At 48.2% G+C, this 144,179-nt stretch overlaps 1 protein-coding gene across 1 annotated transcript; it reads left to right on the forward strand.

The window, feature by feature from the left end:
* Positions 1 to 34,802: 34,802 nt before the first annotated feature.
* Positions 34,803 to 99,090, forward strand: LOC132388570 (uncharacterized). The gene is made up of 12 exons (XM_059960946.1): positions 34,803 to 34,825; positions 35,819 to 35,951; positions 36,042 to 36,281; positions 62,669 to 62,813; positions 64,459 to 64,601; positions 66,193 to 66,262; positions 91,384 to 91,500; positions 92,634 to 93,005; positions 93,572 to 93,714; positions 94,675 to 94,736; positions 95,161 to 95,213; positions 99,044 to 99,090. Exons 1-12 carry the CDS (start codon positions 34,803 to 34,805, stop codon positions 99,088 to 99,090), a joined length of 1,548 nt encoding a protein of 515 aa, XP_059816929.1.
* The last annotated feature ends 45,089 nt before the right edge of the window (positions 99,091 to 144,179 follow it).

The raw sequence follows: 144,179 nt of genomic DNA on the forward strand, positions 1-144,179 counted from the left end.
CTTCGGGTCTCTGTGATGGGGCGGTGTGGAGTGAGCTTCACTCTCTGTCTGACGCAGGGAGTGAGTCATGGGACGAGGTGAAGGGAGATTCACACTGTGTCAGACCCCGGGAGTGTGTAATGGGACGGTGTGGAATGAGATTCACGCTGTGTCTGACCCCAGGAGAGTGTGATGAGACGGTGTGGAGGGGGACTCACTTTGTGTCTGACCCCGGGAGTTTGTGATGGGACAGTGTGGAAGGAGATTTACTCTGTATCTGACCACAGGTGTGTACGATAGGACGGCGTGGAAGGAGATTCACTCTGTGTCTTACCACCGGACTGTATGATGGGAGTGTATGGAGGGAGATTCACTATGTGGTAGAACCGGGATTGTGTAATGGGACGGTGTGGAATGAGATTCACGCTGTGTCTGACCCCAGGAGAGTGTGATGGGATGGTGTTGAGGGAGATTCTGTCTGTGTCTGAAAACGGGAGTGTGCGATGTGTCTGTGTTGAAGGAGATTTACTCTGTATCTGACCACAGGTGTGTACGATAGGACGGTGTGGAAGGAGACTCACTCTGTGTCTTACCACGGGACTGTATGATGGGAGGGTATGGGGGGATAATCACTATTTTGTCTGACCCCGGGAGAGTGTGATGGTACAGTGTGGAGGGAGCTTCCTTCTGTGACTGACCCCGGTAGGGAGTAATGGAACGGTTTCCAGGGAGATTCACTCAGTGTCTGACCCCGGGAGTGTGTGATGGGACGGTGCATGGATATTCAGTCTGCGCTGACACCGGGAATGTGTGATGGGCCGTTGCGGAGGGAGATTCACTCAGTGTCTAACCCCGCGATTCTGTGATGGGGCGTTCACTCTCTGTCTGACCCAGGGCGCGTGTCATGGGAAGGCGTGGAGGGAGATTCACACTGTGTCTGACCCCGGGACGGTGTGATGCGACGGTGTGGATGGTGAATCACTCTGTGTCTAACCCCGGGAATGTGTGATGGGACGGTGTGGAAGGAGATTCATTCTGTGCCTGATACCGTGAGTTTGAGATGGGGCAGTGTGGAAGCAACCTATCTCTGTGTCTGACCTCGGGAGTGTGTAATGGGACGGTGTGGAATGAGATTCACGCTGTGTCTGACCCCAGGAGAGTGTGATGGGACGGTGTTGAGGGAGCTTCCCTCTGTGACTGACCCCGGTAGGGAGTAATGGAACGGTTTCCAGGGAGATTCACTCTGTGTCTGACCCCGGGAGTGTGTGATGGGACGGTGTGCATGTATATTCAGTCTGCGCTGACACCGGGAATGTGTGATGGGCCGTTGCGGAGGGAGATTCACTTAGTGTCTAACCCCGGGAATTTGCGATGGGACGGTGTGGAAGGAGTTTCACTCTGTGACTGACCCCGGGATTCTGTGATGGGGCGTTGTGGAGTGAGCTTCACTCTCTGTCTGACCCAGGGAGTGTGTGATGGGACGGCGTGGAGGGAGATTCACTCTGTGTCTGACCCCGGGACGGTGTGATGCGACGGTGTGGATGGTGAATCACTCTGTGTCTAACCCCGGGAATGTGTGATGGGACGGTGTGGAAGGAGATTCATTCTGTGTCTAACCCCGTGAGTGTGAGATGGGACAGTCTGGAAGCAACCTACCTCTGTGTCTGACCACGGGAGTGTTAGACTGGACAGTGAGTAGCGAGATTCTCTCTGTGTCTGACCCCGGGAGTGTGTGATGGGACGGTTTCTAGGGAGATTCACACTGTGTCTGACCGCGGGAGGGTTTAATGGGACGGTTTTGGACTGAGATTCACTCTGTGTCTGACGCAGGGAGTGAGTCATGGGACGGCGTGGAGATAGATTCACTCTGTGTCTTACCACGGGACTGTATGATGGGAGTGTATGGAGGGAGATTCACTATGTGGTAAAACCGGGATTGTGTGATAGGACGGTGTGGAGAGAAATTCACTTTGTGTCTGAACCCGGTAGTGTGTGATGGGACGGTGAAGAAGGCCATTCACTCTGTGTCTGACCACTCTCCAGGGGTCAGATACAGTGGAATCTCCTTCCATACCGTCCCAACACAGCACCCTCCAAATGTTCGTGTTATTTTTGTTGACATCCACCGGATGTCGACCTCTCAGTTCTCAGCTTCTCTGCGTGTATGCGAGGACAGGCAAGTCGTGTGGTTTCACTCCACTTCCTCCCTGTGACTGAAAACTCAACACCCCTGCACAGCCCTCTCTCTACTCCCCCTCCCTCTTCTGTTCTACTTCTGGTCTCACACAAATGTTTTATCTCCCAGACACTGTTGGAGACTACAGGAACGCTGAAGTGCTGCTGATTGGTTAGAGGGAAGAGAGGGAGTGAACAGGTAGATTTGCTCTGTTTCTGAACCTGTTACTGTGTTTCGGACTGTGAGGCGGCAGATTCACTCTGTGTCTGACCACGGGAATGCGTGATCGGAAAATGCGTGGGAGCTTCTCTCTGCTTCCGACCCTGTCGAGTGAGTGATGGGACGGTATGCAGGGAGCGTCAAACTGTGTCTGACCCCTGGAGTGTGTTGGGACGGTATGTAGGGAGCGTCAAACTGTGTCTGACCCCTGGAGTGTGATGGGACGGTATGCAGGGAGCGTCAAACTATGTCTGACCCCTGGAGTGAGTTTGGACGGTATGTAGGGAGCGTCAAACTATGTCTGACCCCTGGAGTGTGTTGGGACGGTATGTAGGGAGCGTCAAACTGTGTCTGACCCCTGGAGTGCGATGGGACGGTATGTAGGGAGCGTCAAACTGTGTCTGACCCCTGGAGAGTGATGGGGGAGATTCACTTAAGATTGACCTGAGGAGTGTTTGGTCGGGCCTTGCCTATGCTCTCTCTCTCTCTCTCTCTCTCTCACTCACACACACACACACACACACACACACACACACAGACACACACACACACACACACACACACACACACACACACACACACACACACACACGCACACACACACACACACGCACACACACACTCCAGCACAACGCATTCCTCACCACTACCCCCTTAGCTACTATCCCGCCCACCACAATTTCCAAAGCCCCCAATTTCCTGTCACCTCCCCCCTTCCCCACTGTGGAGGATGTAACTTATACACGCATTTCCCGGGAACGTTGCAAACAGTCCGGTCACATTTCAGTCCGATGAATGTTCACTGTGAGTGGGAAGAGTGAATATGGGGTACAGTGGGTGGGGAGGCAAAAAACAGAAGGCTTAGTGAGGTGGGCAGTGAGATTGAAAGGCAGAGGAGAGAGAAGGTGTGGAGGAAAAGGGAGAGAGCTGGAGAGAGAAGCGAGATTGATGCCGGTTAGAATTAGAGAGAAATAGGGAGATAGTGAGGGGAGATGAGTGACGCAGAGAGAGATAAACTGATAGACAGAAGGTGATGGGGTTTTTTGAGAGAGCTACTGAAACCCGTCTGTCGGGCTGTCGTTACTGCTATATTTTGTTGGATTATTTTTTGCTGTCTGTATGAGGGCCAAGTCAGTGTGGCCGCACGCTCTCAACACATCACTGAAATGCTGACAACCCCCAACTTATGTTCCACTGGGTGAAGAGAGTCAAACCTCAAACACTGCGCAGTGTGTGATGGTTTCCTGTAACTTTGAATATCTAAATGACAGATTTCTTTGATAAGTACTACACTGTCTAAAAATGGCAATCTATTGTTTGTCGTCTTCTCGGAGGGAGGGGGCTCGCTTACTTCGGTGGGTGTATCGGGTTGTCCCGATGCCGCGGCTTCCAGAGCCCAGAGGGTCTAAAGCCCCGGCGATAAGCAGAGCAATGGGAGCGCTGACACTCAAACCAGGAATCAACTGGAGGTTGGGGTGTGGGTGGGGTATTCTGTGCAAATCTCTCTGACAATAAAGGCTTCTGAATGAGTGACAATATATCCGTCCGTCTTTCCCTCCCTGTTCACTCATCATCCCTCATACATTCCCCTCTTCCATTCCTTTCTCAATGTCTTCTCTTGCTATGTCCTTCCAACTTCCATATTCCATCACCTCAATCGTCATTTCCCTGCATCTCTCCTCCCTCTCTCTAGCGTTTCTCTACTCCCTTCGCCCCTCTCTGTCCGTTTCTCTCTCTCTCTCTCTTTCTCCTGCTTTCTCCCATTCGCTCGTACTCTGTTTAGTCATTCTCTTCCCTAATTTCTCTACAGGAATACGCCCTCTATAATTCGACCCCTCGCTCTCCCCATTTCCCACCATTCTGAACACAGTATACCTCATCTCTCTTTCCGCCATGCCCTGTCCTTCCCCTCAATCTCACCTCCCTCTGTTTCCCCCCACTCTCACTACACTTCCTCCAGCCACTCTCATCGGTCCAGAACAACCAAAGTCACGCACTCAATCTCCCTTTACTCCAGCGCTACCTCCCCCTTCTCTCGGCTCCTCTATTTTTCAGCTGCTCATCTGGTGTTTGTTTGTCTCGCAGAGCTCAGAGACGCAGAGGATCCTCGACAGGATGGACGACAGCGAGATTTACGTGAATGTGCATTTCCTAAAACCGGATTCAACGTCTCCATCAAGAAGTGAGTGGGGCAGAGACGAAGGGAGGGAGCTTCATTCTCTTCCAAAACCCGGGAGTGTGTGATGGGAAGGTGTGGAGGGAGCGTCTGTCTGCGTCTGACCCCGGGAGTGGGTGATGGGACGGTGTAGAGGGAGATTCGCTATGTGTCTGACCGTGGGAGTGTATGATGGGACGGTCAGGAGGGAGATTCACTCTGTGTCTGACCCCGGGAGTGTGAGATGGGACGATGTGGAGGGAGCTTTAACTCGGGGAATGAACCCGGAATTCTGAGATGGGACGGTGTGAAGGGAGATTCACTCTGTATCTGACCCCGGGAGTGTGAGATGGGACAATGTGGAGGGAGATTTACTCTGCGTCTGACCCCGTGAGGTGCGATGGGACGGGGTGGAGGAAGGTTCACTCTGTGTCTGACAACAGAATGTGTGATGGGACGATGTGGAGGGAGCTTTAACTCGGGGAATGAACCCGGATTTCTGAGATGGGACGGTGTGAAGGGAGATTCACTCTGTATCTGACCCCGGGAGTGTGAGATGGGACAATGTGGAGGGAGATTTACTCTGCGTCTGACCCCGTGAGGTGCGATGGGACGGGGTGGAGGAAGGTTCACTCTGTGTCTGTTCCCGCAATTGTGTGATGGGATGGTGTTGTGGGAGGTTCACAGCGTGTCTAACGACGGCAGTGTGCGATGGGAAGGTGTGGAGGGAGATTGACTCTGTATCTGACCCCGGGAGTGTGTGATGGGAAGGTGTGGAGGGAGATTGACTCTATATCTGACCCCGGGAGTGGGTGATTGGACGGTGTGCAGGGAGATTCACTCTGTGTCTGACCCCGGTAGTGTGTGCTGGGACGTTGTTGAGGGAGATTCACTCTATTTCTGACCCCGGGAGTGTGAGATGGGGAGGTGTGAAGGGAGATTCAGTCTGTGTCTGAACCAGAGAGTTTGTGACTGGACGGTGTGGAGGGATTTTCACTCTGTGTCTGACCCCAACGGGAGTGTATGGTGGGAAGGCCTGGCGGGGGATTGACATTGTATCTGACACCGGGAGTGTGTAATTCGACTGTGTGGATGGAGATTCACTCTGTGTCTGACCCCTGGAGAGAGTAATGGGACGGTGTGGAGGGAGATTCACTCTGTGTCTGAATCTGGGAATGTGCGATGGGACGGTGTGGAGGGAGATTCACTCTGTGTCTGGCCCCGGTAGTGTGTGATAGGTTGGTGTGGAGGGAGATTCACTCTGTGTCTGACCTTGGGAATGTGTGATGGGTCGGTGTGGAGGGAGCTTCTCTCTGTGTCTGACCCCGGGAGTGCGTGCTAGTCCGGTGTAGAGGGAGATTCACTCTGGTTCTAAATCCCCGGTGATGAGCAGAGATGTGGTAGGGTCCGACAATCAAACGTTGAACCAGCCACGGGTAGTGGGTGTGTGTCGAGGGGATAAAATTCACCCGGTCAACAGTGGCTCTGCATGAGTGACAAAGATCCCTCCTTTTAATTCTTCTTCACTCATCTCAAACCTCTCCAATTCCCTTCTCCCACTCCTTTATCACTCTCCTCTCTTTCTATCCACTGAATCGTTCCTCTCCTGCATCCTTCCTCCACTCTGTAACATTCTCTCTCCTCCCTCACTTACTCTTCTCACACTCCATGTCCCTTTCTCTCTCTTTTCCCCCGTCGCCTCTCCCACTGCTTTCTCCCTCTCACCCTTGAATTCTCTGGATATATTCGCCGCAGCTTCAGCCTCTCTATATCAATTCTCACGAACATCTGACATTCCCCCTTTTTATCTCCGCTCCTCTCCCTCTGCTCACTGTCACCCAGTTCACCCTCTCTGACTTCGCCCATACTCCCCCATTCTCCACTCCTCCTCTTTCTCCACACTTTCAGAACTCCTCCTCCCTCCATTCTCACCTTTCGAGAACACGCAATCTCATACTCTCAAACTGCCTCCTGCCCGGCACCTCCCACCCCCCCCCGCTCTTGGCCTCTCCCTTTATCTGCACTTCATCTGGTGTTTGTTGGTGCCGGTCAAACTCCCCTGTAAACAAGGGCTTCATTTGTCAACGGTTTCTTACCCTTTCTGTGCTCAGAGACCCAGAGAATCCTCGACAGAATGTACGACAGCTAAACTCAAATAAATGTGCAGTTCACAAAAACCGACTCTAAGATTCCTTACCGATGTGGGGATGTGGGGGGGGGGCAAGAAAGTGATGTGGATGGTACTACTTTCTGTCTGACCCCGTGAACACTGTTGAACACTGTATGGTCTAAACATCGCAATCTGTTTCTCCCGACTTCCTCTGGTGTAAATTTAGTGTAGATCTGACAGAGAGAGTGAGTGACAGAGAGAGAGAGAGAGAGAGAGAGAGAGAGAGAGAGAGAGTGAGAGAGAGAGAGAGAGAGAGAGAGAGAGAGAGAGAGAGAGAGAGAGAGACAGAGAGAGAGAGAGAGAGAGAGACAGAGAGAGAGAGAGAGAGAGAGAGAGAGAGAGAGAGAGAGAGAGGGGACAGAGAGAGAGACTGTGAGGAGATGTTCATTTCACTCGGAGGGAGGGGTCGACAGAGAGAAAGAGGGAGCGAGAGAGGCAGAGAGAGAGAGAGAGGGAGAAAGTCTGAGAGAGAGAAGGAGAGGGAGAGAGAGACTTAGTTGTTCGTTTCACTCGGAGTGAGGGAGAGAGAGAGATGGAGAGAGAGACAGTGAGGAGAGGTTCACATCACTCAGAGGGAGGTGGAGACTGAGAGAGAGAGAGAAGGAGAGAGAGAGATTGTGAGAAGTTGTTCATTTCACTCGGAGGGGAGACAGAGCGAGAGAGAGGGACCGAGAGAGAGACAGAGAGAGTGAGAGAAATGTGGAGAGAGAGACTGAGAGAGGGAGGGAGAGAGAGACTGTGAGTTGTTTATTTCACTCGGAGAGAGAGAGAGAGGGAGAGAGAGAGAGAGAGAGAGAGAGAGAGAGAGACGGTCTGAGACTGTGCGTTGTTCATTTCACTCGGAGGGAGCGAGAGAGAGACTGTGAGGAGTTGTTCATTTCACTCGGAGGGATGGGGAGAGAAAGAGACTGTGAGGAGTTGTTCATTTCACTCGGAGGGAGCGAGAGAGATAGAGAGAGAGTGAGAGAGAAAAAGAGAGACTGTGAGCAGATGTTCATATCACTCGGAGGGAGGGGGAGACGGAGAGAGAGAGAGAGAAAGAGAGAGCGGCATATAGAGAGAGAGACTGAGGAGAGGATCATTTCACTCGGAGGGAGGGGGAGACAGAGAGAGAGAAATAGACTGAGACGGTCTGAGACTGTGCGTTGTTCATTTCACTTGGAGGGAGAGGAAGACAGAAGGAGAGAGAGAGAGACAAAGACAGTGGGGGAATAAGTGACAGAGTTGTTCATTTCACGGAGGGAGAGGGAGACAGAGAGAAAAAGAGTCTGTGAGGAGTTGCTCATTTCACTCGGAGGCAGCGAGTGAGATAGAGAGAGAGTGAGAGAGAGAAAGAGAGACGGTGAGGTGTTGTTCATTTCTCTTTGAGGGAGGGGGAGACAGAGAGAGGGAGCGAGAGAGAGACAGTGAGAGAGAGAGAGGGAGAGAGACAGAGAGAGAAGGAGAGGGAGAGAGAAACTGAGAGTTGTTCATTTCACTCGGAGAGAGGGAGAGAGTGAGATGGAGAGAGAGAGACAGTGAAGAGATGTTCATATCACTCAGAGTGAGGGGGAGACTGAGAGTGAGAGAGAGAGAGAGAGAGAGAGAGAGAGAGAGAGAGAGAGAGAGAGAGAGAGAGAGAGAGAGAGAGAGAAGGAGAGAGAGAGATTGCGAGAAGTTGTTCATTTCACTCGGAGTGAGGGAGAGAGAGCGAGAGAGAGGGACCGAGAGAGATACAGAGAGAGAGAGAGAGAGAAATGGGGAGAGAGAGACTGAGAGTTGTTCATTTCACCCGGAGAGAGGGAGAGAGTGAGATGGAGAGAGAGAGACAGTGAAGAGATGTTCATATCACTCAGAGTGAGGGGGGGACTGAGAGAGAGAGAGATACAGAGAGAGAGGTAGGGAGAGAGAGACTGAGAGTTGTTCATTTCAGTCGGAGGGAAAGAGAGAGAGTGCGAGAGAGTGAGAGACTGTGAGCAGTTGTTCATTTCACTAGGAGGGAGAGGAAGACAGAGAGAATCACAGAGACTGAGCGAGAGAGAGTTTCTGTGAGGATCTGTTCATTTCACTCGGAAAGTGAGAGAGAGAGAGACAGACAGAGAGAGAGTTTCTGTGAGGATCTGTTCATTTCACTCGGAAAGTGAGAGAGAGAGAGAGACAGACAGAGAGAGAGAGAGAGAGAGAGAGAGAGAGAGATAGGGAGGGAGAGAGATACTGAGAGTTGTTCATTTCACTCGGAGGGAGAGCGAGAGAGAGAGTCTGTGAGGAACTGTTCATTTCAGTCGGAGGGATAGGAAGACAGAGGGAGGAGAGAGTGAGAGAGAGAGAGAGACTGTGAGTTGTTCATTTCACTTGGTGAGGGAGGGCGAGACAGAGAGAGAGCGAGGGAGAGAGAGTGTGAGGAGTTGTCGCTTTCACTCTGAGGGAGCGGAGAGAGAGAGTGAGGGAGAGAGAGACTGAGATTTGTTCATTTCACTCGGAGGGAGGGAGAGATAGAGAGATAGACATTTAAGGAGTTCATTTCACTCGGAGGGAAAGAGAGAGAGCGAAGAGAGAGAGAAAAGGAGAGAGAGAGTGAGTGAGAAAGAGGGGGAGAGAGAGAGGGAGAGAGAGAGAGAGACAGTGCGGTGTTGTTGATTTCACTCTGAGGCATGGGGAGAGAGAGGGAGAGACTGTGAGGAGTTGTTCATTTCAGTCGGAGGGAGAGGAAGACGGAGCGGGAGAGAGAGAGAGAGACAGAGAGAGAGGGAGGGAGAAATAGACTGAGAGTTGTTCATTTCAGTCGTAAGGAAAGAGAGAGAGAGCGCGAGAGAGAGTCTGTGAAGATCTGTTCATTTCACTCGAAGTGGGGAGAAAGAGAGATTGAAGGAGAGACTGTGAGGAGCTGTTCCATTTCACTCGGAGGGTGGAGCTCGCTCGTTTTGTGGGTGTTGGTGGTTTGTCCCCGGGGCCGTGGTTTCCCTCGCACAGAGGGTCTGAATCCCCGGCGATGAGCAGAGAAGTGGGAGGGTCCGACAATCAAACGTTGAACCAGGCTCGGGTAGTGAGTGTGAGTCGAGTGGATAAAATTCATCCTGTCAACAGAGGCTCTGCATGAGTGACACCTATCCTTCCTTTGAATTCTTCTTCACTAATCTCATCCCTCTCTAATCCTCTTTTTCCACTCTTTTCTCCCTCTCTTCTCCCACTCTTTTCTCCCTCTCTTCTCTTTCCATCCCCTCCATCGTCCCTCCCGAGCATTCCTCCTCCCCGCTTTAACACTCTCTGTCCTCCCTCACTTACTCTCCCCACTCCATGTCCCTTTCTCTCCCCCTCTCTTTCTTTCCCCCGTCACCACGCACTCTGCTTTTTCCCTCTCACCCATAAATTCACTGCAAATATTCCCAGCCGCTTCCCGCTCTCTATACCCATTTTTTCCAATATCTGACACTGCCCCTTATTATCTCCGCTCCTCCGTCCCTGCCCACCGTCACCCAGTTCTCCCTCTCTGACTTCCCCCATGCTCCCTCATTCTCCACTTCTCCGCTTTCTTCACACTCTCATAACTCCTGCTCCCTCCAATCTCACCTCTCGAGAACACGCACTCTCACACCCTCAATCTGCCTCCTGCCCGACACCTCCTCCAATGCTCTCGGCCTCTCCCTTTATTTATCAACACTTCATCAGGTGCATGTTGATGCCGGTCAAACTCTTCTGTAAACACGGGCTTACTTTGTCAACGGTTGCTTCCCCTTTCTGAGCTCAGTGACGCAGAGACTCCTCGGCAGAATGGACGACAGTCAGACTTACATGAATGTGAAGTTCACAAAAACGGACTCAGAAACTCCTTCCCGAGGAAAGGCGGGGCAGAAATACGTTGCGAGGGAGATTCAATTTTTGCTTGACCACGGGGTGTGTGTAATGGGACGGTGTGAATGGAGATTCACTCTGTATCTGACCTCAGCAATGTGTATTGGGACGATCTGGAGGGAGATTCACTCTATGTCAGACACGGAGAGTGTTCCATGGGACGGTGTGGATGGAGGGAGATTCACTGTGTCTGACCCTGGGACTGTGTGATGGGACGGTGTGGAGGGAGATTCATTCTAGGTCAGACCCCGAGAGTATGACTTGAGACGGTGTGGTTGGAGATTCACACTGTGTCTGACCCCGGAAGTGTGTGAATGGACGGTGTGGAGTGAGATTCACCCTGTGTCTGACGCTGGGAGTGTGTGATGGGAAGGAGTGGAGGGAGATTCATTCCGTGCCTGAACACGGTAGTGTGTGATGGGAATGTGTAGAGGGAGCTTCACTCTATATCTGACCCAGGGAGTGTGTCATGGGACGATGTGGAGGGAGTCTCACACTGTGTCTGACCACGGGAGTGTGTGATGGGACGGTGTGGAGGGAGATTCACTGTGACTGACCCTGGGAGTGTCTGATAGGAAGCTGTGGAGTCAGATTCACCCTGTGTCTGACCCCGGTAGAGTGCGATGGGACGGTATGAATGGAGATTCACTTTGTTTCTTACCCCAGGAATGTGTACTGGGACCATGTGGAGGGAGTTTCACATTGTGTCAGACCCCGAGAGTGTGTGATGGGACAGTGCAGAGGGAGCTTCACCCTGTGTCAGACCACGGGAGTGTGTGATGGGACGGTGTGGAGGGAGATTAACTCATTTTCTGACCCCGGGAGTGTGTGATGGGACAGTGAGGATGGAGAGTCGCCCTGTGTCTGACCACGGGAGTGTACGATGAGACGGTGTGGACACTCTGTCTCTGACCCCGGGAGTGTGTGATGAGTCGGTGTAGAGGGAGATTCACTCCTTGTCTGACTCTGAGAGTGTGTGATGGGACGGTGTAGAGGGAGCTTCACTCTGTGTCTGACCCCGGGAGTTTGTGATGGGACGGTACGGAGGGAGATTCACTGTGTCTGACCCTGGGAGTGCGTGATGGGACGATTTGGGTGAGAGTCGCCCTGTGTCTGATCACGGGAGTGTGTTATGGGACGGTGTGGAGGGAGATTCGCTTTGTGTCTGACCACGGGAGTGTATGATGAGACGGTGCGGAGGGAGATTCACTCTGTGTCTGACCCCGGGAGTGTGTGACGGGACGGTGCGGAGGGAGATTCACTCTGTGTCTGACCCCGGGAGTGTGTGATGGGACGGTGCGGAGGGAGATTCACTCTGTGTCTGACCCCGGGAGTGTGTGATGGGACGGTGCGGAGGGAGATTCACTCTGTGTCTGAACCCGGGTGTGTGGGATGGGGCGATGCGCTGGGCGCGGCACTCTGTTACTGACCCCGGGCGTGTGTCCCTCAAACTGACCCTCAATCTTCTGTCCCCAGATGAACCTGATGTATCGTACGCTGAACTGAAATTCAAGACCCCCTCGGCGCCCTGGGTCCGGACAGATCGAGGTCAGTTTCATCTTTGTTGTTTTTTGACACTCTTTAGGTGATCGAGATCTCAGGGCAAACGTCCAGTTTACTCTAATGATTCCCTGTTTGAGAATAACACGGAGGGAACGCGTGAGAGATGCGAAGAGGGGGGAACTCTCTTTGATGGTGGGTGCTGAGTGTTGCGCCCTGGGAGGGGCGTATTAGATGTAGCGCCGTCGGATGGAGTGTGGTGGGAGTGCTGTGGGCAGATGGCATGAGTTGAGGAAGGGCCGATAAGGAGCGAGCTCTGTCTCGCGTGGGTGATGGAAATGAGTTAGTGTCGCACCGTTGTGGTGAGGAGGGAGCACAGTGGGAGAGACGGTGAGGAGGGAGTGCGGTATAAAGCATTCACCCTTCTCTCCCTTTGCTAACCCCTCTGTATTTTCCCTTTCCCCTCCTGTCTTCCTCCCCTGTTTCTTTTTCACTCTTTTTCCCCTGCTGTCTCCCACTGTCCCATTCTCTTCGCTCTCTCTCATTGCCCCCGTCTCTCCTCTATCACAGTCACTCTCTCTACCACTCTCGGTCTTCCCCTCGCACTCTTTCGCTCTATCTCTGCTCACTCTTATAACCCCTTCAGCTCTGCCCGGTCTTCCCACCTCTCTCTGTCTCTGATTCCCGCTCATCTCCCCTCACAGCTTCCCCTCCTCTCTATCCACCCCGCTCTCCCGTCCCGACAATGGGCCATCCACGCTCGTTCCCCTCTCGTCTCCCTTCTCATTCCGCTCCATTCATCTCTCACACCTCTCACTCCGCTCTCCCGCTCCACCCCCTTTCTCGCACTCTCTCCCCTTTCTCTCCCTGTTCTTTCTGTCGCATTTTCCTGCCCAATGCCCGCATCGCGTTCACCCAACTTTGTCGGTCGTTATCGCCTTCTCTCTGTCTCCACTTCTCTGTCTTTTCTCCACCACCCTCACTCTCTCTCGCTTGCTGTCTCACCCCTTTTCTCCTACTCTCTTATGCCCCTCTTTTTCTTCCCTCATCCCTCGCTCTTCTCTCTCTCCCCGACTCCCTCACCCAATCTTTACCGCTCTCACCCTTTTTCTTAACCGTTCTCTCTCTCCCTCTCTCTTCCAGACCGTGTGACCTCCATTTACTCAGAGCTGAAATTTCGGAAAGAGGAAACCCGCATCGATGAGGACGAAGATCCTCCCATTTCCTCGGGACCCGGCGGACTGCCACCCACTGCACAAACAGGTCAGAGTTCACAGTGATGACGTCTGTCTGCAGGGTCAAATGTTATAGTGGAAAGAGTCCTTGTTTCTAATGAATCTGTCTCCTGCACCTGGACCATATCCCTCCAGACCCGTCATTCCTTTTACCCGTCCATGTTTTTCTTAAATATTAAATGTGACCGGCATTCACCACTTCATCTGGCAGCTCATTGCACACTCCCATCGCTCTCTGTGTGAAGAGGCCCCGCCGCATGTTCCTTTACACTTTTCCACCTTCACCCTTAACCCAGGTCCTCTGCTTTTTTTCTCCCCTAGCCACAGTGGAAAAAGCCTGCTTGCATTTACGTTCTGTGTACCCATCATAATATAATAAGACCATACGACAAAGGAGCAGAAGAGAGCTAGTCTGCCCATCGAGTCTGCTCCGCCATTTTATCATGAGCTGATCTATTCTCCCATTTGTTCCCACTCCCCAGCCTTCTCAGCATAACCTTTGATGCTCTGGCTACTCAGATACCTATCAATCTCTGCCTTAAATACACCCCATGACCTGAACTCCACTGCCGCTCTCCGGCAAAAAAAAAAATCTTCACATCTCTGTTCTGCATGGGCGCCCTTCAATCCGTAAGTCATGTCCTCTCGTACTAGACTCCCCCACCACGGGAAACAACTTTGTCACATCCACTCTGTCCATGTCTTTCAACATTCGAAATGTTTCTGTGAGGATCCCCACATTATTCTAAACTCCAAGGTGTACAGTGCAAGAGCGGTAAAACGTTCCTCAAAAGTTAACCATCTCATTCCCGGATTCATTCCTGTGAATCTTCTCTGAACCCTCTCCAACGTCAGCACAGCACTTCTTAAATAAGGAGACCAAAACTGCACACAGTATTCCAAGTGAGGTCTTACCAGTGCCTTATAGAGCCTCAACAACACATCCCTCCTCCTAGAACTGAATTACTCCAGAAATAAATTCCAACATTGCATTCGCCTTCTTTACCACAGACTCAACCTGGAGGTTAACCTTAAGGTTATCCTGCAGGAGGACTCCCAAGTCCCATTGCATCTCACAACTTTGAATTATCTCACCATTTAAATAATAGTCTCCCCTTTTATTTCATCAATTACAGTACATGCATTTACACTTCCAAACATTGTATTTAATTTGCCTCTTCTTTGCCCATCCCCCAATCTATCCAAGTCTCTCTGCAGACTCTCTGTTTCCTCAGGACTACCGGCACCCCGCCTATCTTTGTATCATCAGAAATCATAGCCACAAAGCCATCTATTCCATAATCCAAATCGTTTACATAGAGCGTAAATAGAAGCGGCCCCAACACGGACCCTATGGGACACCACAGGTAACCGGCAGCCAAACAGAATGGGATCCCTATATACCCACTCTCTGGTTCCTGCCGAACAGCCAACGATCTATCCAAGTAGATATAACTCCATCAAATCTGCCCTCATTATTCTACGCTCCAATGCCTTATACAACATCAACATAACAGTCCAACTCTTGTACTCAATACTTTGATTTATTTAGAGTGCCAAACGCACTCGTTCCTACCCTATCTACCTGGGACGCTACTTTTAGGGGATTATTGTATCTGTATTCCCAGATCCCTCTCTTCTACTGCACTCCGCAGTGCCTTATCATTTACCTTGTATGAACTACCTTGGTTTGTCCATCCAAAGTGCAATCCCTCACACTTGTCTGCATTAAACTCCATCTGCCATTTTCAACCTATTTTTCCATCTTGTCCAATTCCCTCTGCAACTTTGAAAATCTTCCTCACTGTTCACTACATGTCCAAACTTTGTACCATCAGCAAGTTTGCTGATCTAATTTACCACATTATCATCCAGATCATTGATATAGAAGACAAGTAACAATGGATCAATTTTATATCTTACTATCCTTTTGCTTTTAGCATACCTGTAGAAACTCTTATGATTATTCTTCACCTCGACTGTCAAAGCAACCTTATATCTTCTTTTAGCCCTCAAGATTTCTTTCTTAAGCATTTTCTTGCACTTCTTATACTCCTCATGAATCTCATTTGCACCTTGTTGCCTATATCAGTCATACATCTTTCTCTTCTTCTTTATCAGAATACCAATGACCCTCGTGAACCACGGTTCCGTATTCTTATTCATTTTGCCTTTAACCCTGGCAGGAACATATAAACTCTGCACTCTCAAAAGTTCTCCTTTGACGGCCTCCCACTTACCCTTCCAATCCTTGCCAGAGGACAAACTGTCCCAGTCTATGCTTTATAGATCCTTTCTCATTTCTTCAAATTTGGCCTTTTTCCAGTTTAGAACTTCAACCCGAGGACCAGATCTATCTTTATCCATGATCAAGTTAAAACTAACGGCGGTATGATCACTGTCCCTAGGTGGTTCCCCTCACAGACTTCCGTCGCCTGTCCTGACTCGTTTCCTAATAGGAGTTCTAAAATTCCATCCTTTCTTGTTGTTACCTCTACATATTGATATAGAAAACGTTGCTGAAGACATTATACAAACACTAAACCATCTGGACCTTTAACAGTATGGGATCCCCAATCAATATGTGGAAAATGAAGATACCCTACTATCACAACTTTATGTTTCCTACAGTTGTCTGCTTTCTCTCTGCAGATTTGATACCCCAATTCTCACAGACTATTGTGTGGTTTATAATAAAACCCCATTAAAGTGGTCATCATGTCTTTCCTGTTTCTCAGCTCCACCCATATGGCCTCATGAAGCCAAGCCCTCTAAGCTGTCCTAATTGAGCACTGTTGTAACATTTTCCCTGACTGGCAATGTCACCACCCCCACCCCCACCCTTCATCCCTCTGCCTCAATCACGTCTGAAACATCGGAACCCTGGAACATTGCGCTGCCGTCCTGCCCCTCCTGTAGCCAAGTTTCACGAATGGCTATGATGTGATAATTCCACGTGTCAATCCACGCCCTCAGCTTGTCTGCATTCCGGACAATACTCCTCGCATTGAAATAGACACACCTCCGAAGATTGTAACACCCACACACAACACTTCTATTTCTGACTTTGCAAGAACTTTTAACACAAATTATTTCCACCCCCGCTCCATGATCTGCTCTGGCCCTCCAGTTCCCACCCCCTGCAAATCTAGTTTAAACCCTCCCCATTCATCGCTCGTGGTTTTATACGTCTCTGTGAGGTCACCACTAAGCTCCAAGAATTAAAATCCCAACCTGTCCGACTTCTCTGCACAATTCAGTCCCTCGAGACTAGATAGCATCCTCGTTCTCCTCCTTCGCTCTCTTCCTCTTTCACAATACTCACCCCACACTCTCTGCCCCTCCCCTACACCCTTACCCTCCTCCTCCACCAATCTCCTCCTCTACTCGGTTCCCGACTCTCCCCAACGACTCTCTTAAAAACAAAAACGTTTCCTGTCTTTGCCATTCGAACTCCCCATCTTCTCTCTCTTCCTCCTCCGCCCCACGCTCCTCCCCTATTATTTCCCCGCCTTTTCTCCTTCCCCCTCTCGTCCCTGTATACTTCCTTTCTTATTAACACCCCCTTCCTCCCTCAGCTCTCTCTCCTCCTCGTCATCCACTCTCACCTCAATCCTGTGCCCTCTGGCTCCCGGCACCCCTGAGAAGTGTAACATCTGAGACCTTGTTAAAGTCTAGGTAGATTACGTCTACTTCCCGTGCTTGATTAGTCCTCCCAGATCAAAGTAGCCCGACAGCTCTCCCTTGGTCTCACGCCATCCAGTATCTCTCTCTCTCCTCCATCTTACACCCTCCCTACTTCCCCACTCCCTCCCTCTCTCATCAGTCAATTCTTTCTCCGTCTCCCTCCCTTCCTCTGTTCCATCTCCCAGAGTGATCTGCCATATGGGATCTTGTGACTGGACTTGTTAAAGTCAGTGTACATTTTATCTGGCAATCAGGACAAGCGGGTCATCCGCAATCAAATCGATCAGTCTAATCGCCCTCGGCCTCACCCCATTATGCAGAGCAGCCCGACAAATGACTTATTGAAATCCCTATACATCATGACAACTGCACTGTCTCATCAGTCGTCTTGGTGCCTCTCTCCAAAGACAGAAAACTGACATGTTCCCTCCGTGGACACTTGTCTACACTTCCTGTTGCATCGGTGCAGCAGCCAGATTAATCATAGACCCCCACCCATCCCGGACTCCCTCCCATTGGGGTGGGGGTGTGGTGGGGTTGAGATATCAGATTATCGAAAGGCCCCCTGGAACAATCAGATGGACTCCTGATCTCACGATCGACCTCGTCGTCGCCCCTCGCACCTTATCGTCTGCCTGCACTGCCCTCTCTCTGTAACTGTGACGCTTTACTCTGCATTCTGTGATTGTTTTACGCTGCTCTACAATTATGAAAGGATTTGTATCTCTGGATGTAACTGGGACCTCGCCTGTCCGTGATGTATAAAAATGATCTGGATTAAATTGTAGAGGGCTGCTTTAGACACATAGAAACATGGAAAACATATAGCTCAATACAGGCCGTTCGACCCACAGAGCTGTGCCGAACATGGCCCCACCTAAGATTTTACCCATATCCTCTGTTCTTCTCAGGTGGATGTCGCTATCCGGGAGTCCTATAAAGAACGTATCATTTCCGCCTTCACCACCGCCGCCGGTAACCCATTCTACGCACTCACCAGTCCCTGTGCAACAAATTTACCCCTGATATCACCTCTACAGCTACTTCCAAGCACCGTCAAACGTGTGTCATCTTGTGGCAAGCATTTCAGCCCTGATACGACTCATCCTCCGTCGCTCCAAAGAGAAAACGCCGAGTTCACTCAACCTGTTCTCATAAGGCATGCTCCCCAATCCAGGAAACATCCTAGAAAATCTCATTTGTATCCATTTTCCTGCCTCCAAATCCTTCCTTTAGTGAGTCAACCAGAACTGAGCACTGTACTCCATCCGGGGTCTGAACAATGTCCTAGATAACTGCAGCATTACCTCGTAGCTCCAAAATTCAATTCCACGATTGATGAAGGACAATTTACAGTATTTCTTTTTTTACCCACCGAGTCAACCTACGTAGCAGCTTTGAGTGTCCTATAGACTCAGACCCGAAGATCCCTCTGATCCTCCGCACTGCCAAGAGTTTTATCATTAATACTATATTGTGCCATCATATTTGACCCACCAAAATGAACCACCCCTCACGCTTAGCTGTGTGTAACTCCATCGGATACTTCTCAGACCAGTTTTGCATCCTATCAATGTCCCGCCGTAACATCTGAGAACCCTCCACACTGCCCACAACACCTCCAACCATAGTGTCACCAGCAAAATTATTAGCCCATCCCTCCACTTCCTCATCCAGGTTATTTATAAAAATCACAAAGGGTAGGTGGCCCAGAGCAGATCTCTGAGGCACACCCCTAGTCACAGGTGTCCATGCAGAATATGACCCTTCCACAAGCATAATTTCCCGTTTGTGGGCAAGCTAGTTATTGATCCACAAAACAATATCCCCTTGGATCCCATGACTTCTTACTTTCTCAATAAGCCTTGCTTGGGGTATCATATCAAACACTCTGCTAAAATTCATATTCACTACATCTCCGGCTCTACCTTCATCAATGTGCTTAGTCACGTCCTCAAAAAATTTATCAGACTCGGGAGGCGCGACCTGCCTTTGGCAAAGCCATGATAGCTATTCCTAGTCATATTAAACCTCTTAAAATGTACATAAATCCTGCCTGTCAGGATCTTCTCCATCAACTAAGCAACCACTGAAGTAAGACTCACTGGCCTATAATTTCATGGGCTATCCCTCCTCCATTTCTTGAATATGGGAACAACATTCGCGACCCTCCAACACTCCGGAAACCCTCCCGTTCTCGTTGATAATGTAACGGTCTTTGCCAGAGGCTCAGCAATCTCCTACCTCGCTTACCACAGTAGACTGGGGTACATCCCATCCGGTCCCGGTGACTTGTTTAACTTGATGCTTTCCAAAAAAATCCGTCACATCCTCCTTCTTAATTTCTACATTCTTAAGCTTTTTAATCCACTGCAAGTCATCCCTTCAATATCCAAGATCATTTATCGTAGTGAAAACAGAAGCAAATATTCACTCAGATACTCCGCTATTTCCTTCGGTTCCATACACACATTTCCATCGTCACACTTGATTTGACCTATTTTCTCACGTATCATCCTCTTGCTCTCAATATTATTATAGAATGTCTTGGGGTTTTCATTAATTCTTCCCGCCAAGACATTCTCATGGCTCCCTCTGGCGCTCCTACTCTCTTTCATAAGCTCCTTCCTGATCGCCATAAAATCTTCTCGATTCATATCACTACCTTGTCTTTGAAACTCGTACGGTCTTCTTTTCATCTGATGTGATATACAACATCCTTTGTACACCACGGTTCCTGTACCCCACCATCCTTTCCATGTCTCAATGAAACGTACCTACTCAGACACCCCACAAGTACCCCCTGAAATTTGCCACATTTCTTCCGTACGTTTCCCTGCGAACATTCAAACTTCAATTCAAACTTCCAACTTCGTGCCTGATGGTCGCATAGTTCTCTTTAATCCAATTAAACGTTCCCTATTGTGTCAATAATCCTTCCGGAACACACCTAACAAACTCCAGCCCATCTAAACACCCTCTCTCTAGGAAGATGCCAATCAATAGTTGGGAATTTAAAAACTCCCACCTAAGCAATCCGATTGTTGTTACTCCATTCCAGAATCTGTCTCCCTCTCTGATCCTCGATATCCCTGTTACTATTGGATGGTCCATACAAAATGCCGATTAATTGACCACATCCTATTCCTAAAGTACAAGCGCGGAGACTTCGCAGTCAACTCCTCCATGGCGTCCTCCTTTTCCGCAGCGGTGACAATATCCCTGATCAACAGTGCCATGCCCCCACCATTTTTTTCCTTCCTCCCTATCTTTTCTGAAACATCTTAACCCGGCACTAGAAGTTGCCATTCCTGAACTGGAGCCATCTAAGCTTCTGTAATGGACACAACATCATTGCTCCAAGTGCTGATCCACGCTCTCAGCTCATCCGCTCTTCGAATTAAAATAGACTCATCTCAAACATTGGATTGAGCGCGTCCCTTCTCTTCCACTTGACTATACTCCCTCTCGCACTGTCTCCAAGCTTTCTCTATTTGTGATGCAACCACCAGTCTGAGCGCGTCCCTTCTCTACCACCTGACTATACTCTCTTTCGCATTATCTACAAACTTACTCTATTTGTGAACCCACCATCGGTCGGAGCGCGTCGCTTCTCTATCAGCTGCCTATCTTTCCTTTCACCATAGTCTCCAAACTTTCTCTATTTGTGAACCCACCATCGGTCTGAGCGTGTCCCATCTCTATCACCTGTCTATACTCCCTCTGGCACTGTCTCCAAGCTTTCTCTATTTGTGAGCCAAACTCCCTTTCCTCTGTCATTTCAGTTCGGTTCCGAACCCCTAGCAATTCCAGGTTAAACTCTCCCCAGTAGCCTTTGCAAACGTCCCCGCCAGGATATTAGTCCCCTTCGGATTCAGGTGCAAATCCTTCCTCTTTATCGAGGTCACCCTGGCCCCAAATGAGCTCCAAATGATACAGAAATCTGAATCCCTGACCACCACTCCAATTCCTGAGTCACGCATTTAGCTTCCACCTCATTCTGTTCCTATTCTCACTGTCACGTGGCTCAGGCAGGAACTCCGCGATTACTACCTTTGATGTTCTGCTTCTTAACCTTTTTTCCTAACTCCTGGAATCTGGGAGGCAAACTACAATCCGCGTTTCTATCTGCGTCCACGGAATCTATCTGAACCCCCAACTACAGAGTCCCCTATCGCTGCTGCATTACTCTTCCTTTCCCTACACATCCGAGCCACAGGACCGGACTCTGTTACAGAGGCGCGACCACTGTTGCTTCCTCCAGCATGTCCTCTCGTGCCAACCATTTCAGTCCCGGGAAAAAGCCTATGACCATCCACACGATCAATGCCTCTCATCATCTTGCACACCTGTATGAAAACACCTCTCACCCATCGTCGCTCCAAGAAGAAAAGGCTGAGTTCACTCAACCTGTTCTCATAAGGCATGCTCATCAATCGAGTAAAAAAAATCTTGTCAATCTTCTCTGCACCTTTCTATGGATCCCACGTCTTTCCTATAGTGATGCGACCGGATCTTAACACTGTACTCCAAGTAGGGTCTAACCAGGGTCATATAGAGCTGCAGCTTTGATCTCGGAGCCCGAGATCCCGCTGATTGTCAAGACTTTTATCATTAATGCTATTTTCTGCCATCCGATTTGACCTATCAAAATTAACCACTTCACACTTAACTGGGTTGAACTCCATCTGCCACCTCTCAGCCCAGTTTGGAATCCTATCATTGTCCCGCTGTAACCTCTGACAGCCCTCCAACTATCCACAACACCCCTAAACATTGTGTCGTCAGCAGACTTACTAACCCATCTCTCCACATCTTCATTCAGTTCATTTATAATAGTCACGAAGAATAAGGGTCCCAGAACAGATCCCTGAGGCACTCCACTGGTCACTGACTTCCATGCAGTATATGACCCGTCTACAATCACACTTTGCCTTCTGTGGGCGAGCCAGTTCTGGATGCACAAGACAATATCCCCTTGGATGCCATTCCTCCTTACTTTCTCAGTAAACCTTGCATGAGGTACTACATAAAATGAAACCCATATACACTAGATCAGCTGGCCTTCCTTCATCAATGAGTTTAGACACATCCCCAGAAAATTTCAATCAGTCTCGTAAGTCACGATCAGCCTTTTACAAAGCCATGCTGACTATTCCTAATTATATCAGTCCTCTCCAAATCTTGACTATCCGGATCTTCTCCATCAACTTACCAACCACTGACGTAAGACCCATTGCTCTATAATTTCCTGGGCTATCTCTTCTCCCTTCCTTGAATAAAGGAACGACTTCCGCAAACCCCCAATCCTCCGGAATCTCTCCCGTCCCCATTGATGATGCAAAGATCATTACCAGAGCCTCAGCAATCTCTTCCCTCGCCTCCCACAGTAGCCTGGGGTATATTTCGTCCGGTACCGGCGACTTATCAAACTCGATGCTTTCCAAAAGCTCCATTACATCCTCTTTCTTAATATCACGTGCTCAGATTTTTCAGTCTGCTGCAAGTCATCACAACAGGCACTATGATAATGATGTAAAGTATTCATTAAATAGCTCCTGTGGTCTTAATTATGTATTTATTATCATCTTATGTTCGTCTGGTCTCTCCACAGCTGCGCAAGAACGGGAGTCGAAAGAGAAGATCGGAAATAGACACTACTGTATCATTTGCCTACTCTGTCTAGTTATGTCCGCCCTCATCGTGACAGTGGCCGGTCTCTCGATCTATGGTGAGTGGAACGGTCTCCGAGTGGAGTCAGACCGTAAATAAAGAGAGTGGAATATACTGAGATTATAAAATGAAACAAACACTGACCCCACTTACTGTTACACCGATGGAAGAAGGTAGCATACATGACGTTTAGGAAGCAAGGATCAGATGTGTGTATTGAGGGACATAGGGTATCAAGAAAAAGAGATTAATAAGGGGCTTTGGACAGAAAGAAGGGAACAAGAGAAGGTCTTGGAGTGTGGGGTAGAGGAAAACCCCAAGATTTTTAGAAGTACATTGAACCATTACCCAGGCAGTATCACCCCTGAACATAATACAGATGCACCACTCACTGAGGCAATTACCCACACCTCACCCTGACACAGGCAAACCCCTTAACCGATACCGACACCTAAGTTCACAAAGACACCGACATAGTACTCTCAATGTATTCTCCATAGTACCGTCGCACGGCTCAGCGTGACCCTCTAATACCCACCGTGGCCAGGACATGTCTCTCACCGTGACACAGACATACCCCGCTCTGCGAGACCAGCACACCCCACACCACGACACAGATATTCCGACAACCGGGACACCACCAACTCCCTCGCTCGACATTTCCCACGCCTTGCAATTGGCACAACACTCTCCGGGGCACAGAAACACCTATCACAGTGACACCGAAACGTCCATCACAGCAACCGGACATGTCCCGCACGATACTGACGCAGACCCCCATGGTAATAATTAAAAAAAACATTCACCGGGACATTGATATATCCCTCAGCGTGAAACAGACACGCCACTCAATATGGCGTCGTTGCTTCTCACTGTGGCACCAGAACATCCTACACTGTGACAGCCTTCACCGTCAGACTGACACAACACACACTGTGACCCGTTCGGTAGCGTGACGCTGACTCACGTGTCACTGTAGACGCTAAACATCCTTCATCACCTCTCTCAGTATCACAGATGCGTCAGTCTAAGGTCACCTCCGACCGAAACTACCAGCTCTTTTGGGAAGAGTATCTCGAGATGAACAGGACCCAGCGCCAATGTCGACTACAAGTCCTTGAGTTAAACTCAACCACTAAATCCAAAATATCGGAGAATTCCCACCTGGATCTCTGCCGGAGAACCTCTCTCAAGAATCTCTCTGCGCTCAACTCTAATCTGTCCGATCTTATACGAATGAACAGCGATCTCTGTCATCAGTTCACTGAGATGGAAACGAAGTACAGATCTGTTAACGAAACCAAGGCTCAAATCTGTGAATTGTTGACCAGCAGAAGAGGTGAGACATCATCCCCCTCTTTCACCCGCTCCTCACCACAGGGCAGGCATGGAGAGAGGAAACGTCACTCTGTGCTTGACATCGGGAGTGTGTGAGCAAATGGTATGGAGGGTGATTCACTCTGTGTTTGACCCGGTGATAGCGTGATGGGAATGCGTGGAGGAAGTTTCCCTCTGTCTCTGACTCCGGGATTGTGTGATGGGACGGTGCCGAGGGATTTTCATTCAATGTGGCACCGAACTGTGTGATTGGATGTTGTGGAGGGAGTCTGACCCCGTGAGTGTGCTATCGGAGGTGGTGGGCGGCACATCGGTTTTTGTGTGAACACAGTGGGGTGTGACGCTGTGACTCGTCAGGAAATGTGTGATGGGATGTAAGGATGAAGACTCACACTGCGTTGGACTCGGGAGTGTGTGATGGGACCGGGTGGAGGGGGCTTCCCTCTGTGTCTGACACTTCACTCTGTGGTGTCTTGAGAAACTGGAAACTGGAGAGGGAGAATTATTCTCCCTCTGTTATTTGTCGTGTGTTCTGAGGGGGTTTCGTTCTGTGTCTGACCGCTGGAGTGTGTGATAGGTCAGTGGAGAGAGAGAGAGAGAGAGAGAGAGAGAGAGAGAGAGAGAGAGAGAGAGAGAGAGAGAGAGAGAGAGATATTCACACTGTGTCTGACCAAGGCTACGTGTGATTTGATTTTATTAACTTTTGTTCTCTGACACAGGTAGAGTGTTGGGGGGGGGGCGGTGTGGTGGGAGCTTCTTTCTGTATCTGACCCCGGGACTGTTCGATGGGACAGTGCCCAGAGAGGTCACCCCATTTCTGCCCACTGAAGTCGGTTGTGGCGCGGTGAATAGAGAGTTTGACTCTGAATCCGGGAGTGTGTGACGGAACGGTGCAGCGGGTGTTTCACTCTGTGTCTGAATCCTGGAGTGCGTGATGGGATCGTGGAGAGAGAGAGGGCTAATGCCTGTGTCTGATGGGAAGGTGTGGAGCGAGCATCAGTCTGTCTCTGATTCCGTGAGTGTATCAGGGGCGTCGGGTCGAGGAAAATTTAGTCTGTGCCTTACTGGAGAGTCTGTGATGGATGACGTGGAGGGAACTTCACTCTGTGCCTGTTCCTGTGAATCTGTGACGGGACGTTGTGGAGGAAACCTCATTCTGTGTCTCTCCCCGGGCGTGGGCGATGAGTATGAGATTCACAGTTGTCCCTGATGACTTCACTGGCAAAAGGTGCATCCAGCTGCAGCTCCTAACAAAATGAGTTGGGGAACCGAAGCGGGAGCTGGATGAACTCTGGATCTTTCAGGAGGCAGAGGTAGAAATGGGGAAGAGTTACAGGGAGACAGTCAACCCTAAGGGTGAGGAGACATGTAGTTGGGTGATTGTTAGGAGAGGGAAGGGGAATAGACAGAAAGATCAGAACACCCCTGTGGCCGTTCCCATCAACAATAACTACACCGTTTTGGATACTGTTGGTGGGGACGACCTACCAGGGACAAGTTACAGTGGTCCGAGACTGGACTCTCAGCTCAGCAGGGAATGAGGGAAAAGAGGCTAAACTAGTGATAGGGGATTCGATAGGCTGTGGGCCAGAAAAGAGGTTCTGTGAGAGAGATCGAGAATCCCGGATGGTCTGTTGCTTCCCTGATGCCAGGATCCGCGATATCTCGGATCGAGTTCTCAGTATTCTCAAGAGGGAGAGTGAGCAGGCAGATGTCGGTCCATACAGGGACCAATGACGAGGATAGGAAGAAGGTGGAGGTCCTGCTAAGAGAGATTTGGGAGTTAGGTGCAAAATTACGGACAGGACCTCCAGGGTTACAAACTCAGGATTGCTATCAGGGCCACGTGCTGGTGAGGCCAGAAATAGGAAGATAATGCAGCTAAGTACGTGGCTACAGGAGGGAGGGCTGCATGTTTCTGGACAATTGTGCCTTGATCCAGGAAACGAGGCACCTGTTGCTACGGGACGGGTTGTACCTGAACTGGAGGGGGACTCATATCCTTGCGGGAAGGATTGCTAGTACTGCTCCGGGAAGTTTAAACTGGATTTGCAGGGGGAGCGGAAACAGAGTGTTAGAGCAGATGATGAGGTGGAGGAGGATAAAGGATGAAGGATGAAGAGGATAGAGGATGAAGTTCTCATGCCAGAACTTCAGGTATAGTGGATGGAGTAAAGACAGATCGAACATATAAAGAGGCTTTGAGGAAAGAGAAGCAGAATAAAGTGTGTAAAGATAGTAAGGTAGAAGGGCGTATACATCAGTGCAAGAAGCATCAGGAGGAAAGGTGATGAAATGAGAGGCTGGATACATGCATGGAATTATGATAAAGTGGTCATTACAGAGAGTTGGCCGGTACCAGGGCAAGAATGGATTCTCAATATTCCTGGATTTCATTGCTTTTAAACGGATAGCGAGTGGGGAGTGGAGAGCAAAGGAGGGGTGGAATTATTGCTACGGGTAATATTACAGCTATAGAAATGGTTGGTTATGTAGTACGATCCTATTTTGAGTCAGTATGGATGGAAGTCAGGAACAGGAAGGGAACAGTTACTCTTTTGGGTGTATACTATAGACTCACTGGGAGCAGCAGAGATACGAGGAGCAGATTGGGAGGCAGATTTTGAAAAAGGTGCAAAAATGACAGGGTTGTTATTATTGGTGACATCCCTAATATTTATTAGTTCCAATGGTTTAGATGAGGCAGAGTTTGTTAAGTGTGTCCAGGACGGATTCCTGTCACAATATGTTGAAAGGCCGATTATGGGGAATGCCATACTGGATCGAGTATTAGGTAATGAACCGGGTGAGGTCACAGATCTGTCAGTGTGTAAGCATCTGGGGGATAGTGCCCATCGCTCCCTGGCATTTAAAATTGTCATGGGAAATGATAGAATCAGAGAGGACGGGAAAATCTTTAATTGGGGAATGGCAAATTATGGGACTATAAACCTAAAACATGCGGGTGTGAATTGGGATGATGTGTTTGCAGGGAAATGTACTATGGACATGTGGTCGATGTTTGGGGATCTCTTGCAGGATGTTAGGGACAAATTTGTCCGGGTGAGCAAGATAAAAAATGGTAGGGAGAATGAATCATGGGTGACAAGTGAGTTGGAAAATCTATTCAGGTGGAAATAGGCAGCATACATGAGGTTTGGGAATCAAGGATCAGACGATGCTATGGAGGAATATAGGGTAGCATGAAAGGAGATTAAGAAGAGGCTGAGAACAACAAGGGCGCATGAGAAGGCTTTGCCTTGCAGCGTAAAGGAAAACAACAAGGAATTCTTCAATTATGTGAAGAACAAAAGGATGACAGGAGGGAAGGTAGGACCGATTGGAGTTAAAGGTGGGAAGATGTGACTGGAGGCGGTGTAAGTGAGCGAAGTCCTTAATAAATACCTCTCTTCGGTATTCATCACTGAGAGGGAACTTGATGACGTCGAGGACAGTAGGAGTGATGCTGATGTTTGGAGCATGTTGGTATTAAGGGAGAGGAGACGTTGGGCTTGTTAAAATACATTAGTACGGATAACTCCCCGAGACTGACGGAATATTCCCCAGTCTTTCCACGAGGCGAGGGTAGAGATTGCTGAGCCTCAGTCTAGGATCTTTATGTCCTCGTTGTCCACGGGAATGGTACCGGTGGATTGAAGGGAGGCGAATGTTGTCCTCTTGTTCAAAAAAAAAGTCGTACGGGTAATGCGGGGGATTATAGACCAGTCAGCCTTTCGTCTGTGATGGGAAAGCTGTTGGAAAATATTCAGATAGGATCTCTGGGCATTTAGTGTATCATGGTCTGATCAGGAACAGTCGACAGGGCTTTGTGAAAGACAGATCGTGTCTAACAAGCCTGTTCTTTGAGGAGGTGACCAGGTATACTGATGAGATTAGTGCAGTGGAAGTAATCTAGGTGGATTTTAGTAAGATATTTCTTATGGTTCCACACGGTAGGTTTATTCGGAAAGTCAGAGGCCATGGTTCCAGTGACGTTTGGCCAGGTGGATTCAGAATTGGCTGACATGCAGAATGCAGATAGCCGTGGTGGAGGGAGGACGTTCCGACTGGAGGGATCCTGTTTTTCATGATTTTTATTAACGACCTAGTTGTGGGAATAGAGTGATAGGTTAGCAAATTTGCAGACGACACAAAGGTTGATGGTGTTGTGGATAGTGTAGAGTATTGTTAAAGATAGCAGATAGGCATTGATAGGATGCAGGAGTGGGCTGAGAAGTGGTAGATGGAATTCAACATACAAATCGCTGAAAGTTGCCTCACAGGTAGATAGGATAGTTAAGAAAGCCTGTGAAGTGTTAACTTTCATAAGTTGAAGGACAGAGTTTAAGAGTCGAGAGGTAATGATGCAGCTCTATAAAACTCTGGTTAGGCCACACGTGGAGTATTGTGTCCATTTCTGGTCGCCTCACTATAGGAAGGATGTGGAAGCATTGCAAAGGGTACAGAGGAGAATTACCAGGATGCTGCCTGTTTTAGAGATTATGGATTATCATCAGAAATTAAGGGGGCTAGGGCTTTACTCTTTGGAGAGAAAGAGGATGAGAGGAAACATAATAGATGTATGCAAGATATTCAGAGGAACAGACCGAGAGGACAGCCAGCGCCTCTTCCCCTGGGCACCACTGCTCAATACAACAGGACATGGCTTTAAGATAAGGGGAGGGAAGTTCAAGGTGGATATGTGAGGAAGGTTGGTTTCTCAGAGAGTGGTTGGTGCGTGGAGTACTCTGCCTGTGTCTGTCGTGCAGGCAGATATATAACTTTGTTTTAATTGATTTATATGCATTTCTACAATTCGTACAGCAAAAGACCAACAAAAATAAAAATTAATAGAGCGGAAGATAAACAGACAATAACAAAATTCAAAACAATGATGAAAAAGCACCCAAAATACAATCATGTAAATTTATGATGTGCTCACCCTTCCCGAAAGCAAAAAATATCTCCAGACCAACCATTGCCAGATGCACAAAATATTAATAGGAGCTTTGAATCCCCCAAGCTGTAAATGAAAATAAAAAGAAAAAAAATATAATTACTACTACCAAATAAAGAAAAAAAAACTGGAAGTCAGGGATTGAAAAAATAGACTTAATCTAAATAGGAATTATGAAAATATTCCCGAAAACCTCCCCAAACCTTTTGAAAATTTATGTCCAAATTGAGGAGTAGATACTGAATTTTTTCAAGGTCTAAACAGGACATTGTATCATTAAGCCATTGAGCACGGGTGGGAGGGGCAACATCTCTCTACCTAACAGGAATTAAGCGTCTAGCGAAAAGAGAAGCAAAAGATAATGTTCGACGTTTAGTTGGAGTCAAATGTATATCTGCCTCACCCAAGGTACCAAAAAGAGTAAACAGAGGATTAGGTTCTTAGCGGCAATTAAGAATATGGGATAAAGTTAAGAAAACTTTTTTCGAAAAATTCTCTAAACTGGGACAGGCCCAGTACATATGGATAAGAGAAGCCTCACCTCCTTTACACATCATAAACAGGACCAGTGTTAGTGTAAAATCGGCACAATTTAGATTTGGACATGTGAGCCCTATGTAGAATTTTAAACTGTATTTGACAGCGGCGAGCACCAAGAGAGATTGAAATAACTGACGAGAATTGAGTCCAAGACCACATCAGATAAAAAAAAAAAAATCATTTAAATCATGCTCCCGATCTATTCTAATTTTATCAAAGGGGACACATCGTAGGGTCACTAATTTATCACGAATAAAAGGTATTAAACCATTACCCAATGGATTAATAGCAAGTGACAGGCCCACAACGTTTTTTCGCAGGCATCGCAGGAAGATTGGATAATAAAGGATTAATGAAATGTCCGATATGAATGTATCTAACGAAGTGGGCATTAGGTAGACTGAACTTTGCAGAAAGTTGTTGAAAAGTTTCCAAATGATTATCTATAAAAAGGTCTTCAAAATGTCTCATGCCAATTCTATACAAATCATGAAATGTTAAATCTTACATAGAAGGAAAGAAAAAAATGATTATGCAAGATAGGACTAGAAAGGGAGGAAGCATGAAGACTATTAAATTTTCTAAACTAGGCCTATATTCTCAGAGTATGTCTAATAAGAGGATTAACAATTAGTCTAGGCAAACAACTAGAGAGTGCAGATCCAAGAAGTCCAGAAATAGAGTGAGTATAGCTCAGTGGAGTTCAAATCCATTGCCACACAGTTAGGACAATCAGACTGGCTATGAATAAAGGACCAGAAAGTAAGACAATAGTATAAGTTGTTGCAGGAATGCTGAAAGGGTTGGACAGAGTTGATGTGGAAAGGCTGTTTCCCTTGGTGCTTGAGGCAAAGAGAAGAGGCCACCGTCTTAGAAATAGAGTGTACCCATTTAAAACACAGTTGAGGAGAATTTCTTTTCGCCAGAGTGTCATGGATTTGTGTAATTCGTTGCCACATACAGCTGTGGATGCCCAATCACTTAAGGTGTTTAAGGAGGAGATTGATATGTATCCAATTAGTCCTATCAAGCTATATGGGGAAAAAGCCTGAAAATTTAACTAGACGGGAGAACGGTTTAGCTCATGGTGGAGTGGCAGAGCGGACCCAATGGGCCGAATGGCCTATTTATTCTCCTTTGTCCTGTGACCATGTGATTCCATTATCTAAATTATTGCTATACAGCATAAACAGAAACGGTGACAACACCGACTCCTGCGGAACACCACCAGTCACTGGCAGGCAACCAGAAAAGGTTCCTGTTATTCCCACTCACACCCCTCAACGTGACACCGACATACCGCTCACTGTGGCACCAACACACGATTCACCGTGAGGCCGACACTCCCTTGACTATCTCTCTCAGCGTTACAGATCCGTCAGTGTCTGATCGCCTCCAATCAAAAGTACCAGAGTATTTTGGAAAAATATCAGGATATGGACAGGACCCAGCATCAACGTCAACTGCAACTCCACGAGCTGAACTCAACCCTTAAAACCAGGACATTCGCGATTCCCGACTGGATCCAAGGACCTGTCTCAAGAATGTTTCAGCCCTCAACTACAACGTCTCCATCCTCATAAGCAAACTGTTTGTCGTCGAAAGCAAGCTCTCCATCCTTGAAAACAAATTGCTGGTCCTGGAAAACATCCTCTCCGTCCTGAGCTCTGATCACTCTGATCAGCATCAAACGCAAAATGATCTCCGACGCAAATTAAATGACCTCGAAATGAAGTGCAAAAATCTCAGCCAAACCAAGACTGAAATCTGACAACTGCTGAGCAGTTTCGCCGCACCTAATCAGTGGCAGAGAGGGAGGCTGTAGTCTCTGGCTGCTCGCGGGAATGTGCGCTGAGACGTGCGGCGAGACCGACACCTAGTGTCTGAACGCTGAAGTGCGTCAAGGAACCTACTGTCTGAACCCGGGATGCGTTATTACTGCGCCACATGGGGAGCTTCACTCTGCGTTCACAGTACGAGCGAATAAGCTGTAATCCCCAAAATGAGTGATGTAACAATGTAAAGGGAGCTTCGCGCTGTGTCTGACCCCGAGACTGTGTGATGGGACGGTGTGGAGGGAGATTCACTCTGTGTCTGAACCCGGGTGTGTGTGATGGGAAGGTGTGGAGGGAGGTTCACGCTGTGTCTGACCCGGTGAGTGTGTGATGTGACGGTGCGGAAGTAGTTTCACTCTGTTTCTGACCCCGGGAGTGTTTCATGCAACGCTGTGGAGGCAGCTTCACTCTGTGTCTGACCCCGGGCGTGTGTGATGGGACTGTGTGGAGGGAGATTCACTCTGTGTCTGAACCCGGGTGTGTGTGATGGGAAGGTGTGGAGGGAGGTTCACGCTGTGTCTGACCCGGTGAGTGTGTGATGTGACGGTGCGGAAGTAGTTTCACTCTGTTTCTGACCCCGGGAGTGTTTCATGCAACGCTGTGGAGGCAGCTTCACTCTGTGTCTGACCCCGGGCGTGTGTGATGGGACTGTGTGGAGGGAGATTCACTCTGTGTCTGACCCCGGGAGTGTGTGATGGGACGGAGTGGAGGGAGATTCACTCTGTGTCTGACCCCGGGAGTGTGTGATGGGACACAGTGGAAGCAGCTTCACTCTCTGGCTGATCCCGGGAGTGTCTGAAGCGACGGTGTGGAGGGATCCTCTTTCAGCATCTGGCACTCAGCGGATGTAATGGAACATTCACTGTTCTTGTTCCTGATTTGCAGAGCAAACATGTTCCCAGGACTGGATCAGAAATGAAGACCGCTGTTATTTTATATCCACGTTTGAAACGATTTACGAGCGGGCGAAGCAACTCTGTTCTGTTGCTGATTCAATGCTTCTTGAAATAAATTCAAAGGAGGAAGAGGTATGTGTCGGATGGACAGATAATATATCCAGATCAGATTGAATCTTCCACCACACTGTCCCAACACACTCCACTCCCGGGGTCAGACACAGAGTGAAGTTCCCTTCCCACGGTCCCATCACACACTCCCGGGGTCAGACACAGCGTGAATCTACCACCACACAATCCCATACACACTTCCGGATTCAGACACAGAGTGAATCTCCCTCCACACCGTCCCGGGGTAAGTCACGGATTGAAGTTCCCTCCACAACGTCCGATTACACTCTGCGGGTGAGAAACAAATTGACGCTCCTTACATCGTGCTCGATTTTAAACAGTAATGATTGCAAATTAATTTCACAGAATTTTGTTAACAACCGTGTCCGCGGTCAAAACAGCTCATACTGGACTGGAACATGCAAAGCGGGGTGAGATTTGGGGTCATGTCGGTTTTGTAGAGAGATTGGGCAGTGGGATTAATTTTGGGGACAGACACATGTCTGTGGGGGAGGCGGGTTAAGGGGAGCTTTTGGCTGCTGCCTCCAATCAGTGGTGAGAGGTGGGTCACTAAGGATATTTTGGGGACAGAAACGGGTCTGTGGGAAGAGAGAAAGGTAGTAGGAGTATTCTGTGGCCTGGTATCCCCGTAGGAAGGGACTGGGCAGCGCGATTAATTTGTTGACCGTTGCAGTCTGTGTGAAGAATATGGAAGGGGGAGTGTTTCGGCGACTGTGGTCTGTAGGTCAGTGGGGAGAAACTGCGTCGGTGGGAGTATTTGGGGAGGGACACCGTGGACAGGGAATGGGGTGCTGCGATTAAATTTAGACTGACACGGCTCTGTGGGGTGAGATTAGGCAATGCGCTTAGTTTGTGACCGACACGGGCCCTTGGTAGAGATCGGACTTGAATTAATCTGTGGGCTGACATGGACTGTGGGAAGAGAGTGTTTTGGTGATTGACACAGGTCTGCAGGGAGAAGGTTGGACAGTGGGATCATATTGGGGACAGGCTGAGGGCTGATGGGTGAGAGTGGGAAGTGCAAGTATTTTCGGGACAGACACGCGGCATTAGGACAGAGAGAGTCAGTGGGTGTATTTTGGGGATAGAGACCGGGCTGTGAAGAGATTGGAGCGACAGGATGACTTTGGGGACTGACAAGGTTCCATGGGGAGGGAAGAGGGCTTTTGAGTATTTTGGAGACTGCCATTGGGCCGTGGGGAGATGCTGTGGCTCTGGGAGTAAGTTGGGGTGTGACAGGGTACTGTGGGGAGAAAGTGTGGTCGTGGGGTTATTTTGGGGACTGAAAATGTTCTGTGGGTAGAGCGTTGGGCAAATGATTATTCGGGGACTGACACAGGGTCAGGGAGAATGGGTCAGTGAGTCTATTTTAGAAACTGGAACAGGTATGTGTCGAGAGAGAAGGTCAGTAGGAGTACTTTGGAGACTGACATCGGTCGGTGAGGACAGATTGAGTCAGTGGGAGAATGTTGGGGTCTGACACAGGTCTGTCTGCTGGAGTTTTGTTGATCCTTTTGAAAATATTTATTCCTCCTTGACAGGGAAGCGGCCTCGAACGTCGTGTACAAGGTGAAACGCTGGAAAGGTCGAATGCGGTGAATGTAAATTCTCCTTGGTATCGAAGTTGCAATAATGATCAGCACCGTTTCATCTGTGAGAAGTCTGCAACTTTGTACTCGGATATTCCTGTGAAGATCCGGGATCTCTGTCAACAGCCCGTGGAGCTGACTTTAATCGAAGGAGATTAACCCAATTCCAGCGCTCTCCCAGACTCCGACAAACCCATCCAATCTGCCCCTCGCCGCTACCCTATTCCCCTCTCTCTTACGCTTACTCGGCATCTCACTCTGTGTTTACCTTCAAAATCCCCAAACTCGTCTCCATAGCTCCACCCCTGTCATCTCCCTCTATTTCATCCCCTGTTTTATTCCCCACACTTCCTTGCCTCCCTCTCCCAGCATCAAAGGACTGTATCGCAAGTTTACCACCTGACCTCATTATCCGTGACTTTATCCGCCCTGAGATTTGTATAATTGCAGGATCGGTACGTCCTAATAAATAGATAATAAATGCTGCAAAACTGTCGAGACGGTACTCATACTTTCAAAAAATTTTCTGGCGGAGGGGAAACAGGTGTTCCTGGGTCACTGATTTTGCAGGCTCCTGTGCCTCTTGTCTGATGATGGAAATTAATAATAAGGCGCCCGTTCCTGGGTGATCGGCCTCAGTGATTGATCCCGCCGTCTAACCGCTGTCCTCGATGCTGGGGAGGGTTGTGCCCGTGATGGAGCCGGTGGTGTCCACACCCCTCTCTGGCGCCCTCGTGCGGTGCAGCATCCACGCTAGGGCGCCGATGCAACAGGTCAGAATGCGTGGGTGTTCCATACCCCGTAACGGTTTAAAAAGAAACCAGCACAAATGGACACACCAGGAGTCTGAGTCTTCCGTTATGAACTCTATTTTTATTAGTAACGACGTGAGTATGGTAATGTCAAACAAGATAAGGTAAGCAGACGAGCAAAGCATATGCGTATATAGGTGAGTAGATAAAGTTTCCAAGCTTCCCCAGCTCAGATGGTTAGCTGATACAGTCTTACGGTGGGATGGTCAGTAATCAGTTCAGTTCTGGAATTTGGTTTGAGTAGAGTTGGAGAGAGGGGGATAGAGCGTTGATTTATGTTCCAGTGCCGATCCTCCACTGATTTAAAAGTCACTAACTTGTGACGATAGGAAGGGGGATGCCGGTCTTCCACGGTAACGCTGTCAACCCAGGCCAGGGTTGAACACACCGATAGCGTTCCACCGGTCACTCCTTAGTCCACAGTGTGAGCAAAAATCCGACCCTTGTCGTGGGCACACAAAGCCCACCAGTGTCCCCCATGCCTCTGGAGGTCTTGTATGTCTCCTGCGTGCCTTGTGTGTCTGATTGAAAAGTCAGCTGAGCTTATATACTATATATCTCAGCAGTGCGGACCACTAGCTGTCCGTCATTTAGCTCCGCCTCCCAGACTCTCTCTCATCCCTGCTGCTGAATTAGTACACAAGCTGTTCTCTCTCTCTCTCTCTCTCTCTCTCATCTCTCTCTCTCTCTCTCTCTCTCTCTCTCTATCTCTCTCTCTCTCTTCTCTCTCTCTCTCTCTCTCTCTCGTCTCTCTTCTCTCTCTCTCTCTCTCTCTCTCTCTCTCTCTCATCTCTCTCTCTCTCTCTCTCTCTCTCTCTCTCTCTCTCTCTCTCTCTCTCTCTCTCTGTTTTGAAAGAACAGTCTACTTTGGAATAGTCCTTCAGATCTCGCCCCGACGTCGCAGATGCACCTGTTTTCAGGGGCAGAGTTTACTCTTTACGTGGATGGCAGCTCCACAGTCCTCTGGGACCGGGGAACGCCTCTGCGGATGTGCCGGAGTAGACAACCATCACAGCCCGAAGGTGGCGCTCACCAGCCCCCAGTCTTTGCCCAAATAGCAGAACTTTTTTTTGCTCTCACCCGCGCCTGTATTTTAGAGCTACGGACAAAGGGGCCAATGTTTATACAGACTCTCGCTATACGTTTGGGGTGGCCCTTGATTTTGGACAACTCTGGGCACAGCGAAGATATTTCTCCTCCTGTGGGCCCCCCGTCCAGAATGCCACGTATGTAAAGAATCTCCTCTAGGATATACTCCTCCCCGAAACATTGGCCGTTATTAAATGTTCTGCTCACCTAATAGACGACTCTGCCTAATAGGCAACAACAGGGCGGACTTTGGCAGCTAAACAGACTGCACAGGAGGCGACTATCATAGTTTCCACAACTGAGCGATCGGCTTTCACCACGACTAAATGGCCACCAGCGCCGGGCACTCCAGACAGGGCTACAGACCGAATGCTCCAGGGGGACGCCCCTGATTCAGAAAATCAACCCCGGAAGACACACGGATGTGCGCTTTCGGTGTCCACCGGCCTCTGGCAGACCCCAGATGGCCAGGTTTGTATTCCTGACGCTTTGTCACCGCTGCTTATTGATTGCCTGACACCCACCTTGGCAAGGACGGAATGAGTAATATTTTGCTCCGCACCTGGTGGCACCCAAGGGTGGAGGAGGCTGCCACGGCAAAGATACAAGCCTGATTGATCGCGGAAAAGGGAGTAAAATATGCCCAAGGAAAGGACGTTTGGCCAACTGGTCCTTTTGAATCCATTCAGCTTGATTTTATTGAAATACCGCGTGCACACTGTCATAAGTACTGTTTAGTGATTGTAGATGTGTTCAGTCGATGGATTGAAGCCTTTCCGATCACCAATAATAAAGCTTCCACGGTGGTAATGCTGTTGTTTACAGAAATTATACCCAGATTTGGGGTACCCAGACAGATAAGTTCGGACAATAGCCCTCATTTTGTGGGGAAAATAAATAAAGAGCTATGCGAGATGCTGCACATTGAACAGCAGTTTCATTTTCTTACCACCCGAAGGCTGCAGGAATAGTGGATCCGGCTAACGGCACCCTGAAGAATAAGCTGAATAGGTTAATGTCCGAAACCGGACTGAGCTGGCTGAGGGTCCTTCCGTTAGCTTTATACCCTGTGAGAATTATCCCACATTCCACTGCAGGGGTATCTGCAGACGAAATTGTTTATGGGCGTCCTGGAAGGACCCCATGGGATGCCGACGCGCAGCCTCCCGCCCAAATTGACCTTAATGTCATGGGGGATGAATTGCAGAAGTACCTTCACCAATTAAGGGTCTTCTGTAGTTTCTCCACTCCCAGGTAAAGAATAACTTTCAGTGTTCCGGAGGGCAAGGAGCAGAGTGGCTGGAGCTGAAAATTGGAGATACGGTACTGATCTGAGATTGGGAGCGTCCCAAACATGAACCCCGGTGGAAAGGACCATTCCAGATACTACTGCAAACACCGACGGCAGTTAAAGTACAAGGCCAGGGATAACGGATGCATCTCAATGACTGTAAAATATGGCTTCCTGGCTGCAATTAAACATTTGTGGACTCACTATTGTGTGTTGCAATTGATTCCATAGAGGACAACTTGTTATATCAAGTACATGATCGACTGCACAGTAAACGTATTGCTTGTTATCCTTTGGTAAAGCGATAGAGGGGAAGTGAGGGGAAAGGGGGTATTGTACTGATGGAATAGGTGATAACTATGCCGTGGACACTGAGTGTTTGGGGACCCGCGAACGGCATGCAGAGCAGGACGGGGAAGGGTGGGTACCTAGTACACGCTGCCGAAGCGCCAGGGATTACCCCTTCTGTTTCACGGGAAAGGGATGGGGAAGCGTTTTCGCCAGGGTACCCCGGGAAACACCTTGCCTGGAGAAACAATGTTTGGACCACCGATGTAGGACAGACAAGGGAATTTTCTCTTGTGAATGTATCCAAAAACAATGTGTGACCGTCTCTAAGGGGAATTAAGCATGTGTGTGGATTTTGTAACTGGACACGTGTCAGCTGGTTCAGTGACTTCTGAATACTCTTCCCTGTATCCGGAGGAGTACTTCTGGTTTGATACGATAGAACTTTGTAAGATTTCTTGCAGTCGGACGAAGCCCGGATACGTGTTCCTGTTTAACGGTACCTACACTACGGCCATCACCACTCTACCTACCCTCTTTGCGGTAGGAACCATTGGACCACTCTCTGCCCCCGGAAGGGTCACGTTCGGCGACGACTGATAGCTCGAGCCGTGAGTGAGGAATTCTGTGCTGACGGGAGGAATCCTGTTACCCTGGGCTCTTCTCTGGGCGATGGGTTCCGGTACACTTCTCTCTCTCTAGGGGGTTCGGCAGGAGTCACAGCTCCAAAGAACTGTAATTACCTCATTTGTGGGCTAACGGCATTGTGAAACGGTACGGTGGAAGGCCCGGAGGCCGTTAACAGGGAGAGGGTAGAGTTACGACTCTATGAACAGCAAACCAGGTACGCTATGCATTACCAGCTGGCCCAGCAGGGAGGGGTTTGCGCCATAGTCGGAGACAAATGCATCACCCATTTTACTGATGAGTCCTACAATGGGTCCACGCCATCCGGTCTGTTATGAAACAACTGGATGAGTTCAGGCAAGATCCACAGATAGGAGAGGGTTGGTTAGGATGGTTGCTGGGAGGGTATTGGGGGTCTGATCTACTGCACGGGCTGATGGGTTTCATCGCAATAATTATTGTGCGGTGCGTGATGATGACCTGCCTAAATACTGGCTGTCGAATTGTAACGGAAACTCTGATGATGATGTCTTTTTCAAGCCCCGTGTATTTGGTTATCATGGAATGATAAAGGGACCGGTGTGTGAAGAAGGCAAAGGTACGCTTAGGTAGAGTGATAGGTAAATGGAGGAATGGATTAAAGGGAATGATTAGCTTGTGATCAATTACCTCATATGTGTCTTATGTTGATTTCTGCACAGGGAAAAAAGGGAACCTTACCCAGCAACGAATGATGTAGCAGACATTGCTCCCTAATAGCGTTAGACATAGGTCTGAATAAAGAATTATCTGGCTGCACAAGACATTTCTGAGTTAGTTTTAACATAACTAAATAGGGGAAGTGAAGCGTAGTGGGGGGGGGGGTGCTGAGGGTAGAACGTTGGAGAGTAGGGGCGGGTGTCAACATACGGAGCTGAGATTGTATCCGATAGTGAGGCGACCAGAATTGGACACAGTACTCCAAAGGCAACACGAGTGAATCTGCAGATGCTTGAAACAAATAAAAACACAAAAATGCTGGCAGAACTCAACAGGCCAGACAGCTTCAATGGGAGGAGGTTGTGACGATGTTTCGGACCGAAACCCTTCTTCATGGTTTCAGCCCGAAACGTCGTTACTACTTCCTCCCATAGATGTTGTCTGGCCTCCGAAGTTCTGCCAGCATTTTGTGTTTTTACAATGCTCCAAGTGTGGCTTAACCAGAGTTTTATAAGGCTACATCATTACATCGTGTCCCTTAAACTCTATCCCTCGACTTATGAAAGCTAACACCCCATAAGCTTTCTTAACTACCCTATCAACCTGATAGTCAACTTTCAGGGATCTGCGGGCATGTACCCCCATATCCCTCTTCTCCTCCACACTACCAAGTACCCTCCCAATTACTTTGGAGTTTGACCTTCCAAAAGTGTACCACCTCACGCTTCTCCGGTTTGAACTCCATCTGCCGGATCTCAGCCAACATCTGCATCAATGTCTCTCTTCAGTCTTCGACAATCCTCTACACTATCTACAACACCACCAACCTTTGTGTTGTCTGCAAACTTAACAACCCACCCTTCTACCCCCACATCCGTGTCGTTAATAAGAATCACAAAAAGTAGAGGTCCGAGAACAGATCCTTGTGGGACACTACTAGTCAGAACACTCCAATCTGAAAGGACTCCCACCACCCCAACCCTCGGCCTTCTACATGCAAGCCAATTCTAAATCTACCTGGCCAAACTTCCCTGGATCCTGTGCCTTCTAACTTTCTGAATAAGCCTGCCATCTGGAACCTTGTCAAAAGCCATACTAAAATCCATTTTGATCACATCCACTGCACTAACTTCATCTATATGCCTGGTCATCTCCTCAAAGAACTCTATCGGGCTTGGTAGGCACGATCTGCCCTTCACAAAGCCATGTTGACCGTCCCTGATCAGACCATGATTCTCTAAATGCCCTTTCTCTAAGAATCTTTTCCAACAGCTTTCTCACCACAGACGTAAGGCTCACTGGTTTATAATTACCCGGACTATCCCTACCACCCTTATTGAAGAACGGGACAACATTCGCCTCCCTCCGATCGCCCGGTACCATTACTGTGGACAACAAGGACATAGAAATCCTAGCGAGAGGCTAAAAAATCTCTTCCCTCGCCTCGTGGAGCTGCCTGTAGAATATGCTGTCAGGCCCCGGGGACTTATCTGTCCTAATTTATTTTAAAAACTCCTACACCTCCTCTCCCTTAATATCAACATGCTCCAGAACATCAAACTCACTCAGATTGTCCTCACCGTCATCAATTTCCCTCTCATTAGTGAATACCGAAGAGGAGTATTCATTGAGGACTTCTCTCAGTTTCTCGGCCTCCAGGCACATCTTCCCGCTTTTATCTATTATCGGTCGTACCTTTACTCCTGTCACCCTTTTGTTCTTCACATGATTGAAGAATGCCTTGATATTTCCTAGACCCTACTCGCCAAGGCCTTCTCAGCCCCTTCTTAAGCTCCTTCCTTGCTTCCTTATATTCCTCAACAGTCCCATCTGATCCTTGTTTCCTAAACCTCATGTATGTTGCCTTCTTCCACCTGGATCGATTTTCCAATTCACCTGTCACCCATTGTTCCTTTATCCTACCATTCTTTATTTTTCTCACCGGGACAAATTTATCCCTAACATCCTGCAAAAGATCCTTAAACATCGACCTCATGCCCACAGTACATTTCCTTGCGAAAACATCATCCCAATTCACATCCGCGTTCCACTCTTGTAGCTTCATAATTTGCCCTTGCCCAATTAAAAAACATTCCTGTCCTCTCTGATTCTATCCTTTTCCATGATAATGCGAAAGGCCATGGATCGGTGATCACTGTCCCCCAGATGCTCACCCACTGACAGATCTGTGACGTGACCCGGTTCGTTACCTAATACAAGATCTAGTACGGCATTCACCCTGGTCGGCCTGTTAACATGCTGTGACAGGAATCCATCCTGGAAACATTTAACAGACTCTGCCCCATCTAAACCTTCGAAACTAATCAAGTGCCAAATAATATTAGGGAAGATAAAGTCCCCCATGATAATAACCCTGCTTTTTTGCACCTTTTCAAAATCTGCTCCTCGGTATCTCTGCCGCTTCCAGGCCTATAGAATACTCCCTGTAGAGTAACCGCTTCCTTCATGTTCCTGACTTCTACCCAAACTGTCTCAAAAGAGGATCCTGCTACATTATCCACACTATCTGCAGCTGTAATAGTATCCCTGAATGGTAATGCCACCCCTCCTCCCCTCTCACCCCCTCTCTATCCCTTTTAGAGGTAGATCAAGCAGTCCTGGTTTCAGATACAGAGTGGAGCTCACAGCACCACGTCCCATCATACACTGCCGTGGTCAGACTCAGAATGATGCTCTCTCCACACCGTCCTAACGCACACTCCCGGGGTCAGAAACGCAGTAAAGCTCCCTCCGCTTTTGTTGTTATCAGCCAACATTGCCTGTATGGGAATAGAAGTATCCCCTCCTCAATGTTCTTTCCATTTAGAGTAATATGATGGGTTTCGACAACATATCACAACGCTCAACTGTGCTGCAAAATAATTATCTCTTAGAGAATGTAGGCCCCATCACCCCCCCTTTGCACTACGAACTCTATACCTTTTTGAGACGAACTTTAGTCTTTCTACCTTGCAAAATATAGCTTGACAACATTTTGTTCCATTCATTTAATTGATATTGATTAATCTCTATTGGTAGGATCTGAAAGAGATATACTTGTCTGGGCAGTATATTAACTTTAAAAGATTCAATCCTTGAACTGAGACTAAAAATCTAAATCGCTTCCATCTTGTTATATCTTCCTTAATTTTTATATATGTATGTATATATATATATATATATATATATATATATATATAGACTGATAATTACATTCGGATAATTTTGCCAAAACTTTTGGCATAATGAAGCCAAATATTCGAACGACTCTGTTTGGATATTTAATTTCAATTTCTCCTGCTGTGCTATATTTTACGAAAGTAATTGTTTTTTTTTAAATCTATGTTGATCTTGCATCCGGATAATTGATCACATTGTTCAAAGTATTCCATCAATTTAAATGAAGAGTATGTTGGGTGCCCGAGATAGATCAAGATGTCATCCACGTAACAAGCCAATTTCTACTCTTTTCCTCTAATAGTAATTCCCCTGATATCTTCTTTGTGTCTGATGTATTGAGCTAATGGTTCCAGATATAATGTGAAGCTTTGCGGTGACCATGCACAACCCTGCCTTGTAGCCCTTTCTATGGTAAGACTATTTGATAAATATCGATTGATTTTATTCCTCGCAGTAGGGTGGTCATATAGTGCCTGGATAGTTTTAATAATTGTGTCATTGAAACCAAATCTATACAAAACTCCCTAAAGAAAATTCCAATTCAGCGAATCAAATGCGTTTCCAGCGTCCACGATTATCACTATTGATTCGATTTCAGTGTTTTTTTGTATATGATCCGTAATGTGTAATGTCCTTCGTATATTGTCTGGTGTCTAGCGCTGTTGAAAAAAACCTGTCTGATCGTCATGTATCAGCATAGGTAGAAACTCTTCTAATCGTTTGGTCGTGATGTAGATAAATAATCTATGATCTCCATTAAGAACGTGTATTAATGTAAATGACCCGCATTCCATTTTATCCTTCCGGTATAGCTGAGATTATCGCTTCCTTCCAAATGGGTGGCATCTGTGCCTTTTTAGAGCCCAGTTTAGTGTGGGGAGTAAGGCGGGAAATAACACATTTTCAAATACTTTGTACCACTCTGCCGTATACCGATCTGATCCTGGTGACTTGGTTAATTTAAGCCTACTAATTGCAGCTTTTAATTCAACTTCAGTAATGTCATCAGTTATTGTTCTATTTTGTTCTTCGCTTAAAGTGGTTAACTCCAGAGAAGCCAGAAAGGTGTCAATTTGTGTTATCCTTCCCCTTGGAACTTATAGAGTTTCGTAAAGCAGTTCAAAAGCTTCTTGAATTTCACTTCGATTGTTTTTAATCATTTTTGTTCATTAATCCCTAATACTATGGTTTGTATTTACTAATATCCTTTTATTATGTTTCCCCGCCAGTACTTTCATAGAATTAGATCCATTTTCATAACGTCACTGGTTCAGGAACATTATTCTTTTCTTGATTTCTTGTGTAGCCAAACTATTAATATATATTTTTTCAATTTCCTCTAATGTATCCTGTGCCAAATTCACTTTGTGTTTTTTCTAGCTCCTTCAGCACATTTTGCAATTTCTCTAATAGTTTAATCTTTATTTTTTTTTCTTATATGAAGATATCGCTATAATTTTCCCTCTTAAAAGAACCTTCAGAGTACCCCAGTTTAAACCTATCCATTATCACTGAATTCTAAGAAAAGACCAATTTATTTTTTTAATTTGTTCCTTAAAATAGAGATCATTCAGTAGAGTTGAATTCAGTTTACAAATAGTATTCTTTAGTTGTAGGTCATAATCAAAAGATAAATATAGAGGTGCATGGTCACTTACATCTATTGTCCCAAATCCACAGGTGTTTATTTTGTCTTTGTCTTTTCCAAATGTTATAGAATTGCCTATTCTTCTACATACAGAATGGTTAGCAGAGTAATGAGGATAATTCCTTCTGTTGTGGGAAAAGTTCCCTCCATATAAAAATTAGACCAAATCCTTAAAATGTGTATTAACTTTCTTATGTAAAGATTTTAGACAACAGACAATAGACAATTGTGCAGAAATAGACCATTCGGCCCATCGAGACTGCACCGCCATTTTGAGATCATGGCTGATCAATTCCTATCAATACATGGTTCCTGCCTTGTTCCTATATCCCTTGATTCCCTATCCATAAGATACCTATCCAGCTCCTTCTTGATAGCATCCAGAGAATCGGACTCCACGACCTTCCGAGGCAGTGCATTCCTGACCCCCACAGCAGTCTGGGAGAAGAAGTTTTTCCTTAACTCTGTCCTAAATGACCTACTCCTTATTCTCAAACGATGTCCTCTGGTACTGGACTCTCCCAGCATCTGGAACATATTTCCTGCCTCTATCTTGTCCAATCCCTTAATAATCTTATATGTTTCAATCAGATCCCCTCTCAATCTCCTTAATTCCAACGTCTACAAGCCCAGTCTCTCTAACCTCTCTGCGTAAGACAGTCCAGACATCCCAGGAATTAACCTCGTGAATCTACGCTGCACTTCCTCTACAGCCGGGATGTCCTTCCTTAACCCCAGAGAACAAAACTGTACACAATACTCCAGGTTTGGTCTCACCAGGGCTCTGTACAAATGCAAGAGTATTTCCTTGCTCTTGCACTCAATTCCCTTTGTAATAAAGGCCAACAATCCATTAGCCTTCTTCACTGCCTGCTGCACTTGCTCATTCACCTTGAGTGACTGATGAACAAGGACTCCAAAATCTCTTTGTATTACTCCCTTACCCAACTCTATACCGTTCAGATAATAATCTGTCTTCCTGTTCTTACTCCCAAAGTGGATAACCTCACACTTAATTACATTAAACGCTATCTGCCAAGTATCTGCCCATTCACCCAGCCTATCCAAGTCACACTGAATTCTCCAAACATCCTCATCAAATGTCACACTGACACCCAGCTTAGTATCATCAGCAAATTTGCTGATGTTATTTTCTATGCCTTCATCCAAATCGTTAACGTAAATGCTAAACAGCTGTGTTCCCAATACCGAGCCCTGTGGCACCCCACTAGTCACCAGCTGCCATTCCGAGAAACACCCATTCACCGCTACCCTTTGCTTTCTATCTGTCAACCAGTTTTCTATCCATCTCAATGCCTTCCCCGCGATGCCCTGAGCTTTGATTTTACCCACCAATCTTCTATGTGGGACCTTATCAAATGCCTTCTGAAATCGAGGTACACTACATCTACTGGATCTCCCCCGTCTATCTTCCTGGTTACATCCTCGAAAATCTCCAACAGATTAGTCAAGCAGGATTTACCCTTGGTAAATATGCCACTATTTCATCCTTAATAATGGACTCGAGCATGTTTCCCACCACCGATGTCAGGCTGACAGGTCGATAGTTCTCTGTTTTCTCCCTCCTTCCTTTCTTAAAAAAAGGGATAACATTAGCCATTCTACAATCCTCAGGAACTGATCCTGAATCTAAGGAACATTGGAAAATGATTACCAATGCATCCGCAATGTCCAGAGCCACCTCCTTTAGTACCCTAGGGTGCAGACCATCTGGACCTGGGGATTTGTCAGCCTTCTGTCCCATCAGCCGTCTCATCACGTTTCCTTCCGAATGTCAATCTGTTTCATTTTCTCTGTTACCCTATGTCCTTGGCCCATCCATATATCTGGGAGATTTCTTGTGTCTTCCTTAGTGAAAACAGATCTAAAGTACTCATTAAATTATTCTGCCATTTCTCTATTTCCCATAACAATTTCACCGAATTCTTTCTTCAAGGGCCCAACATTGGTCTTAACTATCTTCTTTCTCTTCACATACCGAACAAAGCTTTTGCTATCTTCCTTTATATTCCGGGCGAGCTTGCGTTCGTACACAGTATTCTCCACACAGTCCAATCACACACTCCCGGGGTCAGATACAGAGTAAATCTCCTTCCACACCGTCCCAAAACACGCTCCCGTGGTCAGACACAAAGTGAATCTCCCTTCACACCGTCCAATCACGCACACCCGGGGTTAGCACATGGTCAAGGTCGCTCCACACCGCTTGTGTTATTTCTCCTAACTTAAACCGGATATCGATCTCTCGGTTCTGAGCTTCTCCACCTCTCTGTGTGTACAGGCCGGTCGTTTGGCTTCAGAACACTTCCGCACAGCGACTGCAAACTCACCATCCCTCCACAGCCTCCCAACGCTCCCCCTCACTCCTTAGTTCTACCTCTGGTCTCACACACACTTATTATCACTGAGACAGACACACTGCTGGAGACTACAGGAACGCTGAACTGCAGCTGATTGGTGAGAGGAGAGAGGGAGAATCAAGAGGGGGATTTGCTCTGTTTCTGAATCCGTTTTTTTTCTATTTGACTGTGAGGCAGCAGATTCACTCTGTGTCTGACCCCTGGAGTGTGTAATGAGACCGTATGGAAGGAGATACATCTGTGTCTGACCCCAGGAATGTGTGATGGGATGGTGTGGAGGGAGAATCACTCTTTGTCTGACCCCGGGGGAGTATTATGGGACAGTATGGAGGGAGATTAGTTCTGTGTCTGACACCGGGAGTGTGAGATGGGAAGGTGCTGAGAGAGATTCACTGTGTGTCTGACCCTGGGAGTGCGTGATGGGATGGTGTGGAGGGAGATTCATTCTGGGTCAGACCCCGGGACTGTTTGAAGGGACGGTGTGGAGTAAGATTCACTCTGTGTCTAACTCCGGGAGTGTGTGATGGGAGGGTGCGGCGGAAATTCAATCTGTGACTGACCACGGGAGTGTGTGATGGGACGGTGTGGACGGAGATTCACTCTGTGTCTGACCCCCGGAGTGTGTGATTGATGGTGTGTAGAGGGATTCAAACTGCGCCCGACCCCGGGAAAGGATTCTCAGGGATAGGATCTCCTAAGATTTGGAGAAGAACAGTCTACTCATGGATAGTCAACGCGGCTTTGTGAAGTGAAGATCGTGCCTCACGAGACTGATTGAGTGTTTTGAACAGGTTACAAAAGAAATTGATGAGGGTAGGACAGTGGATGTGGTGCATATGGACTTTAGCAAAGCATTTGACTATAGTAGTATGTAAGAGCTGTCTTGGACAGGCACATGGATGAAAGACAATTGGAGGTTTATGGGGTAGAGTTGATTTAGTTTTTTTAAGTATTATATCGGTCAGCGCAACATGGAGGGATGAAGGGCCTGTCCTGTGCTGTAGTATTCCATGTTTCTGTGGTCCCATGGGACGGGGTGTGCTGGGACTGGGAACTTGATTCAGTGTTTGACCCCGCAAGTGTGCGACGGACGGAGTGGAGAAAGACACAGACACGGATACAGACACAGAGTGAATCACCCTCCACCCTCTCCCATCACAGACCCCCGGGGTCAGACACAGAGTGAATCTAACTCCACACCATCCCATCACACACTCTCGGATACAGACACAGAGTGAATCTCCCTCCACACCGTCCCTTAACACACTCCCGGGGTCAGTCACAGAGTGAATCCCCCTCCACACTAGTCCAATCACACACTCCCGGGTTCAGGCACAGAGTGAATCTCCGTCCTCACCGTCCCAAAACACACTCCCGTGGTCAGACACAAAGTGAATCTCCCTTCACACCGTCCAATCACGCACACCCGGGGTCAGCACATGGTCAAGGTCGCTCCTCACCGCTTGTGTTATTTCTCCTAACTTAAACCGGTTATCGATCTCTCGGTTCTGAGCTTCTCCACCTCTCTGTGTGTACAGGCCGGTCGTTTGGCTTCAGAACACTTCCGCACAGCGACTGCAAACGCACCATCCCTCCACAGCCTCCCCCCGCTCCCCCTCACTCCTTAGTTCTACCTCTGGTCTCACACACACTTATTATCACTGAGACAAACACACTGCTGGAGACTACAGGGACGCTGAACTGCAGCTGATTGGTGAGAGGAGAGAGGGAGAATCAAGAGGGGGATTTGCTATGTTTCTGAATCCGTTTTTCTTCTATTTGACTGTGAGGCAGCAGATTCACTCTGTGTCTGACCCCTGGAGTGTGTAATGAGACCGTATGGAAGGAGATACATCTGTGTCTGACCCCAGGAATGTGTGATGGGATGGTGTGGAGGGAGATTCACTCTTTGTCTGACCCCGGGGGAGTATTATGGGACAGTATGGAGGGAGATTCGTTCTGTGTCTGACACCGGGAGTGTGAGATGGGAAGGTGCTGAGAGAGATTCACTGTGTGTCTGACCCTGGGAGTGCGTGATGGGACGGTGTGGAGGGAGATTCATTCTGGGTCAGACCCCGGGACTGTGTGAAGGGACGGTGTGGAGTAAGATTCACTCTGTGTCTAACTCCGGGAGTGTGTGATGGGAGGGTGCGGCGGAAATTCAATCTGTGACTGACCACGGGAGTGTGTGATGGGACGGTGTGGACGGAGATTCACTCTGTGTCTGACCCCCGGAGTGTGTGATTGATGGTGTGTAGAGGGATTCAAACTGCGCCCGACCCCGGGAAAGGATTCTCAGGGATAGGATCTCCGAAGATTTGGAGAAGAACAGTCTACTCATGGATAGTCAACGCGGCTTTGTGAAGTGAAGATCGTGCCTCACGAGACTGATTGAGTGTTTTGAACAGGTTACAAAAGAAATTGATGAGGGTAGGACAGTGGATGTGGTGCACATGGACTTTAGCAAAGCATTTGACTATAGTAGTATGTAAGAGCTGTCTTGGACAGGCACATGGATGAAAGACAATTGGAGGTTTATGGGGTAGAGTTGATTTAGTTTTTTTAAGTATTATATGGGTCAGCGCAACATGGAGGGATGAAGGGCCTGTCCTGTGCTGTAGTATTCCATGTTTCTGTGGTCCCATGGGACGGGGTGTGCTGGGACTGGGAACTTGATTCAGTGTTTGACCCCGCAAGTGTGCGACGGACGGAGTGGAGAAAGACACAGACACGGATACAGACACAGAGTGAATCACCCTCCACCCTCTCCCATCACAGACCCCCGGGGTCAGACACAGAGTGAATCTAACTCCACACCATCCCATCACACACTCTCGGATACAGACACAGAGTGAATCTCCCTCCACACCGTCCCTTAACACACTCCCGGGGTCAGTCACAGAGTGAATCCCCCTCCAAACTAGTCCAATCACACACTCCCGGGTTCAGGCACAGAGTGAATCTCCGTCCTCACCGTCCCAAAACACACTCCCGTGGTCAGACACAAAGTGAATCTCCCTTCACACCGTCCAATCACGCACACCCGGGGTCAGCACATGGTCAAGGTCGCTCCTCACCGCTTGTGTTATTTCTCCTAACTTAAACCGGTTATCGATCTCTCGGTTCTGAGCTTCTCCACCTCTCTGTGTGTACAGGCCGGTCGTTTGGCTTCAGAACACTTCCGCACAGCGACTGCAAACGCACCATCCCTCCACAGCCTCCCCCCGCTCCCCCTCACTCCTTAGTTCTACCTCTGGTCTCACACACACTTATTATCACTGAGACAAACACACTGCTGGAGACTACAGGGACGCTGAACTGCAGCTGATTGGTGAGAGGAGAGAGGGAGAATCAAGAGGGGGATTTGCTATGTTTCTGAATCCGTTTTTCTTCTATTTGACTGTGAGGCAGCAGATTCACTCTGTGTCTGACCCCTGGAGTGTGTAATGAGACCGTATGGAAGGAGATACATCTGTGTCTGACCCCAGGAATGTGTGATGGGATGGTGTGGAGGGAGATTCACTCTTTGTCTGACCCCGGGGGAGTATTATGGGACAGTATGGAGGGAGATTCGTTCTGTGTCTGACACCGGGAGTGTGAGATGGGAAGGTGCTGAGAGAGATTCACTGTGTGTCTGACCCTGGGAGTGCGTGATGGGACGGTGTGGAGGGAGATTCATTCTGGGTCAGACCCCGGGACTGTGTGAAGGGACGGTGTGGAGTAAGATTCACTCTGTGTCTAACTCCGGGAGTGTGTGATGGGAGGGTGCGGCGGAAATTCAATCTGTGACTGACCACGGGAGTGTGTGATGGGACGGTGTGGACGGAGATTCACTCTGTGTCTGACCCCCGGAGTGTGTGATTGATGGTGTGTAGAGGGATTCAAACTGCGCCCGACCCCGGGAAAGGATTCTCAGGGATAGGATCTCCGAAGATTTGGAGAAGAACAGTCTACTCATGGATAGTCAACGCGGCTTTGTGAAGTGAAGATCGTGCCTCACGAGACTGATTGAGTGTTTTGAACAGGTTACAAAAGAAATTGATGAGGGTAGGACAGTGGATGTGGTGCACATGGACTTTAGCAAAGCATTTGACTATAGTAGTATGTAAGAGCTGTCTTGGACAGGCACATGGATGAAAGACAATTGGAGGTTTATGGGGTAGAGTTGATTTAGTTTTTTTAAGTATTATATGGGTCAGCGCAACATGGAGGGATGAAGGGCCTGTCCTGTGCTGTAGTATTCCATGTTTCTGTGGTCCCATGGGACGGGGTGTGCTGGGACTGGGAACTTGATTCAGTGTTTGACCCCGCAAGTGTGCGACGGACGGAGTGGAGAAAGACACAGACACGGATACAGACACAGAGTGAATCACCCTCCACCCTCTCCCATCACAGACCCCCGGGGTCAGACACAGAGTGAATCTAACTCCACACCATCCCATCACACACTCTCGGATACAGACACAGAGTGAATCTCCCTCCACACCGTCCCTTAACACACTCCCGGGGTCAGTCACAGAGTGAATCCCCCTCCACACTAGTCCAATCACACACTCCCGGGTTCAGGCACAGAGTGAATCTCCGTCCTCACCGTCCCAAAACACACTCCCGTGGTCAGACACAAAGTGAATCTCCCTTCACACCGTCCAATCACGCACACCCGGGGTCAGCACATGGTCAAGGTCGCTCCTCACCGCTTGTGTTATTTCTCCTAACTTAAACCGGTTATCGATCTCTCGGTTCTGAGCTTCTCCACCTCTCTGTGTGTACAGGCCGGTCGTTTGGCTTCAGAACACTTCCGCACAGCGACTGCAAACGCACCATCCCTCCACAGCCTCCCCCCGCTCCCCCTCACTCCTTAGTTCTACCTCTGGTCTCACACACACTTATTATCACTGAGACAAACACACTGCTGGAGACTACAGGGACGCTGAACTGCAGCTGATTGGTGAGAGGAGAGAGGGAGAATCAAGAGGGGGATTTGCTATGTTTCTGAATCCGTTTTTCTTCTATTTGACTGTGAGGCAGCAGATTCACTCTGTGTCTGACCCCTGGAGTGTGTAATGAGACCGTATGGAAGGAGATACATCTGTGTCTGACCCCAGGAATGTGTGATGGGATGGTGTGGAGGGAGATTCACTCTTTGTCTGACCCCGGGGGAGTATTATGGGACAGTATGGAGGGAGATTCGTTCTGTGTCTGACACCGGGAGTGTGAGATGGGAAGGTGCTGAGAGAGATTCACTGTGTGTCTGACCCTGGGAGTGCGTGATGGGACGGTGTGGAGGGAGATTCATTCTGGGTCAGACCCCGGGACTGTGTGAAGGGACGGTGTGGAGTAAGATTCACTCTGTGTCTAACTCCGGGAGTGTGTGATGGGAGGGTGCGGCGGAAATTCAATCTGTGACTGACCACGGGAGTGTGTGATGGGACGGTGTGGACGGAGATTCACTCTGTGTCTGACCCCCGGAGTGTGTGATTGATGGTGTGTAGAGGGATTCAAACTGCGCCCGACCCCGGGAAAGGATTCTCAGGGATAGGATCTCCGAAGATTTGGAGAAGAACAGTCTACTCATGGATAGTCAACGCGGCTTTGTGAAGTGAAGATCGTGCCTCACGAGACTGATTGAGTGTTTTGAACAGGTTACAAAAGAAATTGATGAGGGTAGGACAGTGGATGTGGTGCACATGGACTTTAGCAAAGCATTTGACTATAGTAGTATGTAAGAGCTGTCTTGGACAGGCACATGGATGAAAGACAATTGGAGGTTTATGGGGTAGAGTTGATTTAGTTTTTTTAAGTATTATATGGGTCAGCGCAACATGGAGGGATGAAGGGCCTGTCCTGTGCTGTAGTATTCCATGTTTCTGTGGTCCCATGGGACGGGGTGTGCTGGGACTGGGAACTTGATTCAGTGTTTGACCCCGCAAGTGTGCGACGGACGGAGTGGAGAAAGACACAGACACGGATACAGACACAGAGTGAATCACCCTCCACCCTCTCCCATCACAGACCCCCGGGGTCAGACACAGAGTGAATCTAACTCCACACCATCCCATCACACACTCTCGGATACAGACACAGAGTGAATCTCCCTCCACACCGTCCCTTAACACACTCCCGGGGTCAGTCACAGAGTGAATCCCCCTCCACACTAGTCCAATCACACACTCCCGGGTTCAGGCACAGAGTGAATCTCCGTCCTCACCGTCCCAAAACACACTCCCGTGGTCAGACACAAAGTGAATCTCCCTTCACACCGTCCAATCACGCACACCCGGGGTCAGCACATGGTCAAGGTCGCTCCTCACCGCTTGTGTTATTTCTCCTAACTTAAACCGGTTATCGATCTCTCGGTTCTGAGCTTCTCCACCTCTCTGTGTGTACAGGCCGGTCGTTTGGCTTCAGAACACTTCCGCACAGCGACTGCAAACGCACCATCCCTCCACAGCCTCCCCCCGCTCCCCCTCACTCCTTAGTTCTACCTCTGGTCTCACACACACTTATTATCACTGAGACAAACACACTGCTGGAGACTACAGGGACGCTGAACTGCAGCTGATTGGTGAGAGGAGAGAGGGAGAATCAAGAGGGGGATTTGCTATGTTTCTGAATCCGTTTTTCTTCTATTTGACTGTGAGGCAGCAGATTCACTCTGTGTCTGACCCCTGGAGTGTGTAATGAGACCGTATGGAAGGAGATACATCTGTGTCTGACCCCAGGAATGTGTGATGGGATGGTGTGGAGGGAGATTCACTCTTTGTCTGACCCCGGGGGAGTATTATGGGACAGTATGGAGGGAGATTCGTTCTGTGTCTGACACCGGGAGTGTGAGATGGGAAGGTGCTGAGAGAGATTCACTGTGTGTCTGACCCTGGGAGTGCGTGATGGGACGGTGTGGAGGGAGATTCATTCTGGGTCAGACCCCGGGACTGTGTGAAGGGACGGTGTGGAGTAAGATTCACTCTGTGTCTAACTCCGGGAGTGTGTGATGGGAGGGTGCGGCGGAAATTCAATCTGTGACTGACCACGGGAGTGTGTGATGGGACGGTGTGGACGGAGATTCACTCTGTGTCTGACCCCCGGAGTGTGTGATTGATGGTGTGTAGAGGGATTCAAACTGCGCCCGACCCCGGGAAAGGATTCTCAGGGATAGGATCTCCGAAGATTTGGAGAAGAACAGTCTACTCATGGATAGTCAACGCGGCTTTGTGAAGTGAAGATCGTGCCTCACGAGACTGATTGAGTGTTTTGAACAGGTTACAAAAGAAATTGATGAGGGTAGGACAGTGGATGTGGTGCACATGGACTTTAGCAAAGCATTTGACTATAGTAGTATGTAAGAGCTGTCTTGGACAGGCACATGGATGAAAGACAATTGGAGGTTTATGGGGTAGAGTTGATTTAGTTTTTTTAAGTATTATATGGGTCAGCGCAACATGGAGGGATGAAGGGCCTGTCCTGTGCTGTAGTATTCCATGTTTCTGTGGTCCCATGGGACGGGGTGTGCTGGGACTGGGAACTTGATTCAGTGTTTGACCCCGCAAGTGTGCGACGGACGGAGTGGAGAAAGACACAGACACGGATACAGACACAGAGTGAATCACCCTCCACCCTCTCCCATCACAGACCCCCGGGGTCAGACACAGAGTGAATCTAACTCCACACCATCCCATCACACACTCTCGGATACAGACACAGAGTGAATCTCCCTCCACACCGTCCCTTAACACACTCCCGGGGTCAGTCACAGAGTGAATCCCCCTCCACACTAGTCCAATCACACACTCCCGGGTTCAGGCACAGAGTGAATCTCCGTCCTCACCGTCCCAAAACACACTCCCGTGGTCAGACACAAAGTGAATCTCCCTTCACACCGTCCAATCACGCACACCCGGGGTCAGCACATGGTCAAGGTCGCTCCTCACCGCTTGTGTTATTTCTCCTAACTTAAACCGGTTATCGATCTCTCGGTTCTGAGCTTCTCCACCTCTCTGTGTGTACAGGCCGGTCGTTTGGCTTCAGAACACTTCCGCACAGCGACTGCAAACGCACCATCCCTCCACAGCCTCCCCCCGCTCCCCCTCACTCCTTAGTTCTACCTCTGGTCTCACACACACTTATTATCACTGAGACAAACACACTGCTGGAGACTACAGGGACGCTGAACTGCAGCTGATTGGTGAGAGGAGAGAGGGAGAATCAAGAGGGGGATTTGCTATGTTTCTGAATCCGTTTTTCTTCTATTTGACTGTGAGGCAGCAGATTCACTCTGTGTCTGACCCCTGGAGTGTGTAATGAGACCGTATGGAAGGAGATACATCTGTGTCTGACCCCAGGAATGTGTGATGGGATGGTGTGGAGGGAGATTCACTCTTTGTCTGACCCCGGGGGAGTATTATGGGACAGTATGGAGGGAGATTCGTTCTGTGTCTGACACCGGGAGTGTGAGATGGGAAGGTGCTGAGAGAGATTCACTGTGTGTCTGACCCTGGGAGTGCGTGATGGGACGGTGTGGAGGGAGATTCATTCTGGGTCAGACCCCGGGACTGTGTGAAGGGACGGTGTGGAGTAAGATTCACTCTGTGTCTAACTCCGGGAGTGTGTGATGGGAGGGTGCGGCGGAAATTCAATCTGTGACTGACCACGGGAGTGTGTGATGGGACGGTGTGGACGGAGATTCACTCTGTGTCTGACCCCCGGAGTGTGTGATTGTTGGTGTGTAGAGGGATTCAAACTGCGCCCGACCCCGGGAAAGGATTCTCAGGGATAGGATCTCCGAAGATTTGGAGAAGAACAGTCTACTCATGGATAGTCAACGCGGCTTTATGAAGTGAAGACCGTGCCTCACGAGACTGATTGAGTGTTTTGAACAGGTTACAAAAGAAATTGATGAGAGCAGGACAGTGGATGTGGTGCACCTGGACTTTAGCAAAGCATTTGACTATAGTAGTATGTAAGAGCTGTCTTGGACAGGCACATGGATGAAAGACAATTGGAGGTTTATGGGGTAGAGTTGATTTAGTTTTTTTAAGTATTATATGGGTCAGCGCAACATGGAGGGATGAAGGGCCTGTCCTGTGCTGTAGTATTCCATGTTTCTGTGGTCCCATGGGACGGGGTGTGCTGGGACTGGGAACTTGATTCAGTGTTTGACCCCGCAAGTGTGCGACGGACGGAGTGGAGAAAGACACAGACACGGATACAGACACAGAGTGAATCACCCTCCACCCTCTCCCATCACAGACCCCCGGGGTCAGACACAGAGTGAATCTAACTCCACACCATCCCATCACACACTCTCGGATACAGACACAGAGTGAATCTCCCTCCACACCGTCCCTTAACACACTCCCGGGGTCAGTCACAGAGTGAATCCCCCTCCACACTAGTCCAATCACACACTCCCGGGTTCAGGCACAGAGTGAATCTCCGTCCTCACCGTCCCAAAACACACTCCCGTGGTCAGACACAAAGTGAATCTCCCTTCACACCGTCCAATCACGCACACCCGGGGTCAGCACATGGTCAAGGTCGCTCCTCACCGCTTGTGTTATTTCTCCTAACTTAAACCGGTTATCGATCTCTCGGTTCTGAGCTTCTCCACCTCTCTGTGTGTACAGGCCGGTCGTTTGGCTTCAGAACACTTCCGCCCAGCGACTACAAACTCACCACCCCTCCACAGCCTCCCTCCGCTCCTTAGTTATACCTCTGGTCTCACACACACTTATTATCACCGAGACAGACAGACTGCTGCAGACTACAGGAACGCTGAACTGCAGCTGATTGGTGAGAGGGGAGAGAAAGAGTCAAGAGGGGGATTTGCTCTGTTTCTGAATCCGTTTTGTTCTATTTGACTGTGAGGCAGATGATTCACTCTGTGTCCGAAACCTGGAGTGTGTAATGAGACCGTATGGAAGGAGATACAATTTGTGTCTGACCCCAGGAATGTGTGATGGGACGGTGTGGAGGGAGATTCATTCTGTGTCTGACCCCGGGAGAGTGTTATGGGACGGTATGGAGGGAGATTCGCTCTGTGTCTGACACCGGGAGTGCCTGATGGGAAGGTGCGGATTGAGATTCACTGTGTGTCAGACCCTGGGAGTGTGTGAAGTGACGGTGTGGAAGGAGATTCACTCTGTGTCTGTATCCGAGAGTGTGTGATGGGATGGTGTGGAGTTAGATTCACTCTGTGTCTGACCCCGGGGGTCTGTGATGGGAGAGGGTGGAGGGAGATTCACTCTGTGTCTGTATCCGAGAGGGTGTGATGGGACGGTGTGGAGTGAGATTCACTCTGTGTCTGACCCCAGGTGTGTGTGATGGGACGGTGTGGAGTGAGATTCACTCTGTGTCTAACCCCGGGAGTGTGTGAGGGGAAGGTGTGGAGGGAGATTCACTCTGTGTCTGACCCCAGGTGTGTGTGATGGGACGGTGTGGAGTGAGATTCACTCTGTGTCTGACCCCAGGTGTGTGTGATGGGACGGTGTGGAGGGAGATTCACTCTGTGTCTGACCCCGGGGGTCTGTGATGGGAGAGGGTGGAGGGAGATTCACTCTGTGTCTGTATCCGAGAGGGTGTGATGGGACGGTGTGGAGTGAGATTCACTCTGTGTCTGACCCCAGGTGTGTGTGATGGGACGGTGTGGAGTGAGATTCACTCTGTGTCTAACCCCGGGAGTGTGTGAGGGGAAGGTGTGGAGGGAGATTCACTCTGTGTCTGACCCCAGGTGTGTGTGATGGGACGGTGTGGAGTGAGATTCACTCTGTGTCTGACCCCAGGTGTGTGTGATGGGACGGTATGGAGTGAGATTCACTCTGTGTCTGACCCCGGGAGTGTGTGATGTGACGGTGTGGATGGAGATTCACTCTGTGTCTGACCCCGGGAGTGTGTGACGGGACGTTGTGGAGGGAGATTCACTCTGTGTCTGACCCCAGGAGTGTGAGATGGGACGGTGTGGAGGGAGATTCACTCTGTGTCTGACCCCAGGAGTGTGAGATGGGACGGTGTGGAGGGAGATTCACTCTGTGTCTGACCCCAGGAGTGTGAGATGCGACAGTGTGTAGGGAGATTCACTCTGCGCCCGACCCCGGGGGTCTGTGATGGGACACTGTGGAGGGAGTTTCACTCTGTGTCTTATCGCTGGATAAGACAAGTGAAAAGGATCGTGATCAGGATGAGGTCGACGTAGAGCCGGCCTGTGTGCTGGACAATGTAGAGATTATAGAAGAAGAAGTTCTGGATCTTCTTAAAAACATTAAGATTGATAAATCCCAGAGGCCGGATCTGATACACCCCAGGTTATTTTCTGTGCATCTGACACATGCCACTTTCAAGACGCTTCCAGTCATATTTAGAAAACACATCGCGCATCGCTTCGGCACATAGCCTGCTACGGAAATGTGACCGAGGAAGAGTGACTCTCTCTCTCTGCACCTTCCATTACATCCGTCGGAATATAGACACAGAATGGGAATCCTTTCACACCAGACCTTCACAAATACCCCCTTGTCCTTTGTAATTGAAGTTCTCTCCGAACCGTCCTACCACAGACTCGCCGGGTTAGACAGAGTGAAGCTCGCTCTGCACCGTCCCATCAAATAATCCTGTTGTCAGTCATACAGAGATGTTTCCAACACACCTTCCTAAAGCACATTCCGGGGAACAAACACATAGTGTAGATCCAAAAACACAGTCCCAGCACATCCAAACGCCTGGGGACAGGCACTGTGTGAATCTCCCTCCACACCGTCCCGTCACACACTCCCGGGTTCAGACGAACAGTGAATCTCCCTTCACCCCGTCCTATCACACACTCCCGGGGTCAGACATGAGAGAATCTCCCTCCCCGCCGTCCCATCACACACACCCCGGGTCAGTCACCGATTGAATCTCCCTCCACACCGTCCCATCACACACTCCAAGGGTCAAGCACAGAGTGAATCTCCCTCCTCAATGTCCCATCACCCACTCTCGAGGTCAGACACAGAGTGAATCTCCTTCCACACCGCCCAATCACACTCTTCCGGTGTGAGACACATAGTGAATCTTTCTCCACATCGTCCGATCACACACTCCCGGGATCACACACAGTGAGAAGGTACCTGCACGCTGTTCCATCACACCCTCCCGGGTATGGGCAGAGAATGATTTTGCGTCCACACTCTCCCAACACAGACTCCCGGGTTCAAACATAGGGAAGTTCCCTCCGCACTTTCCGATTACACAATCTCAGGATCAGCTCACACCACCGTCTACCGGGGTGAGACAGAGAACCATCATAGAACCGAGAACATAGAATAGTTCAGCACATTATATTCCCTTCGGCCAATAATGTTGTGCTTCCGCTCAAACCCTGCATCACATATAACCACCCACCTTAAATCCATCCATATACGCGTCTAGCAGTATTTACACTTAACTAGTATGTCTGCCGCCACCACTGACTCAGGCAGTGTATTCCCCGCACCAAGCACTCTCTGAGTGAAAAACATCCCTCTAATATCGCCCTTGAACTTCCCTCCCGTTACCTTAAAGACATATCCTCTTGTACAGAGCAGTGGTGCCCGGGGGAAGAGGCGCTGGCTATCCACTCTGTCTATTCCTCTTCATACCTGGTACACCTCTATCATGTCTCCTCTCATCCTCCTTTTCTCCAAAGAGAAAAGACCTAGCTCCCTTAATCTCTAATCATAATGCCTTTTCTCTAAACCTGGAAGCATCCTGGTACATCCCCTTTGTACCCTTTCCAATGCTTCCACATCCTTCCTTTGGAATTGAGAGAAGAGATCACAGGAGCATTAGCCATGATCTTTGAATCCTCTTTGGCTGCAGTGGATGTGCCGGAGGACTGGAGAATGGCAAATGTACTTCCCCTGTTTAAAAAAGGTAATAGGAAGAAACCTGGGAACCATAGACCGGTGAGTCTTACGTCAGTGGCAGGCAAACTGCTTGAAAATATTGTTATTGATAGGATCTCCGAAGATTTGGAGAAGTACAGTCTACTCATGGATAGTCAACGCGGCTTTGTGAAGGGAAGATCGTGCCTCACGAGACTGATTGAGTGTTTTGAACAGGTTACAAAAGAAATTGATGAGGGTAGGACAGTGGATGGGGTGCACATGGACTTTAGCAAAGCATTTGACTATAGTAGTATGTAAGAGTATGTAAGTGTCAAACGTATTTTGTATGTCCTGTGGCTGTGTTTTGGGTTGTTGTCTCTGTGTCTGATCCCGAGAATGTGTCTTTTGAGATTGTGTTCGGAACTTCTCTGTCTGTCTGGCAACAGGATTATGTGATGGCACAGTTCAGGGGACTTCAATCTGACTCTAACCCGGTGAGTCTGTATGATCAAACACGTAGAAATCTGCAGATGCTGGTGGGTAACAGCAAGCCAGGCAGCATCTGTAGGGAGAAGCACTCTTCTCGTTTCTTAGTATCTTTCTTTTCAGTTAGTCCTCACGAAGGGTCTCGCCCGAAATGCTGACAGTGCGTCTCCCTATAGAAGCTGCCTGGCCTGTTGTGTTCCACCAGCATTTTGTGTGTGGAGTCTGTCTGATCGGACGGTTCGGTGGCATCTCCACTTTACAACTGGCACAGGGATTGTGTGAAGGGCCGGTGTAAAAGGATTCCTACTCTGTGTCTGAATACCGGCGGAAGCAATGGACGGTGTGGACAGAGATTCACTGTTCATTCGTCCTATTTTCCAGAGCAGACAGTGAGGCCAAGCACTATTATTCTAATTCGGTTTTAAAGCGTCTCGAAACAAATTCAAAAGAGGAAGAATTATGCGTGATACATCCACCCCAGAGAGAAGCACCCTGCACACCATCACATCACTTACATCGGGGGTCAGACACACCGACGTGGTCCGCCCACACCGTCCCATCACACACTCCTGGGGTCAGACCAAGAGTGAATCTCCCTCCACGCTATCCCATCTCACACTCCCGGGGTCAGACACAGAGTGAATCTCCCTCCACACTGTCTCATCACACACTCCCGGGGTCAGACCCAGAGTGAATCTCCCTCCACTCTGTCCCATCACACACTCCCGGGGTCAGACCCAGAGTGAATCCCCCTCCACACTGTCCCATCACACACTCCCGGGGTCAGACACAGAGTGAATCTTCCTCCACTCTGTCCCATCACACACTCCCGGGGTCAGACACAGAGTGAATCTCCCTCCACTCTGTCCCATCATACACTCCCAGGGTCAAATCTATCACACCTCTATCAAATCTCCTCTCAAACCTCTACATTCTAGAGAGTACAGTCCGAACCTTTTCAATCTTTACTTTTAACTTAGATCCGCCAGACCAGCGATATCTTTGTAAATGTTCCCTGTACTCTTTCAACCTTATTGACAGCTTGCCTGTAGCTGGGTGACAAGAACTGCACACACAACTCCAAATTAAGTCTCACCAATGACTCAGACTTTAACGTAATATCTCAGTTCCTGTACTCAGAACATTGATTTATGAAGGCCAATGTGCCAAAAGCTTTCTTTACCAGACGACATATAGTTTTGGCGTCTCCAACCAGAGATCAGAAGTCCGATAAATGTCAATCACTCGTGTAGAAAAAACAGCGATTCACGGAAGTTTCGGAGTGAGGAAATTCTCAACGGTCAGGTCTCTGGCAATGAGCATGGTTCTGTGAGTCAGAATAGAAGCAGGGTGAGGGAGATGCGGCGTGTTGGCTCTTTGACATTTGATTGGCTCTTTGACAGGCACTTGAATGTGCAGGGATTTGGGTCGAAGGGTATATTCTGCTCTGTGATTTACGCTCACGGCTGTGCTTGAGGGAATGTGAGTCATTTGAACTCAGATGTTGGGAAGAGCAGGGGTGGGGTAGATCAGGGAATATGACGATGGATTGACAGACACATAACGATTTTTCCACAGACGACATGGAAAGTGAACGACCCGCAAGAAGAGAGCGATCAGACTCAAGCATATGGCTAATCTGCGTTTTAAAAGCGGCCTTCATTACCACGTGTATCTTCTGGAGGCTTCATGGTGAGTTTCACATCGTTTGGAACAACCAAACCGCAGAGACTAAAAATGGCCACTGTAACAGCGACACATTCCCAACATTTTCCAAAAACACCCTTTACGGTGATATCAACACACCTCTCACTGTGGTACTGACGGGTCTCTCCGCATGACCACGACTAACCTCTCACCGTGACACCGATAGTTGTTTTCCACTGTCACACCAATACACCAAACACTATGACACCGACGAGTATCTCACTGCAGCACCGTCAAACCTCGCACTGTGACCCCGACATATCTCTCACCGTGATAGACAGACACACCGCGATGTGACCCGGTACACCTCTTACATGGACCCAGAAACACCTTTCACTGTGACAGATACACGTCTCTCACTGAAACACCGACTGGGAATCAACTTTCACCGCAATACTGATGCAGCCCCTATCTGACACCAACAAAAACCTCTCTGGTACCCCGATATGCCCTGCAGCGTGCCCCAGACACGTACCTCACAGAGGCGCCGACGCCCCTCACTGTGCCACCAGCACCCTTCACCGTGACACTGACAGGCCACTGTCCGTGTCCCGCTCAGCATCTCGACGCTGACACACTATAAACGCCAAACATCCTTCACCATCTCAGATAACCTCTGAACGAAACTACAAACTTCTTTGCGTGGAAAATCAGGAGATGAACAGGATCCAACGTCAATATCGACAAACAGTCCATGAGTCAAACCCAACTTTGAATCCAAGATATGTGAGATTTCCCACCTGGATCCCTCCCAGAGAACCTGTCTCAAAGCGATACCGAAACACACCTCACAGTGACACCGACACGCCCTTCAGCGGACACTGAGACACCACTGACACCTACAGGCTCCTCAACGTGACCCGCCCAGCTCGGCACCGTTACAAGGATTAACACTTCACTGTAACACCCCTCACCCAGTCAGTATCGCCCAGCAACATAACACGATGCACCGCGCACTGAGGCAATTACCCACACCTCACCCTGACACACGCAAACCCCTTACCGTGATACCGACACCTAAATTCTCAATGACACCGACATAGTCGTCTTCATCACACCGACACACACCTCAGCGTGACAATATCCCACACAGCGTGGTCATGACATGCCTCTCACGGTGACACAAACACACTCCTCTCAATGAGACCAGCACCCACACATTACACAGATACTCCACCCACCGTGACACTGCCAGACCCCCTCTCTGACGTGTCCCTCTCCGTGACATCGACGGTCACTTCATTGTGACCCGGAACACCTCTCGCATGGGCACAGAAACTCCTATCACAGTGACACCAACACGTCCCTCTCAGCAACTCGGACATGCCCGCGATGAGACACGGAACAGATCATCACCACCATACTGACACAGACCCCACATTAACAACAAGAAGACCTTCACTAGGACATTGATATAACCCTCAGCGTGACACAGGCACGTCCCCCAAGTTTGCGCCGACGTCTCTCACCGTTTCACCAGCTCACCCTTCACCGTGACACTGACACAACACTCTCTGTGACCCGTTCGGGATCGTGACGCTGACTCACGTGTCACTGTAAACGCTAAACATCCTTCATCATCTCTCTCAGAATTACAGATTCGTCAGTCGAAGGTCACTTTCGACCGAAACTACAATGAGCTAAACTTAACCCTTCAATCCACAATATCCGAGAATTCCCACCTGAATCTCTCCGGGAGAACCTGTCTCAAGAATCTCTCTGCACTCAACTATGATCTGTCCGATCTTAAACGAAGGCACAGGGATCTCCGTCACCAGTTCACTGAGATGGAAACGAAGTACAGATCTGTCATCGAAACCAAGGCTCAAATCTGTGAATTGTTGACCAGCAGAAGAGGTGAGGCACCATCCCCTTCTTTCACCCGCTCCTCATCACAGGGCAGGCATGGAGAGAGGAAGCGTCACTCAGTGCTTGATATTGGCAGTGTGTGAAAAGGTGGTATGGAGGGTGATTCACTCCATGTTTGACCCGGTGCGTGTGATGGGGCTACGTGGAGGAAGTTTCACTCACTCACTGAATCCAGGAGAGTGTGATAGGACGTTGTGGAGGTGGATTCACCCTGTGTCTGATCACGGGATTGTGAGACGTAAGATTACAGCTTCACTCTATGTCTGACACCGTGAGTGTGTGATGGGACAATGTGGACGGGAGCTTCCCTCCATGTCTAACGCCTGGTTTGTGTGATCGCACCGTGTGGATCATCCTGAGTCTGGCCGTGTTAGTTTGTGATCGGACGGTGAGCAGCGAACTTAAATACGTGTCTCAACCCCGGCGTATACAATGGGGATCCGTGTCTGACCCTGTGTGCGTGAGATCAGAAGATGTGACGGGAAGCAGGGTGGGGGTGCGGGTTCCATGTTTCCTGACACCGGGAACAGTGACCCGTGCCAGGATGGTGTTCCGCTCCGTGTCTGATGCCAGTGGTGTGTGACAGGACGGTGCGGAGGGAGCTGCTGTCGTTTCCTGATCCCTGTGTCGTGTGATGTTGCCGGGTAGAAGCAGCATCGTACTGTGTCTGAGCACAGGAGTTAGCGGCGGGATGGTGCAGAGACTGTTTCAGTTTCTATCTGATCACGGGAGGCTTTAATGGGGTTCACTCTTTCTTTGTCCGCAGGACTGTGTGATGGGAGGGGGTGCAGGGAGCTTCACTCCATGTTTGCCAAAAGAGTGTGTGATAGAGTGGTGGAGTGAAAACTCAGTCTGAGACTGACCCCGGTCATATATGATGGGACAGTGTGGAAGGATCATCAGTCTGTCTGACACCGGGAGAGTATGATGGGACCGTGAGACAAGAGCTTCATTCTTCGTCTGTCCCCGAGAGCGTGCGACCGGTCATTATGGGTGGAATGCAAGTTTGTGTTTGACCTGTCAGGAATTGTGTTGTTCAATGGTCAGCAGGGACCTTCACTCTATAACTGACTCCAGGTGCCTGTGATCGGATGGTGCCGAGGTATTTTCATTGCGTGTCTGACCCCGGGAGTGTGGGATGGGACGGTGTGGAAGGAGATTCACTCTGTATCTGATCCCGGGAGAGTGTGATGGGACGGTGTGGAGGGAGATTCACACTGTATCTGATCCCGGAAGAGTGTGCTGAGATGGTGCGGACAGTGTACACAGTTTTTGACTCTGCCTGTGTATGATGGGAGAGCGAGAACGAGCTTCACTCCATGTCTTCCTCCGGTCGTCAGTCATCAGACGGTGCTGAAGGGAGAGAGAGAGAGAGGAGAGCATCACTCTGTGTCTTGACTCCAGGTCTGTGATAAGGATGGTTTGGAGGGAACTTCACTGGGCTTGATCCTTGTTAATGTGCGACGGGACGGCGTGAGGGCCGGGGACTTTCACTCTGTCTCTGACCTGAGCTGTGCCTGATGGGACCGCGTGGCGTGAAATTTACTCTGTGTTTCACCCCGGGTGTTCGTGACGGGAAAGTGTGAAGGGAGATTCACTCTGTGTCTCATTGTTTCTTGTTCATAATTTCCAGAGCAAATTGTCTCTAAGGACTGGATCAAAAATAAATATCGGCGTTATTACGTATCCACGTTTGAAACAACTTTCCGTAAAGCGATACAAGAATGTTCAAAGCGTGACTCAAGGCTGCTGGAAATCAATTCAACAGATGAAGCGGTATGTGTCACAGCACGGGGAGATCACACAGTAACACAGGAATCACCAGATACCCGCGGGGACAGCCACGGAGTGAAGCTACCTCCACACCTTCCCATCATACAATCCCTGGGTCAGACTTAAAGTGAATCACCCTCCACACCGTCCCATCCCCGGGCCAGACATAGAGTGAAGCTCCCTCCGCATCGTCCCATCACACACTCCCGGGTCAGACACAGAGTGAATCTACCACCACGCCGTCCCATCCCACATTCACGAGGTCAGACTCAGAATGAATCTCCCTCCACACCGTCCCATCACACACTCTCGGGATCAGACACAAAGTGAAGCTTGCTCCGAACCATCCCATCAAACACTCACGGATTCCTGTCGTAATCAACAGAGAGAAGCTACCTAAATTGTTTTCAATTCTTGGCATTAACAAAATAAATTTAATTTCCCAGAGCTTCGTATCCCACAAACTGTTGGACCTAACCCGTGCATACTGGATTGGAAAATGCGAAGAAGGGTGAGATTTGTACTGATATGTAGGGTGACAATTGGGCATTGACATAGTCCTGACGGGAGAAAATGGGATTAGTTTCCGATTAGACTGTTCGAGATTGTCGGGAGCGTGTGGTTAAATGGGAACACTTTGGGGCCGACACGTGTCCGTCAGCAAAGGACCGGGCAATGTATATTACGGAAACTGCCAGGGGACAGTTGGGAGAGTTCAGTGCACCGTGATTATTATTGGTACTGACGCATGTGGGTGAGGACAGCGCGGTGTAGTGGGATTATTTTGGCGATAGTCGCCGGTCTGTGAGGAGAGGGAGCAACAGTGGGATTAGTTTGGCGAATGACAAAGATCTGAGGGCGAGAGTGGGAGAACTGGATGAGTTTGGAGACCATACAGGGCGATGGGCACACAGTGGGTTAATGGGATTAGTTTGCGAACTGAGAAAAGGATGTGGGAGAGAGGGTGCCATTGGTATACGTCAGGGGTCGGTGCAGAAGCTATTGGAAGAGCGCGGTGCAGTGGGATGTATTGGGAGAGAGACACGAAGCGCCGGCTAGAGTGTGGGGCAAACGGATTAATCTGGGACCGGCTGCGGGAAGTGTGTGGAACAGTGGGATTCATTTCGGGACAGCCATAACTTTGTGGTGAGACGGTGGAACAGTGGGGTTTGTTCGGGACTGAGACAGATCAGAGGGGAGAGGGTGGACCATTGGGATTCATTTCGGAACAGACATAGGTCTGTGGGGAGACGGTTGAACAGTGGGGTTTGTTCAGTGACTGAGACAGATCAGAGTAGAGAGGGTGGGCCTGTTCGATTCGTATGGGGACTGACAGAGGACTGTGGTGAGAATGCGGTTCGGTGGGATTAGTTTGGGAGACACAGGGCTGTGGGGAGACATTGGGACCGTGGTTTCTGTCTGGGTCCTAACACGGCACCGTGGGGAGAGAGTGGTGGAGTGGGATGAGTTTGGGGACTGACACAGGCTGTTAGGAGAGAGCGATTGCATAAGATTAACTTGGGGACGGTCTCGGCTCGGGTTCTCTGCTGGAGCTGTTTTGTCTCTGTTGAAATTGTTTAACCTTCTTCGATAGGACTGTGGGCCTGGCCCTCCTGTACAATCAGTCCCCGGGGCAGTCCGTCTGCAGAGACTGCGAGTCCTACGTGAGAGATAGTCCTTGTGATAGTGATCAGCGTTTCATCTGCGAGAAGTCGGCACCTTTGTTCGCGGATATTCCTGAAGAGATCCATGGTCTCTGCCAACAGCCAGTGGAGGCGACATGATTCAGGTGACTACCCCATTTCTCCTCCTTCTCTCTCACTGCTAAATCCTTTCAAATTACCTTCCCACCAACTCTTCCCCTTCCTCCTACTCCATCTAATCCTCTTGTCGGCATCATATTCTACCCCTCCCGGACTCCAACAAACCCCTATTGCCGTCATTCCCCTTCTTTCTCGCCATTCCCCCGGGACCGCACTTCCCCGCTCCCTCTCCCTTGCTCTCTACCCCTCCCCTTATTTCCTCGAACTATCTGCGCCCGGACTTTCTCTGCGCCTGCCCACCTCTCTCCACTTCTCTCCCCCAGGCATTCTCTCTCCCCTCCCCGTGCTCTCTAAACCCACCGTATCCCTGATCTCTCTCTTTCTCCTTTCCACTCACTCTCACCTCAATCCTGTGGCGTCTGGTTCTCGATAGCCCAACCCTGGGTGAATGTTTGTGCGCATTCCCTCTGGCTGTGCCCCTCTTGGGTCTCTGTAAGGTTATACCTACGCACCAGGGAATGAAGTCCCAACCTTTCCTCCCTCCCACCATAACTCAGCCCTCCGAGTTCCGACAATATCACGGTAGGACTCCCTGTACAATATATCCAGTTCACTGACATTTTCCCTAAAGCAGGGTGGCCTCACCGACGTCTTGTCTCACGGCAACGTGACCTCCAGACTCTTGTAGTCGTTGTGACTGGTGAAGACCAGCGTGCCAAGTGTCCTGTCCACCCTATCGGATGTTTTCCACCGGAATCGTTATTTCAATTATTATCTGAAGCTAATAACCCCTGGAATTTGTTCTTCTGAAGCATCAGTACGGGGCAAAAAAGATGTACAATTAATGTAAACTGTAAATGTTAATAAACACCGCAGTTCTTGCTAATGCGTTGAAAAATGTGAGGGCGCAGGGGAAGAAGTTGTTCCTGAATCGCTGTGAGTGGGTGTTCTGTCTCCCGGAGCTGTCAAATACTTCTCCTCTAATACCACGTCCAATCCCGTTATTATTCCCGTGAACCCTCTCCAATGTCTCTCATCCCCTGTGAGATAAGCGATCGAGAACTGCTCACAAAACTCCAAATGTGACCTCAACAGTGACGTATTGAACCTGAGAATGACGTCAATGCTTTTACGTCCCAGTCCTCTCGAAATGAATGCTGTCATCGCATTTGCTTCCTCACCGCCGGCTCAAGCTGCAGGTTAAACTTCTGGGAAAGCTGCACGAGGTCTCCCAAATCCCTCTGCACCGCAGATTGTTTTTAACCCTTACACACTGTGCCGGTCATGTTTGACCCGTTTTGACATTTGACAACAGTGAAAGCACCCTGAAGGTTTATACTTCTGTACAGGTGCTACAGAAGTTTGTACATTGAGGCTGCGCCGGATCGAATTTGACCCGCAAATATTGAAATAGATTTTGGATCTCTGAAAAATTAATTAAGTATTCATCACCCATTTATTAACTTCAGATATGCTATTTATACATACTAAATAGTCCTGCTGTTCAAACGTTTGTATAGACACTTGTTATGAGGGGATTCTTGGGCCGGCTCAGAATTGACCCAGACCATTCTCTGAAGGTATAGAATATGAACAGGTTGCCTAGGTCAAAAAAAAATTCCATCCCTTTAGAAAATATTTTATGATTTCGTTCTTTTTTTTCAAATTGCATGACCATAGGATTCCCGGCACCGTATTCTATCTGCCACGTCTTTCCTCAGGCTCCTATTCTATCTGAACCCTTCTGCAGCCCCGCTGCTTCCTCAACACAACCTGTTGCTCGGTAACGTTGCTACCGACTGTGGTTTCCGGATGAGGGAGTCTATCATCCGGTTGCAGCGGGACGGACCCCAGTCCGGGATTTGGAGTCGGTGATTAAAACTGGGATCACGTGTGCGCTGAATAATCCACATCCTGTCACGCGCACTCACAGTATCCGGGACAGAATTCCAGACGACTGGGATGACGGAGCGCTGGGGATTGCTGAGACGGGAGAGTGGAGGACGGAGGGGGTTTAGCTCTCCTATTGACTTGGGTAATGTGTGATGCGATTGTGCTGCTTTTGAGCTGGGGAGTTGCAGTTGAACTAAACAATATCTGAATCGTGAGTGTGTGAAGGGATGGGGAACAGGGATTTCCCTTTGTGTCTGTACCCGAAATAATGTGATGGGACAGTGTCGAGGGAGCATCACGTGTTTGATCCCGGGGGTCTGCTATGGAACGGTGTGGAGGGAGCTGCTCTCTGTGACTGCTCCGTAAAATGTGTGATCGGACGGTGTGGAGGGAGTTTCGCTCTGTGTCTGACCACGGGGGAGTGTGATGGGATGCTTTGGAGTGAGATTCACTCTGTATCTGACCAGGCAGTGTGTGATGGGACGGGTTGTTGCGATCTTCTGTCTTTATGTGAACCCGATAGCACGTGATGCGAAAGTGTGGAGGGAGATTCAATCACTGTCTGACTCCGGAATTGTGTTATGCGACTGTGAGTGCGAGATTCTCTCCTTTCCCAAAACGTTGGGATAGCGCGGAAGGAGCTTCATTCCTTGCCTGACCCCGAATTTGTGTGACGTAATGTTGGTGAGGGAGCATCTCTAAGTGTCTATCTCCGGGAGTGTGTGAATGGATGGCATGGAGTCTTGCTCTGGGTCTGACAGTCGGTGTCAGAGGCTCATATATATTTTCCCCTTGGGACAGCCTCCAATCAGAGTTCGGAAGCGGGAGATGTGTGTATTATAAACCAGTGCCTCGCGTTTGTTTGAACAACAACGGTTCAGCAAGGCGGGTTCATCAGCAAGAGAAAATAAAGATAGAAACATAGGAACATAGAAAACCTAGAGCACAATCCAGGCCATGCGGCCCACAATGTTGTACCGAACACGTCCCTACATTAAAAAAATTACTAAGTTATCTATAGCTCTCCAGTTTTTCTGAGCTCCATGTACCTGTCTAAAAACCTTTTAAAATACCCAATTGTATCCTCCTCCACCACAGTCAGCGGGAGCCCACTCAACGCACTCACCACTTTCTGAGTAGAAGACATCTCCTGACATCTCCTCTGTACATACTCCCCAGCTCCTTAAACCTGTGTCCTCTAGTGGCAACCATTTCAGCTGCGGGAAAAAGCCTCTGACTATCCACACGATCAATGCCTCTCATCATTTTGTCGTTATACGATGACTCTCTGTCAGGTCGTATTGGGAGGAAAATAGACCGAATGTTCAGTTCGCTGGAAACTGGGTGACAGTCCGGAGATTCAAAGAGGTTAAACATGCAGACCCAGTACAGCGTCCCCCTGTGGCCAAGCGGCTCAGTGACAGGTTCACCAGTTTGTATGCCTCTGGGCGGGAGAGACGAGTTAAAATGGCCAAGTGGAGATATGCGTAACAGGTCAGAACGGCGCAAGGACATCCATGAAAACAGCGAAAGATGATAGCGTTACTCCTGAAACAAGGTGCAAAACACAATAACAGCATTGAAACACGGCAGAAAGCACAAATAATATGCATAAAATAGAAAACATACCAATGCAGTTGGAGGCCTTGAGCCAAATGAATACCACTGATATCAGCAGTCGGCCGCAACGGAGACTTGTCTTCTGCCAAGCGACCACTGGGGGGCAGCACAGACACCTGCTTGGATGCCACGCCACACCGGCCTGCGGTGCGCAGCTCCTTCACTTCATCAGCCAGCAAGCAAATCTTCAGTTCACACAACTATTTCTAACTGTTCAATCCTGCCCTGTAACTTAGGTGCTGAAACCCAGGTAACATTCTAGTAAATCTCCTCTGTACTCTCTCAATTTTATTGATATCTTTCCTATAATTCAGTGACCAGAAATGTACGTAATACTCCACATTCGGTTTTACAACTGCCTTATAAAATTTTAACATTACATCCCAAGTCCTATAGTCAATGCTCTGATTTATAAAGGCCTGCATACAAAAAGCCTTCTTCACCAGCCTACCTACATGAGATTCCACCTTCAGGGAATTATGCACCATTATTCCTGGACCACTGTTCTACTGCATTCTTCAATTCCCTACCATTTAACATGTATGTCCTATTTGGATTATTCCTACCAAAGTGTGCCACCTCACACTTATCAGCATTAAACTCCATCTGCCATCGTTCAGCCCACTCTTCTAACTGGCCTAAACCTGTCTGCAAGATTTTTAAAACTACTTAATTATCAACAACACAACCTTTCTTAGTATCATCTGCATACTTACTAATCCAATTTGCAACCCCAACATCCAGAACATTAATATATATAACAAACAACATTGGACACAGTACAGATCCCGGAGTCACATCACTAGTCAACGGTCTCCAACCTGACAAACAGTTATCCACCACTACTCTCTGGCATTTTCCTTTCAGTCCACTGTGGAATCCATTTTACAACTTCAATATTAATACCGAATGATTGAACCTTCCTAACTAACCTTCCGTGTGGAACCTTGTCAAAGGCCTTACTGAAGTCCATATAGAAAACATCCACTGCTTTACCCTCGTCAACTTTCCTCGGAACCTCTTCAACGAGTCCAATAAGATTTGTCTAACATGACCTTCCACGCACAAATCCATGCTGACTGTTTTAAATCAAACTCTGCCTATCCAGATAAGTATATATACCATCTCTAATAATACTTTCCATTAACTTACCCACCACTGATGTCAGAATGACAGGCCTATAATTACCAGGTTTACTCTTAGAACCTTAGAACCCTTTTTAAACAATAGAACCACATGAGCAATACGCCAATCCTCCGGCACTATCCCCGTTTCTGATGACATTTGAAATATTTCTGTCGGACCCGGAGATTTATCCGCTTTTATATTCCTTAAAAGTGCCTGTACTTCCTCCTTTTAAATTGTCATAGTTTCCATAACTTCCTTACTTGTTTCACTTACTTTACACAATTCAATATCCTTCCCCTGAGTGAATACCGATAAAAATACATTGTTCAAAATCTCCCCCCTCTCTTTCGGCTGCAAAAAACAAGAGTCCACTGTAATTCTCTAAGGGACATATTTATCCCTCACTATCCTTTTGCTGTTAATATAACTTTAGAAACCCTTCGGATTTATTTTCACCTTACTTGCCCATGCAACCTCGCATCTTCTGTTAGCTTTTCTAATTTATTTCTTTGGATACTTTTTTATATTCTTCATATTCCTCGAACACCTCAGTTACTCCATCCTACCTATATTTATTGTAGCTCTCTCTCTTTTTCCGAACCAAGTTTCCAATAGCATTTGAAAAACATGCCTCTCTCAAACTTTTAACTTTTCCTTTCAACTTGACAGGAACATAAAGGTTTTGTACGCTAAAAGTCTCTCCTTTAAATGACCTCCATTTCTCTATAACATCCTTCGCATAAAACAAATTGTCCCATTCCACTCCTTCCAAATCCTTTCGCATCTCCTCTACGTTAGCGTTTCTCCGATTAAAAATCTCAATCCTGTCCCCAGACCTGTGCTACTCCATAATTTTATAGAAACTAATGGTAGGTATTGTGATCACTGGACCCGAAGTGCCCCCCAGATCATACATCCTTCACCTGACCTATCTCATTCCCTAACAGGAGATACAACACTGTCCCTTCTCTAGTTGGCACCTCGATGTATTGCTGCAGAAAAAAATATCCTGCACATATTTTACACGCTCCAAACCATCCAGCCCTTTTACAGAATTGGCCATCAAGTCTACGTGTGGAAAATTAAAATTTTTCACAATAACAAACTTGTACTTACTACAAATATCTGCTATGTCCTGAAATAGTTGCTCCTCCAATTCTCGGTCCCCATTAGGTGGTCTATAATACACCGCTATAAGTGTTAATGTACCTTTCCCATTCCTTAATTCCACCCAAGTAGTCTCCCTGCACGAGCCCTTTAATCGATCCTGCCAACTCACCGCTGTAATATTCTATCTGAGAAGCAACAGCTCTCCCTCTTGTGCCCTAGATTCTATCACACATGAAGCAACGAAATCCAGGAATATTTAGTTGCCAATCACACCCCTCCTGCAGCCATGTTTCACTAATAGCCACAACATCATATTTCAGTTATAAGTCCATGCTCTAAGCTCATCTACCTTTCTAACAAAGCTCCTTGCATTAAAGCAGATGCATTTAAGAAGCTCTTCACCTCTTGCTGTTTATCCCTAACGGTGCAAAACAACTATATTATCTATTTCTTCCTACTCCCCTAGATCTTCGGTTTGAGCGATCCACTTCTCTATCACCAGCCTATCCTCCCTCACATTCTGTCTTCTACCTTCCTCTATTTGTGAACTATCCATTCGCTCCTAGTCTCTTCAATTTGATTCCCACCCCCCAACCATTCTAGTTTAAAGTCTGCTCATTTTTTAAGAACTGGAGCATGTTTTTAAGAACTGAGGAAATGATGGTGCTGAACGCTGAGCTACGGACAATAAACCGCAGCCTGACGTAACTATTGCTGTTGTGCAATGGTCCAGGGCCCGGTGGAGAGAAAAAGGAGATTGCACCCGTGGTGGACCTATCCTGGAGAGACAAAATGTGCAGCTGGTCAACATTCTGGGCTCTCTATAGATACTCTGAGATGCTAACATCCGCTATATTGAAATAATTCGACAGGTTTGCCGGGTGACAGATATGACTTATAGAGAGGCAGTTACACGCAAGGTGGACACAGGAAACTGGGTGACAGCGTTCCAGAGGAAGGCCGTTAATGAGCCAGTGCAGAGTCCCCTGATATCATCGACATTAGTAGAATGTAGAACACTTTAGATACAGTCACGCAAACGAGCTAACGGAGAGAGGCTGAAGAGCGTGTGTGGGGTGGGGGATAAGCGTCATTGAAACCTACCGAATGCTGAAAGCACCAGACAGTGTGGATACGGAAGGTCATTTCCTTTGGTATGGGGGGGGGGGTGCAGAACTACAGTGAACACCCTCAGAATTGAGGGGCACCCTCTCAAAACAGAGGTAGGGAGGAAATATGCCTTTAGACAGGGAGTCCTGCATCTGTGAATGCTCTGCCAAAGACCGGATGAGGCCAAATTTCAGGGATTATTAAAGCCAGTTTCTGGTCGTTGCTTTATCTTCTCCTAAACTGCAATTGAATACTGACGTTGTATTTGCCTTCCTCACCACCCACTACACCTGTAACTTAATTTTGAGGGAATCCTGCACGAGGATACGCAAATCACTTTTATCCGTAAACTGCTGAATTTTCTCTACATTTAGAAAATAGTCTCCACCTTTATTTCTGCAACCAAATTGCATGACAGCCCCTCCAGACACTGTAACACATCGGCCACTAGTTTGCCCATTTTCCTACCCTGTATAAACCCCACTGTAGCCCCTCTGCTACTTCAACACTGTTCGTTGATCGGAAATGTTATGACCGATCTACACTGACTGTGGTTTCCTCATGAGGAAGTCAAACATTCTGTTGCAGAGGGAGATGCTCTGCCCGGGATTTGGAGCCTGTTGATAAGAACTGAGGAAATGATTGTGCTGAAAGCTGAGCTGTTCTCAGTAAACCGCAGCATGACGTAGGTATTGCAATTGTCCAGATGGCCCAAGGCCCTGTGTGGAGAGTGTCTGACCGTGTTCCAATTAGCTAGCAATGGCATGGGTAGGATAAGTGAGGAGAGGATACAGGGAGTTAGGTTAAAGGGGAGGATCTCCAATATTGCCACCCGTGCCACGTGCTAGTCAGGCAAGTACCAGGAAGGTAATACAGTTTACACTCATGGGTTTCAGAAAGTTACAGATATATGGGAGACAGAGATCCAGAACAGTTATTGGAGAGGTTGCGGAGGCGGATGGTGGTAAGAACTCACACAAAGGTGGCAATCAGATCGTTGGGATCAGTGCAAATATTGTCCTGGTCTGCACACATTTCAATGCAGAAGGATCTGCATTGGCTGAAAATAGTACTGCAGATGAGGAAACTTGTTGACAAACAGAGGTAATGTGTACTGAGGAGAGGCTGTTGAGGGGCAACATTGCAGTCAATTGGCTGAGTTGCCGCGTTAAATGTAGACCCCATCGAAGCAGATGAATAGAGGAGTGAAGGTGATGAATTTTAATGTGCGGAGTATAATGGACAAAGCGGTGTTTCAGTGACAGGAGGCAAAGAGTGGGAATGAGCGGAGACCTTTTGTTTGTCTGCCGGTGGCTCATCACTTTCCACAGGGGTCTGTGTTGGGAGCAATACGTTTTACCTTGTATGATAATCATTTGGATGATCGAACCGATCGCGTTGTAGCGAAGTTTTCAGAGGATTTGAAGATAGGTGGAGGGGCAGGCTGTTTTCAGTAAGCCGAGAGCATAGATCCTCTTCTTTAGATGGAGAGAAAATTCGGAAAAAAAATCTAAGGCTGAATGGGATTCAATAAATGTCAATTTGCAGTTTGAAGAAGGTAAATAGAAAATCAGGATTCATTTCAAGAGGGCTAGAATATAAAAGCAAGGATGTCATAATGAGACTTCACAAAGCATTGGTGAGAACTCACGTGGAGTATTGTGAACGGTTGTTGGCGCTTTCTTTAGTAAAGGATGTGCTGAAGCTGAAGAGGGTTCTAAGGAGAGCAAGAGATTGATTCCATAAAAATCGTCTGATGACTCTGGGCCTGCACCGGGATTAAGAAAATGAGTTGTGACTTCATCGAAACCTCTCGAGTGGTGAAAGGCTTTGCTCGAGAGGACGAGGAGAGGAGTTTCCCGCTGGTGGGACAGTGAAAGACCAGAGGATACGTCTCAGAATAGAGAGGCACCCTCAAGGCATCCCTTATTCTCTGATTTCCAGTTCCCACAGGCCCGGAACCGTGAGAGGTTCCCCGTATAACAAGACTTTCAATCACCGAATGATTATTGTGCATCTCCAGTGAACCCTCTGCAGTGTAAGCACATCCTTCCCTCGATCAGGGGCCCGAAAATGCTCACAGCACTTAAACTGGGCCTCACCTGAGCATCATCCAGACTTAAAATTACGTCCTTGCTTATATATTCCCGTACTCCGAAGTACAACTAACATCACATTTTCCTTCCTCAGTGCCGACTGAACCTGCAAATAAATCCTAACGGAATCCTGCACGAGTTCCCTTTGTCCCGTAGAAATTTCTCCATTCAGAAAATAGTCAACTCTTATATATTTTTTTCTATCAAAGGACATGGCCATACACTCTCCAACACAGTAATCTATCTGCTGCACATTTGTCCATTTACGTAATGTGTATTTCTGTAGCCTCTCTGCTACTTCAAAATTGGTGATGTTATTACTGGTGTACACTGACTGTGGTTCCTCGATGAGAACGTCAAACATACTGCTGCAGACGGAGGTAACCCTTTAACTGTCCGTTGGTTTGGACGGGAAAAGTATCTATAGTGTGTCCAGGACGAATTCCTGTCAGAGTATCTTCCCAGGCCGAAAAGCGGGAATGCCATACGAGCTTTAGTATTAGGTAACGGACCAGGTCAGACCACAGATCTCTCAGTGGGTGAGCATCTTGGAGACAGTGACCACCTCTCTCTGGATTTAGCATTATTATGGAAAATGATAGAATCAGAGAGGACAGGCAATTTTTTAATTAGAGAAGGGCAGATTATGAGGCTAGAGCTTGGAGGTGTGAATTAGAGTGATGCGATTGCAGGGAAATATACAATGGACATGTGGTCGATGTTTAGGAATCAGGATATTAGGGATAAATTTGTCCCGGTGAGGAAGATAAAGAATGATAAGGTGAATGAACCATGGGTGACAAGTGAGGTGGAAAGTCCAGTCAGGTAGAGCAAGGAAGTATAATGGGGTTTAGGGAGCAAGGATCATATTGGGCTATTGAGGAATATAGGGTAACAAGCAAACAGCTTAAGAAGGGGCTGAGGAGAGTAAGAAGTGGCTACGAGAAAGCCTTGCATAGAAGTGTAAAGGAAAAATACCAATGCATCCTTCAATTATGTAAAGAGCAAAAGTATGATAGGAGTGAAAGTAGGACCGATTAGAGAAAGTGCGAAGGTGTTCCTGGAGGTTGTGGAAGTCACCGAGATACTCAATAAATACTTCCCATCGGTATTTACCAATGAGAGATAACTTGATGACGGTGAGGAAAATATGAGTGAGGTTGATGTTCCGGAGCATGTTGGTTCTGGATCCCTACTTTACGTGATTTTTATTAAACTCCTGGATGTGGCGCTGGAAGGGGGGGGTTGGCAAGTTTGCAGACGTCGCAAAAGTTTGTGGTGCTGTGGATAGTGTGGAGGATCGTCGAAGATTGCACAGAGACATTGATAGGATGCAGAAGGGGGCTGAGAGGTGGCAAATGGAGTTCAACCTGGAGAAGAGTGAAGTGGTACACTTTGGAAGTACAAATTCCAAGGCAGAGTACAAAGTAAATGACAGGATACCTGTTAGTGTGGAAGAGCAGAGGGATCTGGGGGTACATATCCCCAGATCCGAGACAGTTGCCTCAAAGTTAGATAGGGTACTTAAGAAAGTTTATGGGTCGTTAGTTTTCATAAGCCGAGGGATATAATTTAAGGTTCGCGAGGTAATGTTGGAGCTCTATAAATCTCTGTTTAGGCCACACTTGGAGCACTGTGTCCAGTTCTGGTCGCTTCACTATAGGAAGGAAGTGGAAACATTGGAGATGGAAGAGAAGAGATTTACAAGGATGCTGCCTGGTTTAAAGAGCATGCATTATGATCAGAGTGTAAAGGAGCTAGGGCTTTACTCTTTAGAGAGAAGAAGGATGAGAGGAGACATTTTAGAGCTATACAAGATATAAAAGGAATAGATAGAGTGGCCCGCCAGCACCTCTACCCCAGGGCACAACTGCTCAATACATGAGGACATGGCTTTACGGTAATGGCAGCGATGTTGAAGGGGGATATTGGAGGAAGGATATTTTACGCAGAGCGTGGTTGGTGCGTGGAATGCACTGCCTGAGTCAATGGTGGAGTCAGATACACTAGTGAAATTTAGGAGACTACTAGACAGGAATTTAATGTGGGGGGTGGTTATATGGAAAACAGTGTTTCAGGACCTGTACTGTTTATTCGATGTTCTATGTTATTTATACTGGCCCAATTTACACTATGAATTTTGGGCAATAGCCAAAAGCGAAATTTACACAGTGAGATATTTCAAGAAACACTTGTTAGATTTCAGACAGTCTACGAATGCTTCCGGTCGGTGCCCAAAATTAGAACTGCACGTCTACAACCACCGTCCACACCGTCGCATCACACACTCCCGGGGTCAGACACAGAGTGAATCTCCCTGCACACCGTCCAATCACACACTCCCGGGGCCAGACACAGAGTGAATCTCCCTCCACACCGTCCCATCACACACTCCCGGGGTCAGGCACAGAAGGAATCTCCCTCCACACCATCCCATCACACACTCCCGGGGTCAGACTCAGAGTGATTCTCCCTCCACACCGTCCGATCACACACTCCCGGGTTCACGCACAGGATGAATATCCCTCCACACCGTCCGATCACACACTCCCTGGGTGAGACACAGAGTGAATCGCCCTCCACACCGTCGCATCACACACTCCCGGCTCAAATACAGAGAGAAACTGCCTCCACACCGTCCCATCACACACTCCCGGGGTCAGACACAGAGTGAGGCTTCTTCCACACTGTCCGATCACACACTCACGGGTTCACGCACAGGATGAATCTCCCTCCAAACCGTCCGATAACCAACTCCCCGTGTGAGACACAGAGTGAATCTCCGTCCACACCATAACATCACATACTCCCGGTGTCAGGAATAGACGGAATCTCCCTCCAAACCGTCCCATTACACACTCCCGGGGACAGACAGAGTGAGGTTTCCTCCACACCGTCCCACCACACACATCCTGGGACAGGCACAGAGGGAATCTCACTCCATACCGTCCCACCACACACTCCAGGGGTCAGAAACAGAGGGAATCTCACTCAACACCGTCCCATCACACACTCCCGGGGCCCGACACGGAGTGAATCTCCCTCCTCACCATCCGATCACACACTACCGGGGTCAGACATAGAGTGAATCTCCCTCCACACCGTCCCATCACACACTCCCAGGGGTCAGTCGCAGACGGAATCTCCCTCCACCCGGTCCCATAACACACTCCCGTGGGCAGACACCGTATGAGGCTTGCTCCACACCGTCCCATCCCACACACCCGGGGCCAGGCACAGAGGGAATCTCCCTCCACACCGTCCTATAACACACTCCCGGGGACAGGCACAGAGTGAATCTCCCTCCACACCGTCCCATCACACACTCCCGGGGTCATACACAGAGTGAGGCTTCCTCCACACCGTCCCATCACACACTCCCAGGATCAGACACAGTATGAATCTCCCTCCACACCGTCCCATCACACACTCCCGGCGTCAGACACAGAGTGAATCTCCCTCCACACCGTCCCATCACACACTCCCTGGGTCAGACACAGAGTATGACTTCCTCCACACCATCCCATCACACACTCCCGGGGGTCAGACACAGAGTGAGGCTTCCTCCAGACCGTCCTATCACTCACTCCCGGGATCAGACACATTGTGAATCTTCCTCCACACCGTCCCATCAGACACTCCCGGGGTCACACACAGAGTGAATCTCCCTCCACAACACCGCATCCCACACTCCCCGAGTTAGAAAGAGATTGAAACTTTCTCCCTCTGTCTCTGCCCCACTTACCACTCGATGGAGACGGTGAGATGGGTTTTACGATCTGCATTTTCATGTAAGTCTCGCTGTCGTCCATCCTGTGGAGGTTTCTCTGCGTCTCTGAGCTCAGCGATGGGAAGTAACCGTTGTCAGAGGAAGCCTGTGTTGACAAACGGGTCAGACCGACTCAGATAAACACCGGATGGGCTGCTGATAAAGAAAGAACACGAGATCAAGGGGAGGGAGTGCTGGGGGAGAGGGAGATTGAGTCTTTGAGGAGGGTGGTCTGGAGAGATGAAAGTGGCGGGGTGGGTGTAGCAGTAAGATTGGGGGAGAAAGAGGGAGGGTGTGTAATGCAAAGTTAGAGTTTGGCGGAGAGCGAATCGTGAGAAAGGTGTCAGAAAGGGGTATCACTGAAAGAAGTGGAGAGCGAGAAGTGAAAGATAATGTAGAGAGTGGGGTAGAAACAGAGAGGGTGGATTGTTGGAGGGAATCAATTTGGTTTCTCTCTCGAGCTCTCTCTTATTTTCTTCTATTCCCTCTCTCGGGCGGATATTTTGCATTTACTGTCAGATAGGTTTGCAAACAGCACCCCATCGCCGACCACAACTTCCTGTTTATTCAGGCCCTCTGTGCTCTAGAAACCAAGGCCTCGGGACAAGCCAGAAACACCCAAAGAAGTAACCGAGCTACAGAAACGAACAACAGATTGACCTTTTCAGACCATGTAGAACTTATCAAAGAATGCATATATTTAGATATTGAAGTTTCCAGGAAACTAACACACTCTCCGCGGTGTCTGAGATTCGACTCTCTTCACCCATTCGAACATAAGCTGTGGGTTGTCAGTATTTAAGAGAAGTATTGAAAACTTGCGGTTACACTGACTGGGCCGGCATACAGACAGGAAAAAATAAAAATAAAAATAGCAGTGGTGTCGGCCCAGCAGACGGAGTTCAAAAGCTCTCTCAAAAACTCTCCATCACCTGCTGTCTATCATTTTCTCTCTGCGCTCCACACTCACCCCTCACTAACACCCGATTCTGTTCTTTTACCGCTACTCCCTCTCTTTCTTCTGCCTTTCTATCTCACTGCCCTCCTCACGAAGCCTTCTCTTTCTGTCTCCCCACCCTCTCTACCCCATCTTCTCTCCTCCCTCTCTCTCAAGTTCAACGGACTGAAATGCGACCGGGCCGTCTGTACCGGTTCCGTGAGAGGCACCGCTGACTGGACAGTGGGGATAAGTAACATCCTCCACAGTAAGTAAGTGGGGAAGATGGAAGATGGAACGAAATGGAGGCTTCGGAAATGGGGGTGAGGGTAGTGATAAAGGGGTGGTGGTGCGGGAGGAGATGTGCTGTCGCGGATGTGTCTGTGCCTGGATGAGAGAGACAGAATGAGAGAGACAACGAGAGAGAGAGAGATGAGAGAGAGGGAGAGTGTCTAGCCGAATTAGTATGCGCTGGGACTGTGTTCTGAAATCTTGACACTGTGTCTGATCCCGGGAAAGTGTTTTGGGAGAATGTGTTGGGACTTTTCTGAATGTCTACCAACAGGACTATTTGATGGGGTCAGACACAGTGTGAATCTCCCTCCACACCGTTCCATCACACACTCCCGGGGTCAGACACAGAGTGAATCTCCGTCCACACCGTCCCATCACACACTCCCGGGGTCAGACACAGAGTGAATCTCCGTCCACACCGTCCCATCACACACTCCCGGGGTCAGACACAGAGTGAATCTCCCTCCACACCGTCCCATCACACACTCCCGGGGTCAGACACAGAGTGAATCTCCCTCCTCACCGTCCCATCACACAGTCCCGGGGTCAGACACAGAGTGAATCTCCCTCCACACTGTCCCATTACACATTCCCGGAGTGAGACGGTGAATGAAATGTTCATCAACACCGATCCATCACACACACACGGGGTCAGTGACCCTGCGAAGATCCCCCCACGCCATCCTTCACACTCTCCTGCTGTCAGACGCTGAGTGAATCTCCCTCCACATCTTTGCATCATACCCTCTCGTGGTCAGTTAGAGTGTTTAACTCCCTCCATTTCCCTCATGGAACAGGATAGCATTTTTAAATTGTGGGATGGCAGATTATGAGGCGATGAGGTTAGTACTTGCGGGAGTGAATTGGAATGTAATTTCTGCAGGGAAGTATAATATGGAAATGTGTTCGTTGTTCAGGTATCTCTTGCACGATGTTGGCGTAAATCAGTCCCTGTGAGTAAGATAAAAAATGGTAGGATGAAGCCTCCATGGTTGTGTAGTGAGGTGGACAATCTCGTCAGGTGGACGAAGTGAGCTTACATGAAGTTGTGAACACATGGATCAGATGGGCTTATTGAGGAATATTGGATAACAAGAAACGCGCTCAAGAAGGGGCTGAGGAGAGCTGGAAGGGGGTTTGAGAAGGTTTGGAGAGTAGGGTGAAGGAAAACCCCAGGACATTCCTCAGTTATGTGAAGAACAAAAGGACGTCAGGTGTGAGGGTAGGACCGATTAGAGAGAAAGGTGGGAAAATGAGCCTGGAGGCTGAGCAAAAGAGCGAGGTTCTCATTGAATACTTCCCTTCGGTATTCACCAAATGTGAGGGAAGTTGATCACGGTGAGGACAATATGAGTCAGCATATTGATATTGGAGCATGTTAATGTTGAGGGACAGAAGGTGCTGGTGTTGTTAAAATGCATTTTTACGGTATGTCCCCGGGTCTGACGGAATCTACCCCAGGCTGCTCCACGAGGCGAGGTAAGCGACTGCTGAGCATCTGGATAGGATCATTATGTCCTCGTTGTCCACAGGAATGGTACCGGACGATTAGAGGGAGGCGAATTTTGCACCCTTCTTCAAATAGGTAAGCAGAGATAGTCCGGATAATTATAGACCAGTGAGCCAGACGACTGAGGTGGAAAAACTGTTGGAAAATATTCTTAGAGATCGGATATATCAGCCGAAGGTTTTTTACTCAGTGAGTTGCTGATGCGAGGAATGCCCTGCCTCAGTCAGTGGTGGGGGCAGATACACTAGTGAAATCTAAGAGACCACTAGACAGGTATATGGAGGAATTTACGCAGGTTGGTTATATTGGAGGCAGTGTATAAGGGTAGGCAGAACATTGTGGGCCGAAGTGCCTTTACCGTGATGTACGGTTTTCTGTTCTTTGCTCTACACTGTCCCATCACACACTACCGGGGTCAAACACATGGTGAAGCTCCCTGCACACCTGCTTATCACACTTTCTCGGGGTCAGACACATGGTCAAGCACATTGCACAACGTTGCGGAACATCTGCTCACTTCCACCGGATATCGATCTCTCGGTTCACAGCTTTTCTGCGTCTCTGTTGCAAAGGCCGGTCGTGTGGTTTCACTACACTTTCTCCCAGTGACTGCAAACTCACCAGCTGTCCAGAGCCCTCTCTCCTCCACCCCTCCCTCCTCTGTTCTACCTCTGCTCTCATACAAACTTATCATCTCTGAGGCAGACACAATGTCGGAGACTACAGGAACGCTGTGGTGCCGGTAAATGCTGAAAAGACAGAGTGGGAGTGTGGAGGGAGATTCGCTCAGTTTCTGAATCCGTTATTGTGTTATTGGATTGTGCGGCGGCAGATTCACTCTGAGTCTTACTCCGGGAGTGTGTGATGGGACGGTGTGGACGGGAGCTTCGCGCTCTGGCTTACCGCTGGCCTGTGTAATGGGACGGAACGGAAGGAGACTCACTCTGTGTCTGACCCCGGGAGTCAGAGATGCGACTGTATGAAAGGAATTTCGCTCTGAGTTTAACACAGATGGTGTGAGATGGGATGGTGTTGAAGCAAATTCGCTTGTTTTCTAGCGCAGTTTTTTGAGCTGATATTGTGTTTTCGGATCTTGACTCTGTGTCTGATGCCGGGAATGTGCTTTGGAAAAAGCGTTATTGAAACTTCTCTGTATATCTGTCAACAGGATTATTTGATCGGGCATTGCAGAGGGAGCTTCACTGTTTCTCTCATCCGGAGAGTCTATGATATCGGACAGTTCGGAGAGATCTTCACTTTACTACCGAAGTCGTGAATATGTGATGGGCCGATGGGAATGATTCCCTATTCTCTGTCTGACTACCGGCGGATGTAATGGACGCTGTGCGGAGAGATACACTGTTTATTCGACCATTTTCCAGAGCAGACGATGGGGCGAAGCAGCATTGCTCTAATTCTGTTTCAAAGCGCCCTGAAGTAAGTTCAAAAGACGAAGAGGTCTGTCTAAGCCACAGAGAAGATACATACACACCGGACTGAAGCTCCCTCCACCTTAATTCATAATTCAGGGGTCAGACACAGCGTGCAGCTCCCTCCACAACCTCCTATCACACACTCCCGGGTTCAGACAAGAGAGAATCTGCCTCCACACCCTCCAATCACACACTCCCGGGGTGAGGCACTGAATGAAATGATCTTCTACACCGTCCAATCACACTATTCCGGTGTGAGATACATGCTGAAGCTTCCCCCACAACGTCCTATCACACATTCCCTGTGTCAGACACAGAGTGAAGCTCCCTCCTGACCGGACCGTAACACACTCCCGGGGTGAGACACTGAATGAAAGGTTCTTCCACACGGCACCATCACACATCCCGGGGTCAGACACAGAGTGAAGCTCCCTCCACATCGTCCCATCGCACACTCCCGGGGTCAGACACAGAGTGAATCTCCCTCCACACCGTCCCATTACACAGTCCCGGGTTCAGACTGAATCTTTATCCACACCGTGCCATCACACTCTCCTGGGGTCAGACGCAGACTGAATTTCCCTCCACACCGTCACATCACACTCTCCTGGGGTCAGACGCAGACTGAATTTCCCTCCACACCGTCACATCACACTCTCCCGCGGTCAGTTACAGAGTGAATCTCCCTCCACACCGTTGCATCACACACCCCCGTGGTCTGATGTAGTGTTTAATTCCCTCCATTTCCCTCAAGGAAAAGGATAGCATTTTTAAATTGTGGGACGGCAGATTGTGAGGCTATGAGGTTAGAACTTGTGGGTGTGAATTAGGATGAAGTTTCTGCAGGGAAGTGTACTATTTAAATGTGTTCGATGTTTACATCTCTCTTGCAGGAGGTTAGCGTAAAACTGTCCCTGTGGGTAAGATAAAGAATGGTAATATGAAGCCTCCATGGGTGACCAGTGAGGTGGACAATCTAGTCCGGTGGAAGCTGACAGCACACATGAGGTTTAGAAAGCAAGGATCATAAGTGTGATGGCACGGTGTGGAGGGAGATTCTCACTGTGTCTGACCCCGGGAGTGTGTGATGGGACGGTGTGGAGGGAGATTCACTCTGTGTCTGACCCCGGGAATGTGTGATGGGACGGTGTGGAGGGAGATTCACTCTGTGTCTGACCCCGGGAGTGTTTGATGGGACGATGTGGAGGGAGATTCACTCTGTGTCTGACCCCGGGAGTGTGTGATGGGACGGTGTGGAGGGAGGTTCACTCTGTGTCTGACCCCGGGATGTTTGATGGTGCGGTGTAGAGGAACATTCACTCTGTGTCTGACCCCAGGAGAGTGTGATGGCACGGTGTGGATAAAGATTCAGTCTGAACCCGGGACTGTGTAATGGGACGGTGTGGAGGGAGATTCACTCTGTGTCTGACCCCGGGAGTGTGCGATGGGACGATGTGGAGGGAGCTTCACTCTGTGTCTGACCCCGGGATGTGTGATGGTGCGGTGTGGAAGAACCTTTCATTCAGTGTCTCACCCCGGGAGTGTGTTACGGTCCGGTCAGGAGGGAGCTTCACTCTGTGTCTGACACAGGGAATGTGTGATAGGACGTTGTGGGGGAAGCTTCAGCATGTATCTCAGACCGGAATAGTGTGATTGGACGGTGTAGAAGATCATTTCATTCAGTGCCTCACCCCGGGAGTGTGTGATTGGAGGGTGTGGAGGCAGATTCTCTCTTGTCTGAACCCGGGAGTGTGTGATAGGAGGTTGTGGAGGGAGCTGCACGCTGTGTCTGACCCCTGAATTATGAATTAGGGTGGAGTGGAGGGAGCTTCAGTCCGGTGTGTATGTATCTTCTCTGTGGCTCAGACAGACCTCTTCGTCTTTTGAACTTACTTCAGGGCGCTTTGAAACAGAATTAGAGCAATGCTGCTTCGCCCCATCATCTGCTCTGGAAAATGGTCGAATAAACAGTGTATCTCTCCGCACAGCGTCCATTACATCCGCCGGTAGTCAGACAGAGAATAGGGAATCATTCCCATCGGCCCATCACATATTCACGACTTCGGTAGTAAAGTGAAGATCTCTCCGAACTGTCCGATATCATAGACTCTCCGGATGAGAGAAACAGTGAAGCTCCCTCTGCAATGCCCGATCAAATAATCCTGTTGACAGATATACAGAGAAGTTTCAATAACGCTTTTTCCAAAGCACATTCCCGGCATCAGACACAGAGTCAAGATCCGAAAACACAATATCAGCTCAAAAAACTGCGCTAGAAAACAAGCGAATTTGCTTCAACACCATCCCATCTCACACCATCTGTGTTAAACTCAGAGCGAAATTCCTTTCATACAGTCGCATCTCTGACTCCCGGGGTCAGTCACAGAGTGAGTCTCCTTCCGTTCCGTCCCATTACACAGGCCAGCGGTAAGCCAGAGCGCGAAGCTCCCGTCTACACCGCCCCATCACACACTCCCGGAGTAAGACTCAGAGTGAATCTGCCGCCGCACAATCCAATAACACAATAACGGATTCAGAAACTGAGCGAATCTCCCTCCACACTCCCACTCTGTCTTTTCAGCATTTACCGGCACCACAGCGTTCCTGTAGTCTCGGACATTGTATCTGCCTCAGAGATGATAAGTTTGTGTGAGAGCAGAGGTAGAACAGAGGAGGGAGGGGTGGGGAGAGAGGACTCTGGACAGCTGGTGAGTTTGCAGTCACTGGGAGAAAGTGTAGTGAAACCACACGACCGGCCTTTGCAACAGAGACGCAGAAAAGCTGTGAACCGAGAGATCGATATCCGGTGGAAGTGAGCAGATGTTCCGCAACGTTGTGCAATGTGCTTGACCATGTGTCTGACCCACAGAATGTGTGATAGGCAAGTCTGGAGGGAGCTTCATCATGTGTTTGACCACGGGAGTGTGTGATGGGACGGTGTAGAGCAAAGAACAGAAAACCGTACATCACGGTAAAGGCACTTCGGCCCACAATGTTCTGCCTACCCTTATACACTGCCTCCAATATAACCAACCTGCGTAAATTCCTCCATATACCTGTCTAGTGGTCTCTTAGATTTCACTAGTGTATCTGCCCCCACCACTGACTGAGGCAGGGCATTTCTCGCATCAGCAACTCACTGAGTAAAAAACCTTCGGCTGACATATCCGATCTCTAAGAATATTTTCCAACAGTTTTTCCACCTCAGTCGTCTGGGTCACTGGTCTATAATTATCCGGACTATCTCTGCTTACCTATTTGAAGAAGGGTGCACAATTCGCCTCCCTCTAATCGTCCGGTACCATTCCTGTGGACAACGAGGACATAATGATCCTATCCAGATGCTCAGCAGTCGCTTACCTCGCCTCGTGGAGCAGCCTGGGGTAGATTCTGTCAGACCCGGGGACATACCGCCCGAATGTATTTTAACAACACCAGCACCTTCTGTCCCTCAACATTAACATGCTCCAATATCAATATGCTGACTCATATTGTCCTCACCGTGATCAACTTCCCTCATATTTGGTGAATACCGAAGGGAAGTATTCAATGAGAACCTCGCTCTTTTGCTCAGCCTCCAGGCTCATTTTCCCACCTTTCTCTCTAATCGGTCCTACCCTCACACCTGACGTCCTTTTGTTCTTCACATAACTGAGGAATGTCCTGGGGTTTTCCTTCACCCTACTCTCCAAACCTTCCCAAACCCCCTTCCAGCTCTCCTCAGCCCCTTCTTGAGCGCGTTTCTTGTTATCCAATATTCCTCAATAAGCCCATCTGATCCATGTGTTCACAACTTCATGTAAGCTCACTTCGTCCACCTGACGAGATTGTCCACCTCACTACACAACCATGGAGGCTTCATCCTACCATTGTTTATCTTACTCAAAGGGATACATTTACGCTAAGATCCTGCAAGAGATATCTGAACATCGAACACATTTCCATATTATACTTCCCTGCAGAAATTACATTCCAATTCACTCCCGCAAGTACTAACCTCATCGCCTCATAATCTGCCATCCCACAATTTAAAAATGCTATCCTGTTCCATGAGGGAAATGGAGAGAGTTAAACACTCTAACTGACCACGAGAAGGTATGATGCAAAGATGTGGAGGGAGATTCACTCAGCGTCTGACAGCAGGAGAGTGTGAAGGATGGCGTGGGGGGATCTTCGCAGGGTCACTGACCCCGTGTGTGTGTGATGGGTCGGTGTTGATGAACATTTCATTCACCGTCTCACTCCGGGAGTGTTTAATGGGACAGTGTGGAGGGAGATTCACTCTGTGTCTGACCATGGGAGTGTGTGATGGGACGGTGAGGAGGGAGATTGATAATGAGTATATCCGGGAGTGTGTAATGGGACGGTGTGGAGGGAGATTCCCCCTGTGTCTGACCCCGGGAGTGTGTGATGGGACGGTGTGGAGGGAGATTCACTCTGTGTCTGACCCCGGGAGTGTGTGATGGGACGGTGTGGAGGGAGATTCACTCTGTGTCTGACCCCGGGAGTGTGTGATGGGACGGTGTGGAGGGAGAATCACTCTGTGTCTGACCCCGGGAGTGTGTGATGGGACGGTGTGGAGGGAGATTCACTCTGTGTCTGACCCCGGGAGTGTGTGATGGGACGGTGTGGAGGGAATTCACTCTGTGTCTGACACCAGGAGTGTGTGATGGAACGGTGTGAAGGGAGATTCACACTGTGTCTGACCCCATCAAATAGTCCTGTTGGTAGACATTTAGAAAAGTCCCAGCGCATTCTCCCAAAACACTTTCCCGGGATCAGACACAGTGTCAAGATTTCAGAACACAGTCCCAGCGCATACTAATTCGGCTAGACACTCTCCCTCTCTCTCATCTCTCTCTCTCTCCCTGTCTCTCTCATTCTGTCTCTCTCATCCAGGCACAGACACACCCGCGACAGCACATCTCCCGCACCACCACCCCTTTATCACTACCCTCACCCCCATTTCCGAAGCCTCCATTTCGTTCCATCCTCCCCTCTTACTTACTGTGGAGGATGTAACTTATCTCCACTGTCCAGTCAGCGGTGCCTTTCACGGAACCGGTACAGACGGCCCGGTTGCATTTCAGTCCGTTGAACTTCCACTCTGAGCGGGAGAGAGAGGGAAGAGAGAAGATGGGGTAGAGAGGGTGGGGAGACAGAAAGAGAAGGCGTAGTGAGGGGGGCAGTGAGATAGAAAGGCAGAAGAAAGAGAGGGAGTAGCGGTAAAAGAACAGAATCGGGTGTTAGTGAGGGGTGAGTGTGGAGCGCAGAGATGATGCAGGTGATGGAGAGTTTTTGAACTCCGTCTGCTGGGCCGACACCACTGCTATTTTTATTTTTATTTTTTCCTGTCTGTATGCCGGCCCAGTCAGTGTAACCGCAAGTTTTCAATACTTTTTTGAAATACTGACAACCCACAGCTTATGTTCCAATGGGTGAAGCGAGTCGAATCTCAGACACCGCGCAGCGTGTGTTAGTTTCCTGGAAACTTCAATATCTAAATATATGCATTCTTTGATAAGTTCTACACGGTGCGAAAAGGTCAATCTGTTGTTCGTTTCTGTAGCTCGGTTACATCTCTGGGTGTTTCTGGTTTGTCCCGAGGCCTTGGTTTCTAGAGCACAGAGGGCCTGAATAAACAGGATGTTGTGGTCGGCGATGGGGTGCTGTTTGTAAACCTCTCGGACAGTAAATGCAAAATATCCACCCGAGAGAGGGAATAGAAGAAAAAAAGAGAGAGCTCGAGAAACCAAATTGATTCCCTCCAACAATCCACCCTCTCTATTTCTACCCCACACTCTACATTCTCTTGCACTTCTCGCTCTCCACTTCTTTCAGCGATACCCCTTTCTGACACCTGTCACTCACGATTCGCTCTCCGCCAAACTCTAACTTTGCATTACACACCCTCCCTCTTTCTCCCCCAATCTTACTACTCCACCCACCCCGCCACTTTCATCTCTCAAGACCACCCTCCTCACCACCTCAATCCCCCTCTCCCCCAGCACTCCCTCCCCCTGCTTGCGTGTTCTTTCTTTATCAGCAGCCCATCCGGTGTTTATCTGAGTCGGTCTGATCCGCTTGTCAACACGGGCTTCCTCTGACAACGGTTACTTCCCCTCGCTGAGCTCAGAGACGCAGAAAATCGTCTACAGGATGGACGACAGCGAGACTTACATGAAAATGCAGATCGTAAAACCCATCTCACCGTCTCCATCCAGTGGTAAGTGGGGCAGAGACAGAGGGAGAGAGGTTAAATCTCTTTCTAACTCGGGGAGTGTGTGATGGGTCGGTGTGGAGGGAGATTCACTCTGTGTGTGACCCCGGGAGTGTGTGATGGGACAGTGTGGAGGGAGATTCACAATGTGTCTGTTCCAGGGAGTGTGTGATAGGACGGTCTGGAGGAAGCCTCCCTCTGTGTCTGACCCCTGGGAGTGTGTGATGGGACGGTGTGGAGGAAGTCATACTCTGTGTCTGACCCAGGGAGTGTGTGATGGGACGGTGTGGAGGGAGATTCACACTGTGTCTGAACCCGGTAGTGTGTGATCGGACGGTGTGGAGGGAGATTCACTCTGTGTGTGACCCCGGGAGTGTGTGATGGGACAGTGTGGAGTGGATTCACAATGTGTCTGATCCCGGGAGTGTGTGATAGGACGGTCTGGAGGAAGCCTCACTCTGTGTCTGACCCCTGGGAGTGTGTGATGGGATGGTGTGGAGGAAGTCATACTCTGTGACTGACCCAGGGAGTGTGTGATGGGACGGTGTGGAGGGAGATTCACTCTGTGTCTGACCCAGGGAGTGTGTGATGGGACGGTGTGGAGGGAGAGACACTCTGTGTCTGACCCAGGGAGTGTGTGATGGGACGGTGTGGAGGGAGATTCACTCTGTGTCTGACCCAGGGAGTGTGTGGTGGGACGGTGTGGAGGGAGATTCACTCTGTGTCTGACCCAGGGAGTGTGTGATGGGACGGTGTGGAGGGAGAATCACTCTGTGTCTGACCCCGGCAGTGTGTGATAGGACGGTCTGGAGGCAGCCTCACTCTGTGTCTGACCCCTGGGAGTGTGTGATGGGATGGTGTGGAGGAAGTCATACTCTGTGTCTGACGCAGGGAGTGTGTGATGGGACGGTGTGGAGGGAGATTCACTCCGTGTCTGTGCCCGGAATATGTGATGGGACGGCGTGGAGTGAGATTCCCTCTGTGCCTGTCCCAGGGTGTGTTTGGTGGGACGGTGAGGAGGGAGATTCACTCCGTGTCTGAGCCCTGGAGTGTGTGAAGGGATGGTATGTCGAGAGATTTCCTCTGTGACTGTCCCGGTGTGTGCGTGGTTGGACGCTTTGGAGGGAGATTCCATCTATTTCTGACCCCGGGACTGTGTGACGGGACGGTATAAGGGAGATTATCTCTCTATATGACCCCGGGAGTGTGTGATGCGACGGTGTGGAGGGAGATTCATCCTGTGCGTGATCCCGGGAGTGTGTGATGGGACGGTGTGGAGGAAGTCTTACTCTGTGTCTGACCCAGGGAGTGTGTGATGGTACGGTGTGGTGGGAGATTCACTCTGTGTCTGACGCCGGGAGTGTGTGATGGGACGGATATTAGAGGAAGGTTATTTAAATAGTGAGTGGCTGTTGCGTGGAATGCACTGCCTGAGTCAGAGGCAGATACACTAGTGAATATTAAGAGACTACTATACAGGTATATGGAGGAATTTAATGTGTTGGGTTACATGGGAGGCAGTGGTTAAGGGTCGGCACAGTATTATGTGCCAAAGGGCCTGTACTGTGCTGTGTTGTTCGATATTCTGTGTTCTTGCCTTGATTAGTCGTAGGCATTGAGTACAAATGTTAGGGAGTTCCATTGCATTGTTATAAAAAATCACGAGTTAGGCTGAATCAGGCGCTTTGTACACAGTTCTGGTCACCCCATTATCGGAAAGATGTCAGGGCGTTGGGCGGCCTCCGGAGAGGTTTAACAGGACTCTGCCTGGATTCGGTGGCACGTGTTACAACGAGAGGTCGGACATCTGGGTTGCTTCCCTGTAGCGGAGGGTGGGAGGGAGGGATTTCCAGTGGGGTCACGGCTGATTTCACACAAACACACTGAATGTTCTCTCTGCAGGTGCGCAGAAACAGAATCCGAAGCAGAACATCGGAAATAGACCGGACCGTAGGATCTGCCTGTTACTCCTAGTTACAATCGGCCTCGTCGCGATAGTGGTTGGGCTCTCGATCTATGGTGAGTGGAACGGGCTCCGGGTGTAGTCATACCGCAAACAAGCAGAGAGCAATGAAACGTTAGCGCAAAAATCTCACCCTGACACCAACATGCCTCTCACCCTGACGTCGAAACGCCCCTCACAGTGACAGCGACGCGTTCCTCACCGTGACATAGACGTTACCCTCAACATAGCATAGAGAAGCCCGTTACCATTATTATGACAGTACCTCACAAAGTGCACGACAGTACACTCACCGTGAGAGTTAACACCCTCCTCCGTGACATCGACAGTGCCCTCTACGTGATACCAACACACCCGTCACCGTGACATCGACCAGCCCACACCATTACACCCAACATTCCCCTAACCGTGACAATTACACACCCCACACCGTAGCACTGATGTTCCTCTTGCAGCGACACCAACACGCCACTCACCGTGACACAGACAGGTCCCACAGCGGGACATCGTCACGACCCTCACCATGCCCTGTTCAGTCCCCCTGACTGTGACACGGACACTCACTCTCACTGTGACACCGACGTTCCCCTCTCCGTGACATTTTCACTCCCCACACAAAAGCACTGACTCTGTGTTCACCGTGGCACCGACACTACCCTCGGCGTCACACTGACGCACCGCTCATTGTCACACCGACCAATCCCTCTTCGTGACACCAACACACTCATCACTGTGACATGCACACTCCCAATACCGCGACGCTTACCGTCTCCACATCGTGACACCGATACCTCCCTTCCTGTGACGCAGACACCACCCTCTGCGTCACACTGATGCACCGCTCACTCTGACACCGTCAAACCCATTATTGTGACAACGACATTCCCAACACACTGACGCTGACAGTCTCCACATCGTGACACCGATACTCCCCTCACTCTGACACCGAACCATGCAAACAGGCATATCACTCTGATACCCACACACTCCTCACTGTGACACAGGCACAACCCTCACTATTACACAGACACGCACCTCAGTACGACACCGATACTCCCCACACCGCGATATTGACACTCCTCAGACCTCGTTACAGACAGAGTTCTCACTGTGACACAGAAACTCCCCGTATCTAACACCGACTCACCTCACACCGTGTCACTGACACACACTTTATTATCACTCTCAGTATCACAGACTCGTCATTTTCTGATAACCTCCGAGCGAAACTACCAGAGACTTCGGGAACAAGATCACGAGATGAACAGGACCCAGCTCCAATATCAACAGCAAGTCTCCAAGTTGAACTCAACCCTTAAATCCAGGACATCCGAGAACACCCGCCTGGATCTCTCCCAGAGAAACTGTCAGAAGAATCTTTCCGCCCTCAGCAACAACCTCACTATCCTCGAAAACAACTTTACTACCCTCAACTCGGATCTCTCGGACCTGAATCGAAAGCACAGCGATCTCTGTCATCAGTTCAATCAGCTCGAAATAAAGTACAGAAACATCAACGAAAACAAAGCTCAGATTTGCCAATACCTTGCCAGGAGAAGAGGTGAGACGACATCCCCCGTTTCAACAGCTCCACATAACAGGGGGTGACAGATGGGGAGGGAGGAGGTGGAGAGTTTCACTCCATCACATACCCCGGGAATGTGTGACGGGACGGTTTGGAGGGAGCGACATGTAGTGTCTGACCCCGGGGTGTGTGTGTTGGGAAGGTGAAAGGAGATTCACTCTTTTTGTCTGATCCCGGGAGTGTGTGATGGGACGGTGTGGAGGGAGATTCACTCTGTGTCTGACCCCGGAAAGTGTGATGGGTCGGGGTGGAAGGAGCGACATCTAGAGTCTGACCTCGGGAGTGTATGATGGAACGGTGTGGAGGGACACTCTGAGTCTGACCCCAGCATTGTGTGATTGGAAGGTGTGGAGAGAGATTCACTCTGTCTCTTAACCCGGGAGTGTGTGATGGGACGGTGTGGAGAGAGATTCACTCTGTCTCTTAACCCGGGAGTGTGTGATGGGACGGTGTGGAGGGAGCTTCACTCTGTGTCGGACCCCGGGATTGTGTGATTGGACGTTATGGAGGGAGACTCACGGTTTCTTGTTCTTGAGTTGCAGAGACAACATGTCCCCATAACTGGATCAAAAAAGAGGACCGGTGTTATTTCATATCCGAGATCACAAAATCTTATGATGGAGCGATGGGACATTGTTCAGAATACGATTCGAGGCTCCTCGAAATAGATTCAGACGAGGAAAAGGTATGTCTCAACGTGAGACGAGACATTAATAATCAAGAACTCCCGGGGTCAGACACACAGTGTAAACCCCTCCAAACTGTCCCACCACACACTCCTGATTTGCGACACAGTGTGAAGATCTTTCCACAATGTCTCATCACACACTCCCGGCATGAAACGCAGAGTGAAGCTCCCTCCACCTGTACCATTACATACTCCCAGGTTTTGGCACCGTGAAAATCCCTCAACATCGTTCCATCACACACATCCGGGTTCAGACACAGCGAGATACTCACTACACACTGTCCCATCACACACTCCTGGAGGCAGACACAGAGTGAAGCTCCCTCCAACCGTCCCATCACACACTCCCGGTGTCAGACACAGAGTGAATCTCCCTCCACACCGTCCCATCAGACACTCCTGGAGTCAGACACAGAGTGAAGCTCACTCCAACCGTCCCATCACACACTCCCGGTGTCAGACACAGAGTGAATCTCCCTCCACACTGTCCCATCACACACTCCCAGGGTCAGTCACAGAGAGAATCTCCCTCCACACCGCCCTATCGCACACTCCCGGGGTCAGACACAGAGTGAATCTCCCTCCACACCGTCCCATCACACACTCCTGGGTTCAGACACTGAGTGAATCTCCCTCCACACCGTCCCATCACACACTCCCGGGGTCAGACACAGAGTGAATCTCCATCCACACCATCCCATCACTCACTCCCTGGGTCAGACACAGAGTGAATCTCTCACCACACCGTCCCATCACACTCTCCCGGGGTCAGACACAGAGTGAATCTCCCTCCACAACATCCCATCACACACTTCCTGGGTCAGACATAGAGAGAAGCTCACCTCACACTCCCTCGCTCAGACACTGTTTGATTCCCTCTCTGTACCGCCCATTCACATGGATATACATTGAGAGAGTCTGTTTCTAATCATTAACTGAATAGATTTAATTTCACAGAAGTTTGTTTCCAGTGCTGTCTATCGATACGTAACATACTGGATTGGAAAATGCGCAGACAGGTGAGGTTTGGTCTGTTGCAGCACTGTGGTGCGGGAGTGGGTCAGTAGGATTAGTTTGGAGGCTGAAACTACGTCGTGGGGAGAGAATCAGGCAGTGGGATTAGTTTGAGTTCTGAATCAGGTCTGTGGGGAGAGAGTGAGTGAGTGAGATCAGTTTGGAGAAAAACTCAGGGTTGTCGGGAGAGAGTGGTGCAGTGGGATGAATTTGGGAGTTGATTCGGGATTGTGGGGGAGAGCGGAGTAGTGGGATTCGTACGGCGATGGATCCGGGGCTGAGGGGATAGCGCGGTATCATAGGATATGTTTAGAGGCTGACAAGGGATGCGGGGAGAGCGCAGATTAGTGGGATTAGTTTGGCGGCGGTCTCCGGTTGTCTGCTGGATCTGTTTAGTCTCTGTTGAAATCGTCTCACCCTCTTTGACAGGAATGTGGCCTCTGATCTTCTGTACGAGTTGAACCATGGATCGCCCACCTGCAGTAAGTGCGAAACGGACGGATGGAGTTACTTTTCCAGTTACAGTTGCAAAAGTAATTACAGATTCATCTGTGAGAAGACGGCACCTTTTTACCCGGATATTCCTGAAAAGATCAGAGGACTCTGTCAAGACCCCGTGGGGCCAACGTCAATCAAATGACTACACCCCACTTCTCCGCATTCAATCCACCGCACCCTCAGTCCCCCATCCTTTCATCCCCACCCACCCTATCTCCCCCTATTACCTACCCCAATCTCCCACTCTACTCGCATCCCCATTTCCCACACTACTCTCCCTCTCCCCTCCTAGACCACTCTTCTCCCCTCCCTGCCCCAAACTCTCCCGCACCCTCTATTTACTCCTCCTTTCTACTCATTCATCTTCACACTCTGCCCTTCTTCCCATTTGTCTATCACTCACTTAACCCAGTCCCTGCCTCTCCGTTCTCTCCACCCACTCACCTCAATTCTGTGCATACTAGCTCTCGATACCCCATCCAAGGGGAATAAATACTGAGTATTCACCCTACCTGTACCTCCCCTGGCTTTATACCTACGCTCCATGGAACAAAGTCCCATTCTGCTTGCCTTCTCTCCATAACTCAGATCCTTGAGACCCGGAAACATCCTCTTAAATCTCCCTCCGCACTCCTTCCAGCTCAGTGGAGTTTTTCCTACAGGAGGGCGAACAGAACTCAACACCGTACTCCAGACGCGGCCTCCCCGACCACTCCTGGAACTACAACGTGACTCCAGTGCGGTGCAAAGATGTAAAATTAACGTTAATCGGGAAAGTTAATAAATACTGCAAATAAAGGTGAATACCGAGGGAGTGCTTCAGTGTTCAGGGAGCTTTCGCAACCTGATGGCGTAGGGGAAGCAATTGCTTGTGAATTGTTGAGTTTACAGGCGCCTGTGCCCCCTCCCCAATGGTACCGTTGAGCACAGGGCATTTCCCTGCGGGAGGGGGTCCTCGCTGATGGATGTGGTATTCCCGAGCATTCCTGCTTGAACATGTCCTCGATGGAGGGGAGGTTTGTGCCCGTGATGGGGTTGGCTGATCCTAGAACCCTCTGCAGCCTCTGGCGACCCTCTGCATTGCAGCCTCCACACCAGGCGGCGATGCGACAAGTCAGAACGCTCTCCACTGTACATCCGGAGAAATACGCGAGTCTTCAATGACAGAACACATCCCACCAAACTGCTAAGGCTCTAATACGGTTTGTAACGAGAGATATAAACATAAAACCATACAAGAATTACAGCACAGAAACAGGCCATCTCGGCCGTTCTAGTCCATGCCGAACGCTTACTCTCACGGAGTCCCACAGAACTACATTCAGCCCATCACCCTCCATTTCTTTCCTGTCCATAAAACTATCCATTTTTTAAATGACAGAATCGAACCTGCCTCTACTATTTGAACTGGAAGCGCCTTCCGCACAGCTACCACTCTCTCAGAATATAAATTCCCCCTCTTGTTGCCCCAAAACTTTTTCCCCCTAACTTTAACTCATGTCTTCTTGTTTTAATCTCCACTACCCTCATTGGAAAAAGCCTATCCACGTCAACTATCTAATCCCCTCATAATTTTAAATACCTCTATCAAGTCCCCCCTCAAAGAATAAAGGCCTAACTTGTTCAACCTTTCTCTGTGACTGAGGTGCTGAAACTCAGGCAAAATTCTAGTAAATCCCCTGTTTATTCTTTCTATTTTGTTGGCATCCTTCCTATAATTCGCTGACCAGAACAGTACGCAATACTCCTAATTTGGCCTCACCAATGCCGTGGACAATTTTAACATTGCATCCCAAGTCGTATACTCAATGCTCTGATTTGTAAAGGCCAGCATACCAAAAGCTTTATTCACCACCCTATCCACATGAGATTCACCTTCAGGGAACTATGCACCATTATTCCTACATCACTCAGTTCTACTGCATTCTTCAATGCCCTACCATTTCCTATGTGTGTCCTATTTTGATTAGTCCGACCAAAATGTAGCACCTCACACATATCAGCACTAAACTCCATCTGCCATCTTTCCGCCATGCCTTCTAACTGGCTTCAATCCCTCTTCAAGCTTTATAAACCTTCCTCACTGTCCTCTACAACTCCAAACTTTGTATCATCAGCAAAGTTGCTGATCCAACCTGCCACATTATCATCCAGATCATTGATATGGATGACAAATAACAATGGACCCAGCACTGATCCCTGTGGCACACCACTAGTCACTGGCCTCCACTCAGAGGAACAATCCTCCACTACCACTCTCTGGCTTCTTCCATTGAGCCAATGTCTAATCCAATTTACTACCTCTCCATGTACACCTAGCGACTGAATCATCCTACTAACCTCCCATGCGGAAACTTGACAAAGGCCTCACTGAAGTCCATGTAGACAACATCCACTGCCTTCCCTTCAACCACTTTCATGGTAGGTCCCTCCAGAAACTCCAATGGACTGGTTAAACATGACCTACCACGCATAAAACCATACTGACTATTTCTAACATGTCCCTTTCTATCCAAATACTCATAGATCCTATCTCTTAGTATTCCTTCCAATAATTTACCTACTACCGATTTCAAACCTACCGGCCTATAATTTCCCGGCTTCCTTTTTGAGCCTTTTTTAAACAATGGAACTACATGAGCTATCCTCCAATCCTCCGGCACCTGACCCGTGGTTAGAGATACTTGAAATATTTCTGCCCGGGCACCTACAATTTCAAAACTCGTCTCTCTCAAGGTCTGAGGGAACACCTTGTCATGTCGTGGGGATTAATCTACTCTGATTTCCAACAAGACAGCAAACATCTCCTCCTAATTAATCTGTATAAGTTCCCTGGTACAGACACAGAGTGAAGCTCCCTCTTCCCAATCAAATCACACACTCCCGGTTCCGACATTAGCTTCACTTCTTCCCTTCACAATCATACCATCAAACTCTATCCGAGTGGACTGTTGTCTGGCCTGTAATGTAGCCCCATGAGCATGGTCATGCATTGCTCATTCCTCATTCCGTCCTGACGCCTCTTAGCGTTCGCTGCCCCGGAGCAAAGAAACAAAAAAATTCTGACCTCTGCTTATAGATTGTGCTCTCGATTCGTAGCAGCATCCTAGTGAATTCCTTCTGTATCCTCTCCAAAGACACACAGTCTCTTCCTGTAACGGGGCGACCAGAAATGAATTCGGGAACTCGGAAACGTCGAGCCCAGTCTCAAATCCTATCTATTTTGTCGGTCAGTTCCTCGACACACCAATATTGTTCCCTGATGTCGTTTTCTCCTTCAACGCTTCAATCGATTCCCGGTCTTGTCCTTTCCACTCTGCACTGAGGCTGAACAGCGCTTCGGCTCCAACTTGCGATGAACAGCAGAAAACAGCCCCGCCGAATCCACACTTGGCATATCACTCCTGACGCCAATAACGTTGGTCTTTCTCAAATTCGGAAACTAAACCAGACGTCACACCGATCCTTTTTCATAATGACCTTGTCTCTAATGGCATCACCAACACTAGATGCAAAGTTGTCTCTTGCCTTGTCCCATTCTTTAGTCGGAGATCAAGTATTGCACTTCATCGTTGGGAAATAATCCGTACTGATTAATGCTACCTTCTTCCAAACGCTTGACTAACTATCCCACTGGTCCTTTCAAGGTATGGGTCTCACAGTTAATACCTGTTAAAATCATCCAAGATCACAGCGATATGCTTCTTGCAACAATCTGCGATCTCTTACAGGCTTGTTCCTCTAAACTCCCAGGACTGTTAGCTGCTGGATCATGTTGCCCCATGAACGAGTTCATTCCTTTCTTTTTCCTCAGCTCCACCCTTAAAGCCTCACCTGGACGAGTTCTCCATTCTGTCCTAACTGACCATTGTCGTGAAATATTCAACAACAAGTAACGCCACCCGTTTCCCTTGAATTATCCCCGTACTAGTACGACTAAAACAGCAGATATCGGGAATGCTGAACTAACGGTCCAGCCCTTCCTGCAACCAAGTCTCACTATTGGCTGAAATACCATTCTTCCAGGCGTTTGGCCTTGCCCTGAGCTCATCTTCCTTTCGTACAATGCTTCCTGCATGGAAATGGACGCAGCTCAGAATATGAGTCCCAGCAGACTCACTCTTTTGCTTCCTGACTTTGTCTGAGGTCTGAACAACATCTGTCACAACAACCACTCCACTGTCTGTTATGGGATTCTTGTTCCTAAACCCTACTCCAGTGTAAACCCCACCACTCCCCCTTTCTAATGTCGGGACTCACACTGGGATATTAGTTCTACTTCCGTTCAGGTGTAAACTGAGATTTTTGCTCGCTGGCGGAGAAAATGAAGGAGCGGCGCAACACGGAGAGGTGTGGTGCGGTCTCCAGACAGGAGTCTGTGCTGCCCCGCAGTGATCACTCCGCAGAAGACAAGCTCTGCTGTGGCCTATTGCAGTTTGCAAAAATGTGTGTACATGTAAATGTATTTCCAGTCAACATAGTGTGATCGTATAAATACTGATTTCCACCGCGTACTTGCTACGTTTCCATCGCAGAAGTATTATGTGTGTTTTGTTCCGCGTGTGAATGTTGTCATTGTGTTTATTGATGCTGAGTAGCACTGACGCGTTCGGCTGTATTCATGTTTACTGATGTGTGTTTGAATGACAATTAAACTCGGTTGGATTGAAACGCTCGCTTATGCACAGTTCTCACCTTCCTTGGAAGAGACCCCAGTGATCCACCTATCTGCAGCCTTTATTCCCACCCCAATGCCTTAGCCACGTGTTATTCTCTATTATCCTCCTATTTCTGGCGAACCCAGCCCGTGCAGAACTTTGCCCGCTCACCCTCTCACTTGACATTGCTGAAAACCCGATCCGAGAGGTCGCGACCCTGGCACGCGGGAGGGAAAACACCATGTAGAAATCTCTATCCTGCACCGAAAACCAGTTTTATGTTCCCCAAACCAGGAATCCCCGATAACCACAGCTTGTTTCATCTCGCCTTCCCTTCTTAACCACAGAGCCCATCTCGGTGACAGAGACCGGAACTCTGAGACTTTCCTCTTCTCGGTCATTTCCACGCATCTCCCCCACCCAGACGTATACAAAGTGGTAGACCTGTCATTAAGCCAGTTGGACACAGGAGTACTCTACAGTGGGTCTAGCTGGTTAAACCCTTTCAGCATCCTGACTGTCGCCCAGTTTCCTATGAACTGCAGATGGGGTCGAACATCCTCACAATATGTCTCCCGACCACCCCTCACTTTCCCGAATGACCCACAGTTCATCCAGTATCAGTTCTAACTCCATAAATCCGCGTATTAGAATCTGCATCTGGATGCAATTATCAGAGGCGAGGCTGTCGGAGACACTGAAGGTGCCCCTGCCGTCCCAGATCCTGCAAGAGGAGCATTCAAATCTCCTGCCAGGCATGCTTACTGTTCTACCTGTGCAATTATAAACGATAAATAAACTGAAAACAAACCTACCAACAGTTTGCCCCTACAGTGATATGCAAAGGTTTGGGAACCCCGGTCAAAATTTATGTTACTGTGAATAGCTAAGCGAGTAAAAGAGTACCTGAATTCCAAAAAGCGTAATGCTAAAGATGACACATTCCTTTAATAATTTAAGTAAGATTACCTTTTTTTATTTCCATCTTTTACAGTTTCAAAATAACAAATAAAGAAAAGGGCCCGAGGCAAACGTTTGGGCACCCTGCATGGTCACTACTAAGTAACACCCACTTTGTCAAGTGTCACATCTTTCAAACGCTTTCTGTATCCGGCTAAGAGTCTTTCAATTCTTGTTTGAGGGAATTTTCAACCATTCTTCCTTGCAAAGGGCTTCTAATTCGCCAAGATTCTTTGCCCGTCCTGCATGCACTGCTCTTTTCAGGTCTATCCACAGATTGTCGATAATATTTAGGTCGGGGGACAGTGAGAGCCACGGCAAAACATTCAGCTTGCACCGCTTGAAGTTGTCCGTTGTGGAGTTTGAGTTTAGGAAGTGTTTCAGATGATTATCCTGTTGTAGAAGCCGTCCTCTTTTCATCTTCAGCATTTTTACAGACGGTGTGATGTTTGCTTCCAGAATTTGCTGGAATTTAATTGAATGCATTCTTCCGTCTACCAGTGAAATTTGTCCCTTTGCCACTGGCTGCGAAACAACCATGATCGATCCACCCCGTGTTTAACAGTTGGACAGGTGTTCTGTTCAGGAAATTCTGCACTTTCCTTTCTCCAAACATACCTTTGACGGGCACAGGATAGAGGGATGTGAATCCGCAACAGAGATTTGGAAGAATTTATTTGCCAGAGAAGAGAGAATATGTGGAATTCCTTGTTACAGGCGGCCGTGGACGGGAATCTATGGGGCATATTTCAGAGTGATAGATTCCTGACTAGACAGAGCATGTAGAGAACGGAGCGAAGGCTGAACATTGGGAATAAGGGTGGATCAGCCATGATCAAATGGTGGGCCGACACGATCGAGCAAATAGCTTAATTCTACCACTCTGCCGTATGATCGTATTTGAAGTTCCTGGGATAGTGGGTATCAGCGTCTCAGAGGGACTACACTGGGCACGACAAATTCATGTGACATGAAGAACGGGTCATGTTCCTGTCAGAACAGACTCAAGCACCCAGGGTTCAGCACTCCCATTCCTCGGAGAGTAGTTCGCTGACACTTTCCCTTTAAGACTCAGACTGCCAATTATGGTCGGCCAGTGTTCCTTTATGGAACGTCTGTCGGTGAAGGCCACGCGCCGAGCACTCAGTGCTCAACCGTACGGGATCCATTTCTTATCCCGCTGCTTGTGACTTTATCTTTGGATTTCATCACTGTGGTCTTGTTTAATTCCAGTCTGAGCCGGAGTGTATTCTAGACTCTATTCGGCCCTTGCCTTCTCCACCATCCATACCTCGCTCGGTACAGAAGGGATTGCAAGGTTAGGTGTATTACGGGATGTAGTCTCTCATTGAAGACTCGCGAATTTCTCCGGATGTACTGTGGAGAGCGTTCTGACTTGTCGCATCGCCGCCGGTTGTGGAGGCTGCAACGCAGAGGGTCGACAGAGGCTGCAGAGGGTTTTAGGCTCAGCCAACCCCATCACGGGCACGAACCTCCCCTCCATCGAGGACATGTTCAAGAAGGAATGCCTCGGGAAGACCACATCCATCAGCGAAGACCCCATGCAGCCGGGAAATGCCCTGTGCTCATCGGTACCATCGGGGAGGGGGTACAGGCGCCTGTAAGCTCAACAATTTACAAGCAGTTGCTGCCTCTTCGCCATCAGTTTAAGAACACTCCCTACACATTTAAACGCTCCCTCGGTATACACCTTTGAACTAGTATTTATTATTTTTCGCTATTTACGTTAATTTTGCATCTACGACCGTGCTGAGGTCACGTTGAAGTTGTACAAGGTGTCGGTGAGTCCGCACTTGGAGTGCGGTGTTCAGTTCGGGTCGCCCTGCTGAAGGAAAGATGCCACTGATCTGGTAAGAGTGCAGAGGGAGATTTACGAGGATGTTGCCGGGTCTCGAGGGTCTGAGTTATGGAGAGGTGGCAAGAAGGAGGGGACTTTGTACCTTGAAACGTGGGTATGAAGCCAGGAAAGGCACAGATAGGTTGAACGTACACAGTCTTTCCCCGTGGTTGGGAGCTGAAAGCCAGAGTGCACAGAATTGAGGTCAGAGTGTGTGGAGAGATCGGTTAGAGAATGGGGTCCGAGGGAAGAGAAGGGGTGGAAAGGGAATGAGTTGGTGAGAAGGGGAGAAAGAGAAGAGGAGTAGAAAGGGGGATCGGGGGAGTTCGGTCCGGGAAGGGAAAAGAGTTGACTAGATGGGGAGAGGAAGAGCAGTGGAGGAGTATGCGGATGCGAGTAGAGGAATATAATGGGGTAGGAAGGAGGGGCGGAGAGGGTGGGAGTGTAAGAAAAGATGGGGTAGTGAGAGTGGTGTAGATTGAATGGGAAAAGTGGCGTGAAGTTACTTGATTGAAGTCGGCCCGACAGGCAGATGACCCAGACCTCGGATCTCTTCAGGAATATCCGGGTATAAATGTGCCGACTTCTCGCAGGTGAATCTGTGTTTACTTTTGCAATTATAGCTCCAGTACTGCACTTACTGCAGCTGGACCGTCTCTCGGACATCGAGTAGGAAGAGAGCGGAGGGACGACGTAGATGGGGAGTGTTTAGCGGGCGGAGTGTATCACGGAGACGGGGCGGGGCGTATGTGTACGTACGGGATGATGGAGATGGCGAAGTGTGCAGGAGAGGATGTGGGTCAAGGAGACGGGGTTGCTTGTAGGCGAGGGATGGGTGACGGAAAGAGGAGCAGTGCACTGCAGTCTGTCCGACGGTGACTGGGAATAGTGTAGGAGTAGGGTAACGGAGTCGGGTTGTGATTTTGGAGAGGGAGTGTGTTATGACGACGGGGAGGTCAGTATTCGAGTTTCAGTGCAGGGCCTGACTCTGTGTTGGTATCGTTGAGTGGTGAGATCCTTCTGTGGTGCAGAGCCTGTCAGTGTGTCAGTGTCACGATGAGGGGCGTGTTCATGTCAGATGTGGGTTGTGGCTGTGACACCGAAACACTTTCAGTGTCCCATTGCAGAACGTCTCCGTGTCACACTGAGAGTTGTGTGTCTCGTTCATAGCTTATGCAAACGGTACTGTCCCTCTTGCAATCCAGTCTCACTGATATCTGCCGAGTCAGGCTCAGGGGCGTTGACCCTTGACCTGAGGGCATCGGCCCTTCGAACAATACTTCCTGCATTGAAGCGCACGCAGCTCAGAACATGAGTCCCAGCAGGCTCAACCTTTTGCTTCTTGACTTTTACAGAAGACTTAACAACATCTATCCACTCAGCTATCTGTAATGGCGTTCATGTCTAATTGTCCCTGCAACTATAATTTAAACCACCACTCTCCCATTTTAATGGCAAAAAATTACCCCTGGAATATTAGTTCCAATCCAGTTCAGGTGTACTTATGGGAGAGGAAATGAGCTGAGCAAGGTAGAGGCGGTGTGGCGCGGCCTGCAGCAGGTGTCTGTGCTGCCCCCCGGAGTTCCTCGGCAGAAGACAATCTCTGTTGTGAACAATTGTAGATTACCGTGGCATTCAAAATGCCCAGGGGGTCTCAAGCTGCATAGATGTGTATGTGTGTGTGTGTGTGTGTGTGTGTGTGCAGAATGCGAAAATGTACTTACAGATTTCCGATATATGCTTGCTATCTTCATATTTTATCCATATTATGTGCGTTTCAACTCTAACAATTTATCCTCGTTTTAAACTGAATGTCCTTTCTAAATTTGGCCACACCTGCACATACATACGTTTGCAGAACCGGCTCGTTTCATACCTAAAAACTGGCGACGATAACGACCGCACACGATCGAGGAATAACTATTTAACCATATAACCAGGCCATCTCGGCCCTTCTAGTCCGTGCCGACGCTTACACTCACCTAGTCCCTCTGGCCCATATAACCATATCACAATTACAGCATGGAAACAGGCCATCTCGGCCCTTATAGTCCGTGTCGATCGCTTACTCTCACCTAGTCCCTCTGGCCCATATAACCATATCACAATTACAGCACGGAAACAGGCCATCTCGGCCCTTCTAGTCCGTGCCGAACGCTTACTCACCTATTCCCACTGACCTGCACTCAGCCCATAACCCTCCATTCCTTTCCTGTCCATATAACTAGCCAATTTTATTTTCAATGACAATACCGAAACTGCCTCTACCACTTCTACAGGAAACTGATTACACACAGCTACCCCTCTCTGAGTAAAGAATTTCCCCCTCGTGTTACCCTTAAACTTTTGCCCCCTAACTCTCAAATCATGTCTTCTTGTTTGAATCTCCCCTACGCTCAAAGGAAATAGCCTATCCACGTCAACTCGATCTATCCCCCTCATTATATTAAATAACTCTATCGTCCGCCCTCAACCTTCTGCGCTCCAAAGAATAAAGACCTAACCTGTTCAGCATTTCCCTGTAATTTAGGTGCTGAAAACCAGGCAAAATTCTAGTAAATCTGCACTGTACTCTTTATACTCTGTTGGTATATTTCCTTTAATTCGGCCTGACCAATGCATTGTACAATTTTAACATTACATCCAAACTCCTATACTCAATGCACTGATTTATAAAGGCCAGCATACCAAAAGCTTTCTTTACCACCCAATCCACATGAGATTCCACCAATATTCCTAAATCAGTCTACTCTACTGCAATCATCAATGCCCTTCCATTTATTATGCATGCCCTATGTGGATTATTCCTACCAAAATGCAGCGCCTCACACTTATCAGCATTAACCTCCATCTGCCATCGTTCAGCCCACTCTTCTAACTGTCCTAAATCTCTCTGCAAACTTTGAAAACCTACCTCATTATCAACAAAGCCACCTAACTTAGTCTCATTTGCATACTTACTAATCCAATTTACCACCTCATCACCCAGATCATTAATGTATATGACAAACAGCATTGGACCCAATACAGATCCGTGAGGCACAACACTAGTCACCGGACTCCAACCTGAGATACAGTTCTCCACCACTGCTCTCTGGTATCTCCCTTCTAGCCACTGTTGAATTCATTTTACTACAAATGTACTTTAATGTTAATACCTAACGATTGAACCTTCCTAACTAACTTTCTGTTCGGAACCTTGGCAAAGGCCTTACATCCACTGCGCTACCCTCGTCAACTGTCCTCGTAACATCTGCAAAAAAAATCGATAAGATTTGTCAAACATGACCTTCCACGTACAAATCCATGCTGACTATTGCAAATTAGACCCTGTTTATCCAGATATTTATATATACCATCTTTAAGAATACTTTCCATTAATTTACCTACCACTGACGTGAAACTTACAGGCCTATATTTGCTAGGTTTACTCTTAGATCCGTTTTTAAACAATGCAGCCACATGATCAAAACGCCAATTCTCCGGCACCACCTCCGTTTCTAATGACATTTGAAATATTTCTGTCAGAGCCCCTGCTATTTATACACAAAGTTCCCTCAAGGTCCTATGGAATATCTAGTCAGGAGCCGGAGATTTATCCTCTTTTATATTCCTTAAAATGTCAGTACTTCTTCCTCTTTAATTGTCATAGTTTCCATAACTTCCTTACTTGTTTCCCTGACCTTACGCAATTCAATATCCTTCTCCTTAGTGAATGCCGAAGAAAAGAAATTGTTCAAAATCTCCCCCATCTCTTTCGGTTCCACATATAGCTGTCCACTCTGATTCTCTAAGTGTCCAATTTTATCCCTCACTATCCCTATGCTGTTAATATAGCTGTAGAAACCCTTCGGCATCATTTTCACCTTATCTGCCAATGCAATCTCGTATCTTCTTTTTTTGTTTTTACAGTATCTTTCTTAAGATTCTACTTACATTCTTTATATCCCTCGAGCACCTCAGTTAATCCATGCTGCTTTTATTTATTATAGATCTCCCTCTTTTTCGAACCAAGTTTCCACTATCCCTAGAAATCCATGACACTGTCAATTTTTTTATATTTCCTTTAAACGTAATAGGAACTTAAAGATTCGGTTCCCTCAAAATTTCAACTTTAAATGACCTCAATTTCTCTATTACATCTTTCCCATAAAACAAAACGTCCTAATCCACTCCTTCTGCCTCCTTTCGCATCTCCTCAAAGTCAGCCTTCTTCAATTAAATGTCTCTACCCTGGGTCCAATCCTATCCTTCTCCATAATTATAATGAAACTAACGCTATTGTGATCCCTGGACCTGAAGTCCTCACCAACACATACCCCCGTCACCTGACCTATTTCATTCCCTAACAGAGATCCAACACTACCACTTCTGTAGTCGGTACCTCTATGTATTGCTGCAAAACAAAAAAAAAACTATCCTGCATTCATTTTACAAACTCCTAGCTATCCAACCCTTTTGCAGAATGAGTTTCCCAGTCTGTGTGTGGAAAATTAAAATCTCCCACAAACACAACCTTGTGCTTACTACAAATATCTGCTATCTCTTTGCAAATTTGCTCCTCCAATTCTTGCTTCCCATTTGGTGGTCTATAACACACGCCTATAATTGTTACTACTCCTTTCCCATACCTCAATTCCAACAAAATAGTCTCCCTAGATGTGCCTTCTAATCTATCCTGCCAAAGCACCGCTGTAATATTTTCTCGGACAAGCAATGCAACACCTCCTCCTCTTCACTCTCCGATTCTATCACACCTCTAGCAACGAAATCCAAGAATATTTAGTTGCCAATCAAACCCCTTCTGCAACCATGTTTCACTAATAGCTACAACATCATATTTCCAGGTATCAATCCATGCTCTAATCTCGTTTCGTCCACAATACATTTTGTCTGCTCCCCTGACAAAGGCAAAGCTATCGATACAGCTCGCCACTTTTCACCCTCTTCCGTGCTGAGCCACAGAAACATACTCAGTGCCTGAGATCTGCCCGCTGAGACTTTCCCCTGGTTGGGCATTTGCACCTCTCTCCTCCCATCCGGAAGTATCCAAAGTGGTCTACCTGCTATTGAGAGGATTGGCCAATAGTGGCCTCTGCAATGGCTCTGGCTGTTTAACCTCTTTCACCTTCCTGTTAAAGTGGTCAAAGGAACTAGGGTAAAGGACGAACTGAAGGAATTTTAAATTAGGCAAGAAACGGTGTTGTATAGACTGTTGAGTCTGAAGGTTGATAATTCCCTGGGACCTGATGGTCTGCATACCAGGGTACTTAAAGAGGTGGTTCTAGACATTGTGGACGCAATGGTAATCATTTTACAATGTTCTAATAATTCAGGAATAATTCCTGGTGACTGGAGGGTGGCTAATGTTGTCCCACTTTTCAAGAAAGGAGGGAGAGAGAAAACAGGGAATTATAGACCGGTTTGCCTGACGTCAGTGGTGGGAAAGATGCTGGAGTCAATTATAAAAGATGGAATTACGACAGATTTGGATAGCCGAATATGGATCGGTCAGCATGGATTTATGAAGGGAAAATCATGGTGGACTGATCTGGAGTTTTTTGAGGATGTAACTATGAAAATGAACAAGGGAGAGCTAGTGGATGTAGTGTACCTGGACTTCCAGAAAGCTTTTGATAAAGTCCCACATTGGAGATTAGTGGGCAAAATTAGGGCACATGGTATTGGGGGCAGAGTACTGAAATGGATTGAAAATTGGCTGGCTGACAGGAAACAAAGAGTAGCAATTAAAGGGTCCGTTTCGGAATGGCAGGCTGTGACAAGTAGGGTACCGACAGGTTCGAGGCTGGACCGGAGCTGTTTACAATATACATTAATGATTTATATGAAGGCATTAACAGTAACATTAGCAAATTTGCTGATGACACAATATCAGGAAGATGTAATGAGAATTCAGGGTGACTTGGACAGGTTGGGTGAGTGGACAAATGTATGGCAGATGCAGTTTAATGTGAATAAATGTGAGATTATCCACTTTGGTGGCAAAAACAGGAAGGCAGATTACTATTTAAATGGAGTCAAGTTTGTAAAAGGGGAAGTGCAACGAGGTCCAGGTGTTCTTGTACATCAGTCAAAGAAAGCAAGTATGCAGTTACAGCAGGCAGTGAAGAAAGCTAATGGCATGCTGGCCTTTATAACAAGAGGTATTGAGTAAAGGAGTAAAGAGGTCCTTCTGCAGCTGTACGGGGCCCTGGCGAGACCCCACCTGGAGTATTGTGTGCAGTTTTGGTCTCCAAATTTGAGGTAGAGCATCCTTGTTATTGCGAGAGAGCTGCGTAGGTTCAATAGGTTAATACCCGGAATGGCGGGACTGTCAGATGCTGAAAGACTGGAGCGACCGGGCTTGTATACACTAGAATTTAGAAGGATGAGAGGGGATCTGATTGAGACATATGAGATTATTAAGGGATTGGACACGCTGGAGACAGGAAACATTTTCCCGCTGATGGGTGAGACCAGGACTAGTGGCCACAGTTTACGAATAAGGGGTAGGCCATTTAGAACTGAGATGTGGAAAAGTCTTTTTCACCCAGAGAGTGGTGGATATGTGGAATGCTCGGCCCCAGATGGCAGTGGAGGCCAAGTCTCGGGATACATTCAAGAGAGAGTTAGATAGAGCTCTTATAGATAGCGAGGTAAAGGGATAGGGACAGTGTGCAGGAACGGGGTACAGGTTGTGTATGATTAGCCATGATCACAGTGAATGGCGATGCTGCCTAGAAGGGCCGAATGGCCTACTCCTGCACCTGTTGACTATTGACTATTGTCTGTCACCCAGTTTCCTGTACACCGTGGATGTAAAGACCTCTCTATACGTCTTCCCTATCAACCCCTCAGCTTCCCGAATGATCCCGAGTTCATCCAGTACCAGTTCCAACGCTGTTACACAGAGTGTAACGGCGAGATGCGCGTGGGTAACATACTATGTGTTCGTTTAGCGTCCGGTCGGGGTTGTGTCCATGTCATGGTGAGGGGTGCGTAGGTGTCACAGTGTCAGCTGTCTGACTCCATCACTGCCTATGCTGTCTGTGAAGTGGCTGTTCTCTGTGTTTCGCAGCCTATCGTCTAAGAGCTTGATCTAACCCATCCCCTGATGAGTTTAAATCTGTCATTTTGCCCCTGTCGCAGAGCAGTGAACGTAAATCACGGAACAGAACAGACCCTTCGGCCATGAATGTTGTGATATACCACTTGAGCTGAATCACTTCTGTCTGCACAACAACCAACCCCCTGCATTCCCTGCACAGTAACATCCCTGTCAAAGAGGCACATGAACTCCTCTCTCGTTGAGTTTGTCAGTGAATCTCACGTGACTAGGAAAGCCACCTCTCAACTTTCAATACTTCCCGCTCATCACGACTAATACAACGGAAACCGTGAATGTTGAGCTGACGCTCCTGCCCGCCCTGCAACGGCGCCTCACCAATGTCTACAATATCATAATGCCAGCGGATGACCCCTTCCCAGAGCCCGTCGGTCTTTCGTACAATACTTCTCGCATTGAAACGGAGGCAGCTCAGAACATGAGTCGCAGCAGGCTCAACCTTTTGCTTCCTCACTCTGTCTGTGGTCTCAATAACATGTGCCCCAAAAACCACTGCAAAATCTGTTTTGACATTCTGTTTTTCATGCATTTATGGCTATTCCTGTACGGTTGGATGAAAATTCAGCTTGCTTGAAATAGGCCGGTCGCAGCTTCCTTGGAAGAGAACCAATGATCCAACTATCAGAAGCCCTCACTCATCCCATGACTCCTTAGCCACGTGTTATTCAGCGTTGTCTTCCTATTTCTGGCCACACCAGCACATATCGGCCTTCGCCTGCTCACCCTCCCACTTAAGATTGCTGAGAATCGGCTCAGAGTGGCACTGTTCCTGACACTCGGGAGGCAAAATACCATCCAGGAATCTCTCTATCGCACACAGAACCCCTTTTATAATTCCCTAACAAATAATCCCCTCTCCCACAGCTCGCCTCATCTCGCCCTCCCCCTTCCCCTCTGAACCACAGAGCCAAAATGCGTGCCAGAGACCTGACCTGAGAAACTTCCATCCTCTTGGTCATTTGACCCCTCCCCCACCCAAAAGTATACAAAGTTGTAGACCTGCTATTGAAGGGGTTGGCTACAGAGGGCAGTCTAACCTGGGCCTGTCTGTTGACCACTTTCATCCTTCTGACTGTCACCCAGTCCCCTGTGAACTGCACATTGGGTCTAACCTCCTCCTAGTATATACACCTCATCACAACTCAGCTTCCAAGCAAGGATGACAATATTTCTCAGTAAGGAACTGAGGCGACATTTGGAGAATTGTGAGCAAGTTGATATCCCCTATCGAACAAAGCATGTGGTTATATTTGAAAGGGTTCAACGGAGTTTCCCGAAATAAATTGCCTGTCATATGAAGAACGTTTGATGGTTGTTGGCCTTTACTCGCGGGAATTCGGAATAATGAATAATGAAGGGTGCATATTGAAAGATTTCAGATTGTGAAAGATCAGGACAGAGTTGGTGTGAAGAGAATGGATCTAGGATCAGAAGAAACAGCTTCAGAATATAGAGGTATCATTTAAAAAGGGGATAACAAGAAACTTCCTTCGCCAGATCGTGCTGAATCTGCGGAATTCCACGTCGCAGGCAGGCGTGGACTACCAGCCATTCTGTATATGAAGTTTGAAAAATTCTTCATTATTGAAGGAACGAAGGCGGGAGTTTGGAACCAGGAGGACTATGGATCAGCTATGAAACGGCCAGCAGACTCGATGTCCTAATTCTCCTCCTGCGTCGTTTGGGTTTGATTGAAGTTCCTAGGTTACTGTGTATCAGCAACTCAGAGGGTCTATTGTGGCCCAACACGTTCACGCAAACACAAAGGTGTCACAAAGGTGTCATGTTTCCGCACGTCCATTTCCCAGAGTACAGTTAACTGTCACTTTTCTTCTAAAGATTCAGAGATATAATTGTGCAATGCCACAATTCCTTATGGACTGTAGCAGAGCACTCAGTGCTCAATCGTAAGAGTCCCGTCTCCAGTCCGACTGCTGGAGATTTTGGCTTTGGTTGGCTTGGTGCCGTATTGTTTACTTCGTTTCTGAGTCTTAATTCCAGACCTGACTCTGCATTTGGGTCTCGTTACAGAAGGGATCACAGCTTTAGGAGTTTGAGGGGATGTGCTCTCTCAGTGAAGATGAGGAAAATTCTATGGATGCTCGGTGGGGAACTTTCTGACTAGCCGCATCGCCGCCGGGTGCGGATGCTGCAACGCACAGAATAGTAACGTGCTACAGAGGGTTCCAGCCTCAGCCGCCACTCTGACGGTCACACCTCTCCCTTCTATCGAGGGCATTGTCAAAAGGCGATGCCTCGAGAAGGCGGCATCCATCACTGAGTACTCTCCCCACTCGGGAGAAGCTCTCTGCTCGTTACTGCCATCAGGGAGGACTCGTAGGAGCCTGAACACCCACACACAACGATTCAGGAACATCTTCTCACCCTGCGCCATCATAACTTTGAACGCACAAGCACACACTCGACATTTTTTGCGGTGTTTATTAATGTTTGTAATTTACATTAGCTCTACATATTTTTGCTGTACTGATGAAGCTAAAGAACAAATTGCATGCCGTATACATTTCAGGGCAAAAATCAAATAGCGATTCTGGTGAAAAATATCCGATAGGACAGGACACTGGGCACGCTGGCCTTCACCGGTCAGGACACTGAACACGGGAGTCGGGAGATCTCGCTGCAGTGGTACAAAGCGTCGGTGAGGCTTTATGCTTCAGGAAAAATGCCACTGAACTGGAAAAAATAGTGCATGGAGTTCTACGGGGATATTGCAGGAAACTGAGGGTTATGCAGAGAGTGAGGGAGTTTGGGACTTTATTCCCTGGATCAGTTTTGTAAACTTACAAAGTTCCATAAACCAAAGAGAGGCACAGACAGAGGAAATAGGCACAAACGTTCACCGAGTATTGGGTTCTCGAGCACCAGACGGTGAGACGTAAGTGGAAAGGAGTAAGTGGACATGATGAACACTGAGTGTACAGAGAGACGGAGAGGGAAGGCAGAGAGAGGGGTAGAAAGAGTTTAGAGAGGGACCAAAAAGTGGGAAAGAGTTGACATAGGGAGGGGACAAAGAGCCGGCGGAGAAAGGGCGAGGCGGTAGGGGGTGGAGAAGAACGGCACGGGCTGGAAAATGCCACAAATCCGGAGATCAATGGGGACAGAGTTTTGTCGGTGTGTCGTGGGGAGAATGGGGATGCGAGCACTGATGGAGAATGGGATAGGAGTAAGGGACAGGAAGGGTGAGGAGGGAGTTGGAGAGGATGGAACAGGGATAGTTGACGAAGAGAGAATGTGGAAATAGAGGGGAGAAAGTACGAGGTAATAATAAGGTAGGCAGAGGGACCAGAAAGAGCGTGACGGGAGAATGGAGGGAAAGAAGGTGATGGACGGGGAGAGAGGTGAAAGAGTGGGGTAGAGGGAGCAGAAAAAGCAAGACTAGGGAATGGAGGAATAGAAGAGGATGGACGGGGAGAGAGGTGAAAGAGGGGGTAGAGGGAGCAGAAAGAGCGGGACGGCGGAATGGAGGGAAAGAAGGGGATAGACGGGGAGAGGTGGAAGAGGGGGGTAGAGGGAGCAGTAAGTGCGGGACGGGGGAATGGAGGGAAAGAAGGGGATGGACGGGGAGAGGTGAAAGTGGGAGGTAGAGGGAGCAGTAAGAGCGGGACGGGGGAATGGAGGGAAAAGGGGATGGACGGGGAAAGAGGTAAAAGAGCGGGGTAGAGGAAGCAGAAGAAAGCGGGCGGGGGAAGTACGAGGTAATAATAAGATAGGTCGAGGGAGCAGAAAGAGCGGGACGAAGGAATGGATGGAAACAATGGGATGGACGGTGAAAGAGGTGAAAGAGGGAGTAGAGAGAGCAGAATGAGCGGGACGGGGGAATGGAGGGAAAGAAGAGGATGGACGGGGAGAGAGGTGAAAGAGGGGGTAGAGGGAGCAGAAAGAGCGGGACGGGGAATGGAGGGTAGGAAGGGGATAGATGAAAGAGGGGGTTAGAGAGCAGAATGAGCGGGACGGGGGAATGGAGGGAAAGAAGGGGATGGACGGGGAGAGAGGTGAAAGAGGGGGTAGAGGGGGCAGAAGAAAGCGGGCGGGGAATGGAGGGAAAGAAGAGGATGCACGGGGAGAGAGGTGAAAGAGGTCGGTAGAGGGAGCAGAAGAAAGCGGGCGGAGGAAGTACGAAAGAAATAATAAGATTGGTAGAGGGAGCAGAGAGAGCAGGACGGGGGACTGGAGGGAAAGAAGGGGATGGACGGTGAGAGAGGTATAAGAGGGGGTAGATAGACCAGAAAGAGAGGGACGCGGGAATGGAGTGAAAGAAGTGGATGGATGGGGAGAGAGGTGAAAAAGTGGGGTAGAGAGCAGAAAGAGCTGACCGGGGGAATGGAGGGAAAAAAGGGGATGGACGGCGAGTGAGGTGAAAGAGGCGGGTAGAGGGAGCAGAAGAAAACGGGACGTGGAATGAAGGGAATGGATGGTGAGAGAGCTGAAAGAGGGAGGTAGAGGGTGCAGAAAGAGAGGGCCGGGGGAATGGAGGGAAAGAAGGGGACGGACGGGGAGAGAGGTGAAAGAGGGGTGTAGAGGGAGCAGAAAGAGCGGGCCGGGGGAATGGAGGGAAAGAAGGGGATGGACGGGGAGATACGTGAAAGAGGGAGTGAGGGAGCAGAAAGAGCGGGACGGGGGAATGGAGGGAAAGACGGTGATGGACGGGGAGAGAAGTAAAAGAGGGAGGTAGAGGGAGCAGAAAAAGCGGGACGGGGGAATGGAGGGAAAGAAGGGGTTAGACGCAAGAAAGGCTTGTCGGTACTTGGTGGAGACCATGTAGTTGCGGTAAGAGGAGGAATTGGTGTAGCACGGAAGGGCAGAATGGTGGGCAGGGAATCTGGAAGGATCGAGGAGTGAGAGTGAAGGGCAGACTGGGGATCGTCATTTGGTTCACGTCGCCTCCACTGGCTATTGACAGAGACCCTGGATATTTTCAGGAATATGCGGGAACAAACGTGCCGATTTCTCGCAGATGAAACGCCAATCAACATCGCAAGGGTACATCCTTTTGACTGATGTCAGATCACACTGAGTGCAAGGGGACGTTCCAGAGGACCCCTTGTACAGGAGACCGGAGCTCACATTCCTATTCAAGAGGGAAAACAATTTCAACAGAGACAAAACAGCTCCAGCAGAGAACTCGAGCCCAGACCGATCCCAAGCTAATCCCATGATTTTTTTCTCTATTAACAGACTGTGTCAGTCCGTAAACTCATCCCACGCAACCGCTCTCCCCCACGGCCCGGTGCCGGTACCCAGACAGATACCACGGTCCCAATGTCTACGTACAATCATGTGTCAGTTCCCAACTAAGGCACTGACCCAATGTCTCCCCACAGCCACGTATCCCCCAAACTAATCCCACAGAACCGCTTCCTCAACACAGTCCTCTGTCAGTCCCCAGGCGAATCGAACATGCCCACCCTCTCCCCTCTGATCTGTTTCAGTCCCCGAACAACCCCCACTCTTCCACCGTCTAATCCACCTGCCCAGCTCTGTTCCTTCAGATCTACGTCATTTAGCAAACGAATCACACTGTTCCTCCCTCTCCTCACAGCCCGGCGACTACCTCCGAACTAATCACATTAACCCATTCTGTGCCCATCGCCCTGTACTTGTCTCCAAACTAATACAGTTCGACTACTCTCGCCCCTCAGATCTACGTCAGTCACTAAACTAATCCGGCTGTTGCTCCCTCGCCACACAGCCCGGCGATTATCTCCGAAATGATCCCACTGAACAGCGCTCTCCCACCGACATAGGTCATACAAAAAGAATCCCTGTGTACTGAACTGTCCCCGCTGCCCCATGCCAGTTTCCGAAATAATCCCACTGCCCTGTCCTTCCCCGGCATACACGTGTCAGCCCCAAAATGTTCCCACTGTATCACCCTACACTGTACCCGCGTACAGTCTACAGACAAATCACAATGCCCCTCCCTTTTCCCACAAAACTACTTCAGTCCGTAAACGAATCCCAGATAATCCCATCAGCACTATCTGAATACTCAACTCTCACCCCACACATCAGTCCAAATCTTACCCGTCTTCGCATTTTCCAATCCAGTACTCTCGGTTTCTGTACACAAGATTGTTGGATACAAAGCTCTGAGAAATTAAATTTATTTGATTAATGCCAAGAATCGAAATCTATGCACGGAACTTCTCTCAGATGACTACAAAAGTAATCTGTGATGGGACGGTGTGAAGGGAGCTTCACTCTGTGCCTGACCCCGGGAGTGTGTGATGGGACGGTGTGGAGGGAGATTCACTCTGTGTCTGACCACGGGAGTATGTGATGGGACGGTGCGGAGTGAGATTTACTTTGTGCCAGACCCCGGGAATGCGTAACGTCACGGCATGGAGGGAGAACCGCTCTGTGTCTGAACCCGGGTGTGTGTGAAGAGATGATGTGGAGGGAGATTCACTCTGTGTCAGAACCCGTGAGTGTGTGCTCGGAGAGTATGTTGTGTGTTCAATCTGTACCTGAATCCGCGAGTGTGTGATGATTCCTGTGATATTGTGGGATCTTCCCGTGCTGTGACACATACCGCTTCATCCCTTGAATTGATTTCCAGTAGCCTTGAATCATGGTTTGAACATTCTTGTATCGCTCTGCAGAAATCTGTTTGAAGCGTGGAGACGTAATAACACCGGTTATTATTCCCGATCCAATTCTTGGAACAGTTTTGCTCTGGAAATCACAAACAAGGAACAGTGAGGCACAGACTGAATCTCCCTGCACCCTTTCCCATCACACATGCCCGGGGTGACGCACATACTGAATTTCACGCCACGCGGTCCCATCACGTTCACCTGAGGTCAGTCACAAAGGGAATTTTTCCGCACCCAACTTCGTCTCATCGCACATTAACAGGATAAGGCACAATGAATTCCCCCCCAAACCATCCATCACACACTCCTGGAGACAAGACACAGAGTGAATCTCGTACCACATTGTCCTATCGCACACGCCCGGGGAGAGACACAGAATGAAGTTCCCTCCACAACGTCCTGTCACAGATTCACAGGATCAGGCAGAGAGTGAAGTTCCCTCTGCGTCATCTATCACAGACTCTCCAGTCAGGCACAGATTCAGGCTTCCTCTACCCCATCCCCGATACACTCACGGAGTCAAACACAAAGTGAGGCTCGTTCCACAGCAACCCATCACACACCCGGTGTGTCAGCAACAGAGCGATGCTCCCCCCACACCGTCCCAACAGTCTCTGGTTTGGACCATGAATTAAGCTCCCTCCAAACTCTCCGATCGTGCACCCCCGGTATCAGACACAGAGGGAATCATCCTCTCTCTCTCTCTCTCTCTCTCTCTCTCTCTCTCCCTCTCTCTCTCTCTCTCTCTCTCTCCCTCTCTCTCTCTCTCTCTCTCCCTCCCTCCCTCCCTCCCTTCCACAGCGTCCCATCCACACATTCGCGAAGTGAGACACAGAAGTGAGCTACAGAGTTACAGAGTTCGGATACTGTGACAGTGTCCAATCGCAAACTCCTGGGATCAGACACAGTGTAGCTCCTTAAGCACCGTCCGATTACTGACACCCGGAGGAAGCCATGGAGTGAAGCTCTTTCTCACTCTCCAATGGCACAGGCGCTGGGTCGAAAACAGTGTGCACCGTCCGCACCGTCTCATCACACTCTCTCGGGATCAGACAGAGTGAATCTCCCTCCACAGCGTTCCATCATGCACTCCCAACATCAGACACTCAATGAAACTTCCTCGGCACCCTCCCATCACAGGCACCCGGAGACAGTTATGGAGTGAATGTCCCTCCAGTCTATTCCATCACACTTCCTGACGGGGCAGACAGTAATTTGGGTTCCATCCAAAATGTCCCGTCGCACACTTTCGGAGATGGACGAAGAACGAAAATCTTGTCTCACGGTTCCTTCATACTCTCCCGGTGTCAGACACAGAGTGATGCTCCTTCCACACTGTCCTATCACACACGACCCTAACCCTAACCCACACTATCTCACACTTCTCGGGTGAAGCATGGTGTGAAGCTCCATGTACACTCTTCCATCACACAGTCCTGCGGACAATCACAAAGTGAACCTCCCTCCACACTACCCATATTCCCCCACCCCGATCAGATAGGAAATTAAACACACACTGCACCATACCGCCGCACACTCCCGGGGTCAGACACAGTGTGATACTCCTTCTATGCGGTGTCATCACACAATACAGGGGTCGGAAAACGAGAGCGTCTCCATCCGCACCGTCCTATCACACACCCCTGGTAACAGACACAGAGCGGAACACCATCCAGACACGCGTCACCGTTCCCGGCGCCAGACACACACGTGAACCCCCCCTCCAAAATCACTGAGAACCCATCCCCCGCCATAGCTTTCCATCACACGCACACTGTGTAAAACACAGAGTCCCATCATACACACGGGGAGAGACACAGTTTTAAGCTCCCTGCACACCGTCCGATCACAGGCTCACACTGTCAGTCGCAGACTGAGACTCTCTCTCCAGGAACCCATCACACACTCCAAGGGTCAGACGTGGAGTGAGGCTCCCTGCACACTGTCTTTCATACACCCCCGGGGTCAGACGTGGAGTGAAGCTCCCTGCACACTGTCTTTTATACACCCCCGGGGTCAGACGTGGAGTGAAGCTCCCTGCACTCTGCCTTTCATACACCCCCGGGGTCAGACGTGGAGTGAAGCTCCCTGCACACTGCCTTTCATACACGCCCAGGCTTAAACGTGGAGTGAAGCTCCCCTCCACATTGTCCCATCACACACTTCCGGAGTAAGACACACAGTTTGCTCCCTCTACAAAGCCTCGTCACTCACTGTTTGTGTCAGACACAGAGTGAATCTCTCTCTCCATGGCCTCATCGCACATTCCAGTGGTGAGAAGTGGAGTGAAGGTTCCTGCACATCGTCCAATCGGACTCTTCCGTGGTCAGATTCTGGGTATTACTCCTTCCACACCGTCTCATCACACAGTCCCAGCGTCAACCACAGAGTGAATTTCACCCGACACCGCCCCTCACACATTCCCCACGTCAGAGATCAGAATTAAGATCGCTCCACAAAGTCCAGTCACACAAGGCCTTGGTCAGACACAGTGTGAATCTCCCTCCTTACGTCCCCTTACGTCCATCTGCACTCTCCAATCCACTGTGGATAACGCACTTCAGGGGTCAGACATGGGGTGAATCTCTCTATGCACTGTTCGATCACACAATCCCGTTGTCAGACACAGAGTGAAGCTGGATCCATACTGTCCCGTCAGACATTCCCAGAGTAAGACATAGAGTGAATCACCGTCCATACCATAACCATACACTCCCGATGTCAAGCACAGAGTGACGCTTCCTCTCTCCATGCCTGCCCTGTGATGAGGAGCGGCTGAAAGAAGGGGATGGTGCCTCACCTCTTCTGCTGGTCAAAAATTCACAGATCTGAGCCTTGGTTTCGTTGACAGATCTGTACTTCGTTTCCATCTCAGTGAACTGGTGACGGAGATCGCTCAGCGTTCCTTTAAGAAGGGATAGATTACAGTTCAGTGCAGAAAGCTTGGATTGCAGAGTTGAGTTCAACTCGTGGTAGTTTCGGTCGGAGGTGACCTTAGACTGAAGAATCTGCGATACTGAGAGAGATGGTGAAGGATGTTTCGCTTTTGCAGTGATACGTGAGTCAGCATCGCGCTACCGCACGGGTCACAGAGAGTTTTATGTCGGTGTGACGGTGAAGGGTGTCCCAGTAAAGGAGGAGAAAATGGCGGCGCGACGCAGCGTGCGCGGCCTCTCTGGAGATGGATATCTGTTACTTGTTAAGTAGGGATCCGAGCACAATCCTGATTTGATGGAGACAGACGTGAGAGCGCGGAGGAACATCTGGAGAATCTTCTGAAATGCCCGCTTCGCTGCCGCTGCTACCGTGCGGTCCGGAATCTCCGGAGGAGAAGGCCTCCGAGACCTCGGCTTTGCTTGTTTCGGCGGCCGGGACGAGGTCGACAGTGAATGTCGTGTGGTTGTCAGAACGAGTCTTGACTGTGTTAAGGTTCAGGCCGTGTTTTTATCACGGTTAGGGGTGTGTCCGTGTTATGGTGATGGGTTTTACCCGGTGTTACGGTAAGGGCCGTGTCGGTGTCGCTGTGGTGTTTTACAATAAGAGTTTAGTCCATTCTCTTTATTTACGGTCTGACTCCACACGGAGCCGGTTCCACTCACCATGGATCGAGAGTCCGGCCACTATCACGATGAGGGCGGATGTAACTAGGCAGAGTAGGCAGATCAGACGGTACGGTCTATTTCCTATCTTCACTTTCGACTCCCGTTCTTGCGCCGCTGTGGAGAGACCATACGACCATAAGATCACAATAAATATTTAACAACACCATAGGAACTACTTAATGAATACTTTACTTCAATATCTTATTGATTGTAGTGATGACTTGCAGCAGATTGAAAAATATGAGCATGTAGATGTTACGAAAGAGGATGTAATGGAGCTTTTGGAAAGCATCAAATCGGATAGGTCGCCGGTACCGGACACAATATACCCCAGGATACCGTGGGAGTCGAGGCAAGAGATTGCTGAGACACTGGTGATGATCTTTGCATCATCAATGGAGACGTGGGAGATTCCGCAAGATTGGAGGGTTGTGGATGTTGCTCCTTTATTCAGGAAAGGGAGAAGAGATAGCCCAGGAAATTATAGACCAGTGAGTCTTACCTCAGCGGTTGGTAAGTTGATGGAGAAGATCCTGAGAGGAGGCAGGATTTATGAACATTTGGAGAGGCATAATATGTATAGGAGTTGTCAGCGTGGCTTTGTAAAGGGCACATCGTGCCTTACGAGACTGATTACATTTTTGTGGGGATGTGACTAAACACATTGATAAGGAAGAGCAGTTGATGAAGTGTATATGGATTTCAGCAAAGCATTTTATAAGGTGTCCCATGCAAGGCTTACTGAGAAAGCAAGGAGGAATGGGATCCAAGTGGACATTGCTTTGTGGATCCACCACTGGCTTGCCACAGAATGCAAAGTGTGATTGTAGACGGGTCATATTCTGCATGGAAATCGGTCACCAGTAGAGTGCATCAGGGATCTGTTCTGAGACCCTTATTCTTCGTGACATTTATAAATGAACTGAATGAAGACCTGGAGGGATGGGTTCGTACATTTGCTGATGACACATTGTTTGAGTTTTTGTGGATAGTTGTCAGAAGTTACAGCGGGGCATTGATAGGATGCATTACCGGCTGAGAATTGGCAGATGGAGTTCAACCCAGTTAAGTGTGAAGTGATTCATTTTGGTAGGTCAAATACGATGGCAGAATATAGTATTAATGGTTAGACTCTTGGCAGTGTGGAGAATCAGAACGATCTTAGGGTCCGAGTCCACAGGACGCTCAAAGCAGCTGCGCATGTTGTCTCTGTGGTTGAGAATGCGTATGGTATATTGGCCTTCATCAATCGTGGATTTGAATTTAGGAGCCGAGAGGTAATGTTGCAGCCATATGGGACCCTGGTCAGATGCTGCCTGGAGAACTGTGCACAGTTCTGGTCGACTCACTATAGGTTAAGACGTGGAATCCATAGAAAGGGTGCAGAGGAGATTGACAAGAATGTTTACTGGAATTCAGAGCATGCCTTGAGAGAATAGTTTGGGTGAACTCAGACTTCTTTCCTTGGAGCGACGGAGGATGAGAGGTGACCTGATAGAGGTGTACAAGATGATGTGAGGCATTGATTGTGCGGATCGGCAGAGGCTTTTTCCCAGGACTGAAATCGCTCGCACGAGAGGACAGGTTTTAAGCTGCTTGGAAGTAGGTACAGTGGAGATTTCAGGGGTAAGTTTTTTTTTACTTAGAGAGTGCGCAGTGCATGGAATAGTCTGCAGGCGGCGCTGTGGGAGGCGGAAACGATTGGGTCTTTCATGGGTCTCCTGGATGGCTACATGGAGCGTAGAAGAGCCTGTATCGTGTTGTCTTTTTTCTATGTTTGTGTGTTTCTATATACATCACAGACAGGAGTGGTCCTGCAGAATAAAGCGTCACATTTACAGGGATAGGACAGTGCAGGCCGACGATAAAGTGCAAGGGGCCACGGCGATGTAGATCGTGAGGTCAGGAGTCCATCTGATCGTCCGGGGAGGCCGTTCTATCACCCGATAGAACCGGGCCAGAAGCCCTCCTTGAGAATAGTGGGACGTGGGTTCGTACCTTTCTCCCCGATGGGAGGGAGTCCGGATCTGTTAGATGGAAGTTTATGGTTATTCTGGCTGCTTCACGGAGACAGCAGGAAATGTAGACAGTGTCGACGAGAGAGAAAATGTCAGAATTCCATCTTTGGAGTGAGACAGCAGGACGGCTGATCAGCGCAGTGTACCAGGCGTGATGGATAGGGACTTCAATGACCTATTGTTGGGCTGCTCTGTATAAGGGGGTTGGGCCAGGGGAGATTAGACTGATTTGATTCCGGTGCACCTGTTCGCCTTGATTGGTTGATAAAGTGTACACTGACTTTAACAAATACTGTCACATATCCCAGATGGTAAATCACTCTGGGAGATGGAACTGAGGAACGGAGGGAGAGACGGAGAAAGAAATGAGCGGTGACAGAGGGAGAGGCGGGGGAGATCCGAAGGGTGGAAGATGGAGGAGGGAGAGAGATACTGGATGGCCTGAGACCCAGAGAGAGTTGTCGGCTAATTTACACGGGAAGGACAGATCAGACACGGGGAATAATGCAATCTACCTGGCCTTTAACAAGGTCTCAGATGTTACACTGCTCTGGAAGATGATGGTACAGGAGTCGGGAGGTCACGTGGCAGATGTACAGTGACGCCACTCTTATTCAGTGTCGGTTGCCCTGATATAGGAAAGGCCACTGTGCTGGAAGGTTTACGAGGATATTGGACTCGGGGGAGTGAGGTATGGAGAGTGGTCGGACAGTTCGGGACATTATTTCGTGGAGCGCAGGGGCGACCTTACAGAGTTGTATTAAACCACGAGGGGCACAGGCAGGGTGAATGAGCACAGACGTTCCTCAGGTCCGGGGTTTCGGAAACCAGAGGGCACAGGATTGATGTGAGAGTCGCTGGGAGGGCGAGAGTGGGGCGAGAGAAAGTGAAAGGGAGGAAATAAGGGTAGGAGGGAGTAGAGGGACGGAGCTGGGGAGAGAGGACGGATGGGAAGTGTGGGAGAGATGGGGAGAAAGAAGGCCATAGGTGGGGAAATGTTTGTAGGAGATTGGTGGGGAGAATCTGGATACAATGCAGGAAAATGGGGTAGGAGAGTGGCACTGATGTTTGGGAGAGTAATGTGTGAGTGGAGGAGAGAAAATGAGGAGAACAATGTTGTCTGGACTCGAGGGACTGAGTTCTGGAGACAAGTCGCGCAAATTTGAAGTTCAATTTATACCGTTTTGGAGACTGCAGGTGGAGACGACCTACCAGGGACACGTTGCAGTTGTTACGTCTCTGGCACCGAGACTGGAGCCTCAGCTCAGAAGGGAAGGAGGGAAAAGAGGAGAGCAGTATTGATAGGGGATTCGATGGTTTCGGGGACAGGTAGGAGATCCTGTGGAAGAGAACAAGGTTCTTGCATGGACTGTTACCTCCCTGGTGCCAAGGTCCGCGATATCTCGGATCGAGTTCTCAGTATTCACAAGAGGGAGGGTGAGGAGCAGGATTTCGTGGTCCATAGTTGGATGAACTTAGAGCATGGATTGATACATGGAAACATGATGTTGTTGCTATTAGTGAAACATGGGTGCAGGAGGGTTGTGATTGGCAACTAAATATTCCTGGATTTCGTTGCTTCAGGTGTGATAGAATCAGAGGGGCAAGAGGCGGAGGTGTTGAGTTGCTTGTCAGTGAAAATATTACAGCGGTGCTCTGGAAGGACAGATTAGAGGCCTCGTCTAGGGAGTCTAAGGTGTAGTAACTCTTACAGGAGAGTATTACAAACCATCAAATGGGGAGGAAGAAGTGAACGAGCAAATTTGCAAGGAGATGGCAGAAAAAAGCACAGGGTTGTTATTGAGGGAAATTTTAATTTTCCACACATAGACTGTGAAGCCCATACTGTAAAAGGGATGGATGGTTTGGAGTTTGTAAAATGTATGCAGCATAGTTAATTGCAGCAATACCTAGAGAAACGAATCGGAGAAAGGTCAGTGTTGGATCTTCTGTTAGATAATGAAATAGGTCAGGTGACGGAGGTATGTGTTTGGGAGCACATTGGGTCCAGGGAACACAATGCCATTAGTTTCAATATAATTATGGAAAAGGATTTGACTGGAACTAGGGTTGAGATATTTGTTTGGAAAAATGCTAACTTTGAGGAGATGCGAATGGATTTAGAAGGAGTGGATTGGGACAATTTGTTTTATGAGAAAAATGTAATAGAGACATGGCGGTCATTTAAAGATGAGATTTTGAGGGTACAGAATCGTTATGTGCCTGCTAGGTTGAAAAGTAAGGTTCAATGTTTGTGAAAGCCATGGTTTTCAAGAGATATTGGAAACTTGGTTACGAAAAAGAGAGATATGTACAACAATATTGGCACATGGAGGAAATGAGGTGCTCGAGGAATTTAAATAATGTAAGAAGAATCTTAAAAATACATTAGAAAAGCTGAAAGAATATACGAAGTTGCTTTGCAAAATGGCAAGTAAATCAAAAGGGTCACTGCAGTTATATTAATAACAAAAGGATAGTGTGGGATAAAATTGGTCCCTTAGAGAATCAGAGTGGAGCCGAAAGTGATGGGGGAGATATTGAACATTTTTTTTTCTTCAGCATTCACTAAGGAGAAGGATATTGAAATGTCTAAGGTAAGGGAAACGAGTAGGGAAGTTATCGAAACTATGACAATGACAGAGGAGGAAGTACTGGCGCTTTTAAGGAATATACAAATGGATAAATCTCCGGGTCCTGACAGGTTATTCACTTGGACCTTGAGTGATTTCAGTGTAGAAATAGCAGTGGCTCTGACAGAAATATTTCAAATGCCATTAGAAACAGGGATGGTGCCGGAGGATTGGCGTATTGCTCATGTAGTTGCATAGTTTAAAAAAGTGTACTAAGAGTAAACCTAGCAATTATAGGACTGTCAGTTTGATGTCAGTGGTGGGTAAGTAATTTTAAATTATTCTTAGAGACCGTATATATAATTATCTGGATAGACAAGGTCTGATTAGGAACAGTCAACATGGATTTGTGCGTGGACGGTTGTGTTTGACAAATATTAAATTTTTTGAAGAGGTTTTGGGGAATGTTGACGAGGGTAAAGTAGCGGATGTTGTCTATTTGGACTTCAGTCTATATGCTCTATATTTGACCAGGTTAAGCACGGAAGGTTAGTTAGGAAGGTTCAATCTTTAGCTATTAATCTTGAAGTAGTAAAATGTATTCAACAGTGGCTGGATGGGAGATGTTAGAGAGTAGTGTTGGATAACTGTTCTTCAGTTTGTAGGATGGTGACTAGTGGTGTATCTCAGGGATCTGTACTGGTTCTAAAGTTTTTTGCCTTATACATTAATGATCTGCATGATGGGGTGTAAAATTGGATTCGTAAGTATGCAGATGATACTAAGGTAGGTGGCGTTGTGGATAACGAAGGAGGTTTTCATAGCTTGCAGAGAGATTTAGGACAGTTAGAACAGTGGGCTGAACGATGGCAGATGGAATTTAATGCTGACAAGTGTGAGGTGCTACATTTTGGTAGGAAAATCCAAATAGGGCACACACGGTAAGTGGTTGGGCATTGAAGAATGCAGTAGAGCAAAGTTATCTAGGAATAATGGTGCATAGTTCCCTGAAGGTGTAATTTCACCTGGATAGGTTGGTGAAGAAAGCTTTTGGTATGTTTGCCTTTATATATCAGAGCATTGAGTGCAGGAGTTGGGATGTAATGTTAAAACTGTACAAGGCATCGGTAAGGGCGAATTTGGAGTATTGTGTACAGTTCTGGTCATCGAATAACAGGAAAGATGTCAACAAAATATAGAGAGTACAGAGACGATTTACTAGAATGTTACTTGGGATTCAGCATCTAAGTTAGAGGGAACGACTGAACAAGTTAGGCCTTTATTCCTTGGAGCGTAGAAGGTTGATCAGGGACTTTATAGAGGTATTTAAATTTATGTGGGGATAGATAGAGTTGACGTGGATTGGCTTTTTTCCATTGAGGGTAAGTGAGATTCAAGCAAGAAATGTTCATACACGTGTTCAAGGGTAACACAAGGGGGAATTGCATTACTTACACAGTGGTAGCTGTGTGGAACGTGCTGCCAGTAGAAGAGGTACAGGCAGGTTCCGTATTGTCAGAGTAATGGAGAGTTATGGGCTGAGTGTGGGTCAGTGGGACTAAATGAGAGTAAGCGTTCGGCACGGACAAAAAGGGCCGAGATGGTATGTTTCCGTGCTGTAATTGTATGTTATATATATGGTGAGTAGGGGTGACATTACACGGGGGACTAAAACTACTAGTGGTGATTGTGTACAGCTATTTCCCTACACCTGGAGAAAAGAGAGCAGAGGTTACAGGTCTAGGGTGAGTTGATAAAAGGATTCAATTAGGGTGTCAAGAGACAATCACTTTTACCCAGATGGTGGTCAGCCTATGGAACCTAACAGAAGAAGAGGTCGATGGACACTTGAGAGTGAGTCACGTGACCCCTTGGAATGACTTCATCACTGTGAACTCTGACCTGCTTGTGCAGTGGTTGACAGCCCAGCTGATCCCGAGGCAAAGGGACGACATTCGTCCTCATCGATGCGGGGACCCTCTTTCCAGAAGTTCACCTCTGAGTAAGTGGAGATAAGACCGTTTGGGAGAGAGTCGGTCATGCAGATAAGAAAGAGCGTGACAGACGTATGAATAGGGGAGGGAATAAGCGGATAAAGAGAAATGAGAACGGGAGAGAGAAGAGAGAAGCAAGTGAAGGGCAGAGATGTGAGACAACAAGAGAAAGATTTACGGAAAGGAGTGTGAGAGAGAGGATAGTGACAAGGAGGCAGAGGAGGAGAGCGATGGGCAAAGTGGGGGAGACAGTGAGGGAGCGATGGACAGGAAGATGCGTGAGAAAGAATGAGGAGGGAGAACGGGGTGAGAGAGGCGGAGATAGAGTTGGAGAGAGTGGAAGAGAGGCGCTTGCTATCATGAGGCAAATCAGAGTAGATAGATCCCCAGGACCTCATAGGGTATTCCCACGGACATTGAAGGAGGCTGGTGTTGAAATTTCAGTGGTCCTGGTAGATATATTCATAATGTCGGTATCTACGGGTGATGTACCGGAGGATTTCAGGACAGCTCATGTTCTTCCGTTGTTTAAAAAGGCTCTAAAAGTAATCCAGGAATTTATAAATCGAGGAAATCTGCAGATGCTGGAAATTCAAGCAACAGACACAAAATGATGCGATCCCAACGCTCACCTTATAACACTACTACGAAGCACATCTTCCCATCAGCCCTCTCTTTCTGCTTTCGGCTGGTGTGGTATACTGTGTCTGGTTCTCCCGGTGCGGCCTTTTATTTATTGCTGAGACCTGCCGCAGACTGGGGGCCGTTTGGCTGATCACCTACCCTCTGTCCGCCAGAGAAGGCAGGATCCCCCAGTGGCCACAAATTTTAATTCCATGTCCCATTCCCATTCAGATATGTCTATCCATGGCCTCCTCTACTGTCAAGATGAAGCCACACTCAGGTTGGAGGAACAACTCCTTATATTCTGTCTGGGTCGCATCCAACCTGATGTCATGAACATTGATTTATCTAACTTCCGTTAATTCTCCTACTCCCCTTCTTATCCCATTCCTGATTTATTGATTTCCCTTCCTTCCGTTTCTTTTCTTCTCTCACTCTGCCTATCATTCTTTTCCTGTTCTCCATCTCCCTCTTGTACTCCACTCTTCCCTTTCTTTGTTTCCCTCTAGGCCTTTCCAGCTCTGCGTCCCTTTTGCCAAACACGTTTGCAGCTCTCAGCTTCACACCACTCCCTCTTGTCTTCTCCTATCATTTCGGATATCCCCGTCCCCCTCCTACTTTCAAATCACCTACTATCTTTTCTTTCAGTTAGTCCTTACTTAGGGTCTCAGCCCGAAACGTCGACAGCGCTTCTTCCTATTGATGCTACCTGGCCTGCTGCATTCCATCAGCACTTTGTGTGTGTTCCCAGAAATTATAGGCCGGTAAGTTTGACGTCAGTAGCAGGTAAATTATTGGAAGTAGTACAGAGGGATAGGATCTACAAGTATTTAGATAAAAAGTCTATAATTAGGGAGAGTCAACATAGCTTCTTTGCGTGGTAGCGTAAGTTCTACAAATGTATTAGTGTGTTTCCAGGAGGTTACAAGGAAAGTGGATGAAGGGAAGTCAGCGGCTGTTGACTACATGGACTTCAGTATGGGAGGTTAGTCAGGATTAATCAGTCACTAGTTATACATGGTGAGACAGTAAATTGCATCAGATATTGGGTCAATGCAAATGATCCTTAAACATCGACCACATGACCATAGTACATTTCCCTGCAAAAGCATCATCCTAATTCACACACTCAAGTGTAAACCATGATTGCCTCATAATTTGCCCTTCCCCAATTAAAAATTTTCCTTTGCTCTAGAAAATAGGTATGCATAGAACGAATGCAAGCAAGCTTTTTTTCGCCACTGAGGCTAGAGGTAAAAACACAGAGGACATGAGTTCAGGGTGAAGGGGGAAACGTTTAAAGAGAAGATGGGGTGGGGGCTTCTTTACACCGAGAGTGGTGGGAGTGTGGAATGAGCTGCCAGATGCAGTGATAAATGTCGAGCTAACTTAATATTTAAGAAAGACCTGGACAGGTAAATGGATGAGAAGTGCATGGCAGTATATGGGCCAGGTTCCGGTCAGTGGGTCTAGGCAGAAAAATGGTTTAGGGAACCCAGGAAAGGCCAAAATGCCTGTTCAATGTGCTGTACAGTTCTATAGTTCTAAGATTCCAGGGACCTAGGAAGGGATCACAGTTGAACATGCAGTTCATTGGGGTGCTATTCTCTTGACTTTGGACGGGCATTCAGCAACGTCTGTTTCATGGGAGATAAATAGACATGATTGCGGTGAATGGGATTCACAATGAACTGGGAATTTGGGCTCAGATTTGGCCTGTGTACCGATCTCAGAGAGCGGCGGACGTCCGTAAATCGTGGTGTAATGCACTGATACGGCCTACTGCTTCTGCTCTTTGTGGCAACGATTTGGATGGAAATATGCATATTCAAGTAGGCTTTGTGTGTTTAGAATGTCCTGCCTCGTAGAGTTAGTAAATTGTTAGTAAATTGTTTTATTATTTCCAGGTATAGAACAGAGACAACCCTGCGGAGTACATGAATGGGCCTGCAAAGTTGTCCCTAATGCATTCCCTCTGATATGAGATATTTCAACTTTGGAAAAAGGTACTGTCTGTCGACTCAGTCAGTGTCTCTTGTGATCTTAGAAACATCTGTCGGATCTCCCGTTCAAAATCTCCCGAGGCTATCCAAGGCCTTCTAATCCTCCCAATAATGTGGTGAACAGAAATGTGTACAATACGCCGGATGCAGCCTAATCAGAAATATTGATAACGCTGCAACATAACTTCCGGAATGTTTTGAACCCGGTGCCCCCGAAGATAAAGTCAAGCGTGATATATGCCTGGTTAAACACCCCAGAAAGTGTACCCACGGATAACGACTTTGGACCCGAATCTCCTTCTGCTAATCAACACTGTTTAGGGTCTTGGTTTTCAGTGTGCGCTATCTCTTAATATTTGACCTAACAAGGTGCAACATTACACATTTGTCCGTGTGATACTCCATCTGCCGTTTCTCCAACCCATATCTGTAACTGATCCATATCCCACTGGATTCTTTTCAGGTCTTCTACACGATCCACAACACCACCCATCTTCGTATCATCTGCAAACGGACCAAACCACTCATCTAAACTGTCATCCGGGCCACTCGCATACATTGCAGACAGGAGAGGTGCCAGTTACATACAGAACACTTTATGGCAGTGTTGCATTTGGAGATGGAAGTCGGAGGGTCAGAACGGGAGTTCGGAGGGAGCCATTTTGATTTGTTTTTCTTCTTCTCATCGGAGTTAAGAGAGTCGGGACTGCGCAGGCGTGTGACGTCGGGTAGTGAAGCGGGAAAGATTTGAAAAAGTCACAGCCTTGTACAGCTGGCAGTGGAGTGGCCGGGAGCAGAGTGAAGGCTTAAGGACTTTGGCTCAACGATCTTAGGCGGAAATAGGCGAGGCTTGGTAGGTTTAGTTTTCAGTTTTTCTTGTTATGCAAGTTAATTTGGGTAAGTGCAAGCTGTGGTATTTCAGGAAGACGAGCAGCGTGAGACTGTCACAGTGAAGAGGAGGAACTCTGGGAAGTGTTAGAGAATAAATAGCCACAGGGCTACGCGAAAACATTTCCTAGAAATTAAGGTCAAGGGTGGATAGGGCGGTGAAGATTGCATCTGCATCAATCAAGGCTCTGAGTCCGTGAGTCGAGAGGTCACTTTGCATTTGTGCAGGACATAGTTGTACAGGACCCTGGAGTATAGTGCTCAGTTCTTGTCCACCTGCTCCATGTGAAATGCCACTGAGCAGCAAAGATTGCAGAGGAGGCTTTACGGGGATATTGGCGAGACTCTAGGGACTGAATTATGGAGAGAACTCAGACAGATTTTACACCCTGGAGTTCATAGGTGACTTACAGAGGTTTATAAAACCACGTGGGGCACAGACAAGGTGAATGCACAGAGTCATTTTCTATAGAATTGGAGAATTAAGGAACAGAGCGCACAGTTCCGAGGAGAGAGCAGAAAGAGATTTAACTGTGTACCAGGATGAAAATTTTTGTTTAAAAAACGGTGCGCCGTCTGCGGAAGGAACTGCCAGAGGAAATGGTCGATGCAAATGCATTACCACTTGTACACGTGTGCGTTTTTCACGTGACTCCTTCAGAATTACGTCATCAACGTGAACTCTGACCTGCCTGACTTCCTCGTCCCGACGCAAGAGGAGGATCTTCTTTCTTCGCGATGAGAACTTCATTTTGGCGAAGGTTCAGCTGAGAGTAGGTGGGGTCCAGTCCATCTGGGAAACAAAGCAAGAGAATGTGAAAGAGAAACAAACAGAAGGACAAGGGACAGGAAGAGAATGGTGGGGCGGAGTGAGAGACGGAGACACAATTTGAGGGAGATGAGGAAGTGAATGGAGAGAGAGGTGGAGACAGAGCAGTCGATAGAGGGATGGATCGATAGCGGAAATAGGGTCAGAGATGAAGGCGCTCGGCTGGAGAATGGGAGAGAATGGGGCGACAGAACGAGGAGAAGAAGTCAACAGGCTGTGTGGATGGAGAAGAAGGAAAGGGACGGTTTGCACCTTAACAAGTGGAAGACCTGCATTCTGGCAGGTAGGTTTGCCACTGCTACACGGGTGTGTTTAAACTAGTAAGTGGGGGGAGGGGGACGGACTGTAAATACAAGGATGGAGTTAAAGGAAAAGAGTGAATAAGAAAACGTAAGAACGACAGCAGAATTAAAGGGGCAGAATCCTCAGGAAGGGATCGGAACGTATGGCCAAGTGCAAGAGGGATCGATGTTAGAAGCGAGGGAAGTGATGGATGAAAAGTATTATACATGAATGAACGGAGTATAAGAAATAAAGCGGATGAGCTTGAGGCTCAGTTGGAAAATGGCAAGTATGATGTTATAGGAATAACATAGACATAGCTGCAAGAGGACCAGGGCTGGGAAATGAACATTCAAGCGTATACGTCCAATCAAAAGGACAGACAGGTGGGCAGAGAGGGTTAGGTATGTCAATCTGTGGGGGCAAGGGTGCCGGGGAACGACACAAACACATTTTTATTGGTACAATAAAATGGTGGTTCTTACTCGCTACACAGAAGATCGGAAAATCGAGGACAAACAGGAACACGAACCTCAGACTAGGGGGACCAGGGACTAGGATCGCCGCGAACCTGGGACTTGGAAACAGGGAGCTGGTATCGCCGCGGAACTTGGACTTGGACAGGGGGAGCACCGACAGCCGCGGGCCTTGGACTCGGACAGGGGGGGCATGGGTAGGAAGGGAGCAGAACCCCGCCGGGCAGCGGCAGTCCAGACGGACCTGCCCGACGGAGGCAACGGGTAGGAACATCGAGTCAGGACTCCGCCTTCCACTCAGGCACCGAGCCGAGACTCTTCGAGGGTAGACATGGAGAACGGGCAGTAACATCAAGTTAGGACTCCGCCTTCAACTCACCCCTGCTAGATTGACCCTACCCAGACCGACTCTGACGACGGAAGCCCAATTGTGGGTACTCCGATGCGGGCTGGATCTCTCTGGTTTGTCGTAGCAGCGTCGGCGACTTGCAAAGGCTTCTTCAACGCTCTCGCACCGAACGGCTAAAGCCAGGGGCTTATATGCTGCCGGTTCGGGTCGAGGGTAGATTACCATGATTGCCGAGCTCAAGGGACGCGGGAAACGGAGTTAGACGGGAACAAGGAGACAATGGTCCGAATCGCAACCTAACTAAATTTAAAGGGGAACCGATCCGGACCATGAAAGGGAGGCTCTACTGGTGAGGAATTAAATTCAGTCCCTTGCGAGGGGTGACATAGAATCAGGAGATGTAGAGTCAGTATAGAGCAGGGGTGGGCAAACTTTTTGACTTGTGGGCCACAAAGGGATCTAAAATTTGACAGAGGGACCGGACCAGATGGACGGAGATGGACGGAGTGTTTTGGTAATACACCTCATAAGAGAAAATAAAATATCATGGGATAGGTAGAAAACATGTGCTCTAATTTCAGTTGAAAATGAACAAATGCATTACAACAAAATATCTGTCTTTGAAGTCCCATGGTATTTAGCTATTTATTGAAATGACTTTTAAAACACTGAAAATTAAATGAATAAAATACAGCTTTTTTAATAATAACAGTTATTATTTTAAAGCACTGAAAATTCTATTATCCTTCAAGATATTATCATCATCACTCTCCTCCTGACTGTCTTTATTTCAAAAACGGTAGGAGATGCAGGTCTACTTGTCCTGCTTCTTCTAATTCAATTGTCCCCTGTGCCAAAACTCAACAACGACCAGCACAAAGAGAGAACAGTGACAGCGCGCCAGTATGCGGAGCGCGTTATTTGATCTGGAGCGCATTTTTTATTTTGAGAACGTACGTGTACCTGCGCACTACTCATGTCCATCACAACAGAAATGACATGTAACATGTAAGGCTTATTGAAAAAAAATATTTTCTAATGCATTTTTTACATAACACAAAGAAGGAAATTATTTTTAATTTCAGTGGGAACAGTGTTGTTGGTCTCCCTTTTTAGCCAGCGCATCAAAGTCTGGATTTAGTTTTGTTGTGGCGATTCTCAGGATGGATCTGAGGTGTTGGTCAGTTGACTTGGATCTGTGGCTGGCTTTGTTGATGTTCATGACGCTGAACGCCTGTTCACACAAATAGGTCGAGCCGAACAAAGAGTAAAGCGCAAATGTGGAGAAATACGCTGCACCTCAACAAAGGTCAATGTATATAGAGTGCGTCATCTATTGGGAAAACGCCAGAATTGCGGGGGAAAACTATACTATAGAGGGAACTGAGAAATTGTAAGTACAGAAAGACCCTAATGGGAGCTATCTATAGGCCGCCAAACACTAGCCGGTATATAGGGTGCAAGTTAAAACAAGAGCTGAAATTAGCATGTCGCAAAGGTAATATTACGGTTGTAATGGGGGATTTCAACACGCAGATAAACTGGGAAAATCAGTTTGGTACTGGACTCAAAGAAAGGGAGTTTGTGGAGTGCCTCCGAAATGGATCGTTAGAGCAGCTTGTACTGGAGCCTGCCAGGGAGAAGGCAATTGTGGATCTAGAGTTGTGTAATGAACCGGAATTGCTAAGGTACAGGAGCCATTAGGAGGTAGTGACCATGATATGATAAGTTTTAATCTACAATTTGAGAGGGAGTAGGGAAAATGGGAAGTGTCAGTATTGCAGTTGAACAAAGGGTACTATGGAGACATGAGGGAGGAACTAGCCAAAGTTGAGTGGAAGGATACCCTAGTAGGGATGACAGTGGAACAGCAATAGCAGGTATTTCTGGGAATAATACAGAAGGTGCAGGATCAGTTCATTCCAAAGAGGAAGAAAGTTACTAAGGGGAGTAGAATCTAAGTAGTCCGTGTCAAACAAGGGAAGTCAAAGACAGTATAAAAATAAAACAGAAGAAGTATAACATAGCAAGGATGAGCGGAAAGCCAGAGGATTGGGGACATTTTAAGGAGTAACATAAAATAACTAAAAAGTCAATACGGGGAGAAAAGATGAGGCACGAAGGAAAGCTAGCCAAGAATATAACGGAGGATTCTAAAAGCTTCTTTAGGTATGTGAAGCGGAAAAAAATTAAGACAAAAGTTGGGCCCTATAAGGCAGAAACGGCTGAATTTGTTATGGGGAATAAGGAAATGCCAGACGAGCTGAAAAGGTACTTTTGATCTGTCTTCACCAGGGAAGACACAGACAATATCCCAGATATCCCGGAGTAACTGACGGAAATCTACATTAGGCAAAAAATGGTGTTGGGTGGACTGATGAGTCTGAAAGCTGATAAATCCCGAGGGCCTGCTGGTCTGCATGCCAGGGTACTTAAAGAAGTGGCTCTAGAAATCGTGGACGCATTGATAACTATTTTCGAATGTTCTATAGATTCAGGGTCAGTTCCAGAGGATTGGAGGGTAGCTAATGTGATCCCACATTTTAAGAAAGGAGGGAGTGGGTAAACAGGAAATTTGCCTGACTTTAGTGGTGGGGAAGGCTGGAGACAATTATAAAAGATTAAATAGCGGCACATTTGGATAGCAATAACACGATCGATCGAGTCATCATGGATCAAGTGGGGGGGGGGGGATAATGCTTGATTAATTTCTGGAATTTGTTGAGGATGTAACTATGAAAATGGACAAGGAGAGCCAGTGGATGTAGTGCACCTGGGCTTTCAGAAAGCCTTTGATGAAGTCCCACAAAGGAGAATAGTAGGCAAAATTGGAGCACATGGTATTGGGAGTAGGGTACTAATATGGATAGAAAATAGTTTGGCAGACAGGAAACAAAGAGTAGGGATTAACGGGTCCTTTTCAGAATGGCAGGCAGTAACTAGTGGGGTACCGCAAGACTCGGTGCTGTGATCGCAGCTATTTACAATATACATTCATGATTTAGATGAAGGGATAAAAAGTAACATCAGCAAATTTGCAGATAACACAAAGCAGGGTGGCAGTGTGAAATATGAGGAGGATGTTAGGCGAATGCAGGGTGACTTAGACAGGTTGGGTGAATGGGCAGATACTTGGCAGATGCAGTTTAATGTGGATAAATGTGAGATTATCCTCTTTGGTGGCAAGAATCGGAAGGCAGATTACTATCTGAATGGTGTCAAGTTAGGAAAAGGGTAAATACAACGAGATCTAGGTGTTCTTGCTCATCAGTCACTGAGAGCAACCATGCAGGTACAGCAGGCAGAGAAAAAAACTAATGACATGTTGGCCTTCATGACCAGGGGAGTTGAGTATAGGAGCAAAGAGGTCCTTCTGAATTTGTATAGGGCCCTTGTGAGACCACAGCTGGAGCATTGTGTTCAGTTTTGGTTTCCAAATTTGAGGAAGGACCTTCTTGCTATTGAGGGACTGCAGCGTAGGTTCACGAGGTTAATTCCCGGGATGTTATATGTTGAAAGATTGGAGCAATTGGGCTTGTACACACTGGAATTTAGAAGGATGAGAGGGGATCTGATTAAAAGATATAAGATTATTAAGGGATTGGACACGCTACAGGCAGTAAACATGTTCCCGATGTTGGTGGAGTCCAGAAACAGGGGACACAGTTTAACACAAAGGGCTAGGCCATTTAGAACTGAGTTAAGTAAAAGCTTCTTCACCCATAGAGTTGTGGATCTATGGAATGCTCTACCTCAGAAGGCAGTGGAGGGCAATTCTCTGGATGCTTTCAAGAAAGATAGCGGAGACAAGGGATATGGGGAGAAGGCAGGAACGGGGTACTGACTGTGGATGACCAGACATGATCGCAATGAATGGTGATGATGGCTCGAAGGGCTGAATGGCCTACTCCTGCCCCTATTGTCCATTGTCTATCGGCTATTGCGTACAAGAGTAAGGCGCTCATGTTACGGTTGTACAGGACGTCGGTGAGGTCACACGTGGAGTATGGTGTTCAGTGTTGGTCGTCCTGTTCCTGGAAAGATGCCATCGAACTGGAAATGAGTGCACGGGGAAATTTTCGAAGACATTGCCTGGAGTCCGGGTACTGAGTTAGGGAAAGAGGTTGGGTTGATTGCGACTTTATTCCTTTTAGCGCAGGGATGACCTTTCAAGGGTAAATAAAGACACGAGGAGCCCAGACACAGTGAATGGGGGCTATTATTTCCCCTAGACTTGGCCAATCATGGACCTGAGCGTTCAGGTATAAGGAGAGAGGGGAAAACAGATTCAACTGGTGAGCCGATTGACAACCGTCTGTTACCCAGATGGTGGTCAGTCTGTGGAACAAGCTGCCAGGCAATTGGTAGAGACGAATGCATTACACACTTGAGCATTTGGGAGTATGACATGTGAGCCCTCCAGAATGACGTCGTTGTTCCATCACTGACCTGCTTGTCTATTGCTGAGGCGTTCGACTTTCCGAATGTTCAGCTCGGTGTAGGTGGAGGTCAGATCGTCTGCAAGAGAGAGAGAGACAAGTTTGAGATAGCGCGATAGAGAATCGGGGACAGTTAGGTGCAGAGGAAAGTGAAGAGGGTACAGAGGGTGGGGGGATAGGGTTGGGGACAGCGTACGGGTTGAAGGGAGGCAAGAGAGGGAAGCGAGACAGGGAGTGCAACGACAAAGAGAGTGAAATGGATGGATTGAGTTGTTGAGAGTGGATGACTGAAGAGTGGCGATAGGTGGGAAAATGGAGCAGAATTGCGGAAAGAGAATGAGGAGAAATAGGAGAGAGAGAGGGGTAAAGTGAGGTGAGGGGAGCGAGGTAGTCAGTGCGGAGAGTAGGATTAAGAGGCGAGGCAGAGGGGTGAGAGAGTAGAAAGTACATGATGGAGAAATATTGGGGGAGAGAGGATGGAAGTGTCAAAAGGAACGAGAGTGTGAGGGAAAGAGTGCAGAGGGAGAGCCAGATTGAGAGACCGGGGGAAGGTGAGAGAGGGGAGAGGATTAAGAAAGTGAGCAATGAGAGAGAGAAGTGTTAATGGGTAAAAAGTGGTAGAGAGATGCTGGGAGATCGTTAGAGTGCGGACAGTGTAATCACGCGAGAGCGAGGCAAAAGAGGAGGTGAAGAGGGAGGGAAAAGGAGAGAGTGAGAGAAAGGGAATAGTGGGACAGATAGCGTGAAAGACAGGGCAGAGAGAGAGGGGGTACGTAACAGAGAGAGGTTCAAGGAGGTATAGAGAGGGATGGTGGCGTTCGAGAGGAGCGAATGAAAGAGAGCAGTATGGGGAGAATAATTAGAGGGTAAAGAGAGGGGGTGATGAAGGACAAGGGGGAGAGTGAGGACAAGAGAGGGGAGAGTCGATGAGATGGGAAAAGAGGGATAGAGGGGAGGAGAGGGGAAACAGAAGAAAGAGTGTGAGAGGGAAATGGATAGAGAAGGGGGAAGAGGTAAGGTTTGCGCAGAGTGCTGGGGAGAGCAGATGGAAAATACGAGAGGGGATCAAAATATATTTTAAGGGGGCTCCCTCATCACTGCATCTCTCATTGCCTTCTCCAAACACCACCCTTCTTAAGGTGCACCTTATTAGCTGCCATCCCACAACCCTCCCTCCTTTCGCGGTCTAAGCGCTCCCCTCTCATTCACCCTTCCACCCCACCGCCTCGACCAAAACACTGCCCCCCATGACATTCTGTCCTCCCACATCACACTCTCTAGACACCACTCCACAATGGTTCCTCGATAATGCCCTCCTATGGCAGTCGCTCCACGCCACCCTTCCTAAAGCACGCCAGCGTCACTGACGTCCCCACCCTCACATTGCTTCCTCCGTGTATCCTGTCCTGCGCGTTCCCTCTGACATATTCTCAAACAGCGAATCATTAGGGTCAGCTGTAAGTTTGCCCTGAGGTTTCTCGGCCGGATTCGACAAATTACATGAACACAGTCAAGACAACAACGATGAAACTGACTTCCATCTCTACGGACCCGGGGCACAGAGTGGGTCTAGGCTTTAGGCTCCACGTACGATACATCAGGTTCAGAAATGGGCTGAGGCTCCCTCATCATCGACCCAGTCAAACACAGAGTGAATCTCCCAGTGTAGCGTCTCACAAGTCCTGGGCTTAGACACAGAGTGACGCTCCCTCCTCAGTGTGCCATCACAAACCACCAGGTTCAAACGCAGAGGGGGTTTCCATCCACACTATCGAACACACGCTCTCGGAGTCAGACTCAAAATGAAACTCTCTCTCTCTGTCTTTCTGCCCCACTCACCTCGGGAAGGTGCCCGTGAGCCTGTATTTGTGCGTTTCTTCTTCATGGAAACTTCGCGGTCGTCTATCCTGTGGAGGATCCTCTGCGTGTCTGAGCTCAGGAAGGAGAAGTAGCCGTTGTCAGAATAAGCCGGTTTTGACAAGGGAGTCTGACCGACACCAAAAAACACAAGCTGTACAGTTGAAAAAGAAAGGAAGCGAGAGCTGGGGGGCGGGGTGTTCTGAGAGGAACCGTGGAGAGGGATCGAGAGTGCGAGAGAATGGCCGCAGACGTGGACTTCAATAAAGCCTTTGACAAGGTCCAACATAGGAGATTAGTTTAGAAGATTCAGTTTATCGATGATAAAGTAGTTAACCGGATTCGACATTTGCTCAATGGGAGAAGCCGGAGAGTGGTAGTGAATGATTTCTTCCCTGAGTGGAGGCTTGTGACTAGTGGTGTGCCACAGAAATCATTGCTGGATCCACTGTTATTTCTCATCTACATCATTGATTTGGATGATAATGAGGTAAATTGGATCAGCAAATTTGCTGATGATACAAAAAATGGAGATGTAGTGGACAGTGAGATAGGTTCTCAAAGCTTGTAGGGGGATTTGGACCAGCTGGAGAAAATGACTGGAAAATGGCAGATGGAGTTTAATACAGACAAGCGTGAGGTGTTGCATTTTGGATGGGAAAATCAAGGTGGAACACATAGGGTAAATGGTAGTACAGTGAGGAGTGCCGTAGAGCAGAGGGACCTGGGGATACAGATACACAATTCCCTAATTTCCTTAATAAATACTGATGCAAAAAAAAACCCAGTTAATATCTCTCCCATTTCTTTTGGTTCCATACATAGACTATCACTCTGATCTTCAGGAGCACAAATTTTATCCGTTATTATCCTTTTGCTCTTAACATACCTATGGAGGCTCTTAGGATCATCCTTCACCCTGACTGCCAAAGCAACCTCATGTCTTCTTTTACCCCTCCTGATTTCTTTCTTAAGTATGTTCTAACTCTTTTTATACACCTTCGAGGGATTCACAAGTCGATAGGGTTGTAAAGAGAGCTTTTAGTACATTGGCCTTTATAAATCGAAGTATTGAGTATGAGAGTTGGAATGTAATGGTGAGGTTGGATAAGATATTGGTAAGAGCGAAATTGGAGCATTGTGTGCAGGTTTGGTCACCAAATTACAGGAAAGATATTTACAATGTTGAACGAGTGCAGAAAAGGTTTGCAAGGACATTGCAGAGACTCGAGAAACTTAATTACCGAGAAAGGTTGAATAGGTTTGGTCTTTATTCCCTGGAGCGTAGAAGAATGTGGGAAGATTTGATAGAGTTATATAAAACAATGATGGGTATAGATGGAGTGAATGCAACCAGGCTGTTTTACGCTGAGGCCAGGGGAGAAAAAAAAAACAGGGCATGGGTTAAGGGTGAAAGTGTTGGCGCCTGGCCTACTGCATAAGACATTGGTCTAGTGATTTAATGGTCACTTGTTCAAGCCTCAGCTGAGGCAGCGTGTTGTGTCCTTCAGCAAGGCATTTATCAACACATTGCTCTGCGACGACACAGGTGCCAAACTGCTTGGGTCCTAGAGCCCTTCCCTTGGAGAACTTGAATAAGAATAAGGAACATTTGTTCTTGGGGGATATTGGAATTCTGATAGAGAAGAAGAGAGAGATGTAGAACATGTATAGGCAACAGGGAGGAAATAATTTGCTTGAGGAGTATAAAAAGAGTAATTTTTATATACTTTTGAGGACTATAAAAAGTAAACTTAAGAAAGATATCAGGAGTGCTGAAAAAAGACATGTTGTTACTCTGGCAGTCAGGGTGAAGTATAATACTAAGAGTGTCTACAGGTATGTTAAGAAAACAAGAATAGTAATAGATAAAATTGGTCCACTTGAAGATCAGAGAGCTCGGCTATGTATGGAGCCAGAGGAAATGGGAGAGGTATTGATTGTTTTTTTTTTTTGTTGTTTCTTTTTTTTTTTGCATCTGTATTTACTAAGGAAACTGGATTGGGGTCTATGAAAACAAGGCAAACAGGTAGGGTGGTCATGGAACTTATACAGATTAAAGAGGAAGAGGTGCTTGTGCCCTGAGGCAATTCAGAGTAAATAAATCCCCAGGACCTGACAGGGTATTCCCTCGGACGTTGAGAGGGACAAGTGTTGAATTTGCAGTGGCCCTGGCAGAAATATTTAAAATGTCGATATCCACGGGTCAGGTGCCGGGTGATTGGAGGGTAGCTCATGCAGTACCGTTCTTTAAAAAAGTCTCAAAAAGTAAGTCGGGATATTATAGGGCGATAAGTTTGACATCGGTAGTAGGTAAATTATTGGAAGGAATACTAAGAGATAGGATCTACAAGTATTTGAATAGACAGACACTTATTAGAAAAAGTCAGAGTGGATTTGTGCGTGGTAGGTCATGTTTAACCAATCAGAGTTTTTCGAGGACGTTACCAGGAAAGTGGATGAAGGGAAGGCAATGGATGTTGTAAACATGGATTTCAGTAAGGTCTTTGACAAAGTCCCGCATGGGAGGTTGGTTAGGAAGATTCATTCGGTAGGTTTACAAGGAGAGGTAGTAAATTGGATTAGACATTGGCTCAATGGAAGAAACCAGAGAGTGGTAGTGGAGGATTGCTGCTCTGACTGGAGGCCTATGAATAGTGGTGTGCCATAGGGATTATTGTTGGGTCCATTGTTATTTGTTATCTATATCAATGATCTGGATGATACTTTGGCAAATTGGATCAGCAAATTTGCTGATGATACAAAGATTTAAGGTGTAGTGGACAGTGAGGAAAGTTTTCAAAACCTGCAGAGGGATTTGGATCTGTTGAAGGAATTGGCTTCAAAATGGCAGAAATGATGTTTTGCACCTCGGAATGTCACGCCAAGGTAGAACATAAAAGGTAAATGGTAGGAGATTGAATAGTGCAGTAGAACAGAGGGATCTGGGAGTACAGATGCATAACTCACTAACAGTGGTTTCCCAAGTAGATAGGGTTGTAAAGAAAGCGTTTGATACATTGGCCTTTATAAATCAAAGTGTTGAGTTTAAGAGTTGGAATGTAATGGTGAACTTGTATAGGATATTGCTGAGATCGAATTTGGAGTATTGTGTGCAGTTTTGGTCACCTAATTATAGGAAGGATATTACTAAGGTTGAACGAGTGCAGAGAAGATTTAAAATGATGTTGCCGGGACTTGAGAAACTGACTTACAGTGTAAGGTTGAATAGGTTTTGACATAATTCCCTGGAGCGTCGGAGAATGTGGGGTGATTTGATAGAGGTGTGAGTCGAGCGAGGAGATACCTAAGCCTCTAGTGATGATGTTTGTATCTTCAAAGGGGACGGGTGAGGTTCCGGAAGATTGGAGGGTTGTGGATGTTGTTTCTATATTCACGAAATAGAGTAGAGATAGTCCAGGAAATTATAGGCCAATAAGTCTTACTTCAGTGGTTGCTACGTTGAAGGAGAAGATCCTGAGAGGCAAGATTTGTGAACATTTGTAGAGGCATGATATGATTAGTAATAACCAGCATGGATATGCAAAGACAGGTCGTGCCTTATGAGCCGGGTTGAAATTTTTTCAGGATGTGTCTGAACATGTTGATGAAGGTCGCGCAGCAGATCTAGCTTATAGTGATTTCAACGAGAATTTGATAACGTACCCAGGGAAGGTTTATTGGGAAAGTAAGGGTGCATGGGACAGAATGGGACTGCTTTCTGGATGCAGAACTGACTAACCCACAGAAGGATTTAGATGGGTCATATTCTGCATGGAGGCCGGTGAACATTAGAGTTCCTCGGGGATCTGTTCTGGGACCCTTACTCTTCGTGATTTTATAAGTTACCTTGATGAAGGTGTGGAGTTGTGGCTTCGTAAATTTGCGGTGTATACATGGTTGGGGTTGTTGAGATACCCTCAATAATAAGGTCAGTCAGAGATTACAGCAGGACAGTCACAGGATTCAAAACTGGGCTGAGAAGTGGCAGATGGTGCTTAACCCAGATAAGTGTGAGTTTGTTCTTTTCTGGAGGTCAAATATAATGGAAAGATTGTCGGCAGTTTGGTGGATCAGAGACATCTTGGATGTTCGAGTCCATAGGACACTCAACGATGCTGCGCAGGTTGTCTCTGTGCTTAAGAAAGATTCCGGTGCATTGGCCTTCATCAATTCTGAAGCTGAGTTTAGGAGCAGAGAGGTAATATTACAAATATATTGGACCCTTATCAGACCCCACTTGGAATACGGTGCTCAGTTCTGGTCGCCTCATTACAGGAAGGTTGTGAAAACGATATTGAAAGGTTGCAAAGGAGATTTACAAGGATGTTAACATGATTACATCAGGCAGGATGTAATGGTGGAGCAGAATGACTGGGACAAATGGTCTAATTCTGCTCCTAAATCCTACGTTCTCATGATCAGTTACTTTGTCTGAATGTGAAAAAAGTAAATGCTTTTACCAATCTGTACTGGCTAAAGGTTGATGTCACGAAGGTTACAGGATAAGATGCAGACGCTGCCTTGCTTGTGCGATCTAACAAAAGCTAGCAGCATTGCATACCAGGAATGAGGTAGTGTTAACGTTTATCCATCACTGTCTTGGTAAAAGAGTAACTGACTGCAGATGTGCAGTTCTAATTTTGTGCACCGCGGGGAAGCATTCGTAGACTAGCTGATATCCAACAAGTACTTCTTGAATTCGCTCACTGAGTATATTTGGCTGTTGGCTCGTGCCCAAAATTCAATGTATAAATTTAAGAGATAACCTGTCATTGGCGGAGTCGTAGGGCAACGGGGTCACCTGTTGAGGGGTTAACCGAACACCGATGTTTGTGTCTTTATTTCAGTTTGATCCCAGGATAAATTCTTTTACAGTCCAATTCGGTAAAAAAGGGTAATTCCTTCGAGAATAATGAAGTGGGACACAGGGAGAGATGACCGGCTTATTTGATTTTGTATGAGCCTTTGTTTATTGGTATGTGTAATAAACTTAGACATGTCCATTAAGAACATCCCAGATGGTAGACACCCTGGGAGCTGTTAATAACCTAGCCAAAGAGAGTAAATTTGGTGGGGTACTTTCTGACTATCCACACGATCAATGCCTCTGTCAAGTCACCTCACATTCTCCGTCGCTGCAAGGAGAGAACTGCGAGTTCACTGAAACTATTACTAGAAAGCATGATCCCCAATCCAGGCAAAATCCTTGTAAAGCTCTTCTGGACCAGTCCTATAGGTTCCACATTACCCTTGCGGTGTGTTGACCAGAACTGAGCACAGTTCTCCGGGGGGGGGGGGGTGGTTGGTCAGACCGGTTTGCTATAGGGCTGTAAAATTACCTCTCGCTTTTGAACTCAATTCCACGGCTGATGATTACCAATGCACCGTATTCTTAAACACAGAATCAAACTGCGCAGCAGCTCTGAGTGTCAGATGGACTCGGACTCCAAGATCCCTCTGATCGTCCACACTGCAATGTTTACCATTAGTAATATATTCTGCCATTATATTAAACCTACACAAATGAACCACCTCCCGCTTACCTGGGTTGAACACAATCCGCCAATTCTCAGCCCAGTTTTGCATCCATAAGACCATAAGACAAAGGAGCCTTGCATGGGGTAGCTTATCAAATGCCTTGCCGAAATCCTTTAACACTGAATCTGCTGCTCTTCCTTCATCAATGTGTATAGTCACATCCTCAAAAAATTCAATCAGGCTCGTAAGGCACAAACTGCCCTCGACAAAGTTATGCTGAATATTGCTAAATATATTATACCTCCCCAAATGTGCA

Source organism: Hypanus sabinus, unplaced genomic scaffold (genome assembly GCF_030144855.1).
Source record: "Hypanus sabinus isolate sHypSab1 unplaced genomic scaffold, sHypSab1.hap1 scaffold_352, whole genome shotgun sequence".
Classification (NCBI taxonomy): Eukaryota; Metazoa; Chordata; class Chondrichthyes; order Myliobatiformes; family Dasyatidae; genus Hypanus; species Hypanus sabinus.

Coding starts and splice junctions, on each gene's coding strand:
- LOC132388570 (XM_059960946.1), top strand. CDS start 34,803: ATGGTAATGTCAAACAAGATAAG. Junction 36,282..62,668: donor GGCAGACCCCAGATGGCCAG/GTTTGTATTCCT, acceptor ACCTGTCTCAAG/AATCTCTCTGCACTCAACTA. Junction 93,715..94,674: donor TAGATTCAGACGAGGAAAAG/GTATGTCTCAAC, acceptor TTAATTTCACAG/AAGTTTGTTTCCAGTGCTGT.